Below are 143,422 nucleotides of genomic sequence, written 5' to 3' on the forward strand. Positions count from 1 at the left end.
GAAAACTATCCCAGGAAGTTTAAAGTCAGGGTTTCATTGGGGATAGATAATCTCTGTCTCTTGAATTAAGCCCACACAAGACTTCCTTTTTCAGATAAATAATGATGGATTTGATAAATACCCAGTGATAAAAGTGAACATGGGGAAAGCTGAATCAGTCTTTGTCATCAGTTAATTACACTTATGTAATGAAAATTGTGTTCAATGTCCTTGCCTAGAATAGAATTCAGGTGAATGGGTGCTACAATATGATTTTAAAAAAAAATCAATTCACAGCTTTCTCCATCTGCTATTTCTTCAACCACTATCTGCTTTTAAAACCTATTGTTAACATTACAGTATTCCTTGCATGTTTAAAATTAGCATTTACATTAACCTTTCCCATCCATTTCCTTTTGTAAAAACTGTCTTTGGGATAACGTAAGACTTCTGTAAAACAAAACAAAAAAGCTTTTCTTAAAATATTAGCTAAAACATGTCTATCCACAGCAGGAGATCCCAATCCATGTATGGTATATTTGGCATTTTATTTGTTTGTTTCTTTAATTTATAAAATTTATTGGCCGCCCATCTTACCATAGTGTAACTCTGGGAGGCTTACAGTCATCAAAATATATATCTATACATGTTCAGTTAAAACATAAATAACTAAAACCAAACATTAAAACATAAGGACACATGGGGAGGGCTGGAGTGGAGTGGGGGAGGAGGTGGGATCTCTTATTACTCAATTAACCATCTCCACTGTGCTATTTCCCTACTGGGACCCCAAGCCAGCTGGCAGGGCCACATCTTTAGGCCCTTGCGAAAGGATAGGAGGCCAACCTCACAATGAGGGGGCAAGATGTTCCAGAGGGCAGAAGTAACAGCAGAGAGGACCCTCCTCCTGGACCCCACCAGCCGGAATAATCGGGCTGTGGGACCCACATCATGTCTCCTCTGTCAACACAGGTGGGATGGGCCAATCCCAGTAGCGTGAGACAGTTTTTAATATCAATATTATAATATTAATATTAAAAACAGCAATCAACAAAAAAGCCATCTACCATACCCATAGCAGGACTGCATTCAAAAGATTAGGTTAAAAAATAATGGGAAAAGAAGCAGACAATACCTGGAGTAGGAGTCTGACATTTCAGTGCATCTATGCTGTACAAGAAAATGCTAGAGCATGATCGGACAGCATAATCTGTCTTTACATTATTTTTAATTATTACATTACTGTTGGCTTTTTTGTACTTAATAGTGATTAAACAAACTGATAAAATGCAACAAGAAGAAAATGCAAGCAAATTAAAAAAAAAAAAGTTCCTCGCCCTAAAGCCAGAACAATTAATTAATTAGCCCTGCCCGTTGATAACAGTTTTTAAACTTACTAGTTGTTAATTTGGACGTGAAGCTTTGTACTTGATGATAAAGAATATAGGATATAGGATAAAAAAAATTGCATGATGTAGAAAGCCATGGAACCATAGAGATGATATTGGAGAAATAATGCGACAATGGTTGTAGAAAATGGTTTAAGTTTAGGAAACATAGAACGCATTAGAAAGAAATTCAGTTTGGCTCTACCCTAACTCATAAAGGGGGAAAGAAGAGAAAACACAGTCAAGCTTTTAAATGACTGTAACTATAAGCCATATACATATAAGTCCATTAATAAACAAACAAATGTGTTCAACTGATATCCTAATGCGGCCTACTTCAAAAGGCTGGCAGAGGTGAGTGCCCGTATCAACATATAGTATCTTGTGTGTCATACCCAGTTGATGGAGTGAAGTTGTGTGAAGGGCAATTTGCACAACCCAAATTAAGTCACAGAAAGGTACACCCAGCTGGTATTTTATAGCTTAGTGGTGTCTAATTCTCCGAAATAATTTTGAAGGACCTCAAATGCCGAGTAGTTTACTGAAGGGTTGGAGGAACTTCAAATGATCCAAACAATTCAAAGTGCTTACCTAGGCCTTTGATTGTTGAATATCTTTTCAATATGCTTATCTAAAAACATAGAAAATATAAGAAACTTCAGTGTGTCGTGTGTGTATATATGTGTGTTTTATTAAACACATACCAGCACATTACATTTAAATTAAATAATAGATATACTCACACACACTCCATTTCTTAGCAATGTAGATGTTAAAATTTTAAAGACAAAGACAAGTTTTGAACATTTTTATTAATATGGCTTTAGTATGTTCCCTAACACTAAATGACAAGAAATCTCAGCAACTGCATCAGTGAAACTCTATAATATGTACATATGAATATAGAAAAGAGCACAGGAAATTGCAGTGTAACCACTGCATTGATCCATCCAGCATATTATATTAATATTCATTGACAGCAGCATCCCTTAGTTTGATAACCAATCTCTCTTCCTTATTCATAGTGACTTCTCCCTCCCCTCTATGGATTTCCATCTATGCAGAAATATAATATACTCATTTAAAGAACAACAAAAAATGGCATTCTAAGTGGCATATTGAACATCATCATATTTAATTTGTTCCTAGTTTGCCAGTTTTAGCTAGGAGTGAACTCTGCTACTTGGGAAACTGTCTCTGAAATGTTCCTCTGGAATTCCCAGGATCCAAGTCAAATTCATCTCCAAGAATGATCCAACTGGAGATTACTTCTGCACGATCCCTGCGACAATGGCTTTTTGCAAAAGATCCTATTCACCACTTGGTGTCAGCATCATTCTTTTTATAACTACGGTAGCCACTGCTGTGATGGATCTATATGCAAATAAAGAAAACATATACTAAAAGGCAGGGAAAGAATAAGGGGGGGGGGAAACATTGAGACTAGCACCTGTTTCTTTCTGCCTGAAATAGTTACAGGCTAAAGATTACTCTTAACTACAATAAACTACCTATTTACTGCAATAATCTTTTCTGCCATAGTGTCTACCCTCTTAAACAGCATCCCCCAGAGATTTGAGTGGCTCCTACCCTGACCCTATTTAAGCAAGCTTTGAAGACCTGGCTTACTCCCTAAGTCTTAGGCTTGGAGAGTGGTAGGTCTTTCTGGAAAATATAAAAGTTGAAAGTTATGTTAGTTTGTTTTTATTGGTGTCTCTGAATGTCTACCTTTTTTTTTAACTGGCCATTATGTTTTTAATATTGTATGCCACTCAAAGCCATTGTAGAGTCAGGGAGCTTTAGAAATTTGACAAATAAACAAACTGGAGAAAACTAGGACATCCTAAACCAGGGTTTCTCAACCTTAGCAACTTTAAGATGAGTGGATTTCAACTCCCAGAATTCCTCAATTAGCATAAATTCTGGGAGTGGACGTCCATTCATCTTAAAGTTGCTAAAGTTGAAAAACATTGCCCATAGCAAGAAGATATTGATCCAGCTATTGTTATGCAATATAGGTTGCATGTTGGTAATGGCTCCTGAACAAATAATGCACCAAGGAGCCTCACACAATGCAAATAGTACATATTCCAGGTTTGCATCTGTGAACCTTTGGCACAAGGATTTTCTTGGTTTGATTTAGGTTCAAATCTACACAATGACCCATCTGGAAAGATCTTGGGCAATGTTGCCCAACTAGAGCAACTTCCAGAAGAGACGATTTAATTCCCAGCAGCAATTCTCAATGTTGACCATATAGTTTGGGGAATTCTGGAAGATGGCAACATTGGGAGATACTGCTCTAGGGAGTGGTACAGTGTTGTTGTTTTATTGTTGTTGTTGGCTTGTTTTTAAGATTTTGAGATGTTGAGTTCACAATGTTTAGAAAGATCTTATGTGTTGAGGACTATTCCCCAGCCAAAGAAAGGCCAAGACGAAGGCCTCAAGATTTCCTGTGCAAAGCCGAGATGATGATTCGGGAAATACAAATGGAGATGTCGGTGGAAAAGTCTCAACTATTGCAAAAACTGTTGTTTTCTGCAGGGAAGATTGCCTGAAACTTGTACCGTAGCAATCAAATGGTTTTCTTTTTCATTTTTCATGGCCTTTGTGAGCAAGGTCGGTTTTGATAAAGCCTAGAGAAAGGCAGCACTTTGCTAAATGAATGTCCAATTAAAAGAATTATTATCTATTGCTCTGAAGTGGTGCACAAATTATATACAATCATCCATCTGCCAAAGCGGCATGGAGAAAAAAAAAGAAAAACGATGGGCAATTTTATCCAAGAGTTGTGTTTATGTAGAATTAAGATATAGGCAGAAATTGACTGTTTAGCATTTCATTTCTCTTTCATTACTCTTGCAGCATTTAAATAAAATCTAAAACAGATTTCATTGTAAACTTGGGATTCTTTCAGCTGTGACCAAGATTTAATTAGGAAGTGGTGCAGACAGGTGAGATGTGATTATTTAACAAAAGGAGGTGTTTGAGTTGACTTAAAGCAGACATGTCAAACTCGCGACGTCATGTGACGTCACGCAACGTATCAGGACTGTTTTGCCATTGCTGGCAATGGGGTGGGCGTGGCTTCTGTGTGACGCATCCGGCCTGCGGGCTGACAGTTTGACACTCCTGACTTAAAGTGTTAGATGAGCTTCAGTTTCACAGCTAAAATATGTCACAATAGGAGTCTTATTTTTGTCATAAGCAATGTCATCATTGTTGATTTTTAGTGACCACATAGATTTTCTCCATGGTGATTTGCCCCTAACCTGGTTCTTCAGTACTTTCAATATTGCTTCCACCACCACCACAACTAAGGCCATCAACCTTGCTACTGGTCATCTTCCATGATGGATCTACATCATATCTAGTATGGTGGTTAGACCAATTTGGGTTAGAAAATGGTCCCCTGTTCTATTGGGCTGACGGTTTCCTCTTTATTTATCTTAAGCATTTCTATCCTTATATATAGGCCCAAACCTCTCAGAACAGCCTACAGTACACCGTGTGAATGAAAAAATTGACCACCTTTGCCTCCCAGCTTAAGAGAAAAGGAGGAAAGAGATGGGGATGGAAAAACAAAGTATGTGTGTGTTTAAAATGAAATATATAATTCAAGGAATGATGGAAGATTTTTTAAAAAATAGGTTAGTGGAATTGCCTAATTTAGGGTTATTCTATCTGGGCTCCATAATCCACTCATCCACTAGATGGCAGCAGAAATACAGAGAAAACTCTAATTCAGTGGTTCTCAACCTGTGAGTCGGGACCCCATTGGGGTCAAACGACCATTTCACGGGGGTCGCCAACAACGCAGTCCGCCAATTTTTTCCCCTTTTCCTTAGCTGTGCTACTCCCTTTTATTCTACTGGCTTTTGAAAGCCAATAGAATAGACTCTCTTGAATAGAGTCTAATTCTATTGGCTTTCAAAAACCAATAGGAATTGTCCAGGCTGTCTCTGCCCTGCTGAGCCCACCAAAAGTCCCATTCTGCAAACGGTGCTGCACCAGTTGAGTAGTCCTCGACTTACGACCGGTTGAGTAGTCCTCGACTTACGACTGGTTGGGGGTCGCAGCATTAAAAAGGTTGAGAACCACTGCTCTAATTGTAGTGCCATCCACTGGTCATCTGGCTATTAAAGGCCAGGTCTGTGAACCTGAGCCCTGCTTCCCATCACAGCTTAAGTGCCACGTACTCATTGATTCACTTATCCTGGGGCTGGATGAATGGGATAATAAAAGTCCTGTTCAGGCTGTGCTCAAGGCAATATTGACCCTCCCAGGTCAAACATGTCAAGCGTATAGGGCACTTCCTGCATTTCTTCATTTTAAAACAGGGGAAATAATTTAAAGAGCCTTCCTCTTATTCAAGGCTTGGTTGTTTTCAAGCTCTTTCCTTGTCTATAGGTAGCTCACTTGTCAGGAGGGCAGGATGTGGTTTAGCCAAGATCCTTTGGCAGCTCTCTGTCAATATTGCTTTGCAAAAGCACAGAGTACATATTCAATCTAGTCTGTTTGTGCAAAGACGCACACCCTTTCTCCCCCCAAAGGAGCTGACAAGAGCCAGATTCTTGGGCGAAGCCCTATTAATGAAAGATAAGAATGTGCTTGATTCAATTTCCTTTTCCTGACGTCAGTAAGTGAGTGCTTTCAGATCGTCTTCCTGGTTTCTAGCAATTCTGGAGAAAAACAGTTACATCTAACCATCTGCAAGCTACCACTGCTGTCGCAAGTTAGGTTTTGGTCCTGGGGTGGGAAGGGCTGAAGTTAGCAATGCCTTTCAAGGAAGCCTCACTGAAGAATCGATGAAAAAGCAGGCAATCAAAATATAGGCAGGTCAGAAATGAGGAGGAGAAGGAGTGGGGCGCCACAGGGGGGAGGGGGGAGGGTGAGGAGAGGGACAGCATGCAGTGAGTATTGAAAGTACTGAGACAGTCCAGCCCATCTTTCTTGTAATGGGATGATTAGGAGAGAAATAAATGAAATAATTTAAACGTGCTGACAACTGGTGTAACTGGCTGAGAGGTTCTCTGTAATCAGTCAGTGCTCCAAGCCCCTCCCTCCCAATCTGCTTTTGCCACCTCATCCCTCTCAATGGGATTACATCATCCAATCACTCCTAGTACAGAGACACCACAGAGAGCATCTCTCCTCAGAGAAGGCATGCCCAGCACACTCATCCTGAATACAGAATGATCCAGAAATAACCAGCATGGCCGTCGTTCCTCTGAAGTAAAGGCAGATTCTTCTTGTGTGCCTCTGGGCAGATTAACATATACACGCTGTAACATATGATTTCATGGATGCAGCCATTTGGTTCAGATCCGAAGAATGTCATCCTGCCACGAGGGAAGATATTTATCTCGGATTTTGAAGGCAAGAGGTCAATGGGATTGCAGACACTCAACGCTTGAAGAAAATGAAAATACACGGAGTCCTCAAATTACGACCACAATTGGGCCCAAAGTTTCCGTGGCTAAACAGGACAGTTGTTAAGTGAATTTTGCCCCATTATAAGACCTTTCTTTCTTTCAGTTGTTAAGTGAATCACTGCAGTTGTTAAGTTAGTAACATGGTTGTTAAGTGAATCTGGCTTCCCCATTGACCTTGCTTGTCAGAAGGTCGCAAAAGGTGATCATATGATTGCGGGACACTGCAGCCGTCATAAATATGAGTCAGTTTCCAAGCATCTGAGTTTTGATTATGTGACCACAGGGATGCTGCAACGGTCATAAGTCACTTTTTCAGTTTCCTACTATGAAATCTGGGGAACTTTTTATGATTGGCTGGAAAGAGAATACGGTTAAAAGATAGTTAACATCAATTTAGATGGAAGAAGAAGGAGCAGATAAGGAGGGAGACCCAGGCGACACAGTATTGAATAACTGGAGGTTGTATAAATATTTATAGAAGTATATACCAAGAAGGTTAGATAAATAGAAGTATTAATGAAAGAGAAAATTAATCTTATTGTATATAATACAGATAGGGAAATTTGGAGAGAGGAGTTGCTCGGACATTACCCCTGAATTGTATCTGAAGAGGGATGAGAGGGAAGAAAGGAGAGGAGAGAGAAAAGAGTAAAGGAGAGGAGAAGGAAGTAGGAAGGTTGGAAGAGAAGAGGAGAAGTGGGGAGAAGTGGTGAAGGAAAGAGAAGAGGAGAGGAAGAAGAGGGAAGTAGGGAAGAGAAGAAAGGAGAAAGAAGGTAGAGAAGAAGGAATGTGGATACAGTGAAAGGGGAAATGGGCGAGCAACACCAAAAGTCATGTGTATGTATTTATTTCATTTTATCAAAAGTATCTTATATACGAATGTAAAAAAAATGTATGTTAACATCTGATAAATATCACGGTATATGTATGGGGGAGAGTTTGGAAAAATAAAAAATTATTTAAAAAAATGAGTCAGTTTCCAAGCATCTGAGTTTTGATTATGTGACCACAGGGATGCTGCAACGGTCATAAGTCACTTTTTTCAGTGTCGTCCTAACTTCAAACAGTCACTAAATGAACTGTTATCAGTCAAGGACTAACTGTAGAGACAGCGATCATTCATTTCTTGATAGATTTGAGGGGGATACGCATTTTTACACATGCTAATTAATACGCTTTGCCACTGCTCAAACACAAGAACATCTTGTCCTTGAAATTCTTTTGTGAGTAAGGTTAGCAAATGACAATCGAGGAGGTTTTGAGTATTTCCCCTCAATATTTTAGAATATTGTAATTTGGGCTTTCTAAGAGGGACGTATTAAAAGCCTATCACAACAAATCAGGCATATTATAACAACAGCCATTATATTGTGGCTATTCCTGGAATGACAAAAAAAACATAGTAAAGTATTTTTACGAGCCATCAGCTGCAGAATCATATCATCTAAGTAAGGGAAGAGGAGCCGGTTCTCTGATCAAATTTGCACCGCCATCTATGCCCCCCCACCCTTTTATCACATGGTGTCTTGTTGTAATTAGCATTTCAGATTGTTCAGGTGAGGTGTACACTGTGGGTAACACATCTGAATGGTTTTAGCTGAGAAAGCTGTATATGGCAAAGGAGGGCCTGTGGTTGCTTCTCTTAGTCTGTCCTGTAGGAGGCATCACTTTGGTCTGGGTAGCTCTGTGTTGTTTAGGAAGGGTTATTTAACTTCCTTTGCTTGCTTGCTCTGTTTTCATGCTGTGAGTAGGTATTGTAGTACTGACTTCAGGAGGCATTTGATAAAGTAGACCACAACCTACTACTTGATAAAATAGAAAAATGTGGGTTAGACAGCATCCCCACCAGACGGATTCATAACTGGCTGACCAATTGAACTCAGTGTGTAGTCCTCAATGGAATTGCATCTACATACATGGAGGGAAGTATTGCAAACGGTACCCCAAGGCACTATCTTGGGCCCAGTACTCTTCAATATCTTCATCAATGATTTAGATGAGGGAATTCACCAAATTTGCAGACAACACCAAGCTGGCAGGAAGAGCCAACACTCTGGAAGACAGGCTTAAAATACAGAAGGATCTTGACAGACATCAACATTGTTCATCGTGATTTAGCCTCTAAAATCCCTTATAATCTTTGATGCTCTTCTTTGCACTCTTTCTAGGGCAGTGATGGCGAACCTTTTAGAGACCAAGTGTCCAAACTGCAACCCAAAACCCACTTATGCATTGGGTGGGCATGGCTGCGGTGATAACAGCAGACTGGGTGGGACTAAAAAGTTCAATCAATCAATGGCAACTTTGCAAGATCTTTTTTTTCCCGTGAGAAATTGAAATTGACTGATTGATTGAGCCTTTTTTTTGTACACGGCAGTGGAGGCCTAAAGCGAAAAGGTTTTATAAAACCCAGCTGAAGGCCTAGGACTGGGGCGACGGTGTGTGTGCCCACGGAGAGGACTCTGAGTGCTGCCTCTGGCACCCGTGCCATAGGTTCGCCACCACTGTTCTAGGGTCTCAACGTCTTTTTTCTTTTTTTAATCATGGTGACCAGAATTGGATGCAGTATTTCAAGCGTGGTATCACCAGTTCAATATAAACCTTGGGGATCACATGAAAAACTCTAGCAGGGCTACGGATCTGGAAATACTTAGAAAACTTTGAAAAGGGATACGATTGTTGATCTATGTGTTTGATTTTAGGGCTAGCTCAATTCTTCCTTTTCTATATGTCAAATGTATAAAGGAAAACGTCTCCAGCATTATTACTATTGTCATCACATTGCCCTGATTGACAAGAACTTTCAGGAGAGTTTCCACACCTAGGTTTGAACAAAAGGTCATTGGAACCTTACTACCTTTGTGTAATATTTGAGTTTATTTTATTTACAGACTGGACAAACACGAACACTCAGAATTTACACACTGTAGGAGGCAGCCAAAGTTCACTGTTCCATCATCAGCACTCTTAAGCCCAAGCCCTGTAACATTTAATCAGCATTTTAGAAGGTCTTTCTCTGGGTCTGAATCAAAACTGTCCAACATTAGTTTTCATATTTGGAACATCGTGTATCAAGAACCTGACACAGGCTAGAATTCTGCCTATAAGGGATTGAAAAATATGGTGGGACTGATGTCACTTACTTCTACTATCCCCCTGTGTTGTAGATCTTTCTGCACCAAAGAGCAAAATCTCCTGCAAGGCTTTTTGTAAATGTCTTCAACTAGATTAAAAAGTTTCCCATGATTTGGAACCATGATAAGATCAGTTCCTGATCACATGAAGGCTTGCTACAAATATTTAATCTAATGTTTTTAGAGGTTCCCTATAAGCCTTTCTATATAAGTGATTGAGGACCTCTGGCTCCTTCCCTCCTCTCCTGTTCCTTTGGACTAAATGCAAAGGGTCACCTGGAAAAACCAGAGACAAAACTGGTGCACACATCGTTCCAGGCAAAGCTTGAACTGGCACAGAACTTAGAAATCCAACTCTCTTTTTCCTAGTGTCACCTGTCACATATAGCTGACCTTCAAAACAAAAAAAGTCCCTGGGGAGACCTGACTAGCAGGTTTGACTAGTTCTCAGCCCTCATTCGAGTCCATTAATTCCATCTTGTCTAATCCCCCGTCTTACAAGAGTACATTCCAAGACACAGCCCTAGCACTGAAACAAGATACCAAAGGCTCAGAATAAGCCCTGAATCCTGTATTAGCCCATTGTTTGTGATCTAAATTAGTGAAGTCAAAGAGTTTGTACGAGAAAGAACCCTATTGTGCTCCTTGAAACTATTCCTCATCATATGACGTTCAATGGCTTGGCAGCTGCATCATCATCAATACCTTGGTCTTTGAATTTCATTGATTATGTGCCATCAAGTCCTTTCAAATTTGTAGCAAGCACACAGATTTTGCCCAGGAGAGTCTAACGTCAAGTTTTAGGTTCTTTTTTTTTTTCAAAGATAATTTTTATTAAGTTTTTAAAATTTTACAAAAACAAAACAATCTTCCCCCCCCCACCTCCCCAACCCTCCCATTCCCACCCCAAATCTTCCCAGAGCTGAATATGGGCTTAATTAAAATTTAACCAAAAAATCTTAAGAAAAAAATATAAACCATAAATGAGTCTAACATTAGTTAAAAATCTAAGTACATTAATTAGAAAAATTATAAAATAATTAACGATAATATATATATATATATATATAAAAATAAATGTTTAACAAGGAAAAGAATAGAGGAAGAAAAAAAAGGGAAAAAAGAAGAACAGAGGAAAAAAAAGAAGCAAAATATTCCATTATTAAAAAACTAAATAATATTTTTTTATGTCCAACTTATGTTGTATAAAATCTATCCATTTTTTCCATACCGCAACATACTTCTCTTGCGATTGATCCTTCAAGAAAGCCGAAATCTTTGCCATTTCCGCCAAGTAAGAAACTTTGAGAAACCACTCTTGCAAAGTAGGCAGAGATTCCTTCTTCCAACATTGCCCTACTAACAACCTTGCGGCTGTAATTAAATTTAACATCAACGTAATCTCCTTGGTATCACAATCAATAACAATACCTAACAAAAACAATTGTGGGGTAAATTTTACCCTCCTTCTAAAAATTTTTTGAATATTCCACCATATCTTAATCCAAAAAGCTTTTATATTTTTACACGACCACCAAATATGATAATAAGTAGCATCCAAACATCCACATCTCCAACATTTAGGCTGTAAGTCAGGATACATACGAGACATTTTTTGTGATCAAGGTGCCATCTGTAAAACATTTTATAAAAATTCTCCCTTAAATTCTGGGCTTGTGTAAATTTAACATTTCTCACCCAAATAGTTTCCCAAGTATCTAATAAAACTGGTTCACCAAAATTTTGTGCCCATTTAATCATACATTCTTTAACTAATTCTGCTTCTGAATCCAATTCTACTAACACCCCATAAATTCTCTTAATGTGAGTTCGTCTTTGATCTTTTACTTGTTTAAAAAAATTCTCATCTTCTCTAAGCAAACCCACATTACAATCTACCTTCCATCTATCCACAATTTGTCTATACTGAAACCATGAATATATAATATTTTCTTGAGCTAAATCTTCCAAAGATTTTAACTGCCAATTTTTACCATCCCATCTGAGTAATTGTACATAAGAAACACTATCCATCTTAACTCCTCTCCTTATCCCCTCTATCGCATGCCATGGTATGGCCCATAATGGAATTTTAGAATCAGTTCTATAATATTTCCTCCAGACCCGAAGTAAAGAAATCCTTATAATATGAGATTTAAAAACCCTATCAACCTTTTTATTAAAAATTAAATAGGCATGCCATCCAAAAAGTAAATCCTAACCCTCCAAGAGGAGTATTTCTACATTTGTTAAGTTAATCCAATCACTAATTAATGTTAAAACCACAGCATCATAATACAATTTCAAGTTCGGTACCTTGAGTCCACCTCTCTCACGAGTATCTTGTATAATTTTAAGTTTTATTCTTGGTTTTTTCCCTGCCCAAATAAATTTGTTGATACCTTTCTGCCATTCATTTAAGTTAACCTCATTCTTTAAAATAGGTATCATTTGAAATAAAAAAAGAAACTTTGGCAGAACATTCATTTTAATCGCCGCAATTCTTCCCAAAAGAGATAATTGCAACTTCTCCCAATTTTTCAATTCTCTTTGTATCTTGACCCACAGCTTTTCATAATTATTTTTATACAGTTTTGCATTAGAGACAGATAAAATAACCCCCAAATATTTTACCTTATCAACAACCTCGAAATCTGTCAAATTAACCAAGGTCTGCTTATCAAGATTGGTCATATTTTTGGATAATATTTTAGTCTTGTTATTGTTAATTTTAAAACCTGAGACCCGTCCATATTGATGTATCAATTGTAGTAACTCTACTACAGAATGAATAGGTTGTGATAAGGTAACCACCAAGTCATCTGCAAAAGCTCTTAATTTATATTCTTTTTTATTGACTTCTATTCCTTTTATTTGCTGTGATTCTCGAATTTTAATCAGCAATATTTCCAAAGTTAAAACAAACAGCAGTGGTGACAATGGACATCCCTGTCTAGTCCCTTTTTCTATTGTAAAAACCTCTGACAAACCCCCATTAACTATAAGTTGTGCCGTTTGTTTTTGATAAATAACACCAAGAGCTTGTAGAATTTTTCCTCCAAAATTCATTTTCTCAATTAATCTTAACATAAATTGCCAATTCACTTGATCAAAAGCTTTTTCAGCATCTAAAAATATCAATCCTGCGGAAACTTGATTGTTTTTATCTAAATATTCTAATAAATTAATAATTTGTCTAACATTATACTTCATATACCTTCCAGTTATAAAACCTGTTTGGTCTGTGTGTATAACATGATACAAAACCCTCATAAGCCTATTGGCTAAAATTTTTGCAAAAATCTTATAATCTACATTTAAAAGAGATATAGGTCTATAATTCTTTGGTAAAGTAAGATCTTGATCTTCTTTTGGAATTAAAGATATAAAGGCTCTACCCCATGACGGGGGAATCTCTGAGCCCTGTAATATATTATTAAAAAGTTCTCTTAAAGGTTGAACCATCTCTTGCATCAAAGTTTTATAATAAATAGATGTCAGGCCGTCTGTACCCGGTGCTTTACCTAATTTTAATTCTTTAATCACCATCTCAATTTCCTCATTAGTAATCAAACCATTAATTTCTTGTTTCTGATCTTCTGTTAATTTAGGGAAGTTGGCTTCATTTAAGTAGTTATCTATATCTAAAACCTGTACTTTAGTACTCTTGTACAATTTTTGGTAGTAATCTAAAAAAGATTTCTTAATCAACTCCTTCTGATATACCAATTTACCATTATAATTTATTTTATCTATAATTCTCTGTCTCTGTTTCTTTCTCAATTGATATGCCAACCATCTCCCTGGTTTGTTAGCATTACAAAATGTATTTTGTTTCATATACAATAAATTAGTTGCAGTTTGGTCAGCCATCAGCATATTAAATTGTGATTTAAGCAATTTTATAGATTCTTTAACCTTCTCATCTGTAGGATTTAAAATCAAAGTTTTTTCTTTTAATTTAATCTCATTTTCCAATTCCTTACATTTCTGAATCTGCTTCTGTCTATGAGCATTATTCATTTGTATCAAAATCCCTCGCATGAAGGCTTTACCTGCATCCCATACCATAGACATTGAAGTTCCCTTATGGATATTTAAAACAAAATAATCCTTTAAATGCTCCTTTAATTTTTGAACATTCTTTTCTTGTCTAAATAAGTTTTCATTCATCCTCCACGATCTCCTCTCCTCTTTTTCATCGACCAACTCCATCCAAACTGGACTATGATCCGTCAATGTCCTAGGAAAAATTTTAACGTTCTTTACCCTAAAAAATAAATCCGTTGTGATCAAAAAGAAGTCAATCCTTGAAAAAGATTGGTGTCTATCTGAAAAGGTGAAATCTCTCTCCTCCTGATTGCGTTCACGCCAGTAATCTCTCAGCTCCCAGTCCTCTTTCAACTCAAAGAAGGCTTTAGGTAATTTAGCTTGTTTGAAAGAAATAGAAGATCCTTTTTTGTCTCTTTGAGTATCTAACACGCCATTCCAGTCTCCCATTAATATAACAGATCTATAATCCAACAAAGTTAATTTCTGATGTAACAGTCTATAAAATTGTTCCTGTTGTTGATTTGGTGCGTACAATCCCACTATAAGTACTTTCTTGCCATATAAGGCAATTTCAATCATAACATATCTCACTTGAAGATCAGATTCTACCAAACAGGCTGATAAATTTTGCTTGACATAAATAACTACTCCCCCTTTTTTCCCAGGAGCAGAAGATACAAAATGAGATCCCAAACGAGCATTAACTAGATATTTTTGATCTTTAAGTGTAATATGTGTTTCCTGCAAACAAATAATATCATTATTGTGTTGCTTTAAGTAATGAAAGATTTTCTTTCTCTTTTGAGGGGAATTAAGGCCATTAGCATTCCAGGTCAGGAACTTTACCATCTCCCTTAACCAGAAGCCTGGAGAAGATTGCTTGAAGATCTGCCATTGAAGAATGTGCTGCAGAACTCTTGGGTCTTGCTCCTCCCACCGGCAATGAAACAATTTCTTGAAGAGAATCTTTAACTTCTTTCTTCTGTTGTTCCTTTTCCTTACGTCTATGTGCTGCACGGGTCATTCTTTGCTCTTTGATCTCTGTTTGTCGCGACCACTCCAGCTGTAGCTTTCCAGGAACCATCACGCCTAATCCTTCAGACTGCTGTTCCAGCTCTTTGTCATCCAAACCTTTCTGCATCATAGATGATGGTGAGCCTGCTCCCAGGACCGAACTATAAAACTCCTTTGCTTTAGTGACTGTATTAAGTCTGTAACGCGTCCCCGCATGGCTTACGACGATACCCATCGGAATCTCCCATCTAAATGGCATCATTCTTTTTTTAAGCTCATTAGCTAAAAAGGCAAAGTCTTTTCTCTTTCTTAAAATTTTAGATGGGATCTCCTTTAAAATAATAACATCTTGAGCAGCAATCTGGAATCTCTTATTATAGAAAGCTTGTATGATTTCATTACGCAGAGATCTCTTTGCAAAATAAATCACCACATCTCTTGGTAATTTTTTTTGTTTTGCGACCCAAGAGTTAATTCTGTAAATTTTTTCAACTTCTCTAAATATCTCTTCTTTATTTCTATTCAAAATAACAGCAAGGTCATTCACCACAATCTCTGTCAGGTCCTGCTGCATATCCTCTTTCAGCCCCCTAATTCTTAAAGCATATTCCATTTCCCTATACTGAGACATAACAATATCATCTTGTGAAATTTCCATCTTTTTTTCCATGCCTTCAAACTTATCTTCCAGAATGTCAACCTTGTCTGCAACCTCTTCCACTCTAGAGTCTAGCTTCTTAACCACAGAAGCAAGTCCTGTTAATGCCATAACTATATCTTGCCTCAGAATAGTATTGTTCTGCTCCAAAAGCTCCTTCATTTCCCCTCTAATTTGGATTTTATTCTGCTCTAAAAGCTCCTTCATTTCCCCTCTAATTTGAGATACAGCATTTCCCATTATATCATTCATATCTTGTACCGTTATTGTTGGCAAAGGAGGAGAAGGTGGTGGTATAGCTTTAGGTGCCGGTAGGATCGCAGGAGAAGTAGTTTTAGGTTCTTTGAACAGGAAGTTCTGTGAAATATTTTGCTCATCAAACTGGAATTGGATTTTCTTTACTGAGTTCCTTCCTAAAATCATGTCCTCCTGCAAAGTTCAGAATCACTCAAACAATTATTTTTTTCCCATGGGACACTCCACCGAAGTGAAAGTTGGACTTTTGAAAAAGAGGATAGAGAGAATGTTGCTACATGCAAATTTTGGTATTGCGGAAGATGCCTGAGATTACCACAGATGCCAAGAAAATAGATAAATGGGTTTAAAAATTAACCAAGCCACAATTCTCATTTGAGACACAAATAGGCAACCTCAAATTATTATATTTTGGATACGTTATGCAAAGATCAGCTCTCTTGAGAAGCCCATAATGCTGGGAAAGATGGTAAGAAAGAGAAGAAGTAGATGTCCAGCAGCAAGGTTGCTGTGTAGATTGCAGGTAATCCTCAACTTACGACCACAATTGAACCCAAAATTTCTGTTGTTAACTGAGAAATTTATTGAATTTTGTCCCATTTTACGACCTTTCTTGCCACAGTTGTCAAGTGAATCACTGCAGTTGATAAGCTAGTAACCCAGTTGTTAGCTGAATCCGGCTTCCCCCATTGACTTTGCTTGTCAAACGGTTGCAAAAGGTGATCACTTGACCTTTGAACACAGCAACGGTCATAATATGAACCAGTTGCCAAGCATCTGAATTTTGATCACATGGTCATGGGGACACTACAAAGGTCATAACTGTGAAAAATGGTCATAAGTCACTTTTTCAGTGCTGTTGTAACTCTGAATGGTCACTAAATGAACTGTTGTAAGTTGAGGACTCCCAATACAGTGGTGATGGGTGAACCATGAGAACAGGGGTCACCAATTTTTCTGGGTTGGAGACCCAATGGGAAAAGGAGGGGCAGACACCTTTATGCACACATGCGCACACATCCAAATGTAGCTGCGCGCACGTATGCATGAATGGGACTGCAAGCATGCATGCTCCATAAAAGGGGCTGCTAGCACCGGTACGATGGTCGAGCTGAGGCTAGCATCGGGACGGTCACACCAAGGCTAGCACTGAGGCTAGTGCAGGTGAGAGGGTCATGCCAAGGCTAGCACCGAGGCTAATGCCGCCGCAAAGTTCATGCCGAGGCTAGCGCTAGTGCAAGAATCATGCCGAGGGTTGTGTCAAGACTAGCGCAGGTGCGAGGGTCATCCCAAGGCTAGCGCCAGCACGAGAGACACAGCAAAGGTTGCACCAAGGCTTGAGGATCATGCTGAGTCTAGTGCTGAGTCTAGCGCTGGCATGAGTAGGGTTGAGTGCACAAGCACTGACCAGCCACTTACGCAACCCAGTGACCAAGAGGTCATGGCCCAGTAGTGGGCTGCAGCCCGTAGGTTGGGGACCTGTGCATTAGAAAACCAGGAAGGCCAAGTTAGTGACAAATCATCTTGCACAAAAAATATATTTATTTATATTCCACCTTTATTGTTTTTATAAATAACTCAAGGTGCCAAGGTGGTGGGCATACCTAATACTCCTTTCTCCTGTTCCCCACAACAACCCTGTGGGGTGAGTTGGGATGAAAGACCATGACTAGCCCAAAGTTGCACTGCTGGCTTTCATGTTTAAGGTGGGGTTAGAACTCACAGTTTCCTGGTTTTTAGTCTGGTGTCTTAACCACTAGACCAGGGGTAGGCAACCTTGGCTCTTTTATGACTCGTGGACTTCAACTCCCAGAATTCCTGAGCCAAGGTTGCCTATCCCTGCATTAGACAATGAGGAGGTGGATATTTGCTTTACAAGTTCGGAGAGTTGTTACATTCAGCTCACCACAGCAGAGACTCCCCAGAAACAGTAGAGAAATCTGTGCAAACTATTACTCTGGAATGAAACGTCATTTTTCAAGAAGCAATATTCTACAATTCTCCGTAGCTTTCCCATAGGAAATTGGTAGATGGGTCTCAGAAAGAAAACGGTCAATAAGAAAAAGGCTGAAAAATAAAGAAGGATCTGCAGTTTTATTTATATTTTATTTCTTTTGTAGTATTCTACTGCCACCATTATACATCTCTAGGCATCACACAATCAACTCGTGAAATCCAAAAAATGATGTTACAATTACACTTAGAAGGCCTTAATAAAATTTATAACAACCATTGATGATCAGACAGGAAGAAAGGCATAGATGGTCTGTTGAAAAGGACTGTTAAAAAAGCCACATTTAAACCACTGAAAAATAGCTAAGTGGGGTTTAACCAGATCTTATGCTAGGATGGGGAGAATATTCCAAAACAATAAGAATTTCTAGCTGAAAAAAATCATGGAGCGAAAACATTCTATGTGACCTTGGATAAAAGAAGAAAATAGTCTGATGTTAGGCTGGGTCAGTGATGGCGAACCTTTTAGAGACCGAGTGCCCAAACTGCAACCCCAAACCCACTTATGCATCGTCGGATGTCGGGTGGGTATGGCCCATTGGGTGGATGTGGCCCATTGGGTGGGCGTGGCTACAGTGGTAATGGCAGACTGGGTGGGACTAAAAAGTTCAATCAATCAATTCCAACTTTGCAAGATCTTTTTTTTTTCCCGCAAGAAGTTGAAATTGACTGATTGATTGAGCCTTTTTTTTGTACACGGCGGCGGAGGCCTAAAGCAAAAAAAGTTTTATAAAACCCAGCTGAAGGCCTAGGACTGGGGCGACGGCACGTGTGCCCACAGAGAGGGCTCTGAGTGCCGCCTCTGGCACTCGTGCCATAGGTTTGCCACCACTGGGCTGGGTTATCTGCAGGGAAATTCCTGGAATGAATTTTCTTAAAAACAAGTGTCACTGAAACTGAAGTTAAAATTAGAACATTCTATGTTCATAAAGAACATTTTTAAACCATTGTATATGTATCACAGCAGATGAACAGATAAGGAAAAAGCAGCAGGTGAATAAGAGGACAAAGTATATAGAGCAGTACTAAAATGAAGGGGAAAAAAAACAAAGAGGAAGAAGTATATAGAGCAGAGACTAAAATAACAACATCATTTTATAAAACAACCGCTCAATTGTTAAAACTTAAGGATTAAATCTTGACGGAATCACATAATCAGTTTTTCCATTAGGTCAATAAAAAGTCAGTTCATAGGAAAAGAAGTAACATATCATCAATACAAGATCTGTGGTGGCACTCTACTTCCTTGGTAAAAGAATTGTTGTACTATGCTCCATGTTCAGGAAATCCATAGTTCTTTATTTAAATTCCAAATATTTGGCACATTATTCAACAAGCTTTTCCTTATGTTCTCCTGCCAGTCTTGCTTTATCTCATCACCAAGTACCACAGAGGCAGCTCCAATTTGTCTCTAAACTCACTAGTCTATATCTAGTTCTATAGTCCATATCTATCTATTCAACAATTCTTTTACCAACCGGTCGTAAGTCGAGGACTACCCAACCAGTTGTAAGTCGAGGACTATCCAACCGGTCGTAAGTCAAGGACTTTCCCTGCCCGGGAGTGCCGCGCATGCATGGTGCTGCCCCCTACGCTGGCCGAGGCGTAGCTGACAAGGAGCAGCGACGGCGCAGGGCGACCACCGGCTGGGCCACCAGCTGGCCCAGCCCAAGGGAGGTAAGATAACCGCGGGGCCCCACGCGCACCAGCAACCCTCCCTGCGCCCGCCGGCTTCCCACCTCTCACCCCTGGCCCTCTTTTACTTACATTTTTAGTAGTTGCTCAGCAGGGAGGGGTGGAAACTTCCAGACAGCTCACCTTCACTGCAGACAACTTGCAGCACCGTTTGCAGAATGGGACTTTTGGCGGGCTCAGCAGGGCAGAGACAGCCTGGACAATTCCTATTGGCTTTTGAAAGCCAATAGAATTAGACTCTATTCAAGAGAATCTATTCTATAGGCTTTCAAAAGCCAATAGAATAAAAGGGAGTAGCACAGCTAAGGAAAAGGGAAAAAAATAGCAGACTGCGTTGTTTGGCGACCCCCGTGAAATGGTCATTTGACCCCAAATGGGGTCGCAATCCACAGGTTGAGAACCGCTGTCTTAGATTAATAATGTTAGTTCTCTTCCTATGAACTGACTTTATTGAACTGATGGAAAGACTGATTATTTGATGCTCTCAAGATTTAATCCTTAAGTTTAATTGAGCGGTTGTTTTATAGTAATAGTAATAGTAGTAAAGTTGGAAGGGACCTTGGAGGTCATCTAGTCCAACCCCCTGCTCGGGCAGGAAACCCTACACCATTTCGGACAAATGGCTGTCCAGTCTCTTCTTAAAAACTTCCAGTGTTGGAGCATTTACTGCTTCTGGAGGCAAGCTGTTCCACTGATTAATTGTTCTCACTGTCAGGAAGTTTCTCCTTAGTTCTAGGTTGCTTCTCTCCTTGATGAGTTTCCACCCGTTGCTTCTTGTCCTGCCTTCAGGTGCTTTGGAAAATAGCTTAATTCCCTCTTCTTTATGGCAGCCCCTGAGATATTGGAATACTGCTATCATGTCCCCCCTTGTCCTTCTCTTCGTTAAACTAGACATACCCAATTCTCGCAACCGTTCCTTATATGTTTTAGCCTCCAGTCCCCTAATCATCTTTGTTGCTCTTCTCTGTACTCTTTCTAGAGTCTCAACATCTTTTTTACATCGTGGTGACCAAAACTGGATGCAGTATTCCAAGTGTGGCCTTACCAAGGCATTGAAGAGTGGTATTAATACTTCACGTGATCTTGATTCTATCCCTCTGTTAATGCAGCCTAGCACTGTGTTGGCCTTTTTGGCAGCTGCAGCACACTGCTGGCTCATATTTAAGTGATTGTCTACTAGGACTCCGAGGTCCCTCTCACAGTTACTACTATTGAGCATGGTGCCACCTATGCTGTACTTGTGCATTTGGTTTTTCTTGCCTAAATGTAGAACCTTGCTTTTTTCACCATTGAATTTCATTTTGTTAGTTAGTGCCCAGTGTTCAAGTCTGTCCAGATCCTTCTGTATCTGAAGCCTGTCTTCTGGAGTGTTGGCTATTCCTGCCAGCTTGGTGTCGTCTGCAAATTTGATGAGTTCCCCATCTATCCCTTCATCCAAATCGTTGATGAAGATGTTGAAGAGTACTGGGCCCAGAACAGAGCCCTGGGGCACCCCACTACACACTTCCCTCCATATAGATGCAGTTCCATTGAGGACCACTCGCTGAGTACGGCCGGTCAGCCAGCTACGGATCCATCTGGTGGTGGTTCTGTCTACCCCACATTTTTCTATCTTGTCAAGTAGTAGGTTGTGATCTACTTTATCAAATGCCTTGCTGAAGTCCAAGTAAATTATGTCCACAGCATTCCTCTGATCCACTAATTTTGTCACTTGGTCAAAGAATGCAATAAGATTTGTCTGGCATGATCTATTTTTGACAAACCCATGTTGGCTTTTAGTAATGACTTTGTTTGCCTCTAGGTGTTCGTTGATTCGTTGTTTGATTATCTTTTCCAGGATCTTCCCAGGTATTGAGGTCAGGCTGATAGGTCTGTAATTTCCTGGATCCATTTTTTTTCCTTTTTTGAGGATGGGAACTACATCAGCTCTTTTCCAGTCCTCTGGTAGTTCCCCTGTGTTCCAGGATCTTTGAAAAATATAGTTCAGTGGCTCCGATATCACATCTGCCAGTTCCTTGAGAACTCTGGGGTGTAATCCGTCTGGTCCTGGCGATTTGAACTCATCTAGGCTGGACAGGTGCTCACTAACGATTTTCTTGCCTATCTTAACTTGTGTTTCTGTTTTGTTTTTTGTGGCACTATTTTTGATAGGTTGGTCTGTTTTTTCCCTTTGTGTAAAGACAGATGCAAAAAATGAGTTAAATAGTTCTGCTTTCTCCCTGTTGCTTGTCACCTTCTTGCCACTTCCACCCACTAATGGACCAATCATTTCCTTCACTTTTTTCTTGTTTTTTACATGTTGAAAGAAGCTTTTTTTGTTATTTTTGACTTTGGTCGCAAGCCTCAGTTCATTTTGAGCCTTGGCTTTCTTCACTTCATCTTTGCAGGCTCGGGCTATTTGCTGATATTCTGACTTAGTTATGTTCCCCTCTTTCCACTTTCTATACTTGTCCTTTTTATCTTTCAATTTGTCAGAGAGTTCTTTATGCAGCCATGCTGGTTTCTTTTGAGAGCTGTTATTTTTCCTCTTTGTTGGTATTGTGCTAGACTGTGCTTTTATTATCTCATTTTTCAAAGTGATGTTATTTTAGTCTCTGCTCTACAGTCTCTGCTCTTTCTTCTCTCAGTACAAATCTGTCCATGGATATAATCTACGATGTCTTATAAACAGTACAGGTCATGATGTGATCAGGGGCATGCTCCCATCAGCCACTTTACAATCCTGTGGGCATGATACTTCACTTATAATACTGATGTCTTTCTTCCATGGTTATTTTTGCCTTGACTGAAGAAGAAGTCAGACACTTGGCTTTCCAATTATATTCTGATGCATTCTTTTAAGCAGTGATGGGATTAAAATATGTGAACAACCGGTTCTCTGTGTGGATGCTACTTCCGGAAATCCATTCTGGGCCTGGGCAACAAAAAATTAGCTACCAGTTCTGCCGAAGTGGTGTGAACCAGCTGAATCCCACCACTGTTTACGACCAGTTCTTGCACTTACAACCACTGCAGCATCCCCATGGTCATGTGATCAAAACTGTATATGCACTTGCACAAAACACAACTTTCTACAATTTAGATCCTAGAGACGCCCTCCATCTGTGGCAGTTGCCTTAATTTACCTTATTGTAAGGACAGCCCTACAGAATATGGTAACCCAGAGTTCTTTTTGCTGCTAAGGTGACGTGAATACCTATGTAGTCCATAACTACATACTTACACAATCAGCCCCTGGAATAAGCTATTTACACTCCCTATTACTAAGACTACAATAGAATTATTGGTCAGGACAGGAGCTTAGATTTACTTACTGTACTCAGTAGAACCTTCCAACATAACAAACCTGGCTTGCCTCGTTTTGAAATAAGTGAATACATAAATGTTGTCAAAAGAGGGAAGAAGCTATAAAGTCACTGCACCTTAAATTGAAAACTAACAGTTTTACTCTGTCTTCTGCAATAGGATTTGGCAACAGAGCCTTTGGGGAAATAAAACTGACTCTTTTGTCCACCAATTCCCACTGTTTTCAGAATCACCTTCCTGCAAAACTAATTGCTGATTCGAGATATAAACTCATTTAATTTTTTGATAGGCAGTATGGGATTTCTGAACTGTTCCCACGGTTACTGTTCAAGGATGAACAATATTAAAGCTGCAGTGTCATTTGAACTGTTGACTTCAGAAGAGCATTTGGGAGTTGTACAGAAAGATGTGAATGGAAATCAGGATGGATTGGGGGGAGGGGTGTGTGTAACAATCTTCCAAGCAGTTACTTTTATTCTACAATGGTAGTTGCTTGCACTACACACTGAACCGTGAATCACACTGGGTTTGCATAACTTAGCGGTCAATTAATTTCACTGTATTTTGCTACTGTAACCATCGTGATTCAGCTTTTCCCAATCAGTTGATCTCTAAACTACTGAAGGCCACCAGCTTAGCAATGGCTGAACATGAGTAATCCGATTAGTGAAATCTAACAACAGTTAAAAGCTAAGTAAATATGAGTTTGTGGAGTCCAAAAATATGAGTTTCCCAAACTGGTCTGAACAGCTAATTCACTGCTTTCTGTGCTTACTGAAGTAATTCTTTGAGCTGATAGATTTTCCTAGGAATCCCTGACCTGTCAGGTTTTGACCTGACTCCATCCAAAGGAGAAATAGTTTTGAGGGGGAAAAAATGTGTCGACTTGAATTAGGACTCTATATTCTTTGTCAGTTAGAGAACTGGCAAAATGATATCTCTGCCAAGAATCTCTTACAGCCATTTGCTGGGGCTCAAATTCCATCGGCCACAATCAGGATCGACAATTGTCAGGGATAGTATAACATTATAGTCCAATATCTAGAAGGTTCCTTATCACCCTTTATAGTACTAATAATAGTCATGTGTTTGATCACTATCTGCCGAAACAAGACAAAATGGGGTTTGAAGAAATCATTTTCCTACTTTACCTTTTCAATTTCCTTTTCCTTTTTGCCTCTATTTTGTAACCATTAGTGTTTCATACCATTTCTGCTGCACCCTTCCAACCAACTGACCTCTTTTTCACAAGAACTGCAGCCTATCAGGTATAACAGAAGAAACCCTATGGCCCCACTAATTCACAGGTTCACCTGGAACCTTTTGGTCTCCTTATTCTGACTGTCAGCCATGTAAACAGTCAATTTTCTAAACACCATTGAGATTTCACAAGTTTGTTCTTCTGAATCACAACATAAAATACAATGAAAGTGCCTGTGCTGTGTTTAAGGTTGTTATGGAAACTAAAACTGAATATTTAACTAAATAGCAGATGTGGGAACAGGAAAGACTAACATTAAACAAAGGAAGGAAAATAAAGAAAGAACAATGTCATAATCTTTGTTCCTTGGGTAATTTTGTCTGGCATTTATTTATCTTGGTATCTTGGTAAATATACCTTGGTATTCTAGACCAAGGTATTTTTCCAGCCTTAGCTCCATTATCATTATTCTCAAAAGAATAAAAAGGCAGTTAAATGGCCAGCACCAGCTACTGAAGAGATGATCAGTTGCCAGAATTCAGAACTATGAATGGGTACACCAGTTAGGAGACAAGGCTCATTTACCATTTAAGCTATAGTTTGTTTAACTATGCTATTACAAACTGGTTTTGCATAAGTGGGTGGCAGGAAAATTGGGGGCTGTTTAAAGAAGTGGTTTACTTTAGGCAGTCTTTGGCTATAAGAGAAAACAGAGAAGAACAGACAGAACTGTCCCTCGAAGGCTAATACAGGAAGATTCCCCCACCCAATGAGACAATGTCCCTGTAATTCTGGGCACACTGAAGTAACAGAACAGATGCTTCTCCAATGCCCATACTACAGCGACATCTGTGTTAGCTTCATTTCACTATTATTGCATAAATATCCAAAGGCGCACAGGACAACTTTATATCTCTCTTCTGCTTTCAGATACCAACCCTGCTACACCATATAATGTTGCCAAGTTCTACACAGCAGCAATTAAAATGCATCACAGATGATCCGTGCCGTAAACCAGTTTTAACAACAGTTTGTCATTCTAGGGTGCTCTGTATTGTCATAAATCTAGTTTGCCATGCTCCCCTATACTTATTTACTGCTCCTACCCCTCTTTTTTATTTTTAGATATTTTAAACAAAAAATTAGATAGATACACACACACACACACACGTGTGGGTATGTGTATGTGTGCATATCTTTTATGCTTTTTAATTCTTTGTATACCATCCTCCCTATTATGCTGGTCTTTGACTGTAACAGTTGATTTGATTTGAAAATTTGTACAGTGTAGCAACTATTGGTACGTTCAGTGTGCCAGGAATTCCATAGTTCAAGGGCACAACCAGACGCCACATTCAAATGCAACCCACCAGTCGTAGAGTCAGGAAAAAAAAGTACACTACTTATATGATTTACTGCCCTGGTTGTCAAGCCTTATTCTCCCTCATTAACAAGACCTATAGGAAAAATGATTGGTACATCTCCCTGCCTTCATTTTATTTCCCACTGAGCATTACCTGAAACAGGAAAAACAACATACAGTTCCTCCACTTAATAGGTAGTGAGATGGAACTGGGCATGTTGTGAGTTGTGAGTGCTCCAGCACTGGAGCTTTTTAAGAAGAGATTGGACAACCATTTGTCTGAAATAGTATAGGGTTTCCTGCTTGAGCAGGGGGTTGGACTAGAAGACCTCCAAGGTGTCTTCTAGCTCTGTTATTCTGTTGTGTGCAGAAGGAGCTTTCAGTAACAGATATAGCCATCTGTCAAATCGCCTGGCTAACAGGTTACAAGCCAGAAGTACTCCATACTTGGATCTTGTCAGCTGGGCTATTCTTGACTATGGTTCTAGCACTCATAGCATCAAGAGAGCATTCAAAGCATTAACATCACTACACAAAATGCCAGTTATGAGTTTGTTTTCAAAAATGCACTAAACCAGTGGTTCTCAACCTTTTTAATGCCGCGACCCCCAACTGGTCGTAAGTCGAGGACTAGTCAACCGGTCGTTAAGTTGAGGACTACCCAACCGGTCATAAGTCGAGGACTTTCCCTGCCCGGGAGCGCCACACATGCATGGTGCCGCCCCCTGCGCCGGCTGTAGCTGGCAAGGAGCAGCGACAGCGCAGGGTGACCACCGGCTGGGCCACCAGCTGGCCCAGCCCAAGGGAGGTAAGGCACCCACCGGGCCCCACACGCGCCAGCAACCCTCCCTGCGCCCGACGGCCTCCCACCTCCCACCCCTGGCCCTCTTTTACTTACATTTTTAGTAGTTGCTCAGCAGGGAGGGGTGGAAACTTCCAGACAGCTCATCTTCGCTGCAGACTACTTGCAGCACCGTTTGCAGACTGGGGCTTTTCGTGGGCTCAGCAGGGCAGAGACAGCCTGGACAATTCCTATTGGCTTTTGAAAGCCAATAGAATTAGACTCTATTCAAGAGAGTCTATTCTATTGCCTTTCAAAAGCCAATAGAATAAAAGGGAGTAGCACAGCTAAGGAAAAGGGGAAAAAATGGCGGACTGCATTGATTGGCAACCCCCGTGAAATGGTTGTTTGACCCCAAATGGGATCGTGACCCACAGGTTGAGAACCGCTGCACTAAACCTATGTATATAAGGAAACTGTGAAAGATCTGACAAGCACTTCAGGAAACAATGGCCAGGAATAACATGGACAGATGTTTCTATGGAAGCCTGCTACCTAAGCCAAAATGTTTATGGAAGGTAGTGCCCAGCAAATACACAGGGAAGGCAGTCTTAAAGTACCCAGTGATGACTGGGCAGTTTCCAGCGCTTGATTGCACCAGAAACCACATCATTGATGTACACATTCTATAGGGCAGGGGTGTCAAACTGCCGGCCCGCAGGCCAGATGCATCATGGCGAAACCATGCCCGCCTCATTACCAGCAATGGAAAAAAAGTCGCAATACATCATGACACATCATGTGACATTTCGAGTTTGACACCCCTGCTATAGGGAATGTCCATGACAAAAGCTGGGTCCAGAGAAGGGGGGAAACACTACTTTAAAACTGGAGCAGCTAAAGAAAATCTGCTGCTTTTGCAGCCCGATGGGGGTAAGTAAAAGACAAGGCTATAAAGTTCTATCATATAAAAACAACAAACAGGACTTAATAGATCTACTTTTATTGGATCAAAGTGAGACCGTTTTTTTAAAAGGGTGAAATCAAATCCTATCTTTTGGCAGTTAGAACAGTAGGACATGAGGAAGAGCAGGGCCCTCTCTGCCATTAGGTAAAATAAAATGGCTGGTTTAGGTATTGGACTGGCAATGAATTGAAATTAACCACACTTCCCCACATATATCATCCACTGCCTTTCTCTTTTGCCACTCAAAACAATCCCTTTGTTGTGCTTAATCTCTGCCTCTCCCCGAGCAATTTTTTGTTGTGTTAGTCTTGGTGCAGGCATTGCTCCATGGGGAATGCTGGAAGTGAATGCTCAATCAGCTGCCATAAACCACTTCACTATATAGGCAGTCCTTGACTTACAACCAGTGGTGGGATTCAGCCGGTTTGCACTACTTTGACAGAACCAGTAATTTTTTGTTGCCCAGGCCCAGAATGGACTTCCAAAATGGCATCTACACAGAGAACTGGTTGTTTACATATTTGAATCCCACCACTGCTTACAACCATTCATTTAGTGACCATTCGAAGTTACAACAGCTCTGAAAAAAAGTGACTTATGACACTTTTTCCCACAACTGTTGCAGCAGTCCCATGGTCACATGATCAAAACATGGATGCTTGGCAACTGACATGTAAGTGGTTCACTTAACAAATTGTGGCTAGAAAGGTCATAAAATGGGGCAAAACTAACTTAAACGGAAAGGCAGTCTTGCTTAGCAACAGAAATGTTGGGATCAACTGTGGTCATAAGTCTAGGACTACCTGTACATTGGTCTGAGGATTACCTCAGAACTATGGTATTTAAGGAAGCTGGCTAATGGTTGGCCAAAAAGTGAGTGGCTCTGTCAGTCCCATATGGCTGACCAGACTAAGAAGCCAAAGCCATAAACATCTAAACTGTATTTTATTAGATCAATTATAGTAACAGAAACTTGCCAATCTGAATGTGTTTTCCTTCTCCCTCACTTTATCTGAAATAGGGTGGGATCTGTTGGAAGCATTTTTCTCAGATTTGTTTCTTGCTATGGAGTTAAGCTACACTTGTCTGATGGTTTTCTTTATAATAGATCTTCTTGATGGTAGTAGATCTTCAAGGCCATTCTCTATGCTTTTTATAAGTTCAGAGTGGGAGGGAATCACAGGAATTGCAGATCCTCTTCCTGCTTCAAGCACAGACCATCTCCAGGGGTAGGTAACCTTGGCTCTTTTATGACTCGTGGACTTCAACTCCCAGAATTCCTGAGCCAGTTTGGCTGGCTCAGGAATTCTAGGAGTTGAAGTCCACGAGTCATAAAAGAGCCAAGGTTGCCTACCCATCCTAGTTCAAATGGCCATTTTATTGAGCCTCTTCAAGAAATGACAATTCCTCCTCCTCCTCCTCCTCCTCCTCCTCGCAAGCCTGCATCCCCCAAGTCCAAGATCTATCCTACAAAATTAGAGGCAGACATGATTTGAAGGGGCAAAATGTTGTATGTAAGAGAGAAGAGAAAAAGGTATTTATGCAATGTTAGAGTTTCATGTTAAAATTAAACCTATTGTGCACAGGAGAACTACATTCAGAGTTGATTGGTTTGTTCTCTGTTACAATGAAATTATCAGAATCAAAACAGGCTTAGAAAAGCAGGGTGCCATAAACTTTCAGTTTAACTGATTAAAATGTGTCTTTCTTGAACACATCAAGCGCTGCACCCAGCAAACAGGAAGTGTATGCCAAAGTTGTTTTCTTGAAATGTTGCTGATGCAGAAATCAATGAAGTTCTAGACTACTTGTATCTAGTTGGTCAAGCAGCTCATTAAAACCTCATTAGATAAACTAAACAGGCTTTATGAATAAGATAAAGATACTCTTCCCCTGGAAAGCTTGCTGGGATATGTTTCTAGGCAGCAGGTGCCAAATAAAGACTTAAAACTTATTATCTGATCTACCCGCCCAAGAACCGTCTAACAATAATTGGCTTGCAGCATTTGGTTCTTTATAAATCAATTATTTCTAGTCCCAGCCATCTTGAAACGTGTTCTAACTCAATTCATCTTGAATTCTGACCATTGGTGAGTTAAATCATTGTAGAAATCAATCTGTCTTTGAACCATCTTAAGATCCCATTGTGCTAGATACCTTCAGGCATGAAACCATTGCTTAAGGCAGGCATGTCAAACTCGCGACATCACGTGATGTTGCGCAATGTATCGTGACTTTTTCCCCATTGCCAGCAATGGGGTGGGCGCAGTTTCAGTATGATGCATTTGGTCTGCGGGCTGGCAGTTTCACATGCCTGGCCTAAGGGGTATTGTTTCAAATTATAAAAGTAGTTTGCTATTGACTCCTTCCTAGAGATGAAAGAAAGTGACTGGCTCAAGGTCACTCAGCTGGCTTTGTGCCTAAGGCGGGACTAGAACTCATGATCTCTCAGTTTTTAGTGCAATACCGTAACCACACCATCAAACTGGCTCTCAAATGCATACACGTAAGCTACTACAAATGAGGCTTAAATAACATGTTTCAGCTTTCAAACACATTTCCTAATTTAGCTTTTAGTGTACAAATAAAATTGGAGTTCCATTCATCAATAGTCACTGCAAATAACAGTGTATGATGGCAGAAGTTTTTCTTCAACCCCACATGAAGAAATGCATAAAAGGATGCATAATTTGGTAAGAGGAAAAAACATAGCTAGATAGGAGATAAAAAATTATGATAGCATGCCCTAGCCTAGCACATAGCCAGATATAGAACTGAATTAGCTAGAGGTAGTTGAGGGAAGCGCTTTTATGATATTTGAGTGTTTGTTTTTCTTTCCTCTTCAAATGCAAACTTTGGTATTGAAATATAATTTGAATTGCTCTTTGGCCAGAAAAGGAAGGCAGTATGAATATAAATAGAAAAAACACTGACTAAGAACAAAGACAGGTCTTTTGATGTGAATTACCCATATCATAAATACAAAGTACAGACATGGCTGATTAAATGGTATTGGCAATCTATAAAATAAATACTACCTATTACAAAAGAAGGTGGTTAGAAAAACAAGTTCTTGGGTTGTAATATTTTGGATCGTAGGATATTGAAGAGGTAGTTTTTATTTTCTATCCACTGCAGGATGAAGACCTCTTCTGCATGTTTCCAACCAATATGCTTCTGAACTTTCTTTTACCAATTGGGCCCACAATACTAGCTGATGTGGTCAATCCATCTCGTTTTAGGTCTCTTTCATGGATGCTTTTTATCAAGTGGGATCCATTCTATGACTGCCTTGGTCCACCTGCCCTCAGTTCTTCTTGCTATGTGACCAGTGTTGCGTCCTTCGCGAAATGGCAAGACACGAGAAGCAGTCGTAGTTCTCAGGAACTCTTTATTCTTAGTTCAGCTTTACAGTTAGAAGACACCGGCAACGCCCAAAACCCCTGGCCTCTTATATAGGCCATCCCCGGGTCAATCTGCAACTTTTGGCGCGCCAGCACTTGCGCATGCGCACAAGTACTGGCGACAGCCTGTCTGGTCCCGGGCAACTTTGCAATGCCCCGAGCCTGCTTGCACAGGCTCAGGACATAACACCCCTTCCCCCCGGGCTAAAACTATTCCCCATACCATAATAACACATAACTCATTTCTTTAGTGTAGTGCCATGCTCCCCAATACCAGGTATTCCCCGTTTTCCATTAGCCTCAGTGCTCTACTTTTCTACTAGCTCTGTTTTGCCAAGAGAGTTACAAAATCCTCCAAATACTTAGGAGATTTCCTTGCTCTCTGTGACCTCCTAAGTTCTGGGTACTTGCCAAGTACCCTTTGACTGAGGGGTGATGCGTGCCTGTCCCCCCTATTTTGCCTTGGTGGTTCCCAAGGGCTGTGCTCCACTGCCTGGCCTGCTTGCTTGCCCACCGGGCTCGTCAGGCCAGGGCTTCTTTCTCTGTGTAACCTGGTTGTCCCACCTAGCTGTAGGCTCTCTGGCCCTTCTAAGTGGCTATCACTGTTGGGCGTTCCTGTAGAACCTCCTAGGTCCGTCCAAGACCTGTCAGGAGGCTGTCTGTCCCCTGAATCCCGTTCAGTGTCCGGGCTTGTGTGGTTTTCAGTACTGTCCCAAAATTCAGTTGTCCCCTGAGTGAAGTCAGAGGTGTTGTAGTCGGGATTTGGTTCCTCGACCACCTCCCTGTGTGTTTGCCCCCTTCTGGGGACAGGGGTAGTGTTGGGCCAACTAGAAGGAGTGTGTGCCAGCTCTCTTGCAGGGTATGGATTGTTGGGATGCTCCCGGGTATTCTCCCTGACTGGAGTACTGAGTGATGCGGGTGAGTAGTGATTGTGCCCCTGGGGTGACTCCCTGGCTGGAGTAGGCGTTGATGCCTGGTATCTAGTTGGGCTCCTTGAATTCCTGTTTGGAGCACTCGCGGAATCTTGAGATGGGCTGTTTGTAGCTTCCCCATTGATAATGGGCATCATTCCATGCCCCTCCCTTTGCCCAAAGGGTTCCCCCTCCCCCCCGGAAAAGACCCAGGAGTCTCAGCGGGAAGGTCCCGTCTAGGGCGAAGTTGGTCAATGTGCCGACGCAGGACACGACCGTTGTCCAGGGACACCTCGTAAGACAGAGGACCTGTGACCCTGGATATAGAAGCGGGGACCCATGTATGACCAGGCCCGTAATTACGAGTCCAAACCGGGGCACCCACAAGTAGTTGCCTAGGTGCCCTGGGGTGAGAGACAGAAGGAGGCAGTCTGTCCGGATGCAACCAGTCAAGCTAGGTAGTCAGTTTGCGCCCCCAATGAAGTTCAGCTGGGCTTCTCCCTGTAGAAGTGGACGGTGTGGTGCGATAAGAAAGGAGGAAGTCAGCCAACCTGTGATGCCAGTCTCCATAGGTCAGTTTCTTCAAAGCGTCCTTGGTGATGCGAACCATGCGTTCAGCCATACCGTTGGTGGATGGGTGGAAAGGTGCAGAGGTGGCATGACGAATCAGGTTAGCCTGCAAGAAAGCTTGAAATTCGGAGGAAGTGAATTGTGGGCCATTGTCAGACACAATGACATCTGGGAGCCCGTGTGCAGCAAAAATCCCCCTCAGTAACTGAATGGTCTTTGCAGTGGTGGTGGATGAGACAGGTACAACCTCAAGCCATTTTGAATGGCTGTCAACGAGGACCAAGAAGAATTGACCCTGAAAGGGCCCAGCGTAGTCAATGTGCACCCTAGACCACGGAGACGGTGTTTCCTCCCATCTATGTACAGGAGCTTGGGGCATTTCAGGGCGCGAGCGTTGACAAAGGTGGCATGCGTGCACCTTAGCTTCAATGTCTTTGTCTAGGCCCGGCCACCACAAATGGCTGTGCGCAAGAGCCTTCATTCGTACAATGCCAGGATGACCCTCGTGGAGGGAACCTAAGACCCTAGTCCTCATTGAGGTGGGAATGACAACTCTGCTTCCCCAAAGCAGACAACCCTGAGAGGTGGACAACTCGTTCCTTTTAGACCAGAAACTCTGAAACTCAGGACCAGGACAGTGCTCAGGCCATCCAGACAAAACCCAAGAAAGGACATGTGAAAGTGCGTGATCTGTGCCTGATTCAGCAGCTACATCCCTGGCATTCAGAGGGGACTCGGGCAAGGCTTGGATAGACAGAAGATTGATGGCTGGCGCGGGGTCAGCTTCTATTACCGGCAGGGGTAATCTACTGAGGCCATCAGCATGGCCCATTTTCTTCTCAGGCTTGTGAAGTAGGGAAAAATCATATGCAGACAAAAAGATAGACCACCTGAGCATCCTGGGGGAGATGATTTGGGGGGTTTGCTTACGTGTGGTAAACAGTCCCAGCAAAGGCTTATGGTCAGTGAAGACCGTGAAATGCCTACCATATAAAAAATCATGGAATTTTTTAATCCCAGCAACAACAGCTAAGGCTTCCCTGTCTATTTGAGCATAATTACGCTCAGCAGAAGACAATGTTCTGGAGTAATATGCAACAGGAACCTGAGTTCCATCAGACCTGAGGTGGCTCAGTACAGCTCCTACCCCATAAGGGGAAGCATCACAAGCGATGCACACAGGAAGGGATTCATTGAAATGTGCAAGTACACTGTTAGAAGTGAGTAAGGCCTTGACCTCATTGAAACTTGCCTCATGTGTTTGTGACCACTGCCACACTGCCTGTTTATCTAATAGCCTGTGAAGAGGCTCAGCTACACTAGCCTTATGTGGAAGAAAGGAATTGTAGAAATTCAGAAGGCCCAGAAAGGCCTGTAGTTCGGCCTTAGACTTTGGCCTAGGGGCATGCATAATAGCTTTTAGTTTGGATTCAGCAGAGTGAATCCCAGCAGCATCAATTTTGAACCCCAGGAAATCAGTAGAAGGCACCCAATTTTGCATTTGTCCTTTTTAAGTTTGAGGCCTGTTTTCCTGAACCTTGACAGGACAGCCCTCAGCCTTTCAGCTAAATTGTCTGTGGAGTCTCCTGCAATTAAGACATCATCAAAGTAGGGGCAAACCCCTGGTATACCCCGTAGTGTGTTTTCCATTACGCTTTGGAAAATCCCAGGAGCGACATTTACTCCAAATTGTAGCCTCTTTACCTTGAAAGCCCCTCTGTGGGTCACAATGGTCTGAGCTATAGCAGCATCATCATCAACAGGCAGCTGTTGATATGCTTGAGCTAGGTCAAGCTTTGCAAAAACACGCCCCCCCCCTTGAGGGAGGCCAGAATATGACTGACCACAGGAACAGGATAGGCATGTTGCTGCAATGCCTTATTCAGAGTGCATTTGTAATCAGCACAGATGCAAATGTCCCCATTTGCCTTGAGAGGCGTGACAATGGGGGTCTCCCAGGGACTGGAGTCAACAGGTTCTAGAATTCCTTGTTGGATCAGTTTATCCAACTCAGTGTCAATTTTACTCTTTAAAGCAAAAGGGACCCTTCTTGCTTTAATTCTAATGGGAGTGACAGTGGGGTCTAGCTTTAAGGACACAGGGGGTCCTTTGAATGTGCCCAGCTGGGGGCTGAAAACATCTGCAAATTCTTTGCAGACTTCCTGTAGGTCGAGTGTTTGTAGGCTGTTGAGCCCTGTGACGTGTATCCCCAAGGCCTCAAACCAATCGAGTCCTATGAGACTCATTCGTTCACCCCCTACTACTAATAGGTCTAGTGGACCCTCAAAATCCTTATATTGCACGTTAAGGGTGGCCTCCCCCTTAACACACACTCTGGAGTTTTGAAAGTCTGTTAGCACAATGTCAGAAGGCCTCAACTTGTCCTGGATTCCGCTGCCGGAACAAATCTTCCTAAATGTATGCATAGAAATGATTGAAAGTGCAGACCCCGTGTCCAGTTCCATAGTTAATGGAACCCCTTGTAGCTTCACCTTGAGTGACAGCTTTTTCTTAATGGGCTTGTGTGTACCTGTCCTATAGATGCTTCTTCACGAAGCGCAAAACCCCACCCTATTCTGGCTGGGACCCCTGGTACCTTTCAGGCGCAATTCTTCCTGAGGTTGTACCTTCTGACGGCCCAGACACACAGCTGCAATGTGTCCTTGTTTTCCGCACGCCCTGCAGATAGCGGAGCGGAACTTGCAGTCGGTTCTCTTGTGGCGACCTCCACAGCCGATGCACTTGGGGAGCGCTGAAGAGCTTCCTTTTTGTTTCCCTTCCTTTGTGGGTTGGAGACGGTCCACTTCCTCGTCAGGATCCTCCTCAGAGTTTCTTTGGACTTCTTCCTGGTGCACGGATGCAGCATCTGGACTGTTTCTGATCGGCCGCATGTTCTTGATGGCGCCGCTCACTGCTTCTTCTGCGGTGACCTCTCTCAAGGCATCTTGGAAAGACAAGTCCTCCTTGGCAAAAAGTCTCTGTTGTAACTCTCTATGCCTTAGTCCGCATACAAATCTGTCCCTCAGTCGTTCTTCGAGGTCCTTGAACTCGCAATGCTTTTAGTGGCCTTCCTCAATGCGGCGATGTACTCCTTGGCCGATTCTCCGGGTTGTTGATCTCTCTGCTCGAAGGTGTGGCGCCACGCGATGACGGACATCTTGGGCTGGAAGTGCTCCTTCAGTAGCTTTTTTAGATCTGCATAGCTGACAGAATCTAGAGGAACAGGTGCTGCAAGGTTCTCAGCGATTTCGAATGCGTTTTGACCGCAAACACACAGCAGGGTGGCAGCCTTTAAACTATCTTCCCTTACTTGGTTCACCTTGAGGTAGTTTTCCACCTTGGCTACGTAGGACTCCCACCTCTCTGGATATGAGACGTCGAATTCCGAAAGCCTTCCAATCTTTGCCATTTTTGTAGAAGGAAGGGTCTATCAGCCAGCCTACCCCCGAATGCACGCTGGATTGGCGGGTAGCTGCCGAGTCAACGCCGTTCCTGCCGCTCAGGACTCACTCGGGTAAGCTTACACCTTTTCTTCTTTGATGTAAGGCAATCCCACCTTCGTCGCCAGTGTTGTGTCCTTCGCGAAATGGCAAGACACCAGAAGCAGTTGTAGTTCTCAGGAACTCTTTATTCTTAGTTCAGCTTTACAGTTAGAAGACACCGGCAACACCCAAAACTCCTGGCCTCTTATATAGGCCATCCCTGGGTCAATCTGTAACTTTTGGCGCGCCAGCACTTGCACATGTGCACAAGTACTGGCGACAGCCTGTCTGGTCCCGGGCAACTTGCACCTGCCCGGGACCGTTTGCAATGCCCCGAGCCTGCTTGCACAGGCTCAGGACATAACAACCAGCCCATTTCCATTTCAATCTTCTACTCTCTTGATGATATGTATACTTTATACCACTGAATATCCAAATTGCTTGAAACTTTCTTTCACACTGGAATCCTTCTTGTTAATCTGTTCTCCCCACTGCTTTAGCCTCATGAGAAGGCTGCACTGATATTGACTTTAAAAAAAAGTAATAAATGAATAATGAATACAAATGACCATCTTGTGGTCAGGGACAAGAGTGAACTAAAGGATTAAAATGTTTTCCCAATTAGCTTTTGAATAGCATTGTTCTAAGGAGAAATATGTGATATTTTTAAATTGTCCCACTCTATATGAAAGGCAGCATATACAGGAGGGCATGGACCAGCGCCATCATATGAGATACATCCTTCACAAGGCTAAAAATAATTAGTTCCTTAATGCAAGAGGAAGAAATGATACCAATGGGTTCTATTTACCCAGGACAGGCTTCCCAAAATAAGATTGCATGCAAACACTGGGTGAGAGACACTTTAGTGTAGTGGTTAAGGCACCAGGCTAAAACCCCTCAGACCAGGAGTCTTACACAAGGACTGAAGGACAGCTGTGTGATTTTAGGCAAAGTCACTTCTTCTCATTTCTAGGAAGGATGCAATGGCAAATCACTTTTGGGGAAAAAAAAAACTTTCCAAGAAAACTGCAGGGACTTGTCCAGGCAGTCACCAGGAATCAACACTGACTCCAAGGCACCTACTGTATACAAAGTAGGGTGGGAACATGGTGCAGATCTCAGGCGTTTGTTTATTTCCTTCAGAAGCAATTTTGCCTAAGGCGAGCGAACCAAAGAAAAGAAGAGAGTTGATCTGAGGAAGAATGAAAAGAAAATCACAGACAATGATGAGCGCCGCTTCTCCTCTCCCTCCCCCCCCCCACCCTTCGCCTCTCCTGACCTCGAGCCGTGCCTTGATAGCGGCGCTGTGGCTTCAACGGGTTAAAACGGGCGAACCCCGTCCAAGAACTGACAGGCAAACTGGCGCATCCAGTTTGGCCTGAGCAACCCAGCCCTGACGTGCTTCTAATGTCAGTTACCCAAGCGACCGCTTCCCCTCTCTTCTCCCCGGCCAAGAGATCCCAATGGATAGCGAGGAGAAAGTTTCTATAACTTCCGAGTTCGCTTTCTGCCTGGAAGAATAGCCTCGTCTCTTCCTTTCTCTCCTGCCGGGGATCACAAGACTATCTCATAGTGTGGTAGTGGGAGGGAAGGGTGTATCAACAGGAAGTGCCGGGGAGAAACTTTCTTTTTTTTTTATTCTTTCTACACTCAGTGTAAAATCCTCGCTTCTGAGCAAGTAACAGCTAAAGCATTTTGCGATCCCTAAAGAATAGCGCAAATGATTTCCAGACAGTAGTGTTCTCTGTTACGTTAAATTTTAACTCCTTTAACCTCCAGGCAATTTGCGGGAGAATGGGGAGGGGGGAGAGAGATTCCCCTCTAACGTACTGGATTTTACTTCTGAGTTTTGGCTCAATTTGTTGCTCTTAGGGCTTATGGATTTAGAGAACATGCACTTGCTTGTAATCGGCCCATATTAGCAAACATCAGTAGCATTTTTCATAGGTAAGTGTTGAAAAGTTATCAGGATTCCTTCTGAATTAGCAGTGAAATTTGGGGTTTTTTAAAACTGAAAACTAGGTGTGTCTGCGTGGCAGGTCAAAATGGTGGCCATTACACCACAACTGATGCCTCCGTTATTTTTAATGTGCATTCTGATGAGCTTGCTAAAAGTGGATTAGTATTTATGGTACTGTAGAATGGCTTGTTTAGCAGTATAGGCGCTGAACTAAACATGCTACCAAATGCAGAGACAGTTTCCTTGGTTGGTTTTTAAGCCATTTAGGTGACACTAGTAGAGTCTGTGTATGAATTAATTATATATGAATGAGAAATAGGTTAAAATAGTTGCTAATAAATGTTTTCTGTTATTTGCTTCATTAGCGACGTTATTGAATTTAATGAGTTATTTAAAAAAAACCAAAATTCTTTACTAAGGAAACCTCAGATCTCCCATAAGAAAAAACTGAAAGCCCATTATTTATGCTAAGTGGCCTGTATAATGTCTGTTTTATAAGTAGATCTCTATAGTAGTCTATTTTTCAGTCCTATTATTGTATTAAAGAAGAATGTACGCAAGTTGCTGAAACGCTCCCCACTCATCCAACAACTTCCTTTGCTTCTGAAAATTTTGCAGAATTATCAGGAATATTTTTGCATCACATTGGCTAGTATTTTGGCTGCTATTTGTAAAGATAACTAAGATTCTATGGCTTGTGTTTCACATTACATTGTGGAACTTTTCTGTCTGTCCTTATTTTAGTCCTAGAAAGTAAGGTTAAGCAGTAATGGCAGATAAATGAATTTCTGTCAAGAATTATTTGCCTGGAATGAGACATCTTATTAGAACAGTTAAATGAACTTTATGATCTCTTAATGACAAATGGCTTCACTACTCCAAGTCAGGGTTGGAAGATGTTTTGTTATTATATACACTTTTTCTCTTGTAGCATTGCTCTGGAGACTGCAGTTTTAGGAACTCTTACTTATAACAATTACACTTTGGTTGTTAAGGAGGAGCTAGAATAAATTTGTACATGAAATATTATCTGAAGATCATCAACCTGAACCTACCGATAGCAGTTTGCAGGCAACTAATGCTATATTAATTGTGCAGCTGATTATACAGTATCAGGAAGGAACAGTCTAGTAAATCAGCAATTTGATCTTGGAGCTGATCCAAGTCCACCACCTACTTTTCATGATTGTGCTACTCCTAAACATAATTACAAGCAAGGGCAAAGACTACACATTCAGTGGCTATCAGTAGTTACTTAAGGTATGGATTCTCAATTTCAAGACCCTTTCTCCTCTGAGATCTATCTCTAGCAGTTTTAGGATTTCTTCGAGATTCCTTTACTACTAATTAAGAGCCAGTTTGATGTAATGGTTAAGATGCTGGTCTGGAAACCAGGAGACTGTGAGTTCTAGTCCTATCTTAGACATGGCAGTTGGCTGGGTGACCTTAGGTCAGTGACGTTCTCTCAGACCAGGGATAGGGAACCTTGACTCTTTTATGACTTGCGGACTTCACTACCCAAAATTCCTGAACCAGTCATGCTGACTCAGGAATTCTGGGAGTTGAAGTCCACAAGTCATAAAAGAGCCAAGGTTCCCTACCCCGTCTCAGACCGTCTTACAGGGTTATTGTCGTTGTGGGAAAATAAGAAGAGGAAGAAATATATATCCTTGCAAACTTGATTTATCTAAAAATAATAAAAGCAGGGTTTTAAAAAAAAATCCCTGAGCATCAAAATAGCATTCTCTTGCTGTTAGTCTGAGGAAAAATGGCATTCCTTTGGCACCTATGTACAATTTCTATGCACCCACCATAGTTTAGTCTGTAAGGAAGGCCCAGTCCATTGTATTAATAAGACTCTTAGGCCCTAATCATACTGGGTGATCCCTGATTCATAGAATTTGGTCTACACAGGTATCAATATTTCTCTTAGCCTCTCATCCTACAAGATTGCTCTGATGTAAGGCCAAATTGAAATAAATTGGCAAAGGGAATTAGGGTTCTTGAATTCTCAAGGAGAAGTTCATATCCATTTTGTTCGTTTCCATTTCTGTTTTCAACCTGGTTTTGACTCCTGGCAACTACTTGGACAAGTTCTTGCAGTTTTCTTGGAAAGAGTTTTGGAAGTGGTTTGCCTTTCCTTTCTTCCTAGGATTGAGAAGAGTGACTGACTCAAGGTCACCCAGATAGCCTGAGGCCTTTCCCCACTACTCTAAATTGGTTCTCATTCATCTCTAGTAAATTGAAATGCAGATGTGATTGTTTCCAAAATAGTATGATTAGAACTGTTCCTAGTAAAGAATGGTGTCACCATCAGAAAACACCCAAAGAACATGAAAAGAGAACTTGCAAAGGCAACTTGAAGGTGTCACTAGACTTAATTACTGTGCCTTTAATGCAGACATGTCAAACACAAGGCCCGGGGGCCAGATGCGGCCCACAAAATGATTTCATGTGGCCCGCAAAGCCATCCTAGAAACAGTGAGGGAACGGCCCCTGCTGCCTTGGCCCTGGCCCAGGCCGGCTGGGAGCCAATGTACAATTTTGTGGTGGCCATTTATGCTGAAACACATTCAGTCTTAGCTCCACAAGGCCGCCTGGAAACAGCAAGGAACCAGCCCCTGCTGCGTCGGCTCTGCTCCCTGGGTGCATGCTGGGGAGGTGTCACCCTTTGTGAGGAATAAAGAAATGGACCATGCCTTGGCGCTTGTCCCGGTCCCACTCTCTTCTGCCAGAGACCCCCAGATCTGTCCCACTCCTGCCCAGGCCCCCACAGGCACCCTTGACGCGAACGATGTAGAGCTGGCCATGCCCACCCAGTAGGCCACACCCACTCCATCCACACCCAATCAGTAGGCTGCACCCACCCTGGCCACACCTACCCACCCCCCCCCAGAGCAACCGCAATGCTGATGCGGCCCTCAATGAAATTGAGTTTGACATCCCTTCTTTAGTGGATTAAATATGCACACATCTGCTTCTGCTAGGAATAACAACCTATTACCTGAAAGTCATTTTTGGAAGCCCTGAACCAGGTATCCTCCTTTAAAGTGTGCGTACCACCCCCAATTTTGCAGCATCCTCAAGTAAACACTGTCTGCACCAACTTTGTTGCATCTCCAGCAGAAGAGGAATGCCTTTTTTATACTTCCGCATATTTTCCTCAAATTTTAAATGTTCTTGCTATTCTTCCAAATGTATTTGCTATTCTGAAATGCTGCTGCCGATATTATTGTTCTATTATTTTACCATTTTAGTTCCTTGAGCTGCTGCTGCTGCTGTCGTTCCATTATTTTACCATTTTTAAAAATTGTATTTATTGAAAAATTTCATGTAACAACAAACCAAAAGAAAAAAGGGGAGAAAAACAAGAAGTGCACAAGAAAAGAAAAAGAAAACCAAAGTTAAGAAGCATATAGATTTTTCCAAGCTTCTTTTTTAACAGATAATTTCATATTGTCTCCTCCTTCTTACATACCCCTTCATTTAGTCCTCCTCTTTCTTAGTCTTCAAATCCATAAATCAATTCATTTTTTTCTTCTTTTAACAAAAAACCTGCATAAGGCTTCTAAACTTTCAAAGACAGTTTTTCTTGTTTGTTCTCTTACCCAATAACTCAGTTTTGACATTTCTGAAATTTTTGGCATTTTCACAATCCATTCTTCCAATGTGGGAATTTCATTATTCCTCTTTCATCTATTATTTTACCAATTTAGGGCAATGCATTTGAGGCACTGTGTTTTATCTTTATTTTATTTGATGGTTTAGTCTATTGCAAGCCACCTGGCAAACTTGGTTTTAAAAGGTGTCATAAAACTAAAACAAACACAAATAGTTTTTTTTTTTTTGCTCAGAGATGATTCATCTCTTACAAAAGGTTTATGCTGCAGATGATAGAATATATTCTAAGAATATATTATAAAATCATGAAGAATCTGTTGATAAATGAATGTTTTGAGCTAATCAAGCTGACCTGAATTGATTAAGGTTGCAATTCTAAACACTTTTCCTGCCAACTAACAAACATTGACAATTTAAATAAGGGCATTTCCCTAAAACACACTATTGATATTATCTCAACACTTAAGGTCACTTTGCCTTGTTCGTTCTCAGAAGTACTTTCCATAATCCTAAAGTGGCGTCAGATGCTAAGCACAGGTAGTTCTCAACTTATAACCAATTGAAGTTACAAAGGCACTGAAAAAAAATGACTTACGCTGTTTTTCATACAACCATTGCAGCATCCCCCATGGTTGTGTGGTCAAAACTGAGCTGTGTGGCAGCTAGTTCATATTAATAACGGTTATGGTCGCAATGTCCCGGGGTTATGTGATTATCTTTTGCGACTTTCTGACAAGCAAAGTCAATGGGGGAAGCCGTGATTCACTCACCTGCAGCAAGAAGAGTCGTAAAATGGGGGCAAAACTGATTTAACAACTGTCTCACTTAGCAACAGAATTTTGGGGCTCAGTTGTGATTGTAACTCAAAGACTGGCTGTACTAACAACATTCCGGTTTTGAGGCTGCGTCTTCTTCCCTAAGAGATACTGTAAATCTGCTTATAGGTTTTTTTTTTTTATGTTAGCATCAGATATTTTTGTTGACCTGGTCCCAGGCTGGAAGCATTTGGGCATTATATTCGCGAGGGCACCAGGGGGCTGTAAAGGCTCGTTTGCTCTGCCAAGTGCGAAGACCTGGCTTGGAGGGAAAATGTTAACGTCAGACGTCAGTGTCAGTGCTTAACAGCGCTTTTCCGACGAGAGCCCAGCTCTGTGCCTCCATCTGAAAGGCAGCCTCAAGCTGACATCCTGTTGCTGCCCGAAAGGACCGGCAAATGAGTCAGATCTTTCTCTCGGTGACTTTCCAAGGGGGGCGGGCTTAATGTGGGGCATGGAATTCAGGTGCCCGGCGGAGCCTCGCCAGATAGAGCCAAGAGTTGTCGGCTTCCTTCAGCCAGCAGCAGAAGGGAGGGGGGGAAACCCGCTCCGCGCCATGGAGAGCCACGAGCAGCACCGCCGGACGCCTCAAAGCCCCCGCGGCCCCCACGTAAGCCAGATCTCGGGAGAGCCTTTTGTCTCGGCAACTGCGGGCGGGGGAAGAGGCTGGGCTGAATGAAAGAGCCAGGCGAAGGCAAGCGGGAGAAGGCAGGCACGCGTCGCCCACGGATGGGCTGTGGTGGCGCGGGGTCGCTTGCTCGTTTCTAGTCCCTCCGCTAACCGGGGCTGGCTGGCTGGCTAGATGGGGGGGAGGGGGGGGAAGACACTCGTTCTGAACTCCAGAGGTCGGTTTTCCCTTCCGCACAACGAGGGAGCGATGTGATGATGCCCGAGAGCGAAGGAGTGCTGTCGCTCCTAGCCGGGTCTGGGCTGGAGAAAGGCAAGCTGGAAGGAGAAAGCTCTTTCCCATCCTTAGGCGAGGTGGCTCCTCTGACGGGATTTTCCCCCTCCCCCCCCCCGAAGAAGAGAATTGCTTTCTGGATTTGATCAGCAGCCCCCTTCATCTTTGACAGGCGGTGCAAGGGGGAGGGACGGGGGCGGTGGAGAGGGTTGAACACTAGGGAAGAGCCAAGCCCTGGCAATTGTCTGATTAAAGTTCAAGGATGCTTATCGCAGGATCCCCACGACTTCCACCCAGGCGCTGTCCTCGCGTGTTTTTTACTCCGGTGTCGCTACCGCTTAGATTTTTCCTTGGCGATCCTAGCCAATCTTCTCCGGTCCATCTCTCTCGTGTCAAAACTAGGACATAGCTGGAAAGATTGATAGTGCTTCCTAATTTGAGGAAGGAAGGAAGGAAGGAAGGAAGGAAGGAAGGAAGGAAGGAAGGAAGGAAGGAAGGAAGGAATTAATTTTCTATAGAAATAATTTAATACCCCCCTTAAAAACATTATTGGAGTCTGATTATATTTATTTGTATGTTCAAACTTGGGAAGGAGAATGTTTTGGAGGTGGGAACTTGTTGAAGTATTACGTTCATGCTTCATTTGTTTGTTTGTTTTATATACCATTGATCTTGCTATCAAGCGACTCTGGGCATCTTACAAAATGCTTTTACTTCTGTTCAAGAATTTTACCTCTGGTCAAGAATAATACATGTTGTATCTACTTTATCTTACCTAATTGACTTAGAACAGTGGTGGCGAACCTATGGCACGGGTGCCAGAGGCGGCACTCAGAGCCCTCTCTGCAGGCACACGTGCTGTTGCCCCAGCCTTGCCTCCCCCTGTGACCCCCTCCTCTCCAGCAACCCCCCCTGAAGGAGAGTCGCCCTGAAGCATGGCCCACATGGAGCAGTGCAGCCAAGGACACGGCAGCCAGGCAGCGTAGACAAGACTCTGTCCTCACACCCCATCATGCAGTTGATGCTGCAGGGCGCGGGCAGAGGGTGTGGCCACTATAGCGCTGCTGGGCTGCCTGGGCGATCTGCGGTGGGCCCTGGAGGCGGTGAGTGATCCTGTGGGCAGGCGGGGCAGGGGATGGGGGGCAGAGCGGGGATGGGGCAGGGGGGTGGAGCGAGGTTGGGGCCAGTTTTGGGGCACTCGGTCTCTAAAAGTTTCACCATCACTGACTTAGAAGAACCTCTGTTCTCAAATCTGCACAGTTCTAGAGCTTTCAGTATAGTGGAGGGAAAACCCAGCTTATCAGATGTTGTTGAACTACAACAACTGGTCATGCTGTTGCAGCCTCTGGGAATTGCACTTCAGCAGAATCCAGAGAGCTGCAATAAGTTTGAAGGAATAGATTTCCCCATTTGTTCCCCTTCTGCTCCCCATCCCCATGTATTCACCTGAAGAAGCTACTAAGGTATATAGCAGCCTGATCACTGAGAGGAAATGTAACACTGGGGCATCTAGAAAAGTAAAAGATGCATACTTTTTAATAAATATTGTTTACTTAAAATAAGCAAAATTCCCACTATTATGACAAAAAAGTAGACAGGGTTTGCATCTTGCAAGCACTACTGGGAATTCAAGGTACATCCCACTGCATCCATAGGTATGAATTAGGCTTACTTACTTAATGGTCCAAGTCCACAAGATGGAATTTCAAGGACATCATGCTCTACCAGCATTTACAAATGAGAAAATTTCTTCATCCATTTTCCCATCATTTAATAAAGAGGCTTCCAAGAAACACTAATTCATCTCCTTGTTCTATTTTTTTTTTCACTTATGAATATACCATATAATTGTTTGTTCTATTTGACTTCTTCAGTGAAACTGCCTTAACCTTTGATACATTAATTTCCAAATCCATAATCTTCATTCTGTTGTACCATCTATGTGAATGTCTCAGTCATTCAGGTCTTGAACCAACAGCATAGAATCATCTCATACGAAAGAATAGGTACATTCACATCCTTAATGAACATATCCCGGACATTACTAAAAATGTTTCTTACAGAAATCCATTGAAAAATCAAGGAGAATCTCATCCTTACTCCCTGCTCTGTAGAGTCTTTTGCTTATCATTCTGTTTGTTCTTTCAAATGTTTATTTCCAGGCTATACTGTAGGTCTGTAACCATATTAAACAACCATATTATACAACTTTCAATTACAGTCACATAAAACATTGTCTAACTCAACACTGTCCATTCAGTTTATCATATGCTTTCTCTAAAAATCAACAATTGACAATACAGTTTCTTTATCAGATTAACACATGTCTCAATGACATGCTGGTCTGCACACCTTGCATCCAGCATAAAGCCACACCACATTTTCCAAATTTTGCTCACTATTACTTCTTGCATATTTTCAGTCAAAATGCTGCTAAAATTTCCATGAATACTTAAAAAAAGGGGGGGGAGATAGGGAGAGATTTATATGATCTGGAAAGAAACCAATGTTTGGGGCATCTTCAAGGAGGGATGGGATGATGGATATGATCAAGTCTTTCCATTTTTCATGTTTTTGCATTATCTCTTGCTATCTTGTGTTTTTATAAGATAAGGCAAGCAGCAGTTTTTGAATAATCAAACACAGATGCAGTTTTTACACAAACAGTATGTAAGCTAGACATTCTTCCTAAATAAACTACATTCATATTTTAATAGTTGTTTAGTTTTGCCATCTACATCTGCAGCCTTACTATTTTTCAACATTGTCACATAATTTATTACTTCCTTGCCCCCAATCTTTCTTGAACATCAAGATAGCATTAATTTCAGTTTCAGTCTTTCACACATTGCTATCATTCTGAAATAGAAATCTCTGAAATACTTCTTCCAGCACCCCTTTACTTGAATTTCATTCCAAATAATTGTATCATGGGAGAGACTCTTTGTTTAGCCTTTTCCACCCTCTTGCAAAACCACTTTTCATTCTCATTAAAATTATTCTGCATTTTATTATCAGCCTTTTCTAAACTTAACCTTTCCTTGCTGTCTTTGATTGCATTCCTACAGTAATATTCTCTCTTTCACACACACACACACACACACACACACACACACGCTACAAAAGCCTATTGTTTTTGTTGTCTTCATAATCACCTTTATCTTTGTATCCTTCATTTGTTACCAAAAACAACCTCATCAATTACACTTGATTCATTCCTTTTTTCATATGCACACATGAATGCACTGATGTTTATATTCAAAATAACTTTTTTTAATCAATACACACTAGATAAATATTTTTCTAATTCATTCTTGGATCTCTGAGTAATCAGTCACTTTTTCTCTGCAGTGCTCATTCCAGCCATCCATTCATGTCATCCCCAGAATTATATTTTCACTTGGATCCAATTATTATGATCCATTTTGTGCAATTTTAATCAAAACGCATTCCTGTTTTTTCTATTGTTAACCATATATTGCAACATGCAGAAACATGTGACCAACTTATAAATCCCTACTTTTATATGCATTCACAATACCCAAGATGACATCAATTCATTCTTTCAACATACATTTAGCTATTTCATTCATAATTAAACCTACACCTATATTTTCCTGTGTCATCTATTTCTCATTTCCATTAGCCCCCACAAACCCTTTGGATAGTGAGATGAGTGGCATATATATTTAATAAATAAATCAAAAGATCAGACTATCTTCTTCAGTTATTATATCCATTCACTTAGTTTTTCCATCTTAATTGATTTTCTTTCTTTTCAGTCATTAATTCATGCTTTTTGCCGTTTATTCATACTTACATTCCAAATCATAATTTTTCTTATGTTATGCTGTCAATAGATGGGCCTTTACAAATTGGTTCTGCTATCCATCATGGCTTTGGTGAATTTGGATTTTCACATAATACATTTTAGCAAGATAGTGGAAACAGTAGACTAAGTTATCAGCTTTATATATATATCTGTTTCCATATGCAGATTTTCTGCAGCAAAAGAACTGTACGTACCTATATATTTTTTGTACATTTCAATCAATGTACTACAAATGTAATCAAAGCTCCCTTTTATCCATGCATGCTTCATGCTCATCTATGTAAGCCAGCATCTCTAACCTAATGTCTAGTATAATGTTTTTTGCGTTCCCCAATTAAGAGATATCCACAGTGCACTGACACAGAGTCAGGATAGGCTATTTAGGGTTCCTCAGATTAATTAGCTCTGCGTACAGTTCCTTATCTGAAGTACAATCTGGATAGCATTTATTAAATTCCAGGCTCACTTTACTCTGAAGTATCCTTTAATTGGGCTCAGAGGACCATATCAGAAATGTATGATTATTTATACATATATATTTGCCAACAGGGTAAGTTTTTGGTGTTAACATTGTAAAATATGGTATTCTGTCCTGTCTCTCCTTTTCTTATTCAGGAAAGGACATCATCAAAGAAAGGAAGAGAAACAAGGAGAGGGAGAGAAGATTCATTAAAACAAAAAAAATTAGAATGAAATGTTACTAGGACATAGAGCCATGGTGGTGCAGCGCTTAGAAGGCAGTATTGTAAGCTAATTCTGCCAACTGCCAGCAGTTCGATTCTCACCAGCTCAAGGTTGACACAGCCTTCCATCCTTCTGAGGTCGATAAAATGAAGACCCAGATTATTGGGGGCAATATGCTGACTCTGTAATCCGCTTAGAGAGGGCTGTAGATACTGCCCTGTGAAGCAGTATATAAGTCTAAGTGCTATTGCATGTTTGTGTGCAACCCAGATTTCCCTATGAGGCACATACATCAGGAGTTAACAACCAAGAGCTACAATTGCTTAGTTAGGTTTTTAGCTAGGAGTTTTTAACCTTTTCCTAAAATTTTTGAGGGAGAGGATTTGCTTCTAGATTTTGGCACCGCAGTCTTGATTGTATCATGGCTGAGAAGCAACAGTAAACATTTTGGGAGGGCCACATAGAATTACTGGATTGGCCATTTCTGATTAGAGAGAATGGAGTATCAGCAGTTAGATTAATCTAGTTAAGTTAAAATAACTATTCATTCATATTTACTTCCTTGGTATGGAAGAAGTTTAAAACAAATTACTGAATAGGGTTGGAACAATCAGGCTAGTGTGGAATTATATGAGAAGATGGCTGATGTAGAGATCAAGGACAAGTGAGTTGTACAATGTGGGCATATTGATATGTATTCAGGAGCATAGCTCAGCTGTTACAGTTCAGTCTTACAGATAAATCATAGGAAGCTCCACTTATTTGTTTTGGAACAGGGATTTAAGCTGGCCATGAAGAAAACTAATTTCATGTCCAAGGCTTGAAATTCACAAAGAGAAAAAAAAATATGGATTACTTTGAGAATTTGCTAAGTAGAAGATATAGGATGGTCATGTCTCTCTTGAAAAATAATTGAATAATCATTATTATGCTTTATAGATCTTACAGTGCAATTCTAAGTGCAACCAAATCATCGCTGAATAGGATTGCATTGCTTCTCCTTGGAGACAGAGAAGGATAGGGTGAAATATAGACGCTGCTGGTTCCCCAAATTGTATTATTTCCTATCTTTGCTTCTTCAATGGAGTCTTTCACCAAAAACAGTGATGGACTCATCACTGCAATTAAATTTCAGCCCAGCAATCAGACTAATCTGTCCTACATCATAAATAGTTAAACCTTTGTACAAAACATAGAGCTCCTTCTCTCTTCAACCCCCTTCGTTCCTCTTGCTTTGACTGGCAAATCTTTCTTTCCATCCTTTAGCTCCATTTAACTACTTGAAGCTGTCCTGCTGGATTGCTTACAGGCCATTAAGCGCATCAGATGTTTAGATATACACTTAAGGAGGGCCTGCAAGTGCGCAAATCAGCAGTGCTAAATGTACTCTGTACACTAGTCAAGAAGCCATTAATGGCTATACTATGATCCAATGCTTTCTGATAAGCAGGTGCAACATTTTTACAAGCAACACAGTATTGCACAGGTAGTCCTCGACTTACGGCCACAATTGAGCCCAAAATTTCTGCCACTAAGTGAGAAAATTTATGACTTTTCTTGTCACATTTGTTAAGTGAATCACTGCAGTTGTTAAATTAGTAACACAGTCACTGAGCAAATCTGGCTTTCCCCATTGACTTCGCTTGTCAGAAGGTGTCAAAAGGTAATCACATGACCCTAGGAGACTACAAACAGTCATAAATGTGAATCAGTTCCCTACCATCTGAATTTTGATCACATGATCACGGGGATGCTGCAACGGTCATAAGTGTGAAAAATGGTCATAAGTCACTTTTTTCAGTGCTGTAACTTCAAATGGTCACTAAATGAACTGTTGTAAGTTGAGGACTACCTGTATTGTCTCTGCTTTTATTACTACTCTTTAGATCAGACATGTCAAACACAAGGCCCCGGGGGCTGGATGCGGCCCGTGAAGTGGTTTCATGTGGCCCACGAAGCCATCCTGGAAACAGTGAGGGAACAGCCCCCGCTGCCTTGGCCCTGGCCCAGGCCAGCCGGGAGCCAATGTACAATTTTGTGGTGGCCATCTATGTTGAAACGCATTCAGTCTTAGTTCCACAAGGCCATCTGGAAACAGCGAGGAACCAGCCCTGCTGCATCGCCTCCGCCCCCTGGGTGCATGCTGGGGAGGTGTCACCCTTTGTGAGGAATGAAGAAATGCACCATCGCCTGGAAGTGGCCAGCAAATGGCCCTCGCCTACTTCACATATCTGGCTTGATGGGCTCTGGGAGAGGGGTTTCAGCAGGCAGTGAGGCGAACGATGTAGAGCTGGCCATACCCACCCAATAGGCCATACCCACTCCATCCACACCCACCCAGTAGGCCACACCCACCCTGGCCACACACCCCCAGCCCCCCCAAGGGTAACCACAATGCTGATGCGGCCCTCAATGAAATTGAGTTTGACACCCCTGCTTTAGATTGTTTAGGGAGTTGTGACTAATATTTACTGCGAACGCTTTGGATTAAAAGTGTGAGTGTTTGGTTAATGCTTGCCAGCTAGGAAAATGAATGATAGAGTGGTAGAAATGCCAGTGTTATAATTGTATGTACATCTTTGAGGCACAGATATGGTATCATGCTAAGCTAAAATGTGTTGACTTTGCTTGGGGTTTAATCTGAAACCTCACTGTGATTTGTGATTCATTTAATAAATGATGGTTTAGTTTGTTGTATGAACCGGGCTCGTAAGTAAAGATTTGCGAACATAGATTTTTAAGGATTCAGACTTTGAAGAATGTGACAATTTGAATGACTTTTGAGAAAGAAAATAAAAGAAAACCAGCCTATCTTAAGTTATTTTCTCTGCAATATAAATAACTTCCAAAATCTCAGTACATGGAAGCTTTCTTTAGTGTTTCCTCATTTGTGAATGCAAAGCATTCTGCTCACACTGAGAAGTATTTTTTTCTTTAATTAATGTGGTTCATTCTGGTTCTAATGAGACCAAATTAAGCTCTAACAACAGCTGCCTTTGTTTCAGCTATAGGTATCAAATTCTTTGGTATTTTAACACAGATACAAACTAAAGGCAACATTAAAATGAAAATTGGCAATTCTTGTTGTAGGATAACTATATCACATGTGGCAATACAAGCAAAATGCTGTGCCCTACAAATTGTTTGAATTATTTATAACACTATTTGCAGTGGGATGGTACAGACATATTGGTGGCTTCAGTGCTCTTAATTGGTTAAAAATCAGATCTATTCTTAGGGGTGTTGTATTGGCTATATACTGTATATCAGTATCATCCCAGGGGAAACATCCTTTGTGTATTTTTTTGATATGTACACAACTTTCTTTCCTTGATCATGTTTAAAGGAAGGGTGTGCAGAAGGCAGTTTTCCCATCAACTATTAGCTGATCTTCCTGAGACATAAAGCCATTTTTTTCTTCTGTCCTTGGAGGAAAGTAATAAAGAGCATTGATTAAACCCCAATAGAGGGTGTTCATAAAAAGCTGCTAAAGATATACGGACATGGTTGTGTAATTCCACCCCCCCCCAATTATAGGTGGTAGAATACTTGCTGAAGTAGTTTATTAGGAACAACCTTTTAAAAGACTGTGGTGTATATTTTTACATTCAAACATGGCAGGTATAATTGTATGTGAAAAAGACCTTGGGAGACTGGGCAAAGAGAGGCAGACAAGAGGCAGCATAGTCTGCAGCTAGTGGTTGAGGCAATAGAGACTCTAATTTCTCAAGCTATAAAGATTTCAAATATTTAGTGTAGTTTTACAATAACATAGAAATCACTCATCTCGTTGGGGTTATAGTTCCTAACTAATTCCTACCATAAGGCCAGCATCAATTTTGCAAGTATCGAAGTATAATTCTCAATCCCCATCTCCTTTACAGCCCAAGTAAATATGCTATACTATCTCTTAACTATGCTGTGTTCCCTTGGCTGCATCTCTCTGCCCAGCCTTCCAAGGTGTTTCTCACATGCCATCTCGCCAGGTTAATAAGGAAAAATTGAGGATCCTTTTCTCACTACTGACTCAAAGTGCAATGTGTGTGGAGAGGGGCTTATAGAAAATCAGGATTCAATGTTTGGAGGTTGACCACTATGAGACTTAGAAAGTAAAAATCTAGAGATCTGACCCCAGACTTGTTTTGCTCTTGATGTAAAGCATATGATGAATAAGAGAAAGCATCATCAAAACTGCAATACTGAGACACTATTGTAGAACATACAAAGAGAGTTTTATTGCCTTTTATAAAGAAGATTGCACTGTATTATTCATAAATGTATAATACACAAAAAGGAAATTAAATAAGGCACCAATTCCAGAGTTACAGAAAACATTAGGAATAGAAGCTTTATATCTCATAAGGCATTACATTGTGATTCATTAAAAAGTTGTGTAGGAAAAAGAAAGGGAAAGGGAAAATTACCTATAAGTCTACCATTTGTTCCCTATTTCTTTACCAGATTAAAAAATATTGAGCAACATTATAACTGAGTTCACATTATGGCTTATTCAATGTACAAGGTCCACCTATGTACCTATAGATACCCAAATTGTTTTAGTATCATAGAAAAAACCATGACATGTTTTCTGAAATTGAGCTGTTATTCAAATTTATACTTGTGTTACATTTATTTTAGGAAATTGTATTATCAGTAAAAGTTTCAAGACGCCAGGTGCCTTTCCTCTTTCTGTATGATGAACCTCATTTTGCAGAATACACATCTAAGATTATTATATTACTTGGCAATACTACAGTACATTTACTAGTCTATGGATTAAATCTTTCTCCTGCCAGTTTTTTTTCTGAAACTGGAACAAAGTAAATTCTATTTTGTTTTCTTAAATTGTCTTTACAATTTAAAGATTGAAACACTATGTAATTTAAAATTCATTCATATAATCTGAGGGAAAGTAAAAAAGAAAGAAAAATGTATTATCTATCAGCATATTAATTGTATATGTAATGAATAGATTTTTTTTAATCCCCACTCAGAAAAAAAAGCCGCATTGTATGTTAGTAAAAGTTAATAACATTCTCATAGGATATACTACATATTTTTGTCGCCATGAAATGTAGAAACTTGAAAAAATAAGGTAGAAGATTAAATGTCCCTCTCTAAACAGGCATATGTTCTTTGTCCAACTAGCAATAATCTCCTTTCTATGTATGCATTTAGTAGAAAATGCAAAACCATCAGAACATCACATGCAAATTTTTCGATATATTAGAAGCTGGTTTTATGCAAAGTATGTTATTCTTAGCCTGATTTTAAAGATTCCTAAACAACCTGTCTTGTTGGGTCATTGTTTCAGAAATATTTCCTTATCTAAACAGAGAAAAAGAATGACCAATGGCAAAAAAAACTATTGGAAGTGGGAATGCCTTCCAACTTCCTGCTAGCTGACTGCCCTCTTGTAGCCAATGATGGGACAGTTTACCTCAGACCTGGGTATTATATGGCCTGTGGGCCACATCCAGCCTGTGGGTAGTTCCATCCCACGGTATTGGCAGACTAGGCAGTGGGGGGGACGAGGCATCAGCAGTGTCAGGGGTAGGGTATCAGTGGCGGGGGTGGGGCACAAGAGTTCCTTGTTTCTCATATTTGATTGCCCACCTGGTCTCCAGAGGGCTAGAAAAGGGATCTACCTGATCTCCAGGGCCAAAGGAGAGATTGGTTTATCTGGCCTCCAGAAGACCAGGGTGAAACTAGTCTATTGAAACTCTGGTTGGCAATTTAGCAGTGCAGCAGCACTGAAGCAACCACAAATTTCCCAAATTTCAATCCCATGGATATCCTAGATTTTGGACACATTCTGTTGACTAGCTCATTTTAGGTACTTTGGTTCAAAAATGGTTGCCCCATGATACACTCTGTCACCTAGACATGAGAGTTTTACTAGTATTTACTATATTCACTTCATATTTACTACAATCACTTTCACATGTGATTGTATTCTTAGACAATTTTATATCTGCTTACTTCGAAATAAGTCTCTGGATTCAAAAGGACTTTAAATTCAGAGGCTTATTTGACATTTTGAGAATTTGAGGTTTCAGATCCAGCTTTCCTTCTACTGTAACCACTTTGGTGCTAGTAAGGTATATTCTTGGCTAAACATGGGCCAGGAGTCTTTCTTTTCTAACGGACCAAGTTGGGATGGCTGACATTTACTGTAATATATCAATACTACTATTGCTTATCTCCAGTAATTATGAGCAAGTTAAGAGAGAGAAAAGCAGAGAGATTTGAGGCCTAACAGAGATTATGATAATGAAGTATCTTTTTTTAAAAAAAGAATAAATTCCATAGTTCATTACTATGCTATTATTTTCACAGGCTCTCTAATTAATGTCTAGATATCTCTGTGAAGGAATCTGTAGCCCTCCAAATATAGTAGAATAACTCCTGGCATCCCTATTCATAACCTATACAAGAATATGGTAACTCTAGTACAAGACAGTAGAAATCACTAGTATTTTAGTTAATTATTTTGCCTTCCTTCAAAAAACGATGATAAAAAGATTGGGTTTCTTTTTGATATTATTGTTTTTGTGCCTTCAATTCAGTTTTTGACTCCTGATGACTGACAGAACTAGAACCTGCAATTTCCTTGGAAAGATTTTTGGAATTGGTTTGCTCTTGCCTCCTTCTTAGAGAGAGAGGGACTGGCCCAAGGTCACCCAGTTGGCCTTGTGCCAAAGACAGGACTAGAACTCATGGTTTCCCAGTTTCTAGCCTGGCATACCTTTAACCATTACACCAAACTGGCTTATATAGAGAAATTAGCAAGTGAAAATTATATATTCATAACCACCGTTGCAGTGTAAGCAATGATTCAATTGCTCTGAATATAGCACAAAATAGAATCTAATAAGTCAGTGTCCATTTGCAATCTGCTGCAGCATCGAGTGCTTTTGGGCACATGTGCTTTAATTCGTTGGCTGACCTTTTGACTAACTGTACATTGCATCATTAATCAAACTGTTTGTGCATACATACCTTGAGTTAATATTTACTAAGAATTTTCTCTTTCAAGAATCTGAAATGTCAATAAGCCTGTACTGCTAATTCATCAGTAGGACTTTCCTCTCTTTAAATAATCCTTTCTATCTTGCCAAGTTGTTTCTTGGTAAAATGTTTGTGTATGTGTATGTGTGTGTGCACGCACGCTTTCAAATAATTTTTTTAGTCCTTTATTATGGTCTTTATATCTTTATTATGGTCAAATATTACCATAACGAGGGCAGAGTACAGTCAGTTAAAAAAACATAGAAAATGCATCAGTTTAAAAATATTAATTATAAAAAGCCAAAATATATAAAACAAAGTATATATAAAAACAAGTTGAATTCATTTGGAGAGCAGCAGATTGAAGAAAAATTATTACACTTGTTTGCCAACCATCTCTCTTGGACTCTGGGCGGCTTTCAACATTAAGTTGCCACTTTCATTAAAAAATCTATTTCAAACAGGCTGTTGCAGACATCCAAGTTTAGGTTTGGAGAAATCGGTGCGAGAGAGCACAGTTAAGCCTGGTTTAAAAGAGAAGGGTATAAAATTCGCCACAAATGATGCAAAGGCGCTGGCTTCAGCTCTCATTATTCCTCAGCCTACTCACCTCTTTCGGCGTTGGAGGAATTCTATTTCTGTTCTATTCTATTCTATTCTATTCTATTCTATTCTATTCTATTCTATTCTATTCTATTCCTCTTTCTCTTTCACAAAATGCACACAGTCAGAAAGGGTTAAACGGGCTCAGTTTTCCTGAAGCCAAATTTTGGCTCACGAGGGCCACGAAGCGTCTAATCTAGGGACGCCACACGCGTCGCCTTCCGAACAGCAGATGGGGGGAGGCGGCGGCGGTGGCGGTTCACTTGGGATCGAAACACGGAGAAACGCCCGGCGAAATAGATGCCCTTTTCTCTCTGACTTCTGTTAGAAGAGAAGGAAGAAGCTGAGGCGGCGGCGGCGGAAGCAAAGGGGCCGATCGCTTCGCAGCCGGGGTGGTTGCCCGGACTCCCTCGCCTGCTGTCCTCACAGCGCCGCCACACACAAGGGCGCCTCCCTCGAGGCTTCGGAGGCCGAGCCATTTCTTCCTGCCGCCGCCTTGAGGCGCTTTTGCGGCGCGGAGGCTTCTTCCTCCAAAGGCCGCGAGGACGGGGCGCATAAAGAAAGGTAAAGGGAAGGGGGAAGAGAGGCGGCGGGCCGCATTTCATTTGCTTCGGGTGACGCAGGCGCGGCGGGGCTGGAAAGAGCTGCTGCTTAGCGCAGTCTGGGAGGGGAAGGGAAGCATCTCTGAGCTGACGCGGCGTGTCGGCGAGGCCTTGCTGGACCTCTGTGGAGCAAGGGCAGTTCCCGCCGTTTTTGTTTTTTTTTTGTGTGTGTGTGTGTGTGTGTGTGTGTTTTTGCCCCTTTGCCTTGCGGAGCCAGCAGCAGCCAAGGCGCTGTTTGTTGTTCCTCGCAACGCTGTAAAAACAACTCTGCCCCATAGAGATAGCGGTCCGGCTTGTCGGGAAAATAGAGGCACACCCGGCATCCCGCACCGGGGATGGCCGCTTCAGCATCTTGTCGGAGGCTGGAGGCACTTTTTCGTTCGCTCTGTATTGCTTCGTGCCAAAGCCTGATCCGATCTGGAGCCGGTTGTCATTGGAAGCTATACTCTTAGCCTGGAGTATTTCAGTCTTTTTTAACTGGGCGATGAATTGAACCTCCGCCCCAAAACAGATGCGAGGTCGAGCTTTTTAGCAACGCGAATTGTACCCCTAGGCCACAAGGAGTAAAAGTGGTGGGTTTGTTGGTATTTCGTATTTCTATCTGCAAGTTGTTGTAAGAGGTTTTAATATTGAGTGGCTCAAGATGGGGAATCAGGCCAAATAACTGCACACTATACTGTATGCTCTAAAAAATGTGGCAATAGTATTTCATCCTATGCCAACAATAAAAGGTAAAGTAAGGTAATTAGGTAAAGGTAACCAGAAAACTATGACCACTTCAGGATAAATAAAATAATATGTATAAAGAGCAGACCATATTCACTATTTAAATATAAATGAGGCTTTTGATCTGCAAAGCAAGGTCTTATGATTCAGGCTGTTGGAAGTCTTATGATGTAGTAGACTATGGGAAATACTTTCTGTTCTCCCTTTCTCTTCCAGGCCTATTTGAAAGCACTGTCTTTCATTCTATGACTATTTTAGCTTTTTTAAAAAAAGCTCTCTACTTAAAAGACTATGTTTCTGGGTAATTCATACATAACTGCATAATTAATCTTCATGAACATGTAAGTCACAGATCAATAAATCAATCAAAAGTCATAGACCACTATAAGAAAAGTGGGATATAAACAATAATTTTAAAAGCTAAAAGTATAAAATATACAAAGGTAAAAAACTTTTTAAAAAGCAAATATTTAAATCTAAAAAAATGAAACTTATAAAAGGGTAGAAATAGGATTAACCTGAGGAAGCTCATGAATGCATAAGCTTTCCTGGTAAGGGTAAATTTGTCAAAATGACCAGATTAACTGTATTTTTTAAAAAGTGTTTTAAAATTGAAGCCATCCATTTGTGGTGGGTGGAGTGTAGGACTCAAACAGAATACTAAGAAAATTACTTTATTATATAGATAATCCCATAAAACCTTCCCAGTAGATTGTAAATATGTTAAAAGTGTACAGTGGAGTAAAATGAGAGCAATAAAACCAGTCAATTGCTCTCAATTCAAAGGCATCCAGAGTTTTCACTAAAAGAATTCCACCATAGCCTTTGAAAAATACTTGGAAAAGGCAAATGGTCCACAGTACAGCAGCCACCTACTTGCATCTGAGAGCAATGTAATTCAAATATTGTATGAGGATCATCAGTTACCAGTAGGTTTCTAAGTAGATTCACAGAACTGTAAATTGTAAAATCCTAATAACTGTTTTGAGTGAAATCTGCCCATTATACTCCTATTAGTGGGAGATGCTTTCAGTTTCTTATCTCCAAGGTTTGAGAAATAGAGATCAGTTATCCTTAGTAACTGCCCCAGTTCTGTAGAACTCTTTTTCCCACCTGCCACCAAAGTTCAGGTGACATCACCCCCCCCCCATTCAGGAAGGTGTTAAAATAGTGTTCTAGCCATTTGGAGACAACATTATTGTGCCTTTTTCTGTTATGGTGGGCCAGGTTGGAGTCTACTGTTGCTCATATAGTTTTTTAAGGGTTATTTTACAGTATAAGGTTGATTCTGAGTTTTGGGAGAAAGTTACTGGATCTGTTTTATGAATTTTTATTGTGAACTATCTAGAGCAGGTGTGTCTAACCTGCAGCCCATCGGCCACATTCGACCCTAGACAACTAGTAATGTGGCCTCCACAAGATGGTAAACGTTTAGCATTACTATGTGATTTATATACATTAACTTCATTATATATTTTACAGGTAGTCCTTGACTTACAACAGTTCATTTAGTGACTGTTCAAAGTTACAATGGCACTGAAAAAAGTACGGATGTTTTTCACACTTTATGACCGTTGCCAACATCCCTGTGGTCATGTGATTAAAATTCAGAGGCTTGGCAACTGACTCATATTTACGACCGTTGCAATATCCCGGGGTCATGTGATCACCTTTTGTAATCTGACAAGCAAAGCAAACAAGGAAGCCAGATTCACTTAACAACCCTGTTACTAAATTAACAACTGTAGTGATTCACTTAACAAATGTGGCAAGAAAGGCTGTAAAATGAGGCAAAAATTGCTTAACAAATGTCTCACTTAACAGCAGAAATTTTGGGCTCAATTGTGGTCGTAAGTTGAGTACTACCTGTATATGTGGCCCAAGATAATTCCTCTTCATTCAGTGCAGCTAAAGCAAGCCAAAAGGTTGGACACCAGTGATCTAGAGTTTGAAGTTTGATTAGGGTGTATAGTACTGGAGTACTATACTAAATAATACTATACTATGAAGATGCTGCCATGGAAAACAACTCTGAGGTTTCCATCAACCAGACCTTTAAATTTTTTTATGGTAATTAAACTTTTAAAACCTCACTTCAAATGCAGGCAGGGAGGAGTTATTGTTTCAAATATTAGTGGCCCTAAAATATAGGTTAACACCATCCTGGTGAATTAGCCTTTAAACAAGTTGGAAGTCGGTGTAATTGATTTAAGGCTGGTGTGAAAAAAAGTGTAGTTCAAAAAATGTGCACCAATTGCAGTTTCTAAATAGTTTCTAAAGTTGTTTTCCTCTAACTCAAAGGAAAAAAAATATTGCAACCAAACCTGACAGATAAGATATGTAACAAAAATCAATAGCAATTTGAATCAGAAAAAAACATGATCTGTGATGGTTGCACTCAGGGGTAGATAAATGATACATGTTTTTAATCTATCCTATGCTCCTTATTTTCCTTCTGCAGAGACATTATGTCTGACACTTAAGAAAACCAAATGAAATGAATGGTGAAAAAACAGGTTCAGAAAATATACGTATTTTATTTCCATTGCTTTTCTATTTTATAGAATTTAATTTCCTACTAAGCTATTGGAGTTCTACTTTGCATTCCTTTGCTCATTCACCATTTAAATCAGGGGTGTCAAATTCAATTTCATTGAGGGCCGCATCAGCATTGCGGTTGCTCTCGGGCTGGGTGGGTGTGGCCAGGATCGGTACGGCCTACTGGTTGGGTGTGGATGGAGTGGGTGTGGCCTACTGGGTGGGCATGGTCAGCTCTACATCATTTGCGTCAAGGGTGCCTGTGGGGACCTGGGCAGGAGTGGGACAGATCTGAGGGTCTCTGGCAGAAGGGGGTGGAACCAGGGCAAGCGCCAAGGCATGGTCCATTTCTTCATTCCTCACAAAGGGTGACACCTCCCTAGCATGCACCCAGGGGGCGGGGCCAAAAAGGCAGGCTGGTTCCTCGCTGTTTCTAGACGGCCTTGTGGAGCTAAGACTGAATGCATTTCAGCATAGATGGCCACCACAAAATTGTACATTGGCTCCCGGCCGGCCTGGGCCAGGGCCAAGGCAGCAGGAGCCGTTCCCTCACGTTTTCCAGAATGGCTTCGCAGGCCGCATGAAACTACTTTGCAGGCCACATCCAACCCCTGGGCCTTGTGTCTGACATGTCTGATTTAAATTGACCAAACTTTTTATCATACTTTCTTGTTTAAAGGGTTATTTATTTGGCATATATCTAATTAGAAAACTAAAAAAAATACTATAACAGTAATTTGTGAGTTAATAATTGCTCATTGGGTACTTAGATGGACTAAATCTGAGGCAGATATCACTGAATGCTAATATTTAATCTTTACTTGCACAATAAAGCAGAAATAAGTAAGGTTTCTTTGTATTAAAGTGAAATAAATGATTGAAACAAATCTGACTGCCTTTACTAAAAAGTTGTTCTTTTGGGGTGTTATAAAGGAATTTTTCTCTACTTTTAATTAACTGTTCTGTGGAAAGCACTACTCTAATTACAATATATAATCGGTTCTTGTAGCTTGTTGTCACATTTATCTGTTACAAAATAATGAATAAAACTGATCTGAACTAGCCTAAAAAACATTAAATGTCTGATTTTTATGTTCTTTATTTGAATAAAACCTCAATAATTTAGCCATACAATCAGTGGTGGGATTCAAATATGTGAACAACCAGTTCTCTGTGTGGATGCAGCTTCTGGAAGTCCATTCTGGGCCTGGGCAACAAAAAATTAGCTGATGGTTCTGCCGAAGTGGTGCGAACTGGCTGAATCCTACTACTGTATACAATTATAGTAACCTGGTGGAGGGGTTGTATGAATTGTAGGAAAAAATATCTTTTGGTTTCTAAAATTGTTATCTAGTTATTTTCATTCCCTTTTAAGAGAAAATAAATCTTGCCTCTCAGTTACATGACCTCTGTTGTAAGCAGTTTATGCCATAAATGCTGGTTAGTGAACATTTGGCATTTCAAAATCTGAATCATGTTTATTCAAATATACAATGTTCCCTTTATCTCAGGGTCAAGCCATACAGAGACATTTTGGAGTTGGGAGGCCTTAACAAATTCAATAAAGTGAATAAATATTAAATATTAGTGAAATGTGTAGAAGTGAGAGGAAAAAACATCGTTATTGTCTTGGCTTGTACATAGGCACCAAGAAATTGGAGATTTGGCATGTTGAATATTTTGCTTCACTGAAAGCTTTGAAAAGTTGTTTTTTTAATAGCCTATAGTAGGAAGCTGTTTAGTTAGTGCAGATTTATACAGTAGTTGCTTTTCCACATGATAAAGCAAAAGTGATATTTCTGTATATTAGTACAACAAAAATTTGAATTGTGATTAAAGGAGCTCCTTCTCCCAAATTTAAAGAAGTAAATTCAAAATAAAATGTAGTACTCTAGAAAAATATTAACTTAAGTATTTGTGGTATACCAAGGAAACTGTATTTGATTTAAATAGCTTGCTGCGTAGGATTGATGTGAGAATTTTGTATTCTCTTATCTGTGGGAAACTGATGAGAGAAAATATTTTTCCTTCTATCAGCTAGCAAAAACATGAGTTGTTTTATGTTGCTGTTTCCTTTCATTTCAGGAAAATTTTGCATGAGAAATAACCTTAGTGAAGCATAGATAATTAAAAGTAGAAAAACATCTTACAAAATAAATAGTTTTTTGTAGCAGTAGCTGAAAAAAAACTGAAAATTGATGGCATAATCCTGTCAACCAATTAAAGAGTAATTTAACCTTCTCTCCAAATCTCCTTTTTCAAACTGGTTTTATATATATATATTTCCTTCTGAATACTGAAAAATCCCTATTCATTACTTTACTTAGAACCAATCACTTGAGGCGGCATACTTTAAATTTAGCCGGCTAGAGGTTTTAAAGTGAATTTGACTTCAGCTCATTATGATTCTTCCATTAATGTCATTGAAAGTAGTAATTCTAAGTCTATATTCTGTATAATGTAGCTTCAGTTGGTCTAATTATATTCAAGTGGCTCATAGTTAAAAAAAAATGTGGAGGCGAATTATGGAGGAAGTATTTCTCCATCACTGATGCAAGAATTATATATGGGAAAATCACGTGTAATTATATAACAAATAATACGTTGTGAACAATCATGAAATTCCATTTAACGAGTTTTACCTCTAAATGCATTATGTCATTTTTCTTTGCATATCTATTGTCTTGACTATAGGGTCTTCTCTATTGCATTCATCCCAAAGGGTGCCTGTCCCAGATGATTATCTGTTAGGGAGGAATTGCCACTCCTGTGTCATTACAGTTCTTTGACTTACATTGGGTATAGAGTTTATTTCTGACCCAAAATCTTCCAGTGAATTTCTTGTCTAAATAGAAGGAAAAATTAAACTGATATAAATCCATTCCTGCAGAGCACCAGGGACCGGTTCCATGGAGATCCACTAATGGGGCTTTGCTTGTTTGTGTGGACCGGTACTGGTCCACGGACCAGGGGTTGGGGAACCCTGCATTACTGTATTCAATATACTCTATATGTTCCTAATGTACTAATTTCTGTACAATTATATTTTAGGAGCTTTATTTCAAGACCCTTACTAAGCAAAAACAAAGGGAAGTGATGGAGAAGAATGGAAACAATCCGAAACTTCGGGTTTGTGTTGCTACATGTAACAGAGCAGATTATTCAAAATTGGCCCCAATCATGTTTGGCCTTAAAGCAGAACCACAGTTCTTTGAACTGGATATTATAGTTCTGGGCTCTCATCTGATTGATGACTATGGGTAAGAAGCATACTTTATTTCTTCAAATATGCTTAACTGGAATTGTGGGGATGGGTTTTCTTAAGATTGTTTTCTTTACTCCAGGTTCAAAGGTAGTCCTCACTTAATGGCTACAACTGGGCCTGGAATTTTGATATTAAATCGTTGTGATCACATTTAGAACCATTTTTACGATGGTTGTAAAGCAAGTCACTGGTTCTTAAGCAAATTGTCCTTAAGCAAATTGATCCTTCTGAATAGCATTTTTTTGCCAGAAACTGGCAAAAAAGTCACAAATCATAGTCATGTGACCATGTACATTGCAACCAGTTGTAAATGTGAGCTGGTTATCAAGTACCCCAAATCATGTCATGGGGTGGAAGGTGAGGTGAAGGTGCAGCAGTTGTAACTCTGAGTCATGAGTAACTTTTTTTTAATCTGTCTTAACTTTGACCAATTGTTAAGCGACAGGTCTTTAAATGAGGATTACCTGTTTTGATTTAGAATAAATGATGAACAGTTGTCAAGGCAGATCAGAACTAATTCATATATTTGAATCATTTCCCTCTTATAATAATAGTAATTTTCCTCTTTTAATAATAACAAGGCTTACATAGAGTACCAGGTATTCGTACTTCAGATCACTATCTTTTTAGGTTCAACAATGATACAATTTCCTGCTATAACGATAGCAGCAGAAACCAGCGATAATCTGTCCTAGTTCTTCATTTTCGCAGCAAATACCGTATCTTTGAAGCAATATTTCTTCATTTGCTGAAATGTTTGCATTTCTCAAAAATTTCTGAAGACAGCATTTCTTGCTCTGTGGTATTTGGGAACAGGTGCCTTAAGACTTAACAGATGCTTGCTTATACCTACCTTGGTGGGGCACAGCAGATACAGATGGTTCTCAAATTATAACCATGTGTGTAGTGACCATTCCAAGTTACAACAGCACTGAAAAAAGTGACTCAGTGACCCTTTTTTTCACACTAGTGACCGTTTGCAGCGCCCCCACCCATGGTCACGTGATCAAAATTCAGGTGCGTGGTAAATTTATTTATTTATTTATGAGACTTATATACCGCTTTAAGTGCAAGCACTCTCTAAGCGGTGTACACCAGTAAGCAATGTGTGTATATATATATGTGTGTGTGTGTGTGTGTGTGTGTATGTATATATGTATATATGTATGTATGTATGTATGTGTGTGTGTGTATATATATATATATATATATATATATATATATATATATATGTATATTTACATTGCCCCCAACAATCTGGGTCCTCATTTTACCTACCCCGGAAGGGTGGAAGGCTGAGTCAACCTTGAGCCGGTGAGATTTGAACCGCTGACCTGCTGAACACAGTCAGCTAAAGTGGCCTGCAGGGGTCATGTGATCCCCTTTTGCAATCTTCTGACAAGCAAGATCCACTTGACAACCATGTTACTAACTTAACAACTGTGGTGACTATCTTAACAATTGTGGCAAGAAAGGTTGTAAAATGGGAATAAAACTCAACTGTCTTGCTTAGCAGTGGAAATTTTGGGCTCAATTGTGAACATAAGTCAAGGACTACCTGTACAGCCTTTAAAGAATGGTTTTATTAACAATACTTTATTAGTAGTATGGTTGGTTCCATAGTCAGGCAGATGTTTAGATTGGATTTGATGTTTTGTAATCCACTGGTTGAGTCCTTCCCATGGATCTAGGATAGGCAGATGCAGATGTTTAATGATGTTACAGATGCCATCTCAGGATGTAAGTTCTTCTGAGCAAAGCTGCCTTTTGCTATTGACTGATGGTGATTTTTGTCAGTGTCGATGGTGTTCAATTGGTGCCCCAGTTGTTTTGGGATTGCACTGAAGGCCCCTGTTGGTACTACTTTTGCTTGCTTTTGCCTCAATCTTCTTCCTATTATTATTATTATTATTATTATTATTATTATTATTATTATTATTATATTTCTTGGGATTGAAATTGTTAATATTACCCACCATTGTCAGACAAATATATTGACTGTACCATTAATTTCAGTGTATTTCAGTAACTAGCATGCTGTTGGTGTTAAAGTGTATGGCACTGCAGTCTAAGCACTTTTCCTCTTCCCTCTTTCCAGCAATACTTACCGTATGATTGAACAAGATGACTTCGACATCCACAGCAGGTTACACACAATAGTCAGAGGGGAAGATGAAGCCGCTATGGTGGAATCTGTTGGTCTTGCCTTAGTCAAGTTGCCTGATGTGCTCAATCGCCTGAAACCTGACATAATGATAGTCCATGGAGACCGGTTTGATGCTTTAGCGCTAGCTACGTCTGCTGCCTTAATGAACATTCGAATTCTTCACATTGAAGGTGGAGAAGTCAGTGGGACCATAGATGATTCCATCAGGCATGCCATTACCAAGCTGGCTCATTACCACGTGTGTTGCACAAGAAGTGCAGAACAGCATTTGATCTCTATGTGTGAAGACCATGACCGCATCCTTCTAGCAGGATGCCCTTCGTATGACAAGTTGCTGTCTGCCAAAAATAAGGATTATATGAGCGTTATCCGGATGTGGTTAGGTAAATGAGTTGCATATGTAAGACTATGATTTCATAAAGCAGAGTACATCAAAAGTTTATCTGGCCCCTTTTGGGGTTTGCCATCATAGTTGGCAGTTACAGTTGGCTTAGTGTACCAAAAATGTTGTCTTTGGATTATATATTAGAATTTATAATATATAAATTCCACAACTGCATCATGGAACAGAAGTCTAGATTAATCTTTATCAGTGTACTTTTCACGTTAGAATGTAAAAAAGGAATCTTGTTACAGGATGTTCTTGGCTTACAAATAGCATCAAGCCTGGAATTATGATTGTAAGTCATTGTGGTCATAAATTGAGGAATCACGTGACCAGATTTGACATTACAACTGTTTTTTACGACTGTCATTAAGGGAACACCATGATCACGAAGTGAATTCCGTGCTTGCTGGGTTTTTTTTTTATAATTCAGTTATTTTGCTTTTTAAGTGTGTATGCGTGCATTGTTTTTTTACATTGTTTTCACAGGTGAGGGTGTAAAACCAAAAGAGTATATAATCGCTTTGCAGCATCCTGTGACCACAGACATTAGACATTCTGTAAAGATGTTTGAATTGACTTTGGATGCCCTCATCTCTTTTAACAAGAGGACTTTGATTTTATTCCCAAATATTGATGCAGGTGAGTGAGATGACTATTATGAATATGTTAACATACTGTATTAGAAAAATGTATGTATGTGTATGTATGCATGTGTGTGTATGTGTGTATGTATGTATATGTGTATATATGTAGGTCTTTGGTTATTCAGGTTTTCTCCCGCGTCAAATTGGAAGTGTCTTGGCACGTTTAGACGAAGTCTCATTCGTCATCTTCAGGCTGGTGTTTTCGGCATCGTGCTTCTAAGAGCAATGTGTGATCGTAGCTATTTCTTCCTTTTAACTGCCAGTGGGGGTATGAACTGATTGGATGAGAGCTTGGCTGTGTTCTGATTGGATGGAGGTGTGTTCTGATTGGTTGGGAGCTTGGCTGTGCTCTGGATGGGGAGGTTGGCTGTGCTCTGATTGGTTGGGGGAGTGTTCTGTTTGGGTGGGGGCTTTGTTGTGGTCAGGTTAGTCTGAGTTGCAGGGGAATGTGAGATGTTGAGCATTGCTATTGTTTGGCTTCCCGTTCATGGTTGTGCCTCATCTTCATGGTGGGTGTCAGTTTGCTTCATGTATGGATTGGAGGGGTTTAAAGTGGCTAATGATGCAGCTGTGGTCTGGCTTCTGGTTTGTGCTCTTGCCTCATCATCGGTGTGGGTTTGGGTTTGCTTTTTGCATGGACGTGTGGTGGTGACATCCTGTGTGGCTTTCATGAGTGTGGGTCTGGTGTCATTCTTTGTGTTAGGGACTCGTTTGTCAATAAGGGCGGGTTTCCAAATGGCTGGTAGGCGGGAGGTATCATCTCGCTTGTTCATGCTGTGTGGGCGTTTTTCTATCTCGATGGCTTCTCTGATTATTCTGTTATTAAAGTGTTCAGTTAAAAGGAAGAAACAGCTACGATCACACATTGCTCTTAGAAGCACGAAGCCGAAAACACCAACCTGAAGATGACGAATGAGACTTCGTCGAAATGTCGCCAAGACACTTCCAATTTGATGCAGGAGAAAACCCGACTAACCAAAGACCTACATACAAACACCTGCGAAAATCTCAGAAAACAAATGTGTGTGTGTGTGTGTGTGTGTGAGAGAGAGATAGTGCTGTGATTATTACCCTCTCACTTCTTTGATACAAATATAGGTATCCTTGATTAACAACCGTGATTGGAACTGGAAATTCCACCAGTAAGCAAGATGGTTGTAACGTACAAGGCCTCATGATCGTGATGCTTAGTGACAGCAGTTCTGGGACTTCTAGTTGATGTTACTGAGCAAACCCTGTACTATTGTTAAATCCTGGTAGCTTCCCCATTGAGCTTGCTTGTGGAATCCGGCAGTGAAGGTTGCAAATGGTGATTGTGTGACTGAGGTGTTGCAACGTCATAATTGCAAGTTGGTTGCCAAGCATCCAGATCATGATCACAAGGATGCTGCAGTGGCTGGAGCTTTGAGGACTGTTCGTGGGTACCACTTATTCAGTACCATCAAAGTTCAAATGTCTCTGAACAAGTGATCATTAAGCAAGAACTGGTAATGAATATTCAAGACCAGGAGTATCAAACTGCCGGCCCATGGGCCGGACGCGTCACATTCAAGCCGCGCCCACCCCATTGCCGACAATGGCAAAACCGGCCCTATACGTTGTGCGACGTCACGTGACATTGAGAGTTTGACATGCCTGTTCAAGACCATTCAGCTTCCTTTCTCTCCTCTGAACCTTTATAGAACTTCCACAGATTCCTATCCTCTTATGTGAAATGAAGTGTCATGTTCCCCATCTCAAGTTTCAACCATCTTTAAGCCCACATTTGTTTTGCTCATAAAAGTTAGATTTAATTCCCAATCTAAATCACATTCATCCCTTTTAACTTTTATTCTAATGTCGAATATATGATTAATAACTAATTCCAGGAATAAGACGGTATGGCAGATCCCGGTTCTGTATCTGTTGGGTTGCTTCATATTAACATTGGGGATTTTTAGCAACTTAAATGCATTTTTGAAAGCTAAAAATAGACTGGTGACTTAAACAGAAGCCTTTTTTTCGGCCCATGTAAGTCAGATATTTTTTACACAAATATGCAGAATGTTGTAAATAAAGATTATCTTGAAAAGGAATTACAACAATTGATCGGCACTGGGATTATTTTCTGATTTAATTTTGCAAAGTGGCTTGTAATAATTTCTGTATATACCTTCATAGTCCTCTTACGCTTATTCAAAGTGCATTAAAAGACTTACTGTCTTTTTTATCACAGGGAGCAAAGAAATGGTTCGGGTAATGAGGAAGAAAGGTATTGAGCATCACCCAAATTTCCGCGCAGTAAAAAATGTTCCCTTCGACCAGTTCATCCAGCTGTTGGCTCATGCCGGTTGCATGATTGGGAACAGCAGCTGTGGTGTACGAGAAGTTGGGGCATTTGGAACGCCAGTCATCAATCTTGGAACACGCCAGATAGGGAGAGAAACAGGTATTTAAAAATGGGAAAAAAATGGCATAGCACTATGTTTCTTTGTTTAGTGGAAAACTTTCTGCAGCCGTGTCAAATTCTTTAGTGAGACTAAGGAAGAACGTGTATTTTTCCTTCTAGAGATAAGATTGCTGTAGTCATTCTCTTACCTGGAACCTGAAATCTGCCGGGTGGAGAGAACCATTTGACAAACTGAAAGCTATCGTTTATGTAGAATTGATACGGGTGGTCCTCAACTTACCACTGCAGTTGGGACCAGAATTTCCATTGATAACCAAGACAGTTGTTAAGTGAATTATGCCTGATTTTAGAACCTTTTTTTGCCACGGTTCTTAAATGAATCGCCGTAGCTGTTAAATGAATCGTGGTTAAGCAAATCTGGATGTCCCCCATTGACATTGCTTTTCAGAAACTACTGGGAAGGTGGCAAATGGTGATTGTAAGACCCTAGGACAGTGATGGCGAACATTTTAGAGACTTGAGTGCCCAAAAACTGGCCCAGCCCCGCTCCACCCTCTGCTCTGCCTCAACCCCGCCTGCCCGCAGGGCCACTCACCGCCTCAAGGGCCCACCACGGATCGCCCAGGCAGCCCAGCAGCTCCATGGCTGCCACGCCCTCTGCCCATGCCCCGCAGCATCAACTGTGTGCGATGGGGCGTGAGGGCAGAGTCTTGTCTACGCTGCCTGGCTGCCATGTCCTTGACTGCGCTGCTCCGTGTGGTCTATGCTTGGGGGCCACTCTCCTCCAGGGGGGCTGCTGGTGAGGAGGGGGTCATGGGAGGCAAGGCTGGGGCAACGGCACATGTGCCACAGAGAGGGCTCTGAATGCCGCCTCTGGCACGTGTGCCATAGGCTTGCCACCACTGCCCTAGGACAGTGCGGCGCATTGTAAATAACATGCCGACTATCAAGCTCTGAAATTTGATCACGTAGCCAGGGGGATGCTGGCATGGTTGAAAGTGTGAGGACTGGCTGTAAGTCCCTTTTTCCAGTGATGTTGTAACTTTGGATGGTCTCTAAATGAATGGTTGTAAGTCAAGGACTGTTTGTAGTTGACATTCCTAGGCAGTGTGGAAAAGAGGCTTTCTTCCTGAATATGACAAAAGAAAGTTCTAAGCTGAAGCCCAAAATGTCGGTGTTCAGGCTAATTTCCACATTGCACAACCATTGCAGTATATCAGGGATAGGCAACCTTGGCTCTTTTATGACTCGTGGACTTCAACTCCCAGAAATCCTGAGCCAGCAAATGGTGTTCAGGAATTCTGGGAGTTGAAGTCCACGAGTCATAAAAAAGCCAAGGTTGCCTACCCCTGCACTATACCTATCTCTTAGAACTCGGCATTTCCATGTTTGTCAAGTAAATGTATGTTGGTGCAGATGTACATGGTTTTATGTTGGAGGATTTGTGGTTATGTCCTGCAACTTGAGCAGCAGAGAGTAGTATAGAAGAGTAAGCTCCAATTGGTCAGGCGGTTAGAGAAGGATGGTTGATTAGATAGTACACAAGGCCTAAGTGAAGACTTCCAGTAGAATTTAATTCCTGAATTAAGTTGTCATTCTCCCCGCTTCCCAAACTGCTAAAGCTGCAAGGGAAATGGGGAGGGAGAATTTGAAACTGGGAATGGAGAATATCTTGCTCATCTTATTGATGGAAATTGGGGGACAGGGACAGGCAGCTCTTACCAATGTATCTCTATGGAAGCAAAACATTTTCTGACTTGAACGAGGGGCTGATTAAAATTGTAATTTATAATCAAGAAGATGAGCCTAGAAAAGTAAGGTAAAATTAGAGGAAATGTCTTTTTGGTGTTTATTTTTCTCTTCCTATGAAATAGGGAACCTAATTACTTATATGATTTCCTTAACAGAGTGCATTTCTTTGGCTAATTGCCCTGTGCAGTTAAGGGACCAAATAAGCATGCTTATATTTTAATCTGTTAAGGCTGAGAATGTTGAAAAGATTTGTGGACAATATAATGAAGTGCATTATTTCTCCATCAACAAAAATAAAAGCAAAATACACTTTATTTTTTGTGTTTTTTATGAATATACCCTTTTATTAATTCAGCTCTGCAGAGGATATTTTAAAATATTTGTTTGTCAATGTATATGAAAACCAGAACATGGATGTAATTTGTTTTATTATTTATTCAACCAAGACGTCAAGGCAACTAACAATAATTAAAATAATAGAAAAGCTGACATTTAGGACATTTAATTGTTTAAATAATTATGTTAACGTATTTGCTGCAATGCAAGAGTAATGAAGTTGGATTTTTAAACTATTATCCAGCATTCAGTTCGTTTGTATTAAGCAAATATGCTTCATTTCAAATTCATTTTCTTCTGATATTTAATATTCTCGGTTTCTGGGTTTGTTTTTTTTTTTTGAGGAGAGAATGTCCTTCATGTGCGGGATGCTGATTCCCAAGACAAGATACTTAGAGCTTTGCACATCCAGTTTGGGAAACAATACCCTTGGTGAGTAAAGCCATACAAATGAGTGTAGGAAATAGTAAGGCACCAAGAGAAAATATTACTATGTGTTGCAAATTTTTCAAAGCATCAGTTTCATTCAAATAGGCTAATACACAGCATTGGGAAAGCGTTTGTGTGATAAATTCAATAGTATCTTTGTATAAAAAAGTGCTGTCCTACAGAGAAAATGCCAGTTTGCATAATTCATTTATCTGATGTATATCTGTTTGCTTCAGATTTATTACTACCATATATCAAATAATAACATATAGATAAAGAGTGTAGAGAAGACTGTGTCCATAGATATCTCTTTTGGCAAATCCCAGACTCCCTGCCCAGCTAGATATTTTTTATATTAAAATAGTTAAACTGGCATTCTACAGAAAACAAGTTTCTAGCATCATCTTGATTTCTGAGAAAACTCTTATAATCCAAATGGGTTCCACAAACTACCTTAGAGAATAAAAATGATGTGTGGTTGTCTTTTCTATGGAAATGAATTGACCAGAAAAAGGACAGAAGTAAGCAGAAAGGTATAACAAATATTGTTCAGGAAAAGCAGCATATAGGAAAGGCAAATAGCATTTGGTAAATATGTGCTTTGTAACTGGTTATGTCTGTCATTGAAGCATTTTATGAATGAGCAATTTTTTCCTCCAGCAGTCATTTTATAGATTGCCAATTCTTTTTGCTGGTTTTGTATTTTATTACAAATATATATGGTGGTATATTTATTTTCATGTACACCCTGAAGATAAGTTTATGGCATATTGACTCTTGATTGGTGAATGGGTATGATCTGGCATTGACAAGCTTACAGATTCTTTACAGTCCGATACTAATTATTTTTTATTTGTAATAAAAATAAAGTTTCATGTACAGTAATTAGTGTAACAAATAAAAAAAAGGTTATAAAAAAAAGTTAGCACTTTGTGTTGCATAACAATATATGACCTATAGTTCAGAACCTCTCTGATTTAATTTTCCTTGATAATAGACAGCCTCAGGAATTTGTGACTGCTGTCTGACAATAGGATTGATAAAATGTCTGATTTTAGAATTATTGACCTAGTTTCATGTCATGCACTTGGAATCCTAAATAACTTTTTTCTATTTAGGCTCACAGTTATAGGTAGTCCTCATTTAGTGCCACTAATTGGTTCCAGCAACTTGGTCATTAAATGAAGCAGTCCTAAGTGAAAAATCACGTGATCACAACTGTGCTTATGTTTTTCTTTCCAATTTCCTTTGCTTCTTGAATCTTTCTTCAGATGAACTGGGGTTCTTTCACTTTGAGGACACCTTAGTGTGGAATAAATAAGCAAGTTAAAATAAGAACACGGGTTATACATATGTTGCTATTAATCTGTGCATCGAGGCTTAATTTAGAATTTGCAGGATGGATACCAAACAACAAGAGCACTAAGAGAGGTTCCAGGAGGGATAAATCTTGAAAGGGTTATTTAAAAATTGTCCCTGAATATGTTTACAACATTAAGCTAGAAATGCTTAGCATGGTGCTGGGATAATTAGTAAGATAAAAAATAATGTTTGTATTTATTTTCATTCGAGAGGAAGAGGTGCACCCTCTTATCCTTCCGCAAGTGCCTGAAGACCTGGCTTTTACTATATTCAAAAGGAATAAATGTAAATATAAAGTAAAGTAAATATAAAGTAAATGTACAGAGAATTGCCATTTTACTTTTTATTTTTAATGTTAATAGAACCATGATAGCATTAATAATCTGTGTACCTTTTTGCCAGCTAATCAGCTTGGCCTATATATCTGATAACAGTATATTTGCTTTTTTTACTCACAATCTGAATGTATAAGCTTGGCTTGTAAGATATTTTCCTTCTGTTTTGAAATGTTATAATTGCTTCCATTTGACGTTACAGTTCAAAAATATATGGCGATGGAAATGCTGTTGCAAGAATTCTGAAGTTCCTTAAATGTATTGACCTTGAGGAACCCCTTCAAAAGAAATTCTGCTTCCCCACTGTAAAAGAAAGTATTTCCCAAGATATTGATCATATCTTAGAAACCCAGAGTGCACTGGCAGTGGATCTGGGTGGAACGAATCTCCGAGTAGCAATTGTCAGCATGAAGGTAATTATAAATCAGAATGGTTTATATATCCACAGGGGGAAGTCTTGCTGAGAATATGTACACTTATAATTTTAAGTAGTATGATCAATTGACCTTTCAAATATAATTTTAAAATGCACCCTATTCCTGTATGCCAGCTTATTAAAATGTGGCAGCTTCCTGTAAGAGGGTAGCAAATTGGTAATAAATTAGATATTCAGAGGGGAAAAAAAACCGTCTGATACCAAAAGACATGTCGAGGAAGAAAAGAGAAAAAATGTAAAATATAACACATAGACTGCTCCAATAAAAACTGATCAGTATCAATTCTCTATAAAATAAAACATGTTTAAAAAACATAACAGATGTTTTGGGGTTTTGTATGCAAAGTGATTAAGGCCCACTCACTATCTTTCAGCCTAACCTCCACCACAGGGTTGTTGTAGAGATAAAATGAAACTAGAACCCCTACCATGGAGTCCTGGATAACAGGTGGAATATAAATGCAACTAATTCATTCCAGTTTTCAAATATAGTGCGATTTAAACATTAGATGAATTGATTGAAGTGAAACGGTGATCTAAAACCAAATGAAGATCTGTCATGTGTAGATCCATCCTGATTCAGGAAACACAGGGTGGAGCCCAAGACCACATTGTCTGTAGCAGTGCAGAACAGAATTCCTATTCAGCAATCATTCTTTCAAGTCTTCATACTTTACATCAGGAGTCCTCGGCCTTGGCAACGTTAAGACTTGTGGACTACTGGCTGAGGAATTCTGGGAGTTGAAGTCCACAAGTCTTAAAGTTGCCAAGGTTGAGGACCCCTGATGTAAAGTATGAAGAATTGAAAGAATGATTGCTGAATAGGAATTCTGTTCTGCACTGCTACAAACAATGTGGTCTTGGGCTCCCATGTCATAGCAAATCTGCCCTGGGACTGCATATACTTAACCATTTGAAAACCAATTGTAATTGAACTTTTTTTTAAAAAAAAAAACTGTTTTTAACATAAGCATTGTAAAAAAAAAACATTGTAAAAATTGCAGTTGATGGGTATTGTGTAGGTCCATTTCTCCCTTGGCTACAATGGAGCCTCTTTTAGAGCAGCACCTTCTATAATGTTTAGGCTTCCTCAGAACAGGATGTTTGTCCCCTTAAAACTCTCGCTTGGTTCGCTTTTTAACTGAAAAGATTACTTTAATTTAATTTATGTTTAAACCAGGATTGTCTTACATTGTTCTTTTCCTGTTGCAAAAGGCATTGACTCTGCCATTTTCATCCCCTTTGCAGGCCAGCAAATAAGCTGAGATTGAGGTTGGGCATGTGGTTTGTGTGGCCAAGAAAGTGCAGACAGACATACAAAGACTTCTCTTTTCATATAGTTAGTCCTTGACCTACGACCACAATTGAGCCCAAAATCTCCATTGCTAAGTAAGACAGTTGCTAAGTGAGTTTTACCTCATTTTACAACATTTTTTAACCACAATTGTTAAGTGAATGACTGCAGTTGTTTAGTGTCTTTAAGACACTTAGGCTCTCTTAAGCCACTTTGGTTTCCCCCATTGACTCTGCCTGTTGGAAACCACTGGGAAGGTTACAAATGGTAATCACATGGCCCCCAGGACACTGCAACCATCACAAATACATGCCAGTTGCCAAATGCCTGAATTATGATCATACGAGCATGGGGATGCTGCAATGGTCGTAAGTGTGAGAAACAGTGATAAGCCACTTTTTTTAGTGCCGCTGTAACTTCAGATGGCTGTAAGTTGAGGACTACCTGTATAGTGTTGGCTTGCTCCATAGAATACAGTACATGTCTCATCTCTTCAGTTTTGATTCTGACTGGTCAGTAAGAATTGACAACGGCTTGATGGCACATAGTCTATCGCTCTGTGCTTGTATTTGATGCCTTTTAGGAACAGCACTTTCATGACAGAAGTACTTAGAAAAAAATTAGAGTTTGATGGGCTTTTCTTTTCACTTAGGGTGAAATAGTTAAGAAATATACACAACTGAATCCTAAAACGTACGAGGATAGAATAGAACTGATCCTTAAGATGTGTATGGACGCTGCCTTAGAAGCAGTAGACCTGAACTGCAGAATTCTGGGTGTAGGTAAGTTTAATAAGCATCATTTTTTTTTTGCTTTATAAAATCAAGGCAAGAATTAGCACTGTGCCCCCCCCAATGTTGTTCTGTATTTCAAATATAATAGAAGGAATTGTTTGCTAAGTGCTGAATTTTACAGATACCTTGGTGTTCATAGACTGCAAAATGAATGAATATATTAAAATTGGTATACAGATCTGAGAGAGGCAGTTTGGTGCAGTTGTGAAGGCACCAGGCTAGAAACTGGGAGAGTATGAGTTCTAGCCCTGCCTTAGGCATAAAGCCCAGCTGGGTGACTGTAATCCAGTCACTCTGTCTTATTTCTAGGAAGGAGGCATTAGCAAAACACTTCTGGAAAAACCTTCCCAAGAAAACTGCAGGGACTTCTCCAGGCAGTATCCAGGAGTCAAAACTTGACCCAGAGGCACTAAATAAATAAATAATATTCTCAAGTTCCATGCCATATACTTATATTTCATAAGTTGTACTTCTGTAGGCCAGTGTTTCCCAAACTTGACAATTTTAAGGCATGTGGACTTCAACTCCCAGAATTCCACAGCCAGCGTTGCTGGCTGTGGAATTCTGGGAGTTGAAGTTCTCATGCCTTAAAATTGTCAAGTTTGGGAAACACCGCTGTAGGCAATTAAAAATTGTATATATCGTCTTCGATGATACTTTTCCCCTCAAAATTATAATAGGCCGAAAAGGCACTGACTGATCATCAAGTGTTAGATTGAAATAAGCAGAACAGCTCCTGTTGACCTCTAAATTTTTGAAGATTTTGTCCTGTCTTGTATTCTTTGTGCAATACTGTCTTATATTTGTGTGTGTGTGTGTGTGTGTGTGTGTGGATGAGGCACAATGAACAGGATATATGTGAATTCAGACAATGGTGTCTCCGCAGATAATGCAAATTTAAACAGCAAATTGTGGCATGAGTGACCCTGTGATAACAGTTCTTTACTTATCTGGGGGTTTATTGAAGAATTCTTAACAATGAAAAGTAACGTAAAACAGAACGGCTGAACTTCGTCGTTTCATTGTTGAGGGAAGTTGTTCAGTTTTGTTTCTGAGTGGGAAGCTAACACTTAACAAAGCTTTATTTTGGATTTTTTTTAAAAAAAAATGCTAGAATTAATAAGAGTCTTGTCCTGTTCTTCATATATCATGAAATATGCTGTTTGGCTCAGGCATTTCCACAGGTGGGAGAGTAGATCCCCGAGAAGGCGTTGTTCTTCATTCCACAAAACTCATTCAGGAGTGGAACGCTATTGATCTGCGGACACCGATATCAGACGCCCTGCATTTGCCAGTCTGGGTGGATAATGATGGCAACTGTGCGGCGTTAGCGGAGAGAAAATTTGGACATGGGAAAGGAGTGGAAGACTTCATAACTGTTATCACTGGCACAGGTATCAGTTTCCTTCACACTTCCAAAAACCAAGTTTTTTCAATCTCGTTTGGAATCAAGTAATATTTCCACTTTGTACTTATTTATTGTAAGAGATCACGTGCAAATAGCTATAATCTCTATCCAGCTGTGGGCGCACGATTAAATCTGACAGGAAATCTCAGATTTGGGCAGGGAATTGAGTTCACTGCAACTCATAGGAAGCTTCTCTTACGTTTTCTGTTATTTTATTAGATTGTAACTGATGCAAACTACAGGGCAGTGGCCACCACAACTATTGTCTTTAAACACAATATTAAGAATATAATGTTATGAAGAGGTGGGGGGCGGAGGAAAAACTGGATAAATGGAGCACTGGATAAACAGACAAGCTGAAGAATCTCAAACAAGAATGGACCAAGAGAGAATGGGAGTGAGGGTGATAAATTGAAAAATAAATTGGATGGTCAGAGCACCATCAAACACAGAATCACTCAAGAAAAGTCTGGGCCAAGGGTAGGCAACCTTGGCTTTTTTATGACTCGTGGACTTCAACTCAAAGAATTCCTGAGTCAGCTGACTCAGGAATTCTGGGAGTTGAAGTCCACGAGTCATAAAAGAGCCAAGGTTGCCTACCTCTGGTCTGGGCAATCAAGTGTGGTTGTATAGTTGCCTATGATAAATTATTCTTTTGGAATGCTATATATTTTCTAGTCTTCAGAGTTCAGCGACAGTGTCCTGATATTTTTCGTTCAGGTATCGGTGGTGGCATCATTCATCAAAGTGAATTAATTCACGGCAGCTCTTTTTGTGCTGCTGAGCTTGGGCACATTGTGGTAGCAATGGATGGACCAGAGTGCCTGTGTGGGAACCATGGCTGCATAGAAGCCTATGCTTCTGGGATAGCCTTGCAGAGAGAAGCCAAGAAATTACACGATGGTAAGTAAGGTGCTGTCCTGTTATTTATGCCCAGGTTCGCTGGTAGGATGTGCGTAAGTGTGAGCAACCTAAAAAAAAGTTCACATAACGATACACTTGTGATTTAATAACTACCATGTATAAATTAAGGTAGCAGAAATGCTTACTTCTGCTTTTACATGTGTGAACTTTGTTTCCCGAAGCCAAATCAATTAATGGAAGCTTAGCTGAAAAGCAAATCTACTGGCATGCCGGTATACACACTGACTACATTAGCTACCTTGATCAAGATACACAGGTAGCCCTTGACTTACAACCATCCATTTCATGACCATTCAAAGTTACAACAGCACAAAGTTACAAAGTGACCATTTTTTCACACTTACGACCGTTGCGACATTCCCATGGTCATGTGATCAAAATTCTGACCCTTGGCAACTGACTCATATTTATGGCGGTTGCAGCGTCCTGAGGTCACGTGATCACCTTTTGCGACCTGACAAGCAAAGTCAATGGGGAAGCCAGATTCACTTAACAACCATGTTACTAAGTTAACAACTGAAGTGGTTCTCTTAACAACTGTGGCAAGAAAGGTTATAAAATGGGGCAAAACTCACTTAACAAATACCTTGCTTAGCAACAGAAATTTTGGGCTCAATTATTGTCGTTAATTGAGAACTACCTGTATAAAACTGATCTGAAAATTTTCAGTGTCCCCATTTCCTCACTGTGTGTTCCTCTTGTAGGAAGAATGCTGTAGATGGAACGTAGCAAATGCCTTTTTTATTGCAGTTTTAACCATCACACGCTAATGAGTAAATTCACTTAAATATATTTGTACCTTGTAATCTAGGCTGCTTTTCTATAATTCAAACTAGTCTGATTTCAAAGACAAGTTTGAAAAAGCTGGGTCAATCTGTGAACAAAAGAAAATTTTAATCACAAGCTTAAGAATGTAAAGAAACTGAAATAAAGAGCAAAAAGCTAAATAAGGCTTTGATTTAGAATGGTATAAATGGAATAAGAGTCCAGACAAATTAGAATACCAAAACTTTTACCCTAAGGTTTTAGAATTAATTATAAACTACAAACATCATCTTGCAGGAAATAGATCTCTTTTTGTTCGTGTAAGTCAGTGTTTCCCAAACTTGACAATTTTAAGGCATGAGGACTTCAACTCCCAGAATTCCACAGCCAGCGTTGCTGGCTGTGGAATTCTGGGAGCTGAAGTCCACATGCCTTAAAATTGTCAAGTTTGGGAAACACTGGTGTAAGTCATTACAATGATGAACAATTTCATGATTTCAAAAACTGGACACTAGAGGGGACTAAAGATTTTAAAAAGGGGAAAGATATAAAAGCCAGTAGATGGTGCAAAACATTTTGTCGATAAAAATACTGGAGGAGACTTTGGAAGGAGGGAATTAGATAATAGTAGCCACAACATCAGCAATGTTAGCCATGATGTCTGCTTCTCTGGATAGACTATGAAGCAATGTCAGATGTAGAACAAAGTTTATCTGACAAGATGGAGATGGTATCAAAAGTGGATTTACAGCTGACGGGAAGTTCATAATTTAGAAAAGGATCTTTTACCAGGTGTACAACAAAAATTGTCAGATTTTAAAATCTGAGAAATACAAAGTACCACATCAAGAGAGCGTTCTGGATTTAAGAGAATTTTATTGGACTAGGATTTCAAGAGGCTTCTTAAAGCCTTGAACTGTTGATGAAGGGACAAAGAAAAAATGAAGATAAATCAAATCCTGTGGCAAATGTTTGAATGAACTAACAATTAAAGTAAAAGGAAGTAATATAAAGTTGATTTTTCATCAAAGTTTGAACAAAAGATGTTATTATTTCTGGCTACCTTTCATGTACTTTTTGCTGATATCAGGCCTGAAAAGATGAAGTTTAATGGATTTTTCATAGATAAGAAATAGGGTATGGGATAAAGAAATAAATGTAACTTCAGAGAGTGGAGAGTCACTAAATTAGTGTATAGTTGCTGTGATGAAGATTGGAAATCACGTCATCATATATTTTTCTTTATTATATTCTTACTTTTCTCTTCTCTTTTTTTGTACTTTTTACTCCTTTCTATTCTCCATTCTTTCTTTAAGTTTAATTTATGTTACATTTTTCTATTATAATAAAATCTTAATAAAATGTATAAATAAAATATGTAGATATGAGTACAGTATGTGCATTTATAGGCAATTGCATGAATTGAAAGTTACATTTGTAAATCTAAAAAGAAAAAAGAAAGTGGATTTCCTTGGCCATGCCAAGAACATTTTAAGGACTTAACTAAGATAAAATCCAGCATCAGGACAATGAGGGTTAAATCTGCATTTGCATTGCTTAGTCAGTTTGCTGATTTAAAAAACAACAATCAGATTAGGTCTGTTCCACTATTTTCTGGTACATATTTATGTGGAATCATTTTACATCTGTAGGAAACCAGTGGGATTCTATGCCAGAAAAGAGAGATAAAACTTCATTTATGGAAAAAATGCATCAAAATAGATTCTTTGTGATTTTTTTAAAATGGTTGGTAAAATGTAATAATCAGCATTGTCTGTTTTGCTTCTTAACTACTAATTCTGCTTTCTTCCATTTTTTTCTCCAAACAGAGGATTCATTATTGATTGGAGATATGTCTATGAAAAAAGAAGATACAATAACTGCTGCACATCTTATTCAGGCAGCTAAATTAGGAAACCCAAAAGCTGACAATATTGTTAGAACAGGTAAAAATACTAAACATAAGACTGAAATATTTGTTAGAATATTGGCTAGTGGCAAATATTGCTACTGCTGTAGCATCATCCTTGTTTGCTTCTGTTACAAAACAATAGCAAAAATAGGCCTTTTCTTTCTCCCGATAACATTTTAACTTTCTTTTGGAAATGCAAGGAGAGGGGGAAAAAAATAGACCAGGCAAGGTAAGGATGGATAAACGTGTTGGAAAAAAAATACAGTTAGATGTGCAGAGAATCATCGTCAATACATTGTGCAAAGCTTTGATAGATTATTTGCTGTGATAATGGTTCAACAGAATCACCCTGTTAAAGTTGTTCTTTGTAGCCCTGCTCATATTTTTACATCTGAAACTAAAGTGACTACTTTGTTTTGCTTCACTTGTTTTTAAAGCTTGTTCTAGCAGTTGCAATTGTTTGGCAGACAAATAGAACATTTCCCAGCAGATTGGGGAGACAGTTGAGGCTTTGGGGTAACGCCCAGTGCTTTATTGAGGCAAAACATGTTTCCTTTTTGGTAGAACAAGATAACCACATTGCCTCTACAGCTTAGAGCATCTCAGTACTATAAAACCAAGCTAGTATTCTCCTGTTAGTAGAAGAGGTCTATCAGTAGAATATTAACGGAGAGCAGTCTTAATTTGTTTCTTTGGAGGACAAGCCCTCATTTAAATTTTGTTGAAACATACTTGCTATCATAGAATCTAATCCTTGAAAACTTAAGAGATTTTACTGAAACCTGTTTAGGCAATCTGAATGTAGTAGAAACCATGTTTGATACTTCTCTTTTTGATAGCTCCTGTGAAAATAGACTCAATCCAATTTTAAGGAAGTTCTATTTGTGCCTAAAGCAACATTTCTATATAATCTAATCCAAAGAATAATTGGAAGCACTTTTTTTTAAAAAAAAAAAAGTTGGAGCATTATAAGTATTACTGAGAACCAATTTAATATAATGATTATTATGATTGTGATTATTATGAGGAGCCATGGTGATGCAGTGGTTAGAATGCAGAATTGCAGGCTAATTCAGCTCACCGCCAGGAGTTCGATCCTGACTGGCTCAAGGTCGACTCAGTCTTCCATCCTTCTGAGGTTGGTAAACTGAGCACCCAGATTGTTGGGCGCAATATGCCGACTTTGTAAATCGTTTAGAGAAGGGCTGTAAAGCACTGTGAGGTGGTATATAAATCAAAGTGCTATTGCTATGATTTTAGGCATTGGGATAGAAGTTGGAAGCCATGAATTCTAGTCCTGCCTTAAACAGAAAGCTGGCTGATAAATTCAGGCCATTCTCTCTCACACAACTTTAAGAAGAAGCCTGTGGCAGACCATTTCTGAAAATGTTCACAAAAAAAAATTGCAGGGGCTTCTTGGGAAGCAAAACCGACTGCAAGGCACCAACCCAGCCCCACACCATTATGATTACTACTACGGTCGTTATTACTCAAACCTATACTGCTCCATTCCCTCAGGTGTCCCTGAAAGATTCACCCTCACACATCTGTGTCTTATCTCTAGAGTCCATATTTGATGGTTCAACAGACAATGGAAAACAGGAATTTGGATTTCTGACTGTCATGAAATAATTTTTTATCAGTGAAATCATGTTTACTTTGAAACTCTACAGTGCTTCTTTGAATCCATACTTACGACTTTTTCTCCAATTCTTTTTTCTTTCATCTCAGCATATTATATTTTACTCTTTATTTTAATTGTCAGTTCTCAATAATTTGTTGTTGTTGTTAATTGCAAAGTCATGTCCGACCCATGGCGACCCCATGGATAACGTTCCTCCAGGTCTTCCTGTCCTCTACCATCTTCTGGAGTCCATTTAAGTTCATGCCTACTATTTCAGTGACTCCATCCAGCCACCTCATTCTCTGTCGTCCCCTTCTTCTATTGCCCTCAATCTTTCCCAGCATTAGGCCCTTCTCCAGTGAGTCCTTCCTTCTCATTAGGTGGCCAAAGTATTTGAGTTTCAACTTCAGGATCTGGACTTCTAAAGAGCAGTCAGGGTTGATCTCTTCTAGGACTGACTGGTTTGATCGCCTTGCAGTCCAAGGGACTTGCAGGAGTCTTCTCCAGCACCATAGTTCAAAGGCCTCAATTCTTTGGCACTCAGCCTTTCTTATGGTCCAACTTTCACGGCCATACATTGCAACTGGGAAAACCATGGCCTGGACTATACGCACTTTTGTTGGCAGGGTGATGTCTCTGCTTTTTAGTATGCTGTCTAGATTTGTCTCAATAATAGCCAACGAATTTGTAAAGATATAAAACATCTTTAATGTTTTGGAGTAATAAGCATGTTATATTGCATAGAAGAGATTGTTTTTATCATGATTAGTTAAGTTTTTATGTGATTCAGAATGAAGTCACATAAGGTAGATAATTGCTTCGTGTTGGACAGTTGAAAGTGGTGCGAAAGAGGCAGTTGCTGCTTTATGGTCCTCTTACCAATAAGAGTTGTGCACATTCTGTTCAGTTAGAGAAGATAGTGAGGGAAAAAATGTAGCCATAAAGCAGCACATCTTGGGATTACTTTTCCAAGGATTCCTTGCTAGCATTGGCAAAAGTAAGATGGATGTTTTAGTTCCAATATCTGGCAAGAACTCAGATGGAAAGGCTAGTACATAATAAGGAAAGAGTTTCTTGTGGGGTCCTTGGTGTTCTCTGAGCTTGGTGATTTTCTTGCAGACATTTCATTACCAAATTAGGTAATGGGAGGATGTTCTAGCGCTGAAGATGTTACCTAGTTTGGTAATGAAATGTCTACAAGGAAACCACCAAGCTCAGAGAACACCAAGGACCCCACAGTTCAACCCTGAGCTGCAAATAGCCTCTTCCTTCGGTAAAGAGCTTCTTTCTTGTATAACTCTCATTCCTATGTTCTTCCTGACTCATGTTTCCTTTTTTTCCCTCACAGCGGGAACAGCCCTGGGCCTTGGAATCGTTAATGTTCTGCACACCATTAGCCCTTCCCTGGTGATACTGTCTGGCGTCTTGGCCAGTCATTATGTCAATGTTGTCAAAGATGTGATCCGTCAGCGAGCGTTATTCTCTGTCCAGGCAGTGAATGTGGTTGTCTCAGACCTGAGCGATCCTGCCTTGCTTGGAGCCGCTAGCATGGTTCTGGATTATACAACACGCAGGATATGCTAAACACCTGGGGGAAAAGTAGAAATCCTTACGAAGTTTATAACAGGAAAAATATTTCCTACTGATGTTGGAGGTTTTTGGGGTTGTTTCAGATGATTTTATGGAAACCTCGCCATAAAAATTGTTCCCTTCCTTTATTTAATTGCTACTTTTATATGTTGGAAGAAACACGGCTCAGAAGAGGACTCTCTTGTAGACAAAATGAAATTAAATACTTCTTGGGAGCTACAATTTGTAAAATGTTCTTCTGAATGTTCTTCTTCCTAATGTATTTTCAAATTGTTTTTCTCAGTAGGTGGTAATTTCAGTAAGCAGACCTTTGTTATGCAAGTACAGAAATATCCCTGACAGATATATGTAACCATTTCCATCTCTGCAGAGCTGGGCAGGTATGATCTCTGTGTGAGAGAAATTGGAAACATCTCACAGTAAAATACCCAGCATTATGATGTGATTATCAATGAATACATTAATTAGAATATAATCCTTATTAGGATGATTACATATGCTGCACATGTTCACTTTCAAAGTGCTTTCCTTACAGAAATGCCCTTCAGTAATACTGAATTATAGAATGATCGTAACTGTCAATTCTGTTGGCCAGCAGTTACGGCAGCTGTAATCTAGAACCCCCCAAAAGGCACATGTTTGGAGACATACAGTGTGCTAGGATGGAGAACAAAATGTATGCTTTTTCTCTCTGTTAACAATAGTCATATTTTATATACATCCTCTGAATTGTGATTCCTACCACCTGGTTTTCATGTTCTTTGCTGTAAATAATTGAGTTTTGAAAATACAGGGTGTAAAAAGTTATCCATGTGAAACAAAGTAAGATAGATTTCTGTATGAAAGTTTGAGCTCCTTCTCCAAATTCAACAAGCACTTTTGGTTCTTTTAGCTGGCTTTAATATGTCAAATGTCGTACATATTCTTGTATTCCAAAGGAATATTTACCTTTTCCTATTTTGTCCTATTTTGAAAAATATTATGCAGTATACATATATTGATTAAAATTCTGCCCCAAGCCAAACAACCATCTTGAGTATTAAGTAAACTTTTCATTTCCATATTCTTCCTGGAATTATACAAGAAGGGAATTTCCAGACCTTGGCTGCCATTGAACTACGGGAGTGAGTTGCCTCCAATGCAAGCCTACCGAGAGAATCGAGCAATTAATATAAATACTGTAGCAGAGAGTTCAGTTTAAATGAAGAGGGTCCATTTTCATCCTGAAACAACTGCTACTTTGAAGGAAGCTTGAGCATCTGAATAGATTTTGATTGTATATTTTGTTTTGGAGTTCAAAGGAGCATTTTGCAAAAATACACAACTTAGTTTTCAGCAATTCTCTTAGGAGTGCTAAATCTCACCCTGGTTTTCTGTATGAAAGAAATTGGAAAACACATGAAATGGCGTTGTTGTCAGTTTTGTTCAGTTAGGCAAGCGGGATGAAAACAATGACAATAGTCTTGAAGAAAAATGAAAATCCAATTCCCATGCCACAAACATCTTTCAGACTGGAACAGATTGCTAACATTTAAGGCTTTCTCAAATTGAATCTGCACCTGAAGAGTAAAGGAAAAAAGTATACATTTTACTAACACTTCTTCCTGCAACTACAAGTTGGTAAGAAAAAAAAAATGAATTGTTACAAGTACCCTGCACTGAAGCCACCACCAATCTAAATGTATTGTTTGGGATTATGCTTGTTTTCTTAACCTGAACAAGTTGTGCGTGCAGTTAAGCTCAGCATTTGGGACATTCTAGGCAAGGGATGCAGAAGAACAGCCTTACAGAAACAGATCTGACTTTCCATGTCCTCTTGGAAGCCTAATCCACTTAGTAAACTGAGTTTCATCAAGCCAGTTTCTTCTCCAAATAATGCTCAACTGCCTTAAATATTTAGTGTGTTTTTGGCAAAGACAAGTTCTTTATTTTTGTGCATTCTTACAAGTTATCCCAAAATAGTGAAGCTGTCATTTTGGGGGTGGGTTTTTGTTTGTAAAATAATTTGCTATTAGATAGAATGGAAAAGGAATGTAGTGCTATGCTCACTTGGCTTTTAAACCATGAAAGAAACATCCAAGTTCAGCACTAAATGATAATGATATAGTGCAAGTAGGGCTGTTGTGGCTTCAGTTTACTGCTGGTGAGACTTGTAGACTTTTTTCTTGGGGCTTTTGCTCTGAGCAATGCCAATCATCTTTGGGAGGACAGAAATTCCTAAAGCTCCTATCCCAAGATAATATACTATATTGTCTAATAATTCCCAGAATGCCCCAGTATACTAGCTTCAGTCTGAAAGATATGTAACGATACCATGTTGTCTTTAATTGCTAATCTAGCAGAGATAAATCTCATCAGCAAAGGGCATTGCTGCACCTCTAAACTATGGTGCAGATGTCTTTATGTGTAAGTAACGTTCATTTTATGTGGTTAGTAACTGTTAGTACTGAAATTTTAAGAGGCTCTTTGCCTGCTTTATTAAATTCGATAAGTGTTAGCTCAATTGTATATTCAGTTTGATAAGCACCAGTGAAAAAGATTTACGATTCCCAGTAGCATTACTTTAAAAGCAAAACTGTCTTTAATTGAATAGTGATCTTAATATTTGTTACTTAGTTCAGCATAGCTCCTGCATCATCACTTTAATTGGGAAAGGAAGACATCTTTACATCTGCCTATGTTGTATGTATAAAAATAGTTTCTATTTCTTGTTGGCATGAAAAATATGGTTTTCTCTGTTGCCTTATTAAAACAATTAGTTCTGTACGTTCTGTTGTCTAAATGTTGTTAGATCTAAGTGACTTCAAGCTAAACATCAAAGATTTAAATAAAAAATAAAATTATGTATATATCAAGTTTCCATTAAGTATCTTATTTATCCAGCTATTAGTTTGAGAAGCATAACATCTACATTATTTTTATCATCGCCCACTACTATAAAATTCCTAAAATTAAACCAAAATCAGAGGATACTTGGATAGGATACGGGTTACTTTTAGATCAATTCCATAAAATTTATTTCTAAATCTCTTAAAATGGCTGTTGATCTTGAAGGAATCTGAAAAGCAAGCTTATTAATAAGCTCTAGCTATGATGTAATAACGGTTCACACCTTTTGTGAATAAAGTTAATTGCTTGACCAATAACCTTCATCAATTATTCAGAAAGGAATTGTTTAGTTCCAAAGGTTTTGCATACTTAAGAACTGTATAAAATGTAGCTTCCTCAACTTCTACTTAATGCTGTTTTAGAAGCAGCTACTGTAGGAATATCTCCCTTATCCTTAGTGTCTGAAACTGGATACCGTCCTCAGATTCCAGGTTTTCCCACCCTTCGTTATCAGGCATAATCCCTTTCTTTAAAAACTATCTCTTATAGACCTCTTCTGTTAGATTTTACTCCCATAGACTCCAGCTGAAAAAGTATTGGAGAAGACAGTTCCAAGTTAAACCAGGAGGAAAGGATAGTACAAGTCTCAAATACTTGACATTGTAGTTTTAAATTAAAACCACAGGGGCAGAGAATATGACAAAATGAAGCAACAAAAAAGATAGTGCTTTCTTTGGTATAGGAAAAAGACATCCTGTGTGTTTTGGGTGACTAAAATAAGTATATATCAAATGTGCCAAAAATAAATGATTTTTTTGTAATTAAAATTTCAATCTTATAGCATAACATTGCAGATTTTCTGATTCTTTGGAACTCATTAAGCTAACTAAAAAAATTGTGTGTGGGGGGGAAAAATGTAAAAAAAATGTGGCTGATATTCAAGACAAAGCATAATCCAGTTTCAACCTATGGTGGAATTAAATAACTTTCAGGAATACAAATTATGTTACCTGTCACAGTATAGCCCTCCCTACTCTGGCCACCCACAGATATACAAACTTCAATTCCCAGAATTCCCAGCACCAGCCATGCTTGCTATAGAATTCTAGAACTGGCCAACATACATGAAGACTATTGTTAAAGTGCTACACAGTACAGTGCTAGATTAGCTGCATAATCACCTCTCCCAAATGGTATCTGCCTGTCCTAGGTTAAATAGGGTGGGTATGCTCCAGGCCCCCTCCTTTAAGCACTGCCATCTGGTGGGACCTCAGTGGTGTACCTTCTCAATGGCTGCCACAGTCCTTTCGAAGAGCCTCCAACCCCAGGGATCCGTTCCTGAGGGCTGTGAAGATCTGGTTCCTCCCCTAAGAACTGAATGGGTGTTGAACTGCGAGGAAGATTGGTCTGGAACTTGGGGAAAGGGTACATTTGTTTCGAACTGTTTTTTTAAATGGGTTTTAATGGGTTCAATTCAACATATTGTTTTTGACCTTTAAATACCTTCATGGGATGGGGATGGGTTATTTCAGGGACTGCCTCTTCTCAGTTACATCTGCTCATCCCATCAGATCTAGCAGGAGGCATGCTATAGATCCCATATCCAAGTGAGGTTGGTTTCATCCCTGTTGATTTTCCAGAAGTCCCTCAAAACCTGGTTATGCCATCAGGCCTGGGAACCCCAGGATATCGGCAAAGTACTGAGGAGGCTCCATGGTGGTCGGCATCTGCTGATCTTTGTAATTTTTAAAATTTTCCCGGATAATAGTTTTACGTGTCATTATTTTATAATATGCTTTTTTGTGACATGGGCAGCTTTATAAATTTGATGAATAAATGAATGATGAACTGCCTCAGGTCATTGTATGAAGTATGTGGCCATTTAAATCTTGTGAATAAATAGTTAAATAAATATTCCAGGTCTGGTTTATTAGTATAAACCATGGGTAGGCAACCTTGGCTCTTTTATAACTCGTGGACTTCAACTCCCAGAATTTCTGAGCCAGCATAACTTCTGGGAGTTGAAGTCCACGAGTCATAAAAGAGCCGAGGTTGCCTACCCCTGGTATAAACCAATGTTTATACTATAGTGCAAGGCAGTGTCAAGGGATAACTGCGAAAACAGTCGTTGAAAATACAATTTTCAGCCATTATATTCCCAAGTATTCATAGCTAGCACAACAGAGTCCTTCAGCATTTTAATATTCCCACACAACAGTGCAATTTAAACAGACCTTTAATATCAGTATATTTGAAAGTCAAATCTCAATGCGTAAGAGCAGCATAGAGACTACAGTTCTGGAAGTTTTCTCCCAGTTTGGACACCAGGAGGGCAGAGAGGAGGAACATGCAATCACAGAACAATGATCAAACTCTAAATACATTGTGAGGTTTGGTCCAAAAAAACAAAAAACAAAAAACAAACAAACATTTAAACATAATTAATCCAATTACTGCAAACACAGCTTCTCTGAGTAAAGTTAGATATTGCATTTGTAGTGTAGGGTGTGCTTTCCCTTCAGCGAACCAGCGGGGCCTGCTTGAGCGAAATCAGCACTGAGCGCATGCGGGACACGTCTTTCGCCTGCTTGCTCGACTTGGGGTTAAAGTCACAGAGTCGAGCCACACGTTCCCACTCGGTGCCAGGAGACGAGTCATCAACATCATTCACAAAGACTTCTTCAGCTGCCCTAGAAATAATGCAACACGTTTCATTTCAATGAAATAGGTCTCCCGCCCATTTCCCATGAGTTGCTTCCTAATTATTTGTAAAATCATCACCACCATCATCACCCAAAGTAGGGTCAATTTCCAATCCTCCTTTTAGACTTTCAAATTATGGAAGGGGCAATGAGACCCATGTGAACAGAGAAGTGCTAAGTCAAATGTCAGAGTATATGTGCTTGGTTTAACCGAGAAAGGTAATCTCAATCTTGGTGTACAAGGTTAAGGCAAGTGGGTTTATCAAGAATCAACTCCACAGATAACATAATCTGAGTCTGTGTAATGTGCAAACTTAACCATCAGCGCACAATCTCATTACCCACATACTGAATTCTGAATACAGGATAAATCAGAAGATCCACAATACAATGGCAGAGCATGTGTAATCCATGCAGAAGGTTCTAGGTGCAATCCTGAGCATTTCCATATAAGGCAAGGAAAAAGACTCCAATCTGAAATTTAGGAGAGCTATTAGGAGTCAGATTTGATGATACTAACTTTGAAGGATCACTGTTTGATTCTATATAAGGCCATTTCCAATGATCCTATAGACACCAATAGAAGTTGGTGTGGTGTGCTATTCAGTTGCCTTCTTAACAATTATTTTTAATTTTTACAAACTATAACATGAAACTGAAATGCTATTTTTAATGCTGCGGAGAGATAACAGAAATTAGCAGGAAAGAAAAAAAGTCACAGCCCTCATGCTTGAAAATGCTATGGACCTAAAGGCTGGAACAAGGAAGACTAAAGAAAGGCCAAGGAGAAATCTGCTTCATTTCATCTGCACTCGTGCGCACATTTTCTGCTTAGTGACATCACCACAAGTATTGTCCCTTCAATACTAGCATTCTGCTATCTTGCTCACAAGCAGGAAAATTATTTTCTGGAACTAACTGAAGCAGACTGTGAGCTCTGAACATAAGCAAATGCAATAAGCAGACCTACTTATGGGGAAGGGAAAAGGAAAAAAAACTACTCCCACAGAGTACCGGGGGGGGGGGGGGAAAGCAATGAGATGAACTTATGAAGTTCAGCACTGATCACAAGTATGGTTGTATTTTACAAACACCACTGATGACAAGGGTCACTACAACACTGCTATTTCATGGGACAAGACACTTAAGGGGCAGTGAAGAGTTTACTTAACTGTTCTAGGCTGTAGCAAGGATGGTTTATGTTTGTGCTTTAAAGGTGAAGAGAAACAAAAAGGAGAGTTTAAGTCAGATATAGAAAATGAAAATGAGCATAATGCAGATGGCAAGTAAAGCTGGCCAGACATGCACTTTGCAGCACTATCAACATTCAGGAACAGGTACCTCCAGAATTTATTTTACAGTAGCTGCACTATAGGCACTCTTCTCCTCCCCCAACCAGTTACAGGAAACAGCCTTTCTGCCTGAACTTCAACTGCAAAAATCAATGGCAGACACCACCTGTAAGTCCAGCATTTCACAAGTCAAGGGGTTTTTCTAGGACTGATCATCTGCCAAACTTCCATAACATTTGGGAAAAAGTTTCAGTACTAAATTCAGACTAGAAGTAGGCATGAAATACCCATCAGCCTTCTCAACTGCCATGCCGTGAAACTCTTCCGGATTACACAACAAATCTGAAAATATTGTAGGCAATTACGGAAATATAAATCACGGTGAGGAACACAGAGCCCCAGCTCCAAAGCAGTTTCATCATTATTTCTTTTTCCCTAATTCCTGACATACTCCATTCAACTACAACTTGCTCTGTATAGATAAGGAACACTGACTTCCTCATCTTCTGAACTTGCCACAAATGGGGTCTTCAAGCAGGAAGAAGGAAAAGTGTGTTGCAAATTGCTCATGTCTCTTTCTCTTGGTTCTTTTTTCAAAGACAATTATTCTATCAACACATCTATAATAGTATTCTGTTTTGTCCAGCTGGACTAGCACCAGCGAACATAAATATCACAATTCTGGCATGTGCATTGAGGAAAGAGGGCATTTGATTCTGAACAATAAACATCCAGAAATATATAAGAAGCACCTTTTATTTAAACGTTTTCAGAGTATAGAACTGGAATATGAACAGAAAAACAGAAAGTTATCCCGCTTTTTTCTGAAACAAGAGTTATTTTTACATAGGAAAGTGGTATAGCTAAATTTTACCTACAATTTCCAGAGCTAAACCCTCTAGCAATATTTTATGACTCTGAATGAATCCTCCCATTCTATATTTTATATATGGAAGTTGTACAGAACTACTTTTTCCCATTCATTTCCATTTCTTGTTAATCACTGCAGTAGTTTTACATCTAGTGTTGCTATAAAGGAGCTGCTGAAGTAGCTTTCATTATTTTATATGCTTGGGTAACATAATCTAAACAGTCAAATATATAAACCGTACAGGAAGAAGAGTACTCAGCTATGAGAAAACTACTGTTTTCAGTTACTAAATGTCACCTATATTTAGTTCAACAAAATTCAACTCTGCATGCTAAGAAGTTTAATTTTCAATACAGAATGAAATTTAAGGCAGGTTTGCTTATTACAAATTTGATGAAACCAAATGCTGATTTGGAAAAGTTCAATTTACTATTCAATTGCTATATTTCACCTATTCCAGCATTATCTATTAATTTTAATATTTTCACAATTCACTATTCCAGATATACACTCTACTGCATAACTCAAACCAAACCGTGAGTAATTTGACATCTCCAGCATTTGCTACATATTAATAACACGTTTACACTTTTTGTACTATATTCAAAACCCAACAAGAAGCAACAACAAAGCTATGGAATCTCTTCCCTTAACATTATAAAATTGTTCTTCCTTACAATTGTATTTGAAACCTCCGCCCTTCTTTGATTAGAAGCATCTAAATTATTCAGTGAGTGGCCAGGAGTCAATTGACCATTCTTGGATGCTATTAGTATTGTTTATTTTAACCGAATGTAATTCTCCATTCCTGCCTCTACCATACCCTCCCCCCCAAAAGTCAGATGTCTTCTTCCTATTTTGTTCTATAAGGTATGTCTCTCTGCTTAGGGGTACTTCGATCATAATAACCTTCAAGAGATTAAAAATGTTAAGTAAAACAGATGGATCAGAATATAACCAGTAGTTAGGCAACATACACATAACCGATCACGTCAGCGAAGGGTTGTTTGTAGAAAGCTTCATCTGCCACCCTAGATGGCAAGTGGTCCACAGAAGAGGCAAGCAGACAGAAGACAAAGAGAAAAGAATAAGCAAAAGGAAACATAGCCAAGTGGAATTAAATTTCAAATGATTAACATGCAGATTAATCTGACCCTAGAAAATACTTAGAAATTGTTAAGTGAAGGAAAAAAACATGTAAGAAATATGTGTTAAGAAATAAACTACACAGTTAAGAAACAACTTAGCTCAAGGAAGATAGGTTAGTCCTTTGCAGACAATCAAGCTTATAAAAAAAATCCTGATTGCTTTCTGTAAGTCTTCAAGGCATTGTTTTGCCCAATAAAAATTTCAACCTACGGGTATATTGGTAAAACTAAGTTGTAAACAAAAGCTAATAAAGGCAACTTTACTAATAGCTTTTTAAAAAGTGCCATGGTTTATGTTGAGAAAGGGAAAACCTGCTCTAGAGAGCAAGCATTCTGGCTATATAGTAAAGAGGACATGCCATCTGTCATCTTTGCAGTTCATTTTTATCACAAGGCAGGAGCTATGGTGGAAGAAGGCTAAGAAGCAACTGTAACTTCCTGACTGAAAATCACAGTAACCGCTAGAGAAAAAAAAAAAACTATTTATTGAATTGGCTGTAAAGTGAACTGTCAAAACACAGCAATATTTTTCAAGTGCTTCCTTCAGAAATATCAAATACTGATTGCAATGAAAAATCTTAACTCCTATTTTTCAGTTTTTATCCCAGACTACTGCAAGAAGAGATCTAACCAGGTATATACGTATGCATATATACATACACACAAACATACATATTATATAACCATAACAGTCTCTCTCTCTCTCTCTCTCACACACACACACACACACACACACACACTCACTCACACGTATATATTATACGCCTATAACATGCACAATTACGCATACACGCTGCCATTTAGTCTTTGGGAAAGGATTGAGACTGTCTCTATTACTGAAATTACAGTAGTTGTTCAATGGCACTAGCAAAGTCATGGTAATTCTTATTTTATATATAACTCCATCTATATAAAGCAAAAAGAGGGGAAGGGGGAATGAAAAAATCCTTATCCTGAACAGTAATGGATTCCTGAAAATTTCTCGGCAAGGATATTGTTTGCCAGTTATAATTAGCATAGAGCCACTATCATGTCAGCAAAAGAATATTAATAAAAAATTAACAAAATCCAGGATCATTAACAGTATCATTACCTGTTATTTGCTTTTGTTTTCTGTAGCTGTTCATCTTGTCTTGCATACCACTCCTCTAATTCCTTTATTGCTTTTTCCTTCCATTCTGCTTCTTGCTTTCGAGAGTTTGCATCTTTAAAAAAATATAGTCACAGACATGTGGTTTATACACAAATCTCTTGTCTTCTGGATGAAATAAAGCTAAGATTCTGAACTATTCCTAACTAAAACTATGAAGATTATAGAAGTTTGGGCATAAAAATCAATGGAATCTATAGTTCACCACTTAGATTTCGTTAATGACTATTACTGGCAGTAAGCACAAAGACTAGAATCAATTTCAAAATTAATAGTACAAATATATTAATTCCTTTCTGAAATGTAGCAAAAAATGAAACCAGATCCACCACACCAACAAAGTTCATGATCTGAAATAACTCTACAAGAGCAATGAAATAGTTGGTCACATATCCCAGTTTCCTTTTAAATTTTTAATCATCATCATCGTCGTCGTCGTCTTTATTGATTAGGCCATGGGCCATATCAAGGTGCAGAATTCCAAACAAACATTATATTAAAATGCAGTAAAAACAGCTTAGAATGGAATTAGTTAAAATATAATTTAGGATAAAACAGAAATAAAATACAATTTAAAATGAAATTGGGATAAAATATATTTTAAAAAAGAAATTAGAATCAAATACAGCAATTTAAGCTGTAGATAGATAAAATATGATAACATTATATTTCACGATCACCCCTACAATTTACCCCAATCAGTCTCACATATGATGATCTCAGCCGAACCATTTTGGTCAGGTACTGTGCTGTGTTAAATGTAATTTTCCAATTCTGGCTGCACATAAGGTAAGGTATTTTGATATGGGGGTCCCAACGGGTCATTTGTTTAGTGCAGTGTTTCCCAAACTTGACAATTTTAAGGCATGTGGACTTCAACTCCCAGAATTCCACAGCCAGCGTTGCTGGCTGTGGAATTCTGGGAGTTGAAGTCCTCATGCCTTAAAATTGTCAAGTTTGGGAAACACTGGTTTAGTGTATAGGCCAAGGTACCTGTCTCTCACCTTCTTATACAGGCAGCAGTGAAATAGGATGTGAGCCCAGTCCTCAACCTCTGCCACTTTGCAGATGCTGAGACGTTCATTATAGGATATAGAGTGGAATCTCCCATATCTGGCCATTTAAGTTTTTTCTTGCTTCTGTTTTTGAAATATTAATGACTAGTTCTTGCAAAAATTAAATATTCTACATAGGTCAATGAATGCTATGCAAACTAATCAGCAGAAAAACATTATACATGTGGGGGGGGGGAAATCACACAAATGAATTATTTCTAGCATTTGAGATTATTTGGCAAGGATGTTCATTATATATATTCTATAGTATACTTTAACAACAGATCTGCCCAAGCTTCTGTGCCTGAATAATTCTCTCCTCTCTACCCAAAGGGCAGGAAGACATAGTCAAAAGGGAGTCAAGATGGATCCAAGGGAGAGGGCCCCCAATAGCAAATGAAGCATGCCTTGCCTATGGCTTGCAATTCGGGGATAACTGACAATACTGTTGCTCCAACAGTCCTTACTCGGTTGAAAATAAAGTTCCCATTAACAGTTATGTGCTGCTGAAAATTAGATTCTTACCAAGCTCTTCTAGGCGCTCCCGCTGCTCTTCTCTCCATTTGCGAATGCTCTCTGGTTCTGTCTGCAGACGATCAGCTTGAGATATAGCAGCATAGCAGTCTGAAGGACCATTGCTCTCCTGAGCCAGACAAAGAGGCAACCATTTTTATAATTGCTCATGAATAAAAATGAAGTTCTAAGATAGCTTTGCTAGGAAAATGTAAGAAGAGGCAAAGGGATCAATAATGACAAGTTATTTGGGAAGATTTGGTACTATATAACCTCCATGGCAAATGAAGCATTAAAAGCATTAAAGAGAGAAGCAACCTAGAACTAAAGAGAATCTTCCTGACCGTTAGAACAATTAAATCAATGGAACAACCTGCCTCCAGAAGCTGTGAATGCTCCAACACTGGAAGTCTTTAAGAAGAGATTGGACAGCCATTTGTCTGAAATGGTAAAGAGTTTCCTGCCTAAGCAGGGGGTTAGATGACCTCCAAGGTACCTTCCAACATCATCATCATCATCATCATCATTATTATTAATTCATTAGATATGAACCTCAGTCAACTGAACATTCAAATTGGCTGGCGCTGATAGTTAACATGGGTTGCTACCAGCATCCTAGGTGTCAACCAGGTACCCTCTTAAAATAATAATAATAATAATAATAATAATAATAATAATAATAATGGAGAGGAGGACGTGGCAGTGCCTGGAGATAGCAGAATAGAAGAGAAAGAACTGGAGAAGATAACAAAATACAAAGACCTACAAATAGAAATAGAAAGACTGTGGCAAAAGCAAGCAAGGGTAGTACCAATAGTCATAGGCTCCTTGGGTGCAATCCCAAAACAACTGGAGCACCACTTGAACACAATTGGCATCGACAAATTCGCTATTAGTCAATTGCAAAAGGCGGCCTTATTAGGAACTGCTTCCATCCTGCGACGATATCTGTAATACCATCAAACATCCACATCTGCCTATCCCAGGTCCTGGGTAAGGACTCGATAGGTAGACAAAATGCCAAATCCAGTCTGAACATCTGGCTGACTGTGCGATGATCGATAATAATAATGGAGAAGAGAACAAGGTTTCTGGGTTTCAGCCTTTTAAAAAAAGTATCCCCAGCTTAAGTTATGAAAAAGCAAGAAAATCTCATCTTTTGCTGAACAGAGAAGGGGCAACACTAGTAATAGTATTTTGCTAAATATAGATGAATCCTAGTCATCTGTAGGAAATAGAGAGTGATATAATTGTCAGATTAGACTACTGGCAAGCATCTCCTATACTTCCCTGATATCACACTGACCTTCAAAGAGGTGCTGCCACTCAATATACTTTTCAAATAATAAAAAGAGACATATGGTATGTTTATTTAAATTGGAAGATTCATCATGTACTCATGGTAAATATTTAGAAGCCAATTTGATGTAGTGGTTAGGGTATCAGGGTAGAAATCTGGATATTGTGAGTTCTGGTCCCATTATAGGTCCAAAGCCATGGGTGAATATGAGCCAATCACTCTTTCTCAGTCTTAGGAAGGAGGCAATGGCAAAACACTTCTGAAATATCTTGCCAAAAAAACCCACATGGATCTATCCAGGCAGTATCCAAGAACTGGACATAATTGAACAGAAGAAAAATATATATACCATCGTATGGCTCTTTGAATTACAGGTGGTCCTCAACTTAATACTATAAGGACCGGAAAATTCATTGTTAAGTGGGACGTGATATGACTGTGACCTCTGTCGTCTCCTGCCCCTATTGATTTTGTTCACTGGAAGTCAGATGGGAAGATTGCAAATGGCAAACGTGTGACTGCAGTACATTGCAATCGTAATGTGAGTTGGTTGCCAAATGCCCACATCATGATCATATGACCATGGGGATGCGATGGTCGTTAAGTCACTTTTTTCAGCGCCACGTAACTTTGAACAGCTGCTAAATGAATGGTTATAAGTCGAGGACTAGCTGTGTGCAGATCTGCTTTCTAACCACATTCACCATATGACAGGCACTTTGTTAGTGCTTCATACTATCACAATTATCTTTTTTATATTTTATATTACTAATACTTTTCATATTATACTTTAACTGCACAATATATATTTTCCCACAGAATGCTCTGAAGCTAGTTGATTGAGGAATGATCAGTTCTGAGACAAACATACCAAAGAGCTCAAAAAGAAAGGCAAGTTCATAAATAACAAGAATCTGCTGCAGGTGCTGAACACAATAGGTGTATATTTATAAATTGACAATAAACAGAGATGCATGTGATAATCAAAGTGCCTTGTCAGCTTTTTGGCTGACTCCCCCTCCCTAACCTGTTTTTTTTCCCCCCTGGCATAGTCCTAGCATAACCCCTTGCATCCCAGGGAAACAGTAACAGAAGCTTTTAGGAATTCTTACATTCACATAACTTCTTACTCTTGTATCTATGCCAAGATTCAAAGCAAACAGGGAGTGAGTTGCTGAGATGCAGAAAAAAAGAGAATCCCTTCTGCTTTTCTAAGAATACCCACTAGCCAGCCTTTTAAATTTTAGAAATCAGTTGACAACTCCAGCATCATGTGGGTTTAATACTGAAGTGCCGGAACAGGCAACAAAACATTGTCAAGAGTTTGGTTCAATCAGTGGTGACCATTCTTATAGTAGAATTTTACTTACCTGGTAGATATCGCCATTCGTCACTCCATCAATTGCCTCTGAGGAAGAAGAAAATGGTCTAGGTTAACTTTCTTAGCAACAGAATCTTTCTTTAAAAGAAGAAGCATTTAAGACTATGTAAGAAAGTAAACTAAAGAATGATGCTTTAATTACGGTATAGTATTGTAAACTAGCTTCACCCTCTCAGCAGGAAATTGCGAGACTATATAAACTAAGAATAAAGAGACAGAAAGCTCATGTTTCAAAGTTCTTCTCTTTCAATTGTTTACTTGATGGACAATTTTTTTCAATCCAACTCTTCCCTTCCTAATATAATATTTTATAAGATACCAGTTTCAAGGTACCTGTTAAAGCCACTATTATAATAATATATAATAATATATATTATTCCACAAGAAATAAACAATTCTCTGAAAAATAATTCCAGTGATTAGAAGTTGAGTCTAACCAGAGTAAAGCATAAATTCTACTAGATTAGGAAAATTAAAAGCTACATTTACTTTGGAAGAAGTTATAAAATGCTTAAAAATGAAATGCCAAGAATTACCACTTTCCAGTGAGATTCAAGGAACTAATAAGACTGGTTATATTTAAAGAGAATAAGAAGCTTATTTGAGGGACAGCCTCTTCCCAGTTACATCTACCCATCCCATCAGGTCTACATGAGAGACATGATGCGGATGCCATCAGTCAGAGAGTTTAGTCCAGACATGTCAAACTCGTGACATCGCATGATGTATTGGGACTGTTTTGCCATTGCCGGCTATGGAGTGGGCGCAGCTTCTTCATGACACATCCGGCCCACGAGCCAGCAGTTTGACACCCCTGGTTTAGTCCCTGAGGTAAGATTGGCTGTCTAGAAAGTACTTAAAAGTTATTCTGTCAAATAGCTTGGGGATCCAACATTAGAAATGAACCTGCTAGGTGGCTATATATAGTTAATTGAATGCACTCTCTTGTATGCTTTCCTGTCATTTTGTTTTATTTTTTATCTTATTTTTCTTAATTTAAATTGGTTTTTAGTGGTTATGTATTTTAATATATATGCCACCCAGGGTCACTATGTGAAATGGACAGTTATACAAATGTGTTCAATAATATAAAGAATGCATAAATGTATATATAATCAAGAATGCATAAATGTATATATAATCTGCTTGAATCAATCCAGTGGAAGACAAAGGCTGCTTCACTGAAGATTATGGAGCTTTATCTACCATGCTGGTCCACTGCACATCACTTGATAGGTATTTTCAGTATATGGCTGAGAGGACCAAAATCACCCAGCTGGCTTCTGTGCCTAAGCAAGGACCAGAACCAAGACTCCTGACTGCTAATCCAGTACTTTAACCATGACACCTCAGTGGCTCTTATATTTACCTGTACAAATATATGAGTGAAAATGCTACTTTAAAACTCTTAATCTCAAAATATTATTTTCATTTACATACCTCAAATAGTTAGGCAATGCAAAAGTATATATTATGCTAAGAATTATACAACTAAAATAGAGTACTTTGCAATACAATGTCTAGCATCATATATATATGGATAATTAGATGTATGTATGTATGTATGTGTATGTGTGTATATATATATATATATATATATATATATATATATATATATATATATATATACATACACACACACACACACACACACACACACACCCCTAAACTCTCCTGGTGATCGTATTTTATTTATATTATTTTTATATCTATCTATCTATCTATCTATCTATCTATCTATCTATCTATCTATCTATCTATCTATCTATATGGCACAGCCATTTTATATATATATATATAAATGGCACAGCCTTATAGCATAAATGATTTAGTATTAGAAGTCTGAGTGACAACAGCTTCTATGATTTTAAGCTACATTGGTTGATACAGAAGAGATGCGGCTATCCCAGAAATATTCCATTTATTTCCAGAAAGGAGGGTTTTAAATATAAATTTGACTGGAAGACCAGTCTTCTAAGAATAAAAAGTGATCAGAGTTGCCAGAAGAACAAACTGTTGCTTCTGACGGTTAGTTTTGTTTACCTACAGGAGGAAGACTGATATGATAAACATTTTATCTTGAAGGTTCAAGTTATAAAGGCTCCCCTTCCCCTGAGATCAGCTTGCTAAAATATGAAGTTCAGATCACAGTAGAAATGGTTTCTTGTAGAACTTTAATTCCAAACAGACTAAATTTGTCTGCCTGGGCCACTTGTTCAGAAATATCAATTCCTTGATCCTGTTGGGTGATTATTTCACACTCAATTCCTATTCAAGAATCTCTGAGTTTCTAGAGAAAAAAATAAGGCAGATCCCAGTCTGCTTCATCATGATTGAATCTGCTTTCTATGCTACCAGAGTAAAGTAAAAATGAAGCCCAGACAATAAACCCAACGGAGTCCATCATCAATGCCACAAGCCACTGAGTCTAGTTTGTTTTGCTAGCTGGAACTGAAGAGATCATTCTCAAATTAAAATAATCCACACATCCAAAGAGAGCAATGGGAGGGAGAGAAATACCTACATTATTATATTATCATATTCTCTGTAAATTTAAGATGTCTCTGTCATTTTAATATTAAACTGAAGAAATACACTATAATTTCTCTCAGGTAAATACAGCAATACGTTTGTCTCATGGTGCCAAATAAGTTCAAATTTATCAAGCTCAAAGGAAATAAAAGGGCAAGAAAAATAACTATTTATTTGATACAAACTATGTGGAAAGAAGTTCAAATCAATTTGCAACTGTGCAAGAAATCCAGAATTATGAACACTTGGCTCTAAATCCCAAACCTCCTATTTCTATTAAGAAGTATTTCAGACCTTTGCTTAGAGAATTCTAAATATAAATGGGCAAGATGTACAATCTTTATCTGCCAAAAAGGATTTACTTAGGTGGTCAAGTCTATCAGCTTCAGCACAGCTAGACTGTTAGGCCAAATAAAAATACTGCAATATAGAAGAGTTATGACATTGATGTACTTTAATGTGTTCCCAAGAACATGTATATGGGAAGGGAAATATATAAAACTCCAATAAGAAGACTAGCTCGGTTCATGCAGGGTAGGCCCTATATGGAAACTACAGATCATTTTCTTTTATATTGTTTTTTCTATAATGACATCTTTACATATTCTACAATTCCATTAATACAATTTTCCAGGGCAAGTAGAAAATTAGATTCATTCTCTACTGTCAGATTAGAGCAACTTAATTTCCCATTAGGTTTTTTTAAAATTCTACCTTATTTCCAAAATTCATAACAATCCACAGTTTAGAATTAAAGTTTTATTGAGATTATCAGTTTTATTAATTTTAATATTTTTTTAAAAAAATTTACCCATAATAATTAGCTAATATTGTGAGATTTGAGTCACACAAATCAAAAGGTTAAATATTTAAAGAGATGAGGGGGAAAATCCAGTATACTAGATTTTTTTTTTTTTTTTTTTTAGAAACAGGAACTTTACACTTGGCTATTCCATCCTTTGCCAGATGATTAGATATCTGTGGTCAAGTTCTTCCTGTTATTTCCGAAAATAGTTACCAGGAACAGAGCACATCAGGCCCTGAAACCAATTCAAACCCATGTTTTCAAATCCCAGATTTTTTTTGTAGGATGTTGAAATCTGCAACATGTAAGAGAAATAAGTGTGTGTGTGTATTTGTTTTACTAAGAAAAGATGTGAAACATCGAAACTGGATCACATTTTTACATTTCCAGGTTGCCTGGTAGGAAAACAGATTTCACATTCAAATGTCAACAGTTAATTTAAGGAATATTTTTAATTGCAATTATTTAAATAAATGCTTTAGTTGAGCTCCATTGTCAGAAAGGATAATTTAGAATATTATTATATGAAATAAATTCCATTCAACAGAACTGTATCTGGAACAACTTAAGATTCTGTGTTTAGATTGTGCTAATGAATACCATATTATTGAACACATAACTGTAACTTTCACTGTGCAGTTATTTTCTCTGTTTCTCCGCTTATTCATAATTCATAATGACTACTGTGCTCATGGATTGTTTCTTATAATACTAAACAGCTTTATGTACTGTATGCATTAAAAATGGCTCTGATAGTAAATAAAACTTAACGTTTGCATTGGATTAAACATTCCTAGAGGCACAGTCTGATAATAAGAGGGGAACACTATCTGCATTTAAAAGAAAATAGAGCATGAAGCTGATAAGGAGTTATAATTTATCTACACAGTGAAGCAGAAACCCGCACCTGTCTCCTTCCTTCACCAAACATACCTAACAATAGCATTTACTATTTAATATTATTCCCCCACCACCACCTTTGAGGGAAATGGGGAAATGAAGGATACATATTTCATAAAGAGAATCATATCACAGGGGGAAACCTAATTAGTTCCAAGTGGTGATATAAACATTTTATTAGGTATGGAAATTTAATCAATTTAAAGACAAAGCACTGTCTTTAAAAACAGAATGCCATTCTATCGAATAGTAATAACATTTTCTAAGTTTTAGCTGTTGGGACACTCAAGTTTTAGAAAATATGAACTGGGTTGATATCTTTCCAAACTCCTTTTCCACCAAAACATTTTTGCATTGCTCTTCTATTCTTTCCAAACCAATGGAATGTTGGAAAGATACTGTTGTAGGATAGCCTGTCATAAAATGGAACAAAAAAAAATGTATATAAGGAGGAAGAATCCAATAAAATAAAGGCTGAGTTTGAAAATGCGGAGCCAAGTTAAAATTTCCAGAAAAAGCCCACTAATGCATGCTATGGGAGGGGCATTTAAGCAGTGGCTTAAAATGTTACTAATACCAGCATTCTGAGCTTACTTCCCCCTGGTCACATGACCCAGGGTACAAATATGGTTAATATCTGGAAAAATGTCAGAAGCCATCATCTACATGGTTTCTCATTTTTTATTCTATTAATTTTGCTATCCATTATTTTATTTGCTCTGAATATTTAGCCAAGGAAAACATCGAGGATGCTGCAATACAGGAACACCCTATTGCCGTGGTGGCGAACCTATGGCACGCATGCTACAGGTGGCACACAGAGCCCTCTCTGTGGGCAGACGCACTGTCGCCTCAGTCCTAGGCCTTCAGCTGGATTTTATAAAACCTTTTTGCTTTAGGCCTCCGCCGCTGGGTACAAAAAAGAAAGGTTCAATCAATCGATCAATTTCAACTTCTCGTGGGGGAAAAAAAATCTCGCAAAGTTGGAATTGATTGATTGAACTTTTCAGTCCTACCCAGCCTACCGTTACCACTGCAGCCACGCCCACCCAATGGGCCATACCCACCCAATGGGCCATGCCTACCCGGCGATACATAAGTGGGGTTTGGGTTGCAGTTTGGGCACTCAGTCTCTAAAAAGTTCGCCATCACTGCCCTATTGCATTCCAAGCGAAGCAGAACATGGCAAAATATATAAATGTTAAGGATGACAATTTAATGATTATAAAATCAAACCCACAAATCTCTACATGGTTTAAAATTAACAAGATAACAAAAAAATAGAAATGCATGTTCTTCTTTCAGTACCAGTAACTCCTCCTTACAGTTCTAAAAAAATAAAAATTTTCTCCCTATACTCTGTCAAAGTGGAAACCAGACTATGAATGCACTCAGAAACTAAGACCACCATTTCACCCAACATTGATTGTAATTACCTGCACAGGCCCCCAGCTCAAATCCCAAAGACAAGCTATAGCCGAAAGTATGTTACTCTGCTCAGCCCCAAAGTAATGTCTCCTTGCATTTGTCACAGAACTGCAACCAATGGTATTGTGCTCAGAATTACACAGCAGGCTATTAAATGAATATATCACATTTTTATTTTGTTCAAAAATGTAGATCAGTATTTCTTAAACAAACCTAACTTTAAATCCACATAAAATATATCCCACAGAACCTGAACATGTGTCTGTAATAAAGCCAATCTATTTGTTTTTTCACAAAAGCTTATTTCATAAGCTGTGCAAATTATCCTTCAAATATATATGTAAAGAAAATGACTCTGTGTATGTAAATAAATAAGCAAACAAAAATATCTATTTTAAACCAAACCCATCTCTAAAGCTTTTAGCCAATCATTCTACAACAATTACTATTCGTTATCAAATATGTAATGGATTTGTCACATATAGCAAATGCCAGGAAAAACTCAAGCTGATTTACATTATTCTTATCAAAAACAAATGAAGCAGCAGGGCCATTTGATCCAAAGACTTTATATTAAATAAACACTGAATTTATGAAGTATGCTTCGACTTTCCTTTTCTACTAATCCAAATTAAGATCAAGCCATTTTAATTTATTCAAATACCCGATTGTGTTCAAGATTGCTTTTCTATTTTCTATATACGCCCACTTGTTCCTCTAATTTTTGTGTGTGTGTGTGTGTGTGTGTGAATTTGAACTGCTATTGCACAAAACAGATATGAGAGCAGTTGAGGAAATAAAATCCATCCTTAAGAATTGTAAGACAGCATGTACTGAATGCTTCTGCTTTTTCTCCCATTTCCTACAGCCAGGGCAGTGTGATGGCTCAGCAGTTAAGATACTGAGTTTGTCGAGTGGAAAGCCGGCAGCCCAAGTTCGAGACCTGAACTACATGTGATAGGGTGAGCTCCTGTCCTTGCCCCAGCTCCTGCCAACCTAGCAGTTTGAAAGCATGCAAATGTGAGTAGATAAATAGGTAGCACTTCGATGGGAAAGTACAGTGCTCTGTGACATATTGGCCACATGACTGCAGAAATGTCTTTGGACAGAGTTGGCTCAATAGCCTTGAAATGGAGATGAGCACTGCTCCCTACAGGCAGCAACAACTAGTAGAATAAAATCTGCGGGGACTCCTTTCCTTTTTTACTGTATCTATAGCAAGAAGGCTCCTCAAAACCCTTCTGATGGCAAGTCAAATCTGGCATTAGCTAACACTTTTTGTTCTCATTCTTCTTATAGTGACCATCAGGATAACTTAACATACTGCAAACAGAAGTCTCTTTTAGTTAGATATTCTACCTTCTTCTGCAAAGGGGACAAAACCATCTTTTAGAGAAATTCAAGATACAGGTGGTCATTTACTAACCATTTGAAGTTATACCACCCACCCCCAGCTACTTATGATCCGAGTTTGAAATTATGATAGCCAACCTCCCCATGGTTACATCATCATATTTTCGGCATTTGGCAACTGGTTTATCCTTATGGCTGATTGCCGCTTCCCAGGGTCATGTGACTGCAATTTTTGGCAGTTTTTCTGGTTTCCAACGTTTCTGGATGAAAAAGCACATTGGGTAAAATGGGTTCATTTAGTGACCAGAACAAAAAATGTTGTAAAATCAGGTATGATCATGTGGTGACCTGCTTAACTATCATAATTCATAGCTCAATTATGGTCATAAGTCAAGGAGTACCTGTACTGTACCCGTAGTGATTTTACACTAAGGAATTTCATCAAGATTGCTTCATAGGAGCAGTCTTAGTTTTATGATGCAGAGATTTTGAAATAGAAAGGAACTAGGTGGTTAAGGAACCACAGTAGAAATCAGGAGACCACAAGTTCTGATCCTGCCTTCGGCACAATGCCAGCTGCATTAACGTGGGCCAGTCACTTCCTCTTAGCTGTAGGAAAAAGGCAATGGCATAGCACTTCTGAAAAACCAGGAAACTACAGGGACTTGTCCAGGCAGTCTTCAAGAGTCAGATACAATTGAACAGAAGGGCGAAAGGGGTGTTAAAGCAGATGTTTTATTTGGCTATTTCATCAGTTTCCTAGCATTGAATGTACTTTAGTCCTAAAAACACTTAACACTTCTCTGCATTGGCAGAAGATAATGTTGTACAACCACTAAATGGTTATCCATAGTCTAGGAATGAAATACAATAGTGGATCAAATCATAGCCAAAAATGCAATCTGTAGTCTCAAGCTGGAATCGCACAGATCGAGAACAGATTTGTTTCTATAATTCATTTCATGCTAATCAAATATAAAATAGGGTGAACGAGAATCATTTTTAAAAGGAAGAAAAAAGAGAAAGAATTTGTTTTTCTTTAACTTACAGAAACTTACAGTATCCACAAAGGAGGAATTGACCTGTCTTGATTAGGGACAAAACAGTAAGTTTACAAAAGATTAAAAATCTTTTTTTGCTGAAAATGAACAAAAAGGATTTGCTGATTAAAATATATTAAGCATGGGAAGAAGGGAATGATAATATAAAGGGGAAATGGTAAAAGCTTATAACTGCTATAAAGAAGATCAGAAACCACTTCTTTAACCTTTTCCCTTTTTTTCTCTTTATTTCTATCTTTTTTGTCCAAAACCTATACTCTATAATAAATCTAGTATAAAACATCCAAGTTAAAGGTTTGGTGATGGTGTCCCTTTAATATTTAACAAATTTTAGATTTATTATGTTGTTTAAAGAACCACCAAAGGAAGGAAATGGTGACTGAGAGAAGGTACTTACAGTTTCTTACTAAATATATAGCGTGAAAAGACATGTAAGCAGCTTAGAGTATAAGCTGAGAAGACCTAGTTTCACAACATTTTCCTAAATGGACTTTATGTTTAAATAAATAATTATATTCTGCCCAGTTCAGAGATTCCATGTTGCTGATAATTTAAAAAAAAAAAAAAATAACAGAAATCGCTCAATAGCTATATAGTTTTAAAAAAAGGGAACCAGTTGACGTGCATATGAGGATTAGACACAAAACTGCTGATCTTAATTGCCTTATGCTCTTTTAAAGGCCCAGATCTCTGTTGCTTTGTGGAAAGATAGAACTATATTGTAGTGGGCATACAGTTTTCAGGGGAAAGAAAATTCCCCAAGGAACCAACCAGCTTCTGAAAAAGGCCTGTTTCAGGTCTATTCCCCCTTGAAGTGTTGAGGAGGAATCCACAGCATTCCTTCATGGACTATTCAAAACAGGATGAGTGGATGCTAGAGAAGGCAGGCCCATAATTATTTCGGCCCCAAGTAGGAATTATAAGTAATGACCAGCACCTTGAATGTTATGTGGAAACAAATACAAATACTGGCGTTGATATGAACCAAAGTTGTTGGGAAGACGAGCACCCCAATAATCTAAAGTGAATTGTGAGGCAGGAAGAAGAGGTGGAAAAATGTGAAGCGCAATGATTTCTAGTCAAATCTCCGACTGGAAAAATGACTAAAGAAAGGGAAGTTTGAGTTCAGTTTCGCGGCCAGTTTTCTTTACCGTTGCTCATTTTTGTTTGTCATTCGACGCTTGGATTCTCCCTACCACGTATCAGACGGGGCGAGGCAATCTGCCTCAGGCAGCCAACTCTCAAATATAGGCTCTCATTAAGAGGCAGAGAAGAAAAAGGCGCCTAGAGTCCCAAGGAGCGTGTCGGCTGCAATTGCTTCCAGGGACATGAACTGGCTCAGTTTGGGGGTGTTCGTTGTTGTTGTTGTTGTTGTTGTTGTTGTTGTTATGCCTCAAGTACGTACGGTATTTTTTTTCAGAACCTCCCAAACATTTCAGATTAACCCATCGGACTGCTTTCCAAGTTTGGGGCTACCCGCTATTACAAGAGTCTTCACCTACGATCATAACGGCACAGATTCCCCTCGGGTCAGCCTAACGAGAACACAGCCAAGAGCGGAAGGGGAGGCAGGGTCTCTAACCACCATTAGGCCACTCTACCCCACCTCCACCCACCCCCCCGCACAGCTATCGACGGGTCAACGGAGGGCTCGAGCGCGAGGCTTCCCTCCCCGATCACGTGACCGACTCCCCCCCCCCGCCCTGCACATGCCACTTTCTCCCCCCCTTCCCCCCACCCGCGCGCTCTCTCCTCGGCCGCCGCTTTCCTACCTGCGGTCAGCGCGTCTTGGCCTTGCAGCCCGACGGGCACCTCGCCGTTTTCCAGGATATTGTAGCCCTCGTCGTTCTCGATGCCCGCGATTTCATTCTCCTGCTGGGCCAGGAAAGCGGCGGCTGGGTCTTCTTCGCCGCCAACCCCCAGTGCCCCGTTTCCCGCCACTGGCTGAGGGGAGCCGAAGAGATCGAACTCGGCCATGAGCGAAAAGGAATGCGGGTGGGGGGGGAGCCAACCGAAGGAACGGATCCAAGAGACAAGCGGCAAAAAAAATAAAAATAAAAAACCCAACAACCCCACACGAAGCAACCGTTTAACGGATAGCAAGCACTATTTCCGGCTTCCTGCTGCTAATCGTCCAGCAGTCAGCACCCTTTTTCTCCTTTCCTTCCTCCGCCCTTCCCCGGAAAGCTCCTAGAGTGATGGCCCAAAACCACCAACCAATTGAGGGGAGAGAAAGGCATAAGCCAATTAGTGTGCCCGGAAGGCGGGATTCCGACGACATTCCGCACACGTGACCTCTCTACTCATTCGCTCGGAGGAGGAAGAGAAAGCCCCTCATGGGCGGGACGTTTTTTACCTCTCTCTCGCCTCGTAAACTAGACTCCGTGTTTGACACGTTAAACCTATCGGTGGTATTGAGGCAAAGACGGGATTTATAAAGCGAATGGCCTGCGGTACATTTAATGAAAGGAGGAGCGCCAAAGTTCGCTCGAAAGGGAAAAGCTCCTTTACGCGCCCTTCTCTGAAAAACAGGTGCCAGCAACTTACTAGCACTTAAACTACTAAGCACTTGTGGCTTCGGTGTCACTTTGCCAAATATAACAGAAAGACGAGTACACTACAAGGAGAAGGTTTCCTATTCTCTCTGGCCGATCGGTTTATTGCAGACAAGCGCTAGGAATTATCTGGCAATACTTACAGATCTGTATTAAGAGCCAGTAAAGAAAATTTAAGACAAAATTGAAATACATCTGTAAAACAATCTGGCTAGAATTTGTGAAGTCTAAAAATATCTGGGTTATATGGTATCTACATTTATATAAAGTGTGACTACAATTAAAATTACAAAAAAGTATCTAAAATGTTTGCAAAGTCAGATAATATCTAAAATTACAACTAGTGGTATCTAAAATTACATAAAATACCTCTGTAGCAGTAACTTGGCCCATCGGTCTGGCGGATCTTACATGTTTCTGTGAAACTTAGTCACACAGCTCTATAATAAATGGCAGTCTGTCTGGCCAGTTTGTTTTTCATGACAAGCAGAAACTTTATTTTTATTTTTTTTTTTGCAACAGGACTTAGGCACTTCAAAATCTGTAGAGACATTCCTTGTAAAACTTATTCTAGTGAAAAAGTCCATAAAGAGGTAATTGTTTTCTGGTTCTCCAGAATACAGTTCAAAACTTGGTAATGTCAGAATATTATAAAGTTGCCTTTGTATTCATATACTGAACGTAACTGTTTTGCTTTACATTGCTTTGGTAAGGTGGTTATGCTGGGTCTCATGATTTAGAAAGCCCTTTATTTGTTCTGAATCCATTTGTAACCGCAGGAATAATCCAATCATTTGTATAGTTTTTAAAGCTATAACTTATCAACTTATCTTCCTAGAGCAGTGCAAATCTTCCTTTTTAGTGCAAATTAATATTTTAAATTATATATAACAAAACACATCTGCTTTTTAAGTTGGATATCAAAGCAGGTGGTAGTTTGTGATTGGCCGTTTCTGGGCTTGGAAACTAAACTACTTTTAGTTCTTGAATGGGAAACTAAGGGAATTCCAGGGCTATAGGCTAGACTGGAAAGTCAAAAACATCCTAGAAGAAGACAATAGCAAACACTTCTGTATTGTTGCCACTCAAAATGTATTAACATGTCCAAGGAGTCACCAGGAGTTAGTACTGTAAGGAGAGGTTCAGACTACATGTGGGAGATAATAATTTTGTTCTGTAATGTTTTTATACTTTCCTTTTAAATATTATTTTGAATCGAGAGGAAGCAGGAAAGTATGGACTGGCCTTATTTAATAATAATAATGATGATGATAAAGTTGGAAGGGACCTTGGAGGTCATCTAGTCCAACCCCCTGCTCAGGCAGGAAACCCTATATCATTTCAGACAAATTGTCTCTTCTTAAAAACTTTCAGTGTTGGAGCATTCACAATTTTTGGAGGTAGGTTGTTCCACTAATTGTTCTTTCCAGAAATTTCTCCTTAGTTCTAGGTTGCTCCTCTCCTTGATTAGCTTCCATCCATTGTTTCTTGTCCTGCCTTCAGATGCTTTGGAGAATAGCTTGACTCCCTCTTCTATGTGGCAACCCTGAGATAGTGGAACACAGTTATCATGTCACCCCTCGTCCTTCTTTTTATTAAACTAGACATACCCAATTCCAGCAACCGTTCTTTATATGTTTTAGCCTCCAGTCCCCTAATCATCTTTGTTGCTCTACTCTGTACTCTTTCTAGAGACTCAACATCTTTTTTACAATGTGGTGACCAAAACTGGATGCAGTATTCCAAACGTGGCCTTATCAAGGCATTGTAAAGTGGTATTAGCACTCTGTTAATGCAGCCTAGCACTGTGTTGGCTATTTAGCTGATTGTCCACTAGGACTCTGAGATCCCTCTCCCTCTTACTACTATTGAGCAAGGTACCACCTATACTGTACTTGTGCATTTAATTTTTCTTGTCTAAATGTAGAACCTTATTTTTTTCGCTATTGAATTTCATTTTGTTAGATAGTGCCCAATGTTCAAGTCTGTCAAGATCTTCTGTATCCTAAGCCTATTCTTCTGGAGTGTTGGCTATTCCTACCAGCTTGGTGTCTTAAGTTCTTGTAACAAATTTTCATTTCCTCTTTCTTCAAAGAAATACAGCTTCAGTTCTCCACTCTTATTATCTAGAAATCACTGAGCAATCATTAGTAGAATGATAAAGGTTTGCCATTTTTTTTAAGATCACAGAGGTCAATAGCTAGCTTTCTTGGACAGTCACAAAGCTAGAATTGTTCAACACATTAAGCCACAAACTAGCTAACCAACTTAGTTTTATAGTCCAGTGTGAATTACAAATTCCCTAAAATGGGGTGAGTAGCCATGATTCAATTAATAGTGTATTTAAACATAGCCATTGTGGAAAAGGACTTAGTAGGCTGCATACCGTATATTCCGACGTATAAGATGACTTTTGAGAGCGTTGAAACAGCCTCCGAACTCGGGGATTATCTTATACACCGAGTCATCTTATACGCCGGAAATAAGGTAGTTTCTGGCGTATAAGACGACTTTCTAGGTATGCGACTCAGCGTCGATCGTCTTGCGACTCGGCGTTGAACTCGAGGGTCGTCTTATACGCCGGGTCGCCCTGTACGCCAGAATACACAGTATATAAATACGTAAATAAATATATACATCATCACTCATCCTCTGTGGCCTACATTAAAATGCAGTTTTCTCCACTTTGATATTTCACACTAAGCTGAATTTTAAAAAGAGTGAGGAAGGAAGAAGGAAGGTTTGTCTTACATAATTTTACACAAGGGATTTGATGAAAGATAAGTTATACTCTTTACATATATCTAAGGATTTACAAACTTCTTTGTCTACTTTACTACTACTTGAGGACCAACTAAATACTGCTGTCAAATAACAATTATTTTACTGCAACAGCAGCAACAGCTTTAATTCCAAGTGCCTCTTCTTGAAAAAATGGCTCCTCTATTCTCCAAATCCTCTTTGTGGAAGAATTACTATGAACCAGTTGTTTTCCTGTCTTTGGTATTGCAAAGGCAATGTGTGCAGGAAAAGAAATTGCTAAAGAAAATTGACCACAAGTTTTACTTTTATTTAAAACTACTGTATATATTTTGTAACAGATAGAATTGAAAACGGCATAACTGAGGATGAAAAATAAGTAACTTTTAAAATGCTGCTGAATTCAACTGAATATAGTTCAACTCTCAGTATTTCTTAACCAGGGACAATGTTGGCTGGGACACTGGAAGCTAACAATATGTGGATAGTTAGACGTTTCCCACTGTTGCTGATTTTTTATGATTTTTGTGAACAGCTCTGCTAACTGGATAGAAGAACTCCTAATATTGCATTCTTCTTTTAAATCTGTGTTAGGAAAAGAGACTATGATCATTTTTGTTTCCATACAGAACATGGGAGTCTTAGTGCTTGAGAACATGTAAATCTAAATCACAACACATTTAGAAGGTAACTATTATTGCTATTTCTCTTTGAACCTGTAACAAAATAGTTAAGAATATTTGTGGACTTTAGAAGTTGTCACTGCAATCATTCCAAAGTCTTAATGCTTAGACAAATGATTCTTCCCAGAGATTAGGACGTAAAAATGTGCACTGGTCACTGTTGTGCAATTTCACATAGTCAGGGTTTTAGATGAACCATGCAGTGTAGGTCAAGTGAGAAGGTACAGTAATGGCCCTTGCCTTGCCTCTTGTGTCTGAGCAAGCTAGTATCTAGTTTTTAATCCACTGTTTTGAAATATGTTTAAATATTTAACATAAAATCACAGAATGAAACATTTTTAACTACTATATTAGTATTGCACATGATCTCTAGCTGATTATTCTACCCTAGATAAGTGCCATATCCCCCTCCTGTATTCTCATCCTAATTACATTTACATATTATGATAAAGGGACAAAAGGAAGTGTCCATCTATGTATCTGTAAACTGCATTTCAGTCAATCTTTATTGCTACAGATTGTTTCATTTTGGTTTCACAAATTAATTGACTACAGTTTTTTGGAGGATCTTGCATGGCAACTTAGCCATGCAGCAAGCAGGACAATCAAGAGCTTCTGGAGGCTCAGCTAAAATCCTCCATTCCCCATTGCTTTGGTCTAACATATAGGCTTGCCGATTAATAGAATACTCCTCTGGACGTTTGTCACCAGGACAAATAAGTCCACCACATACAAACACTTTGTTATTCCCAATAGAACACACTGCATGTGACAGATCCAGACTATAGTTATTTGGCAGTAGAGGCACAAGGCTTGAGGTTTTGCTAACTTTAATCTTCTGCAGATTTATTTCCATGCTCTCTTTGTGGCTCTGTATACTCAAAATGTTCTCATGTGGAAACGACAACAAGGGCTTATGATTGAATTGAATGGGAAAAGTGATATACTGGACCACATTCCTGGTCTCAGTGTCAAAGCAATCTAGCACACCTACTCGTGAGAAGCGCCCATTTACCAGACATCTCCCTGTCACAATGTAAATAGACTTGTCTCCCTTGGTGATCAGTGCAGTTGCATCCATAGGTATACTCATTTTCCCAGCAAGGGTCCACTTCTCTTTGCCTTCATCATACTTGTAGATACTGGAAATATACTTTCTTGGAGCTGTACTACCTCCTATAGAGTACACTGCACCTCCACAAGTCACCATGGTATGGAATACAAGACCAACTGGTAGATCTGGAAGTTTGATCCATGTGTTGGTATCCATATCGTACTTCCAGGCAGTCTTCAGCCCAGAGATCTGCTCAGTAGTTCCTCCAGAGACATAAATGAATTTCCCCAATGAAGCCGCACTGAGTGCGGCTGCTCTGTAAGGCATTTCTGTGAGTTTCATCCAGATATTCTCTCCAATTACATAGGCAAACACTTCATTGTTGAATTTACCCTGCTCCTTTTGTCCACCTAAGATTACTACTGAGTCCACTAGTGCCCCCTTCCTTTGTTGAAGCATCAGACTTTGAGGATTTCCTTGTTTACGTTCACTCAACACAGCCTCTATTCGGGATAGAGGTCCAGTGTGGTCTGCAAAGAGCAGCACCTCCCGACAGCCTGCGAGTAGTGTCTTGGTAGAAACTGCTGTTAAACGTATATAGGCAAAGCACTTTTTAAAATGCTTCTCCCTTTCATTCTTTTTATATTTTATCCACTGAAGGAGAGCAAGAAAGATCTGATCTTCGTTTTGCACATGAAGATTCTCCTCTTTGAGCAATCTGCTGAAGACGTGATAAGGGCATTGCATAAATTCTGATAGGCCCTGAGGCCCTACCCAGTAATGAAAGTTCTCTCGTATCCCGTCATAGGCAGCATTTCTTATGTCCTTCAGGTCATACGTGGTGGCTATCAGAATGTACTGGAGGCAGTTCTCCATTTTGAGAGACCGGAGGAGGAAGTCGGAGCAATGACTTCTTAAAGTTTGGGAACTGAAGTACTTGGCTCCCTTCAGCAGTTCCTCCACATTCTTCTCTGAAATCACAATCCGCCCAGTATAGAAGTAATCAAGCAGCTCCTCCATTAAGGCAGGGCTCAGGAATTTTGCATCAATGATAATAAAGAGTTCGTCATCTGCTTTCATATCATTGCTGGATATCAAACTCCTTATATGGAGAGACATAGCTGCTAAGACATTGAGGTGGGCATAGAAGACAGTCTGGTCCACGCTGAGAGCCACATCACAAAACTCCTTGTTCTTTCTTTGTTTGTTAAGGGCCTGTATCAGAAAACTGTTGTGGTTCTTTTCTGTAAACTGCATCTTCATGTTTAGCTGGGTCAAGGTTGTCTGAAGCTGAGGATGATGGTAAAAGCCTAGATTCTCTTGGCTTGTAAACCTCACTTTGAGTGCAGTGGAGTGATGTCAATAGATGTAGATACCAGGTCACAATTACCTGTGACCTATACTGAAATCAGCTTTTTGAAATTTGTAAAAGGTTCTGCGCAGCATTTGGATAATATACGAATGTTATTCCAGATCCAGTATGGATACACTCACTGTATCTGTTGGTGACTTCCTAAAGAAGCTGAGCCTTTTCTTTCTCACTGTGGCTGTGAGGTCTCAGGAAAATAAGAGCTAACAGCAAGGACAGCAAGGACACTCACTACAGATCGGAGCCTCTTCCTACTTAGAAGCTAAATACTGCTCACCTCCAGCTTTGCTTCAGAAAGAAAAATAATACTTATAATCAGAAGATAAATTTCTTACATTACCTAGAAAAGTTTTCCTCAGCTTGATATTCTTTGGCATGTTTGGATCACAAATGTCACAATTCCCAGTCATTTTGAATGGTAATTTGATTAATTAATCTGATTTTCCTTTCCCTAAAGGGTAAACAGGGCAGAAAGAGCAGTAAAATAAGAAACAAAAGAGTTAAAATAAATGCTGAAAACATCATTTAAATAATTCAAAGTACTTGGCCGCAGAAGTGCTAAATGCAACCCCCCCCCCCGAAGATAATGTTTTGTGCTTGGGAAAAATACAGAAGACCCCCCACGCTATATCCTGTAATTGTAGACAGCATCTGAAGATTACAAATAAATCTTTTCATTACAATATTCTCAGTGTATCAGCCTATTTTAATAACAAATTATAGTAATTGTTATGTAGAACAAGTACTTCTAAATATTTTTTTTTCATTTGCAATGATGATGAATTTAACCATTTGTGGCTTCAAAAGATTTGGACCAACCTTTTCAATTATTTGTGGAAAATTGATAATTTTTTAGATTTTTAACATAGGCATATTACGGTCTTGTTACGTTCATTGGATAATACCTACGTACATCAGTTTTAATTTTTAACTACTCAAGAAAAAATACATGTAAGCACGTTGCACTAGCAGAATTGTATTATGTAACCAAGGTATGGATAACTGTCTGGATCTAACTAACTCGGAAAAGATTGCAGCTGGTGTTCTGGGTGTAATGTTGTTTGGGCTTGGAAGCTCAGCAGAGTGAAACCTGGTTAAATACTTTGATAAAAGACCAGCAGGAATTCCAGGGCTGTAAATTAGAATGAGAGGGTTTAAAAAAAAAAATCCCAGAGGATAACAGTAAACAATTCATTGTACTTTCTACCACACTGAGGAGAATTTTACTTAGTCTTTTACAGCAGATTATTTCTTCACAAGTCACAAACATTTGTTTTCCTGTCTCACAATTGCTAAATCAAAGGCTCTTTTCTAAGAACTCTTGACTTTGCACTCTGCAGAGTGAACAATGGGCATTCCCAGATTAAATAACTGCTGACTTGCCTCCTAAATCTTTCAGTAACTTCAATAACCTTTTCCTGCTTTGCTTTACCACTTTTTTTTTTTTTTTTTTTTACCTCCAACTCTTTTGCTTCTATTAGCCCTGGTGGTCTTTAGCTCCGCTAGCTAGTTTTCATTCATTACGTTTAAACCAGATTGGTATCACAGCCTTGGAACTCTGCTGTTTTACTAGCAATTAGTTTTTAAGATGCAACAAATGAGCAATGCTTTCAGAGCCTCTTTTTCTGACATAATTGTTCCATAAAACCAGCATATTTTAATCCACAGAATGTTTGTTATATATTTACTAAATGTGAATGTTAGTAAATGTTTTTTTTTTATTATTTACCATCACCATTACTACTAATTTATTAAATTTGCATCCTCAGTGATTCTTAAATTTTAGAATTCCACTTCCCAAAATAGGGACAATTAAAAACATCTGCTTTCAATGCAATATTCTGAATGGATGTCTGTTTGAACAGTAAATTATTTTGTTATGTAGAATAAATATTACTTTAAAAACTCAGAAAATAAATTTGTTTTGCTTTACATCTCTTTGTCCTGTTTTGAGTTTCCCCTGTAATAATTGTATCATGATTTTTGAACTCCAGGGCTGAAACCTAATTCTGGAACTAAGTCCCACTAAGGTTTGTTTTTCAATGGACACGCACATTGTGAACATTGTGATTCTTGTATTGGTGAACATTGTTGATTCTTGTATTGGTACCTGGGGCTTGGCTAACTAATTTCCCCTACCTTCTGCTTTTGCACTTACTAATAACAATGTGGTCTGGAGACATAAATGAGAAAAAAAATATCCGTTCTGTAAAGCTAAGTTTCATTTGTATAGGGTATTTTGCTACAGTATTAAATGCACATTTTTTCCTTCTGGTTAGGTGGTAGACACACATCTTGCTTTAATGTTGTTTCTCCAGGACTTTCCTTTTGTTAAGATGTTACACTACTTCAGTAAGAAAACACTAAGAACATCTGGGGAGTGAGTCAGCCAGAAAACTGGTCATCCTCCTACAACATTCTCAGTTTAACCTAAAAGAATTCAAGAAGCTATGTACAGTGCTGTCTAATTAAAAGAGCATGGAGAACAAAAGTTGATGCAAAAGAGAAAGACTATGCTTCAATGTTAGGGAAGAAATCTTATGAGTCATGCAAATAGAATATATTTTTTACCTAATACTAGAATCTGGGAACAGGCAGTAAAATTCCTCATAGCAAAAGTTGGGGGACAAAAATATATTTTTGCACTAGTTATGTTCACAAACATAACATGCTAAGCAATAAACCATAATTTGTGAAGCTATAGTAACTGTGTAGAGAATGGCTAATGTAGTGTGTGTCATGGAGAGGTACATCTCAGCCCTCCCAACTAAATTCTGTGACCTTGCCTCTTCTGACTTAACATGGGACAGCTTCTGGTTATGGGTTATATAATGCTTCCTTTTTCCTACTGCCACTCAAACACATGTCGTTATGAATGTTGAAGCTGTTCTTTGAAGAGTTTTGACGTTTAAGTGAAATGAACTTTTTTTCATTCAAAGATTAGACTGTTATTTATCTCTTATTTTCAATCATCTAGTACAGTAGCAGTAGTAGCAATCTTAAAATGGATGCCCAAAGTGTATTTTCAACTGGTTATTGTCAACGTCGTCCTTTTTGGTGCTCCAAATAATAAGCCAAGAATCAGGAATGAAAGACTGACAGTAGTTTTTAATTCACTCCGTACAAACAAAGACAGCACTGGGAGTGGATTGCTCCCAGTGCTTTACATAGGCTACATGCGCCCACCCCACCCTCAGGAAATCAGCCCCACCCTCGTTAAACTACCCCACCCCTGAAGCCACCATCCGATGCATCAAGTAACACACAAGAGTCAGCTGGAGCGTTAGCGTTCTTCGTCCCGCCCGGCCGCTCTCTACTGCCTTGCAGGGTTGCTTTGTTCTGCACACGAAGCAGCTGAGCCTAGAGTATCCATCTAAGCACCGCACCCGTTGGTCGTGCGGCCCCACAGTTGGCTTCCGGCAATGAAGGACAACAGCTGACGGCCTCCTCCCCCTGCCAGTGAGTGTCGGCCCCGCAAGGCGAGCGTCCCGGCAGAGGCAATGGGCCAGGAGGCAGGTCAGGACAAGGGGAAGTCTTCTGGGTGGCGATGGAGTGAAACGCCAGCGGCTCGTGGCCCACCACTCGTCAGCCCGGACGAGTCGGCCTCGCGGGGCTGGACAGTTATGCACTAAAAATAGCGAAACTGAAATAGCTATGCCCAGTGCTTTTTTTGTAAATAAATAAATAAATAAATAAATAAATAAGTGCCGGAACTCATACAACCCGCCTTGCCTACCCTACAACATTTACCTTTGTAGTTGAAAAAAAAACTTCAATTTTTAGTGTATCTAAAAGACTAGGATTTTGTTCAAGGTAAGTTAACACTATTAATGTTACCATGCACTGTGTGGTTTTAAATTACAAGAAGGCATTTTATTAATCTTTTGGGACATTTACCACTGGCATAGCCATTTAGTTTAATGAGTGGAAATGTCAGCTTTCTATGTGCAATGAAATTGGCCCAATAAAACAAAATTTAATTGCTTGTAAAGATTGAATTATTGTTAAGAAGTTGTCAAACAAGGTGGAAAAAATTACATTTGGAGTTTAATATGGATATTGACTTGAAAGAAATTAAAGTTGAAACTTTGTCAATGAACAGATTACTTTTAATTTACCTTTAAGTTAAACCCAATTTAATAAATAGATCTGATTAAACTTTATACTGTAGGTCTACCTTTACATCTGACCAATACATAATTAATATACATATTATTAATAATACCTCCGAATCACAAGACATTGGCTTTATTCTTATTCTTCCCCTCTGCAGTTGGAATATAAAGTATAAAAGACTAAAAAGAGATTTTCATAGACATCCCAGCCTTTGAACTACCCAAGGAACTGAAACAGCAAAGTTTCGCTGTCGGGCAAGCTTCCACACCAGCCGCCTTTCTTTCCTCTCGCTTCACCTCTTTTTAACCTCACACACACACCCCACCTTCTGTAAGTGAAGGCAAAAGGCTCACTCACCCTCTCAGAAACATGGCCTCCATGTTTATGTGTCTCCCACCGCTACCATCGGCTTCCACACCACATGGTCTGACCCAGCCAATCAAGCCACATTCTGGATGTGGTGTTCCAGTGCCTCATGGCTCCTCCTACAGGAGGCAGATAGTGCCGGAGGGGACCCCACTCACACCAGCAGTGGGGCATTTTCAAAAACAAACGAGGATAGGAAGGGAAACAATAGGAAAAGAACCCAACTCTGGAAAATCCGTCGAAAAAAGGTCCTGGAACTCTGTTCCGGTGCTTTCTATGACCAAAAATGCCCTGGCTATATCAGAACTTTACATGTTATCATGTAATCTATATGATAACAATTTGGCTGCAAAGTGGTATTTCTTAATAACAGCCAGATATTGTGATGTTTTCTGAAATTATGGTAGATAAAGCTCTCCTTTAAAAACTGAAATTCATTCTCATACTTATTAGAGAATGATAGGGGAAAAGGAACTTGCTTCCATTCGTTTGCATGACTCAGTGATTTACTGCAATTAGAGAACAGGAATTTATAAAGAAAACACAGTAACATTTCTCATGAATAGGGGAAATGTTGAGTTAATCAAGTTCTATTATATTATCACTTCTCTGGATTGCCCAGCCAACAATTAGTAATTGCAAAATTACCAATTTCTTACAAAAATACTTCTATATCTTACTAATATACAGTACAACATTTAATTGCCTTCATTGCTCAATGGATTTGTTTCCAAATTCAGGGGATGAGAACTTCAGCAGACTCCCTATTATATTGCTATAATTTACTATAACTTTTAGTTTGGGATTATAGAGAGATTTCTATGAGGGAAGAATATGGCATAAAGTATGATAAATTTACCCTTTTTTGGTAACCTTGACTCAGTGTTGACTCCTGATGACTGCCTGGACAAGTTTTTTTGGCAAAGATTTTTGGAAATAGTTTGCCATTGCTTCCTTCCTAGGGCCAAGAGAGAATGACTGGTCCAAGGTTATTCAGCTTGTTTCATGCCTAAAATAGAACTCATGGTCTTCCAGTTTCTAGCCTACCTTAACTACTACACCAAACCAGCTCTTTACATTGGTAGAATGAAGGATACTGGGGTGTGTAGGTACAATATGGGTATATGTGAGCACATGTGCATATTTATAGCACATATATGCAAAGCGGCAGTAAAACTAATAAGAGACAAAAATAGAGGATGGCAGATCAGCGAGCAATAATTTTAGCTCACCATTTTGCCATCTTAAAGCTAAGCAGGTTTCAATCTAATCATTGGCTGAATGGGTGATGTTTTGAAGATTACCATGAAAACTGAATCATATGGTTATGTAGTCCTACAATACTGGACAACAGTTGAAAAAAATGTTAATAGCATTCTGTTATTTATCACATTAACAGAGCTATCTATCTTTAATTATCTGTAAGCTACCATAAAACCATCTATTTCCCTATTTTCTTTGAAAGTGGAAACTCGGGGCAAATCCTTCAAGTCCAGTGTTATTTTTAGGAGTTCATAAGATTCTAATTTACTAAATTGTCCAGTTTCATTCTACTGAATACTATATTTCATCACATGACAACCGGAAATACTGGGTGGCCTTATTGCTTTATTTTATATTTATATGAAGGCCATGCTTTTCAATTCTTCTTCTTTCATGGATACCTATGTGGAAAAACTACTACACTATATTGAATATGAATAGTGATACGTTGGCCTCCATATCTGAATCAGTCTCCAGGTCTGTATCTGATGTACATTCCTTGTGACTGGGCAAGGGATCCCCATAGATGCTTTATCTAAGAATTGATATTTTTCTCAAAATTTCAGATGGGCCCACTGAGTGAATCTGCAGGGAACCAAAATGAAGGCAGCTGTAAAATCATAGTAATAATTATAGTAACAATTACTAGGCATGCTTATTCAGGCAATAAAAGAATGTAATGTAAAAAGTTGCTGCTTAACATTTCAGTCATTCACAACAATCTTGGAATTTCGAGAGCAGCTAGGGCAAGTCAGTATGTTATTTTTTTCTTTTGTTTTCATCATTCTGAATTATTTAAATCACTGCTAAATTTACTGTACTTCCTGTGGAAAATGCTTGTTTTCATTTAAGCTGATTTTCCAATTTAACATGTGCTACGTGCTTTCCAGATGTAATATGGAAAACCTGCAAGTATAATTAAGTAGGCACAATATTATATGATAGTATTTTATAAAAATCCTTAAAATACTGTTGCCTTTAACCATTCTTCCCCTATCCTGTTAAACTATTGATTCAATAATCAAATTTATACTTGACTGACTTAATTCTCGCTCCTCCTACTCCCCAGTATCATAAGTTCTTTACAATTACCTCAGAAATAAAACAAAGAATTATCATGGGAAAATAAAATTGTTCTCATTTTTAAAATTAGCCACACTGATGCCGATAAAACAAGGACATTACCAGAGCTTTTCTAATTCACTTTATGTCAGGAAATGGTCAGCATATACTTGTCAGCTTTTTATTAGACGAGCCAGTCTGGTAGATATTGAGCTAATTTTAATGTTCATGTCAGTAACAGCTTACTCCATCAGTTTTGCTAATCACACTGCTATTAACAACATTGCCTTACAGATCTTTGCCTTATACTGCCCATGTAAGATCCAGATGTCAAATCAAGGGTTATCAGTATAAACCATCTGGAGCAGTGGTTCTCAACCTTTCTAATGCCGCGACCCCATAATACAGTTCCCCATGTTGTGGTGACCCCCAACCACTTATACATCACCGGGTGCCAGGGGCGTGGCCAAAGAAAAGGGGAAAAAAATGGCGGACAGCCTTGTTTGGCGACCCCCGTGAAATGGTCGTTCAACCCCAAATGGGGTCCCGACCCACAGGTTGAGAACCACTGATCTGGAGGATCTACAGTTGTTTCTATTTTAATGCCTGGCTAATTTTGACTGGTATTTTTCATTAGAATCCAGCAATTCCTACTTGAATGTGAAGGACGATTCTTCTACAGTGCAGAAGTACTTGGTGGTTGTTTAATCTCAGAGGTATTCTGCCAAAAAAAAAAGAAAACCATAAGAAAAAATAGCTTAACAATACTTTATCAGCTCAAATATCCACATTTAACTGAGGAAATTTTATTTCCAGAAACTGATTTTTTACAAATGTCTACTTGTTTCATCTTCCAAGAAAACCACAACCTACTTCTTGGTAAACTAGAAAGAGGCAGAATAGACAACATCACAAGCAGATGGATTTGTAGCTGGCTGACAAACCATACTCAACGGATAGTCTCAATGGTACTACATCCATATGGAGAGAAGTAACCAGACGGATACCACAAGGCTCCATCTTAGGCCCAGTACAATATCTTCATCAATGACTTAGATGAGGGAATAGAAGGGGAACTCATCAAATTTGCAGATGATACTAAACTGGCAGGAATAACCAGCACCTTAGAAGACAAGCTCAGGATCCCAAAAAATCTTGACAAACTTGAACAATGGGCCCTATCCAACAAATGAACTTTTATGTGGAGAAAAGCAAACTTTTATATTTAGGCAGGAAAAATCAAAGGTATAAATACAGATTAGGCAAGACCTGGCTAAAAAACAGTAATTGTGAGATGTATCTTGGAGTCCTAGTGGATGATCGCTTGACTATGAGCTAGCAGTGTGCAGCAGCAGCCAAAAAAGCTAATACAGTCCTGGGTTGTATAAACAGATACATAGAATCAAATCATGTGAAATATTAGTACCGTTTTATAAAACCATAGTAAGACCACACCTGGAATAATGCAACCAATTTTGGTCACCATACTACAAAAAAAATCAGAGAAGAACAACTAAGATGATCAAAGGCCTGGAGACTAAAACATGAAGAATGGCTGCAGGAATTGGGTTTGGCTAGTCTAAAGAAAAGAAGAAATAGGGGTGACATGATACCAGCATTCTAGTATTTGAGGGGCTGCCACAAAGAAGAGGGGGTCAAATTATTCTCCAAAGCACCAGAAGGTAGGAGAATGATTGGAAACTGATCAAAGAAAGAAGCAACCTGGAGTTAAGGAGAAACTTCCTAACAGTGAGGACAATTATAGGTTCTCCTGCTAGAACAGAGGGTTGGACTAGAAGACCTCTATGGTTCCTTCCAGCTCTATTCTATTCTAAAGAAAACTTACAATATGTAGTGTCTCTATACCAGGGATAGGCAACTGTGGCTCTTTTATGACTCGTGGACTTCAACTCCCAGAATTCCTGAGCCAGCATGGCTCAGCTTGGAAACCTCTCCCTTTCCCCTCAGCGTGGCTGGCTCAGGAATTCTGGGAGCTGAAGTCCATGAGTCATAAAAGAGGCAAGGTTGCCTACCCCTGCTCTATACCAACAATCAATTTGCATGAGTGAAGTTTCTCAATCATACAGTGTAATAATGTAACCTGGTAGACATGGCTCTTTTTTATTTCTCTCCCCCGCCTTCCCTTATTTTTCTCACCATCTGGTCTAGTCAGAGCTCTTGAAACTGGAAAGCTTGAAGCTAATATTTTATTAGTTAACCTAATAAAGATGTCTGTACCAATTAAGAAGGAAGAAAAACACATAAAAGCCATGAATATGGATTTAATTATACCTGATGAATGTGGATTTAACAGCAAGCATGCATAATTGATTTATTTCAGATTTTAGCTTACACTAATACCTTCATAAGATCTATTAATGACAAAACAAAAGCATTGGATGTCCCCCATTTTTGAAAATCTTATTAAGAATATTGAAATTATGGAATAAGTAAGTTCCCTTCTATCCTATATCTATATTATTGTCCCCTCCCCTGCTGTTTTGTTTTTAAGGGGAAAAATAAAAATTAGGTCCAATTGTAATTATGCAGTTGCGGCAACTAATCTGGCTCTCTTTTTACAACCCTTTAATCCCTTAGTTCTTTGGGGTAGGATCAGGGCGACTGGATGGATAACAGACTAGATGGATATAGTATCACACATAAGAAACACAGGTCATCTTTTTTGTGTATTAGTCAACACAACTATCTCAATTTTTTCACATATAAATCAAATATATATATTCCATTTTTACCTCCCCCCAGAAGGTGATTCTATCATTTGATACTGAATAGGCAAAAGTGTCAAACTTGTTTGCTGACTATTTTTTTTATTACTTATCTTCCTTTAGATGTATCATTTTGTTCAACTGAATTTGACATCTTTTTCTTTTGTACTGCATTGTGTACATTTTGAAGGGGATTCTTCTTTTTGCTTATTTGAGCTTTTCTATTTAAGCTTAAATGTGTAGTCCTCTGGAAATTGCTTCCATTATAAACTAAATGAAAGGACCAACTTAGTTTTTCATTTTACTCTCCTAGCTTTAGTGAAAGCCAGAAGCCTGACAAATGTAGAGACATAGTTGATCTTTAGACTTTGGCTCTACAAATAGAATATGCTGCCACCTCCAAATTCTTCTACCGAGGAAGACAAGTATTTTGCAGCTGGAGGACATTCTATTTTCAGTATTTTTCGTGGAGTTAAATAATTATATAAATGTATTGGGATTCAGTACGCTTATTCTCTGTGTATAATTTAGAAAATCAAGCAGAGATTTGTACTGAGGTAATTCAGAGAGTTTCAACCAAAGACTGGCAATGCAATCAACGTTATGCAGAAAAAAGCTATTAGTACAAGCAGAATCATAGAAAGGTGGAAGCCCTGCTCTCTTGCTCTGCCATGCTGGATGAGGATAGAATTGGCTGGAATTGAACCCTAACTTAATGCAACAAATGTTAAATTTGTTGACTAACAAAGACACATACATGCATTTAAAGATTCCATGAAGCAATTCATTTAAGGCATAAATAAGCAGCAGCTTACAGTGAAGTCTCCTTAAACAAGCTGACTCATTTTCAAATAAAGTTTGTTGAGCAGCCCTAAAGCTCACTTGAGAGTTAAATTTTAATACTTGGATCTAACCTAACATCATCAAACCAAGTGGCTGTTTGGCACCTAATATTCAGAAGAGGTGACAGCTGTTTTCTATACTCTGAAACCTATTCAAAAATATTGTCTTGGGCCACACCCAGTTTTCTGCCAAAAATAGTTACGTTACTAAAAATTTTCCCTTGGACATTGCAGGTGGATGAATAAACTGCACATTCACTAAAAAGAATAACTTGCAAGTGAAAAGACAATTTGATAAGTTATAGCATAGCTTTCTGAAATTCCGTGATAAACCTTTACATCTCTCTCTTAACACTGTTTCATAATTACTTCTTTAAATAGCAAACTCACTGCTTACCTGTTGGGAAAAATGAGGTAAAGTGAGGATACTGATATACAGAAGGGAGATGGTGTGTGTGTGTGTGTGTGTGTGTATGTGCACACACACACACACACACACTTGGAGAAACTTTGAGGTTTGCAGAAGTACAAAACTATTACAAGACCTTCAAGAGGGGTGTTATTTCTGCTTGAAAGGACAGGGATGTTTAATGATCATGGAGAGCTATGGAATGCAGAGTTAAAAAGTACAATGAAAGATAGGACAGTGATGGCAAACCTTTTAGAGACCGAGTGCCCAAATTGCAACCCAAAACCCACTTATGCATCATCGAGTGCCGGGTGGGTGTGGCCCATTGGGTGGGCGTGGCTGCGGTGGTAACGGCAGACTGGGTGGGACTAAAAAGTTCAATCAATCAATTCCAACTTTGCAAGATTGATTGAACCCTTTTTTTTTTTGCACATGACAAAGGGAAAAGGTTTTATAAAACTCAGCTGAAGGCCTAGGACTGGAGCAACAGTGTGCGTGCCCACAGAGAGGGCTCTGAGTGCCACCTTTGGCACCCATGCCATAGGTTCGCCACCACCGGGATAGGATCCTGAATTGGCTGGTTGAGCCTTAGCCCTTGAACAATTTATTCTAGAAAAAAGGCAGAGTTAGCTGTTACCCAGAACAGACACCCATTTGGGATAAATTGGGGAGGATTTCTGTACTGCAACATTTTCTTACAAGTTCCACTTCTTCATTACTTCATATTGATAAGCAGAGTGTTAGATCATTTAAATATGCTTTGGGATATTTGAGAACTTAAGGCAATGGCACAATCCTGAGAAAAGACACAGAAGTTTTAAGTACTGCAATTGGTGCTTTCACCTTTAAAGAGTTGCATGCTGGTACTGCACATTTATTTTAGAGAAGAGAGAGAAAGTTACATTTCCAAGTATCAGACTTGTTCAAATCCCATCAAGTATGTTGATGTCAACAGTTCTAGAATTACCACTAAACACATTTGATGAGTTTGAAGTGCAGAAGATGTCCTAAAAATTAAAAATAAAGCAAATTCAATTATTTTTTAAAAGAAATGTTAGACTTGAGTGCATTGCACCATTACAAATCTGCTCAGAGGGGGTGATCTCCAGATATACAGGACATCCTATAATTCATAGCCAGTGGGCAGTCAGTTGGGGAAGATTGCACTACTCTACTCGATATTCAAATACAAAATAGTAAATAATCAGAAACTTCCATTATTCTTTCCTCTCCCATTCTGCCTATTCTATACTAAAGTCTCAGGACTGGGCAAATTCCTTCCAAAACAAGAGAAGGAAAAGCAACCTTTTTACAGCCTTCAGCTTTATTTTGTTGAAGGAAAAGTCTTCATCAGGGTCTAGTCCAAGCCAGGAATAAACAACATGGTGACTGCTTTAGAAAAAAGGTTTCAGTTTATTGAATAAGAGAGCTAGATAGAAAGATGTTTCTGGAAGAAAAGAAAGCGAGCACACGTAGGGAGTGGGTTTTTATACCCTCTGAGACTAAGGTTTTCCTGTTCCTATTTGAGGCTTTGTATGTCCTGTGTCATATACTTTGACCTGAGTCTGAGTGTGCCCCTTTGGCATCTGTGAGTTAATCCTCTTATATCCTGTCTTAGAGTCTGGATGGGATTTAATGTAGATTTTAAGGTTGTCTTCCTAAGCTTCTAGCTGGAAGGCTCCAAGCTTCCTGAATGGATTATTACATCTGCATTTCTACAGAGCCGGTTTCTGTTTAGGAGAGGGAAACTTGGGGCTATTAAGAAAAACTGGGCATGCTTTTCTGCCTCTTTAAGATCCTTTGATGAAATATAATATTCTACCCTTTTAATATTTTCTTCTCTGAGGGGGGGGGCTGACTTCCCACAATTTTAAGCAATGGAATTTCCTCAGTTTGTTGCCAGAAGAAATGGGCATTAGCCTTAAACCTCTTCTTCTTTCCTTCCAGAATGCACCATTCCCACGCTCTACCTAGTGCCCTAAATAACTAAACTATCTCTACATTTATAATGAAACCGCAGGGTATAATGGGCAGGCGTCCCGTTTTGCCTCTGGGCTTTCCCAAGCGGTCTTAGTTGGTCCTCTTGAGATGCAGATTGCGACGACGTTAGGGTTGCCATAAATCTCACAGAAATTACTCAGCAAGATCAACACTACGATGAGCTTAAAGAATCTTAAATCATCATCTCTTCGCATAAACCTCAGCCCATCAAATTCCCCCACGTCTCGGCACTCACAGACAAACGTAGACCCTAACGCAACCGCAAGGCGCCCGGCGGCAACTGTGCCACATTTGTAGCGTTGATTGGCTTCTGATTGGCTCGTTAGGATTGGATGCGGCGCACCGCCTGTCTCTTTCCGTCATCGACGGGGTAGTAACGTGTGCACTCGGACTCCTGGGCGTGGAGACGGGACGCATGCGCTGTGATAGGTTTTCGATTGCGGAGGTAAAACGGTGCTTTTGTACCGGTTAGGTTTGATCGTAAGGTGTGTGCTCAGTGCGCCGTTCCTCAGCAATCGCCACGATGCCTTTGCAGTTTGAGCTGTGCCCGGGCCGACTTGTCGGCGGAGATCATCCGTGCTTTATTATCGCCGAAATTGGCCAAAACCATCAGGGGGATCTCGACATTGCCAAACAGATGATCCGGCTGGTCAAGGTGGGACGCGATTTGGGCGGCGGCGGCGGGGGGGGGGTGGCTGGCCTGAAGGCGAAGGACGTGGAGGTCCCGAAATCGTTGGGCTTCCCAGGAAAGGCGAGAGACGATGAATGGCTAGGCTTAGTTGGAGGCAACAGAAAGAGGGGCGACCTTCGTTTTATTCCTGGAGGTGCAGCGGTTCTTGTAGCTGAGTCGAGCTGATTTGACTTGGAGGACTGGGGTTGCGTAGAATGGTTTATTGGAATTATATTCCGCCTTTCCTTAATGAAGGTGTACATTTTTAATCGCCCCCTCAAGAAGGAAGGGAAAAAGGAAGGGAAAGAAAGAAAGAAAGAAAGAAAAAGACCAGTGAGAGAGCCGAGTTGAAGGAAAGCGTCTGGCCCAAAGTCTCCCAGTCAGCTTCCCTGCCTAAGGGTGGACTAAGAGCTGGGATTCCCAGATGTCCTCCCAATTCCTTAACCACTACTATATGAATACTACCATAATAAGAACAATCACAACTAAATATGCTTGTTTGCAGTCGCTGATATGTGGTCTTGGTTTGTCACCTTTGAGCAAAGCTTTCTGTATAAAGCATAGAGCGAAAATGAATCAAGTGAACATGTGCAGCTCTGGAACCTGAAAGTGTGACTGTTGCGCTACTGTTCCGCTTTTCCCACCAGAACAAAAATGTTTGGAAAAGATGGAGAATTATAAATAGGGGGCAATTGTGTGGATTCCCATTAAACATATTAGTGCAGCGCACACTTTGCCTACCGTATGTTGAACCTCAGGCTGTGTTTAGAAATAGGTATTAATCCCGTCATTGATATTAAGGAATTTATCAATTGGGCAGCTGATTCATAAGATGCCTAAACAGTATGAAAAAAGGAGCCCTACTTGCTGTATTCCTGCGAGACTTATCAGAATGGTTAGGTACACAAGAACTTCCATTAAGCTCTCAGAGCAGAGAGAAATGGATGTCACTTTGTGTCACGTCTCTGTGAGGTTTTATGACTTTTACTGCCACCTGCTTTGGAACGAGGAAATAATCTCTTTTTTCACATTGTATATATCTTGTGTGGTGCTTTTAAAGTACAGGAAGTCCTCAACGTACGATCATAATGGAGCCTGCCCATTATGGTTTCAAGTGGTGCTGATCAACTAGATGGTTTTGCTTAACGATCCCCCACCCTCTGCTCTCCCTGATGTGGCTGTTAAACGTGCAGGTTATTAAGCAGAGTGCAGGGTCCCTCATAAGGGTGAGGGAGGCCTAGTGCAGGACAGCATTGTGCATAGTGATGGGTACCTCTAGGAATGGAATGGAATAATCTTTATTGTCACTTTAAATGTGCATTAATACATTAAAATGAGATTTCATTGCATACAGCTCTCAAAGGATAACCGCCTCCAATATATACTGCATAAACATGACCAAATTATTATTATTATTATTACTATTATTATTACATATACCCACATACACACACATACGTGGGCCAGAGAAATAACACATTCTAGTTCGGATGTATACATACACATGGCGAGAAAAATAAATCTTATAAGTTTACCAGACGAGTGGTATAGGGAACAAAGCTGTTACAGAATCTGGTAGTCCTGCTAGAAATACTTCAAAACCTCCTCCCAGAGGGGACCAACAGAAACAGACCGTAAAGTGGATGTGTGGGGTCTCTAACAATGCTTCGAGCTCTAAGCAGTGTCCTGAATAACAAGAAGTGGGCCTCCTATAATCCTATAAGGTATGCCCATGTAATACCTTCATTGTGCAAGCAGCAGTGACTTCCATTCTCTTTCCAGGTACAATCCAAGGTGCTGGTCATCACCTTTAAAGAACTATGTAGCACCAGGGCCAGGGTATTTGGAAGACCACTTTTTCCTAAGGACATCTACCCATCTCTTCTGACAGGTCAGATAGCATAGGCATGCTCCTAGCCCCTTCTCCTAAATATTGTCATCTGATGGGAGCTAGCAAGCATGCCTTTTCTATAACAGCCACTGCCCTATAGGGCACTCTGCCCCCTGAGGTTTGGCAGACCTTACCTGCCTAGCCTTGTGTAAAGTTTTGAAGATGTTACTTTTTCCCCTTAAGTGCTGGGATAAGATGAGATGACTGCACATCGGAAGCTTGACCTGGCACCAGGTTTTTGTTGTTGTTAATAGTAATAATAATAATAATAATAATAATAATAATAATAATAATAATAATAATACAGTTGGAAGGGATCTTGGAGATCATCTAGTCCAACTCCCTGCTCAGGTAGGTTTAGTATGGGTTTTATGTTGTTTTAATTTTTGATTGAGAGCCACCTGAAGTTTGTTACAAGTTGGCCGGCTGCATAAATGTTTTAAGTAAATAAAATAAATATGGAGCTGGTACCTGTCGCAATCTTCGTTGTGAGGTTGGCGTGTTAAGCGGCGTTATGAAAGTCCTTCTGTGATTGTCTCTTTGCAGGACTGCGGAGCAGACTGTGCCAAGTTCCAGAAAAGCGAATTGGAGCATAAATTCAATCGGAGAGCTTTGGAGAGGCCATACACTTCCAAACACTCTTGGGGGAGAACCTATGGGGAACACAAGCGCCACCTGGAGTTCAGTCATGATCAGTACCGAGAGCTGCAACGATACGCTAAGGAGATTGGCATTTTCTTCACAGCATCCGGCATGGATGAAGTAAGAGTTGTGGATTTGGAATTTAAAAGGAGCTGCAATTTCTGAGCTTGCCCACACAGAGGGGGGCAGAGACTTCTTACAATAGCACTCCCAGGACTTATTGACATTTCTTGCCTCTTCCTTGGCTTGGTTACTTCAGGTCTTTACACATTTCATCTGCTTGTTCCTGGCACCTTTAATCTTTCTTCCCACAGTGGGGAGAGTAGCAGAATATATTTTGGGAGGATTTTAACGTGAGGTTAGAGTTTCAGAGCCTATCGTATTTTGACCTCAGAAAATGGAACCCAAATTGATGGAAGTTTAATGTTAAACAACATGAAGAGCCATGCTGTGGATCAAAGAAAACAACTGTTTTTGTAGATTGCTGTGTTGAAGAAACTGATAAACGTATTTAGCAAATTTTCTTTCTTGATTTTGGTATGGCTATAATTGTCTTTTAATCCTTCTCTTAATTTTCATCTAGTTGGAGATTTTGTTTTGATTTTGCTTTTTTTCTGTGTCTTTCTCAATAGATGGCTGTAGAATTTCTGCATGAACTGGATGTTCCGTTTTTTAAAGTTGGATCAGGGGATACAAATAATTTCCCATACTTGGAGAAGACAGCCCAAAAAGGTAATTTGGTGGGAGCAGGGAAAATAATGGATGTGCAACTACCTGTTTTTATTTGTATAAATGAATGTGGATTCACGTGTGCCTATGTCCAAAGAATGCATAAAATGCACAACCATCTCTCTTTTCTCTGTCTCTGTCTCTCTGTCTCTGTCTCTCTCTCTCTCTCTCTCTCTCTCACACACACACACATACACACACACACACACACACACACACAGCAGTAATTGTCTGATTGTAAATTAGAGTATTTTACATTTCAGACTCAAAATTCAGTTTCCAGTGATGGGCATGGGTATGTGAGAAATGTAACATATTGATGTCACGCTGCAAAGTTATTTTTATTAAGGAGAGATAGAGGAGAGTTAAGGCCACATTGTCTTTGCAGCAACTATGAAACTTCTTCAGATGTTGATTTATTTATCGGATCCAAAGGATAATCCTTTTTTATTACTTAAAAGATTAAAATCTTTTTTTTTATTTCCTTCTTTCTTTTGGGTGCAATGAGTATGTGAAAGCATTTTATTTTCCATGTTTTGGATTCCCCAGTAGAACAGCTTGGAAGAGAACAGTTAGACAAAATCTGATCCTTCCATTGATCAGACAAGGAAGGTATTGCAGCTGACAAAGGCTACTCCTGCCAGAAGTGCAGGAAATAAATGCCAGAAGGGGAGGATGTGTCTGGTATGTGCAACTGCTTTGGTTTTAACCACTGGCAGATACTGGTGTGTTCTTTTCTTCCAGAGTCTAATAGATGTAGCAAGGAACTTGACAGAGAAGACACAATTCTCCAAGTCATCTTTTTAATTCTTAGCAGACCTCTTAGTAACTGGGCCCACTTTGACAAAGTTCCCCTAAAAGAATACATTTGATTTTTTTTACTGCGACTGAATGCTGGTGGTTTTTGCTTCACTTCTCTCTGTAGAGCAGGAGCGTATAACTACTTCAGGGGTAGGCAACCTTGCCTCTTTTATGACTCGTGGACTTCAACTCTCAGAATTCCTGAGCCAACATGGCTCAGCATGGCTGGCTCAAGAATTCTGGGAGTTGAAGTCCACGAGTCATAAAAGAGCCAAGGTTGCCTGCCCTTGAGCTACTTAAATGATTTGGAAGCAGGCCCTTCAGAATCTGCTACTTAATGGTCATTTTACACTGGAAAAAAAAGAAGCAGATACACAGGAAATAGTAACTTTAACAGTAATTCATTCATTTGGTGAATTTAAATAAAGCGTATATTTTTCCTAGCCTCATCCATTCCTAGGCCCTGGTCAACTGTGGTTGGTGAGGTATGAGGGGTCAGTGAGGTGTGTGGGGTGTTCCTTAACTTAGGAAAAGATGGGTTTACCACTGTCAGGCTGCGTCCTAAGTCTGCTGCTGTTCACCCTGTTAATCCATGACTGTTGTGCTAGGTTTGCTACCAACCATATTGTGAAGTTTGCAGATGGTAAAATAGTAGTGGGCCTTATTCATGATGACAATGAGGGTGCTTACTGCAAGGAGGTTGAGGGTTTTGATGAACTGGTGTAAGTAAGGAAAACAGACTAGTTTTAAATACTGGAAAAACCAAAGAGATCATTGTTGATTTCAGAAAAAGCAGCACAGCTACACTTCACTGTGCATTAATGATTCACCTGTGGAGAAGGTTACCAGCATCAAATTCCTGGGTGTGCAGTTAACAAGTAGGCTGGCTTGGTCACCCAACTGGTAAAGCAGGCACAGCAGCACCTGCATTTTATTTATTTTATTTATTTATTTATTAAAATTTATAGACCGCCCCATTTTCTGTGTCACATGAGAAAAACACATCATCCTTCCCCTGTCCTTACCACCTTCCATAGAGGGATGATCAAGAGCCTCCTGTCATACAGCATCACAGTTTGGTTTAGAAGCATCACTGCTTCAGACAGGAAGGCGGCGCAGAGAGTGGTGAGGATGGCTGAAAAGATCATTGGCAGTTCCCTCCCTCCCATCCAGGGCATAGCACAGAAGCGTTGCTTGAGCAGGGTCTATAAGATTGTCTGGGACACTAGACATCTTCACGACCTGTTTTCCTTGTTACCTTCTGGGAGAGGCTCCGTGGTATCCGAAGTAGAACATCCAGATTCAGTCACAGTTTTGTTCCATACAGTATTAGCCTTGTGAACTCTCAAGCTTCCTCCTTCCCTTATATATTCAAGATGGACAGTGATTAATATTTATATGTTACTTATATGTAAGGGTGTAGGTCTACATATATTGTATATAGTATGTTTAAATGTGTGTTATGTATGTGTACACTATTGATCTATCTATCTAAAATGTTTAGCTGGAAGCTCTTTCATGGAAAATTTCAAGATGGGTACACATCATCCTTTCTTGCTTGCAGAATAGGAATATTAAGTGTGCCAATTTGGAGTGTACAATAATTGGAAAATTCAAACCTGTATTGTGGAGTAGACAGAATGGAGCCACATTACTTCTGGGAAGAGGAAAAAAATGATGCAGTGAACAAGTTAAGACTGAGATCTATCCATATGAAAAGGAGGATATATTTGATAAGATTATTCATTGATAATGTATCAGTTGATAGAACTTGGCGATAGAAGTCAACCTTAGTAAAAGTAAGAATGCTGCCCTGGCTTTTCATTCCAGGTCGCCCAATGGTGATCTCCAGTGGGATGCAGTCAATGAGCACAATGCAGCAGGTTTACAAGCTGGTGAAGCCCATCAACCCAAATTTCTGTTTTCTTCAGTGCACCAGTGCCTACCCCCTTCGGCCTGAAGACGTCAATCTTCGTGTCATAACGGTCAGTGGGGAATAATGTCTGGAGTATTCTGGGAGAATATAACGATGTAGAAGAGTATAGCTGTGATAATTCCTAAAAAAATTTTTTTGATTTCCCTCTCAGGGCTAGGTAGGTTTTTGGTGTGAGAACCTTCTATGTAGAATAAGCCTGCAAAGATACTTCTGTTGACTATGCCTTTGTTGGACTGTGACACAGGAACTTTCATATTAAACATGAGTGAGCCAAGACACTTAGCGCTGGCAATTTCTGTCCATTTTATTGTCATTTTAGGAGTACCGCTCAGCCTTCCCAGATATTCCTGTTGGTTATTCAGGTCATGAGACTGGGATAGCCATTTCTATTGCTGCAGTGGCGATGGGGGCCAAAATATTGGAGCGCCACATCACTTTGGACAAGACCTGGAAAGGCAGTGACCATCAAGCATCTCTGGAGCCCAAAGAGTTAGCAGAATTGGTGAGAAGCATCCGGATGGTAGAGAAAGCCATGGGATCACCAGTCAAACAGCTCTTGCCTTGTGAAGAAGCTTGCAATGAAAAGGTAATTTCTTGAAGGCAGGAATTATATTCTACATTTTTCTGGATGACTGAGAATAAGCAGTTGACTTACTCCTGTTACTAGTAGGCCTGCCTGATTTGGTCAGGTACCAGAGAGGTGGGTACTGAATTTTCCAATTATTGCTAAACTAAAGCTCAGAGCAGAGGTGTCTGTGGGGGCGGGCAAGTGAGCATCCCATGATGGAAGCAGCAATGCAAACTTTCCCTTAGTCATACCTGTCTCATGCTGTCATGTGCAGATTCCAGGGAGTTTGGAGCTTGCAGTGTGATGCTGCTTTCATTCTTGTGAAAGTCTGATTTCCATAGATTGTGGCCCATTGGCTGGGTGTGGCCAATTGGGTGGGCGTGGCCCATTGGGTGGGCATGGCTGCAGTGGTAACGGCAGACTGGGTGAGACTAAAAAGTTCAATCAATCAATTCCAACTTTGCAAGATCTTTTTTTTTCCCGCGAGAAAAAAATGAATTGAACTTTTTTTTTTTTTTTTGTACACGGCGGTGGAGGCCTGAAGCAAAAAGGTTTTATAAAACCCAGCTGAAGGTCTAGGACTGGGGTGACGGCGCGCGTGCCCACAGAGAGGGCTCTTGAGTGCCCCCTCTGGCACCTATGCCATAGGTTCGCCACTACTGGCCTAGAGGCATCTCTATAGATTCCTTGGTGCAGAAATGATTGTCCTTACCTTCTTCAGGAATGTTTTTCTGCCTTTCCAGTTTTGGAATTCCCTAATAGTTTCCTTTCAAAGTACTAGCTGGATCTGGATACTTTCAAGATCAGTCAGTATGGAGTAGGTGCTGCACAAGAGAGTAGTGGCTAAAATTAATCTTGCTATTTGAGGATAACTCCCTTGGCTACTTCATTTTTTAATATTTGTTATGATGAATATTTGATTAAATAATTAGCTTCCTGAATTGTTATATCTTCCAAGAATGGTTCAGCTTTCACACTACGAGTAGCGTAGCCAGAGTGATGCAGTCTTATCAGTTGATCTTCTGACCAGTTGCTATATGGCTATGCCACTGGGATACCCTTCTATATAAGTGAAAAAGATTCTACTACCATGGCCAGCATTTTCTTTATGTATTGACAGTATGGTCTCATTGTGAAAAGTATGCAAAAGGTTGGGTCACCTTCTCTGTCCCACTTTAAATTTAAGTATTCTTGCTGTTCAAGTGCAATATTAAGTTCAGAGCTGATGACTACCATTTGTGGGGAGACAACATCATGGTTTTAAAGAAATTGTAACAATTGCAAATGAGCTTCTAGGCAGAAATAGAATTAGATCTTTGGCTACCCAACTGATTTCTTAATTTTTTTTTTTGTAAAGATTTTTATTTCAATTTTCAATACAATTAATACTTTCAATACATTATATATATATAAAAAAAATAGAAAAGAAAAATACCTTTAAAATAAGACCTTAGGTGTCGCTCGTCTATCTCCCCCCGACTGCATCCACCCTCTCAACCTTCCTTCCTACTTCCCTACTCCCTCTCTCCTCTCATCTCCTCTCTCCTCTCATCCCTTCCTCCCATCCAACTTCCTTCCATCCCTTCCTCCTCCCCTCTCATCCTTCTTCGGATACAGTTCAGGGGAAATACCCAAGCGGCACCTCCCTCTAAATTACTCTGTTTTATACATTAATATTTCTATATATCTGACCTACTTAATCCCACCCATCCCCTCCTGCCCTACCCCTCCCCCCCGCTTCCCGGAGCAAAATACAGGGTTATTGTAAACAAAACAAACACAAGCTATGACTTTTAAAACAAAAAAATTATACAATAAACAAATTCATACATAACCCTTAACTCCCTCTAAACTTTAAAAATAATAATATAAACTAATCTACTATAAATCAAATAAAATTCTATATGTAATAATTATTACATCAAGAAAAAATTAATCATAAAATAAATGGAACTTTAAAGTTCCATATTCTGAATATAATCTATCCATCTTCTCCACACTATAATAAATTTTTCTTGTGTATGGTCCTTTAAATAAGCAGAAATCTTTGCCATTTCCGCTAAAGTAGAAACCTTAAGTACCCATTCTTCTAAAGTAGGCAGCAAATCCTGCTTCCAATATAAACCTACAAGTAACCTTGCTGCAGTTATTAGATTCAACATTAAAATAGTTTCATTAACATCTAGATCCATAAAAATACCCAATAAAAATAATTGAGGAGTAAACTTTATCTTCTTTTTAAAAATCTTTTGAATGTTCCACCAAATCATTATCCAAAAAGCTTTAACCTTCTTACAGGTCCACCAAACATGAAAGTAAGTTGCATCAGTACTACCACACCTCCAACATTTGGGCTGTAAGTTAGGATTTTTTGGGATCCAAATGCCACCTATAAAACATTTTGTAAAAATTTTCCCTCAAATTTTGGGCCTGTGTAAATTTAACATTTCTAATCCAAATATTCTCCCATTGATCCAATAAGATCGGTTCCTGGATATTCTGAGCCCATTTAATCATACAGTCTTTTATTAACTCTGTTTCCGAATCCAATTTTATTAACTCACCATAGATTCTTTTAATATGAGCATGATTCTGATCTTTAATCTGAACGATCAGATTTTCATCTCCTAATGTTATTCCAACTTTCTTATCTACTGTCCACCTATCCACAATTTGTGCGTGATGAAACCATGAGTATAAAATGTTTTCTTGTCTTAATACGTCCAAAGATTTTAACTGCCAATCTTTACCTGAGCAAGTTAATAACTCCTTATATGAAATTTTATCAAAATTCATCCCCTTAGAACAGTGGTTCTCAACCTTTGGGTCGCAACCCCATTTGGGGTCGAACGACCATTTTACGGGGGTCGCCAAACAACGCGATCCGCCATTTTTTCCCTCGGGGTGGCGCCACGCATGCACGCCGCGCATGGGGGCACCGCCACGCATGCGCGCCGCGTCCTTATGACCGGGGTCGCCGTATAAAAAGGTTGAGAACCACTGCCTTGGAAACACCCTCAATTACATGTCCAGGAATCCCCCAAATAGGTATTTTATAGTTTAACCTATAATAATACTTCTTCCAAACTCGAAGAAAAGCATTCCTTAAAATATGTAATTTAAAAGCCCGATCAACTTTCTTATTAAAAATCAAATATGCATGCCAACCATACAGTAAATCCCACCCTTCAATAGAAAGAACATCTTTATTTGTTAAATTAAGCCAATCACTTATCAAGGTTAAGGTGGCTGCATCATAATATAATTTCAAATTGGGTGCTTTAAGCCCACCTCTTTCTCGGGCATCCTGCAAAATCTTAAACTTTACCCTTGGTTTTTTCCCAGCTCAGATAAATTTATTAATACCCTTTTGCCACTCATCCAAATTTGCATCTTTTTTTAGAATAGGTAACATTTGAAACAAAAAAAGAAACTTTGGTAGAACATTAATTTTTACCGCTGATATTCTCCCCAACAGATTTCTTAAATTTTGTTATGGCTTTTCATTCTGATCTAACTTAGCAAACGTTCCATGAATGAACTCCAGAGTGTTTGGCAATATTGCTGGGGTATATGTTACTGCACACAGTCATTTCTCCTGCTTCAGGTCAGATTTGTCTGAAATCTTATGTTGCTTGAATGGTTTATGGCACTTCAGTCAGAAGTTCTCCATAGAATAATTTAGCCTTCTTGAATTTTGCTTTTTGCAGTTGGGAAAATCCGTGGTTGCCAAAGTCAGGATCCCAGAAGGCACCATGCTTACGTTGGACATGCTCACTATAAAAGTGGGGGAACCCAAAGGATATCCACCAGAAGATATTTATGAATTGGTTGGCAAGAAAGTCAAGGTCAATATTGACGAAGATGAGACCATTGTTGAAAATGCAATTGAAAATCATGTGAAAAAAATGAAATGCTGAGTGGCATTATATATTTATCAAGGAATCTTGGGAAGTGTGGTTTGCCAAAATATTAATGTCCTAATATTTAAAATTACATTGAAGATGTGTGGGAAAGTGAACCTCAGTGGGATTTTTCTTTCAGATAGAATTTCATTTCTCTGCCATTCTGAAGAATGAAATACAGTAATATATATTTTGCTTCAGAATGTATTGCTGAGAACCTTATGCTCAGGAATGACATAATGTCCTTCTAGTTGGGATATTGCCCAAAAAGTATTGCATAGCTATGGAAATGATATTTTCATGGGATTAAACAGTTCTAGTCCTAATAAATTAGACTCTTTTAGTGTGAATTCAGGACAAGAACCGCAGTGCTGGCTGGGAATACCACACAGAATATGTTTTTGAGTAAATTCTATGCTGCTGCAATTTGATTGTCAGTCTTCCTTCTGTCTTTATCATTAAGGTTTGGCTATAAAGTATAAAATGTATGCAAGCTATACTTTAGATTTTTAAATCTTCCTTACATGCTTCTAGGCTATCAAGCTTTAAATAGCTGGTACAGACAAATCTGATATTAGACACGTAAGGAAAATCTTATCCCAAAACTGAGTTTATTATCAATGGTTGCTTCTTTGAAATAAAAAATTAGGTTGGCTATCATAAGCAGTTTCTATTGGGAAGCAATTCCGTCAACATGTTTAACATGGCCCTGCCGTAATTCTGTATATGAGGCTAGTGTTTTTGGTTGTATCATGTATATGCCTTGTAATGAATCGGGATCACTCAAGATGTTTTTAATGAACTTAGCATTTTTTATTCTATTATGGTACATCGATAATTCACATTTCAACCTTGACAAATTTGGATAAAGAATGTGCTGATTTATGCTTGAAAGGTGTCCAAAAGATTTCATTCTCGTGTGATTGATTTAGTTAAAAGCTCAAGCAGAAATTTCAGGCATGTGTTAGTCCACCTACCCCGTTTCTGGACCATTCTGGTATATGCTAATGAGAGGTACATTCATATAAACTTCACAATCTAACATAGGCTGCAACTTGCGAAAGTGGAGATGCATTCTATGTGCTATGGCAGGGGTGGCGAACCTATGGCACGCGTGCCAGAGGCAGCACTCAGAGCCCTCTCTGTGGGCACGTGCGCCATACCCTGGAGATGGCAACTGTCCCTCTTCAACCAGGCGCCCACTAACTCACCGAGGTTCCACGTGGCTGGATGCATCCCAACACAGCTGGTTTCCTTCCCCTCCGTCCCATCCCTCCTGGCCTCGCATGCTCTCCTTTTCCCAGGCACGACCCACTGCATTGCCTCCTCAGCTGTCGGATATCTGTCCGGTTCAGAGCTGCTTCTCTGAACTGCTGGTGGCGGGCTATGGAGCCCCCGAGTGCACTGATCGAGGGACCGGCAGGCTGTGGCTGCTGATAGACACTGTCAGCTGCCATGTGTTCGCTGGCCTGTGTGTGTGGGCCGATGGTGTCAGGCAGCAGCCTCCCTGGCCCATGCCTCGCCTTGTGACGGCACCCCCGCCTTGCCTCACCCCGCAGGACGAGCCTCCTGCCCCCCACCCCATCTGCCAGAGACCCCCCCCCCGGATCTCCCCCAACCCTGCCCAGCCCCCACAGGCGTCCCTCCTCACAAGCAACATCAAGGTGACCATGCTCACTTTGGTCACACCCACCCAGTCTGCCTTGACCACCACAGCCACACTCACTTAGTGGGCCATGCCCACCTGGCACCCGCTGATAAATAAGTGTGTTTTGGGTTGCAGTTTGGGCACTCGGTCTCTAAAAGGTTCGCCATCACTGTGCTATGGAGTCTATAAAGCTGTATGCCTCTCTTAAAAAGTACGGAAGCCCAGAAACAAGGAAAGGAAGTAGATGCAGGCTTGATTTCTGAACCATTTGATGCAATATCTGTGTAATTTTTTTTGTGTTTCATGATGGTGTCATTCTGTCAATCTTGCTCTAAGTCTAAGGAAATGATCGAACAATAATGGACAAACTCTTTATGATTTGAAAACAGTAATAAAATTTGTTGAATAAACTTTTTTTCTACCATTTCCTTTTGGATCTTCTATCATTGAGGGAGGAAAGAGTCCCTTTGCAGTCTTTTTGATTTGATGAAAGGATGAGTGCTACTAGAAATGCATCCCTGCTATCCAGAACTATATTTGAAACTAGATATTTTGAGGCATAGCGACTAGGCCAATATGCTAAACAGGGGTTGTCAAGGATGGTGGGTCCTTTGCATATGTAGACCAAACCCATCTTAGCCTTAACAAAATACAAACAAAAAATGGAGACAGAGTTATAGGGAAATCAGAAAAGCTTTATTTAAGAACAAGGGCTCAGTTCTTCCTTGGGAATTCCATCCTCAAATTATCTGTTGACCTTAAAGTGGTTCTTAAAACTAACCTATTGTAGGTTAGTAACCTTAATAACCTTTACCAGTAACAATCGCTCAAGTATATTAGCCTTGGAAAGAGGGAGATGTGGTTCACCACAGCCCCAGACCAAGCTGCAGGATTAATGAGAAAGCAAAATGGGAGTTGATCCAACACATAACTGGAAGATTCTGGTTGCCTGAGGTTGTCTTACCTGGGACCGTCATTTAAATATTTAGATTACAGATTTGTCCTTCCCCATGCTTGTTGAAAAGCTAGAAAGCTTGGAAGTTACCTTGCATTGGAGTTACAAAAAAGTCACGTGATCAAAATAAGCGAAAGTCAAACATCTTTAAATTCTGTTTCCATTATTCATCATCTGTTAACTATCACAATTAGGACTCCCAGTTTGCCGCCGCAGACAATTTCGCACCGCTGGGAGACCCTGGAAAGGGTCGAAAGTCACCCTGTAGGGGCGACAAGCAAGAAGGGACTCCCCGCTTGATTACGGGGGGCAGACAAAAGACTGGCCATAGAAATATGGCTCATCATTAGGCTGCAGATAGCCAAAGTCAAATTTACCACCAGGCACCTATAAAGTAGCGTGGATGAGACTGGGTGAGATCTGAACCTCTCTTCAATCCTAATTAATTTTTTCTACCTGTATAAGCTGCCCAAAGTATTTTCCCCCCTGTGGAGAGAAGGGAAATTCTAGCCCACCCTCTAAAAACAGTGGCGACTGACTATCCAGGGGAGTTTAAACCACTGAAAAAATAACTTCTAACTGGATTTTTATCTTTCTAAAATTTGAGGATTAAAAGATTTCTTATTCTTATTGAAGATTTGGGTTTTATAAAAAAGAAGTAAAATTGAGAAAGGATTATAAAAATTTTGGACTTAAAAAAAAAAAAAAACCAAAAATCTTAACGCTGTGGGTGACATCTTGTCACAAGTTGATATTACAACTTGTTATTGTCTAAAAGAGACTTGGCTTGAAGCCCAGACTATAGATAAGACTCTTGCAACCTTGGCAGGCATCAGCTGTGAGAAGACCAGCTGTGTTCTATACTCAGTGACAAAAGTATTTACATTCTCGGATTGTAAAGCTCTTAATTTAACACATCATTAAGAGAACATGGATGAAGATCAGGAACAGATTCTTTTTATGTTGAAAGCAATTTATGAAACTATTCTTATAGCTACTGTAAGAATACATGTAAGAAACTACAGAAAAGATCAAGATGTCAGCCTAGATATACGAACCCAAACTTTGATTACAACTAAAGAACCAACTACACAGAATATAATAGAAGTGGAACAATTAAATACTATGATAGAAGATTCAACTGATCAACAAACAGTTAACGGAAAACCCAGAAAAGGGACTGACAACACTGAAAATGGAAAAGACTTTCTATATAAACCAGAAGAAACCTGAGGATCAAGAAGGACAGACTGAAGGGAAGATAAACATTTCAGGACAACTATGTCAAGATGGAAAAATAGACGATTTGTTAGCCCTTCCCTCCCCCCCCCCAAAAAGGCAACTGGATGGCCTCTTTTATCTCAAACAACATATATAATAACAGAGGGAGAACTATTTGATGACTTAAAAGCACGAATATGGAAGGCGAGTTGGCAAAGAAAGCTAGAATAAGGCTGAAGAAAATTGGGTTTTTGACTTATTAGTGAGGACTAAAATAGAATATACTCAAATAGGCAAGATGTGTACTTTGAATACTAAGTTTTATGAACTGAGATAAAGAAAACTTTGGTCATTTAAAATTTGGAAGTATAAATATCAGAAGTTAAATCTGACTATTGATTTGTTTATAAAGGTTGAATGTAAAAGTAATTAAGATATATATAAGCTAAACATCTATTGATAAATGTAACAAACACGTTTTTACTTAACTGATTATAATAAGAACTATACCAGCTTAACTATAAGATAGTAGACATTAAGAGAAAAAGAGAGGAAGTATTTGATGTTGAAACGAGAAATTTTGGTTACTAAATTTAATACATTTGGAAATTAATAGAAAATAAGAATGTTACACTGTATTATTAATTAGATGACGTAAGATGGTTGAGAAATGGAATATATTCAAATACATATGTATCCTGAATATTAGACTTTGTGATGAATTGTGATAAAGGGAACTTTGGTCACATAAAACTTGGAAATTATAAATATTAAATGTTAAATTTAAATATTAATGGGAAACTAAAAATTGGGATAAACTGATTAGGAGATTGATTGTCTATAAAGACTGAATGTTAAAATAACCAGGATATGTATAAGCTAAAAATTATTGATAAATGCAAGAATGTTATTTTTATTTAATTGATATAAGAAGAATTGTATTAGTTTAAACATAAGACAGTAAATACAAAGGTAAAAAGGAAATATTTAATGTGGTAGTTTGAGACTTGTACTAAAGATACTTGTATGTCATTGAATTTTCAATTAACTCAGGCGCCACGTTGCTTTTTAAATACTTAAATGTAAAATTAGAAAATCAATAAAACATTAAAAAAAACTATCACGATTAACTAATTCTTGTGAAATTTTTTTATTTATCTCTGTACTGTACTCTATTTTTCTCAAGATCTTAAGCAACCATTATATATTAAAAGGAAGCAATTGCCACAATTAATACAATGCTTTGGTGGTAATTGCATCTCCCTTTAGTATATACTAAAGTACTAAACTACTCTAAGTTATACTAGGGCTATGCAGGAATTTGAATTTCATTCAGAAAGAGGCTTCAGAGTTGTAGGAGCACAAATGCAGAACTTGTTTATAGACTTAAAGCAACTGTATCTTTTCTTAGAAAGGTTCCTCATGATCCTGGGAAAGTTTCAGCTGTTTTGAAGAGCTGCCACTTTTGTGCCCCTGTGTATGCCTAATCACTGGCAAAATCAAGTATCTTGACTACTAAAATAGTAGCCCCAACTATTGGAAGTGTTCTGGGGTTCTACACCATTCCAGAAATGGGCTGAGTTTAAATGGTGCTGTTTTGTGCTTGGAATAATTACGCAATTATTGATTGAGCCTTTTTTTTTTCAACTCTCTTACAACAGTGGCCAGATTGTGAACTTGAGAAGCATGACTAGGAAAGAAGGGGGAAGAAGACTTTGAATGGAATGGTCAGTAACATTCTGAGTTACTGCCCAAATTCTTCTCCAACGAGGTCTGGGGATTTTTCTTCAGAGTATTTTTCTCTGTGACTGTCAGCAAGATGTAGCCTATCTTTGTACTCAAATCTTACTTTTGCTGGCTTTGCCCTCCATATTAAATATGATCCCATTCCACTGTTTCCACAGAGTATTCTGGTGGTGAACAGAGGCCTGAGAGTTTGTTCCAACATCCAAAAAAAGCACAAGTATTTTTAAGTAGCATATGGAGCTTTCCAGGAGCATCCTTCCTACTGAAAATATCCTGAGTGGCAATGAAAAAAGTAGGAAGTAGAAAGGTAAAATGAAATTGCCAGTTATCATACATTGTAAACAAAGGGAGGATTATTAGCCAAGCACCATCCATTGTGCTCGGATGCAACCCCAGTTTCACCCAGCTGAGAGAAGAATCAGAATTGTTCCACTCTCCTTAGATTCAGCTCCATTTGCTTACATT

General features: G+C 39.4%; 4 protein-coding genes across 10 annotated transcripts; 2 read left to right on the top strand and 2 right to left on the bottom strand.

Annotated features, from left to right (window-relative positions):
• Window positions 1-42,342: 42,342 nt before the first annotated feature.
• GNE (glucosamine (UDP-N-acetyl)-2-epimerase/N-acetylmannosamine kinase) lies at window positions 42,343-85,579 on the top strand. 4 transcript variants are annotated; one of them, XM_039344791.1, is made up of 13 exons: window positions 42,343-42,618; window positions 61,957-62,165; window positions 63,141-63,187; window positions 64,269-64,720; window positions 65,212-65,364; window positions 67,585-67,797; window positions 70,191-70,278; window positions 72,175-72,385; window positions 74,355-74,484; window positions 75,669-75,890; window positions 76,625-76,807; window positions 79,423-79,539; window positions 82,478-85,579. In XM_039344791.1, exons 4-13 carry the CDS (start codon window positions 64,282-64,284, stop codon window positions 82,711-82,713), a joined length of 1,992 nt encoding a protein of 663 aa, XP_039200725.1. In that variant the 5' UTR covers window positions 42,343-42,618; window positions 61,957-62,165; window positions 63,141-63,187; window positions 64,269-64,281; the 3' UTR covers window positions 82,714-85,579. The 4 variants fall into 4 exon arrangements, with proteins under 4 accessions (XP_039200725.1, XP_039200723.1, XP_039200724.1 ...); XM_039344789.1 differs by lacking the exon at window positions 63,141-63,187; XM_039344790.1 differs by lacking the exons at window positions 42,343-42,618; window positions 63,141-63,187 and adding an exon at window positions 54,688-55,603.
• Window positions 85,580-87,733: 2,154 nt separating this feature from the next.
• CLTA (clathrin light chain A) lies at window positions 87,734-107,193 on the bottom strand. 3 transcript variants are annotated; one of them, XM_039344796.1, is made up of 7 exons: window positions 106,812-107,193; window positions 96,950-96,987; window positions 94,292-94,409; window positions 92,655-92,766; window positions 91,391-91,444; window positions 89,423-89,458; window positions 87,734-88,238 (listed from the first exon to the last, which is right to left on the bottom strand). In XM_039344796.1, the coding sequence occupies exons 1-7, from the start codon at window positions 107,014-107,016 to the stop codon at window positions 88,067-88,069; spliced, it is 735 nt and encodes a 244-aa protein (XP_039200730.1). In that variant the 5' UTR covers window positions 107,017-107,193; the 3' UTR covers window positions 87,734-88,066. The 3 variants fall into 3 exon arrangements, with proteins under 3 accessions (XP_039200730.1, XP_039200731.1, XP_039200732.1); XM_039344797.1 differs by lacking the exon at window positions 89,423-89,458 and having other exon boundaries at window positions 106,812-107,191; XM_039344798.1 differs by lacking the exons at window positions 89,423-89,458; window positions 91,391-91,444 and having other exon boundaries at window positions 87,767-88,238; window positions 106,812-107,182.
• A 3,261-nt stretch (window positions 107,194-110,454) lies between these two features.
• Window positions 110,455-126,646, bottom strand: CCIN (calicin). Of its 2 annotated transcripts, XM_039344793.1 has the most exons (3): window positions 126,481-126,646; window positions 120,922-120,988; window positions 111,212-113,911 (listed from the first exon to the last, which is right to left on the bottom strand). In XM_039344793.1, exon 3 carries the CDS (start codon window positions 113,352-113,354, stop codon window positions 111,579-111,581), a length of 1,776 nt encoding a protein of 591 aa, XP_039200727.1. In that variant the 5' UTR covers window positions 113,355-113,911; window positions 120,922-120,988; window positions 126,481-126,646; the 3' UTR covers window positions 111,212-111,578. The 2 variants fall into 2 exon arrangements, with proteins under 2 accessions (XP_039200728.1, XP_039200727.1); XM_039344794.1 differs by lacking the exons at window positions 120,922-120,988; window positions 126,481-126,646 and adding an exon at window positions 110,455-110,939 and having other exon boundaries at window positions 112,032-115,362.
• Window positions 126,647-126,649: 3 nt separating this feature from the next.
• On the top strand, window positions 126,650-138,277 carry NANS (N-acetylneuraminate synthase). The gene is made up of 6 exons (XM_039344795.1): window positions 126,650-126,900; window positions 129,353-129,568; window positions 130,081-130,180; window positions 132,809-132,963; window positions 133,234-133,500; window positions 137,193-138,277. The coding sequence occupies exons 1-6, from the start codon at window positions 126,769-126,771 to the stop codon at window positions 137,400-137,402; spliced, it is 1,080 nt and encodes a 359-aa protein (XP_039200729.1). The 5' UTR covers window positions 126,650-126,768; the 3' UTR covers window positions 137,403-138,277.
• The last annotated feature ends 5,145 nt before the right edge of the window (window positions 138,278-143,422 follow it).

The sequence above is a fragment of the Crotalus tigris genome, unplaced genomic scaffold (genome assembly GCF_016545835.1).
Source record: "Crotalus tigris isolate CLP2741 ecotype Arizona unplaced genomic scaffold, ASM1654583v1 scf7180000017939.2460400, whole genome shotgun sequence".
Taxonomy (NCBI): Eukaryota; Metazoa; Chordata; class Lepidosauria; order Squamata; family Viperidae; genus Crotalus; species Crotalus tigris.

Excerpts from the sequence above, each read along its gene's own strand:
- GNE (XM_039344789.1), top strand. The coding sequence starts at position 42,454 with ATGTGGGGCATGGAATTCAGGTGCCCGGCGGAGCCTCGCCAGATAGAG. Across the intron at positions 64,721-65,211 it reads CGTTATCCGGATGTGGTTAG|GTGAGGGTGTAAAACCAAAA; the intron begins GTAAATGAGTTG and ends TTGTTTTCACAG. Across the intron at positions 72,386-74,354 it reads TAGCAATTGTCAGCATGAAG|GGTGAAATAGTTAAGAAATA; the intron begins GTAATTATAAAT and ends CTTTTCACTTAG.
- CLTA (XM_039344796.1), bottom strand. The coding sequence starts at position 107,016 with ATGGCCGAGTTCGATCTCTTCGGCTCCCCTCAGCCAGTGGCGGGAAAC. Across the intron at positions 89,459-91,390 it reads GCTGACGTGATCGGTTATGT|CACAAACATAAACCATCCTT; the intron begins GTATGTTGCCTA and ends TCACCTTTAAAG. Across the intron at positions 88,239-89,422 it reads CCTTGCTACAGCCTAGAACA|GGCAGCTGAAGAAGTCTTTG; the intron begins GTTAAGTAAACT and ends CATTATTTCTAG.
- CCIN (XM_039344793.1), bottom strand. The coding sequence starts at position 113,354 with ATGAAGATGCAGTTTACAGAAAAGAACCACAACAGTTTTCTGATACAG.
- NANS (XM_039344795.1), top strand. The coding sequence starts at position 126,769 with ATGCCTTTGCAGTTTGAGCTGTGCCCGGGCCGACTTGTCGGCGGAGAT. Across the intron at positions 126,901-129,352 it reads AGATGATCCGGCTGGTCAAG|GACTGCGGAGCAGACTGTGC; the intron begins GTGGGACGCGAT and ends GTCTCTTTGCAG. Across the intron at positions 129,569-130,080 it reads CAGCATCCGGCATGGATGAA|ATGGCTGTAGAATTTCTGCA; the intron begins GTAAGAGTTGTG and ends CTTTCTCAATAG.